Source organism: Gobio gobio, assembly GCF_949357685.1.
Source record: "Gobio gobio genome assembly, chromosome: 16".
NCBI classification, from domain to species: domain Eukaryota; kingdom Metazoa; phylum Chordata; class Actinopteri; order Cypriniformes; family Gobionidae; genus Gobio; species Gobio gobio.
In genome coordinates this window covers 24526820-24640731 of record NC_137109.1, presented here as the reverse complement: position 1 = coordinate 24640731, position 113912 = coordinate 24526820, and the positions used below count along the sequence as shown (strand labels likewise).

Below are 113912 nucleotides of genomic sequence, written 5' to 3'. Positions count from 1 at the left end.
TTTTGAAGCCCCACACCCTCATGACCCACATGAGTTCAAGATGTCCTCATACAGCTGGCCACAACCCACCAAGCATATGGACCCCCAGCTGGACCCTCACAAAGCCTTGGGCCCTGCAACACAACAGACACTGGCACAGCTATTTAAAGGGTTAGTCCAGCCAAAAACATTTGGCCATTATTTACTCGCCCTCATTTTGATCCAAACGTAAAAGTAAATTGTATTGGTTGCTTTTGTCCTTGCAATTAGACCCCATGGCCATTGAGACATTTATGCCTTAACCCTTAATCGCCCCTCAAGTAGGGTTTACGTTTGAGTCCCTTGGGGTCAGATAGACCCCAAACTTTTACAGAGCGAATGCATAAGGAAATATAATTTTTTTACATGGAAAACTATATATAATTTTTTTTAAATTTACTTCTCAACTATACATTTATGCTGTGTTTTTGTGGGTATTTGGTATTTTTTTACCTATTTACTGCACAAATACTTAACTATGTCATAAATTGGCTCATTAAAAATTATTTTTTAATGAAAAAATCACTTGAATGATAATCTTAAATAAATATAAATAGTTTTTGGACATTGCTCTATGTGTTAGGGATAGAATACCGCCATCTGTAGGTTTGTGGAAAAACTTTAGGAATTATAGTTAAAGAGAAAGAGAGTGCAATGACCACATTATCCAATAGAGGTCCATAGGGAAGTTATGCAAAAGTTAAGCTGCCTTTCATCTTTCTTTTATTTGCCCTTTTCCCTCTCTTTCTCATGATTGTTCCATGTTGCATTTGTGCTCTAGTATTTGTCCTTCATTTATGTATGAAAATCTTTCAGATTTATGCCAGTTTTGTTGATTTTATTTGCCAGTTTCTATAAAAATGCTCTCTGTTGCAGTCACACACATGTGTGTGTTTGTGTGTGTGTGTGTGTGTGTGTGCGTGTGTGTATGAGACAGAAAGTTCGTTCCACTTTGTGTTTATGCTCTAGGACCAGACCTTGATATAAATGTAGACATTTTCAGATTTATACTGGATTTAGTTGATTTTTTTTTACAAACAAAGTGAAAAAAAAAGCATTTTTTTACATTTTCCCATTCATTGCCAAAATCCAAGAAAATGCTCCAGACACCTGTGTTTGTGTTTGTGTGCGTGTGAGTGAACATGCTTGTTCCATATTGCATTTGTGCTCTAGTATAAGTACTTCATTTATGTATGAAAATCTTTCAGATTTATGCCAGTTTTGTTGATTTTATTTGCCAGTTTCTATAAAAATGCTCTCTGTTGCAGTCACACACGTGTGTGTATGAGACAGAAAGTTCGTTCTACTTTGTGTTTATGCTCTAGGACCAGACCTTGATATAAATGTGGAAATTTTCAGATTTATACTGGATTTAGTAAAAAAAAATTGACAAAAAAAGTGAAAAAAAATGTATTTTTTAAACTTTCCCATTCATTTTCAATGTGGAGTCAATCTGACCCCGAGGGACTTAAACAGTAATTTTTTTTTTACACACCTTTAGAACAACCAAATCAAGCCCAGATTTTTTGTGCATGTTTAGATAGATTATTTAGGAAAAGTCACCGAGTCTCATGGCCCTGAGATGAAGGGAACACTTTTAAAAAATGGAGGAAAAGTCCAGTGGGGTCAGCTGGACCCCAAGGGACGATTAAGGGTTAAAACCATAAAAGTGGTCAGAATATTAGATATAATATATTATTAAAGGCTTCTGTATGTGAGATTCTGTGAGGAACAGACTGAAATTAAAGTCATTATTCAATTGAAATCTTCCCCTCTAGTGAGCTGTGAACCACTGCAACCAAATCATTGAGAATCAGTGAACTGAACCAGATCAGTTAAATTTGTGAATGAATTATTCAGACTGCTCTTAAGCAAATCCATCATTCTGTTCAAAAGATGAGCAACTTAAATTTCTCTCTTACTCACACAAAACTGTGGCATATGGTACTCTCAAGATGCCTTTGCAACCTCCTTGAAGGTTAATTAATTGTATTTGCATTAGGGATGTGCACAACAGCTAATTTCATTATCGTTTAAATGGACATTTTGCAACCGGCTAGTCTAAGGCTGTCTGGATAAGTGACCCATTTGAAATAGCCTACTTAAAGGGATATTTCACCCAAAATTTAAAATTCTGTCATAATTTACTAAAGTTGTTCCAAACCTGTATGAGTTTCTTTGATCTGTTGAACACAAAAGAACATATTTTGTAGAATATTTGTAACCAAGCAGATAAAGCAACCATTGACTACCATATTAGGGAAAAAAATACTATGGTAGTCAATGGTTGCTCTATCTGCTTTGTTACATTCTTCAATGGAACAACTTGAGGGTGAGTAAATGGTGACAGACTTTAATCTATGAATCCGTCACCTCCCATACAGAATGCCGCTGAAAAATAGGTCATATACATGCGCTGTGCTTGACTTGCATTTTGATCACTGTACATTAAATGTAAGTGTTCACTTAACCCTCTGGTGCTCTTCGGTCATTTCTGACCGGAAAATTTTCTGTTTTGAAATGTTAAAAATCACAGCTTCATCGGAATGATATGAAATATGGTGACTTTTCTTGCATTAGGTATGTAAACACACAGAAAATTGGGGTCATGATTCGAGCATGCTAATTGGTCGTAAAAAAAAAAGTAGCGTTCATTGTCTTCGGTCATAAATGACCGACCATAGGAAATGAATGGGAAATCTGCAAAAACACAAAAATTCACAGAATTTGTGTGTACAATCTACAAATCGGCCACAATGCTGAAAAAAAGTACACAGCTGTAAAGGGCTGACACTCTGAAACATCAAGAGTGTGATATTGACACATCCACACACGCACACGCACACACGCACACACACACACACACACACACACACACACACACACACACACACACACACACACACCTATGAAAAACTGAACCTATGAACCACATTTGGAATTTTTTAAAATCACAGCTTCATCAGAATGATATGAAACTTGGTGACTTTTCTAGCATTCGGTATGTAAAACACACCAAAAAATGGGCATGATTCGAGCATGCTAAGTGGTCGTAAAAAAAATACTCCCACTTGTGCTCTTCGGTCAAAAATGACACCATAGGAAATTAATGGAAAATCTGCACAAACACAAATTCACAGAAAGAAATCTATATTTCTAACAACAACAAAAAATTTATTATATATTTTGAAGGCCTAGTCTCTATTTTAACCTGAAATACTGCAATAAAAAAAGTAAAACATTTTTTTTTTTATAATTTTCAATGGCAAAAATAGACCATAATTATTGCATAAATATAACAAAATACCATCAAATAATCTCAAACTACAAAATTAAAAGGAAAAAAATATTATTGAAGAAAAATAAATTGCATTGGTTTTACTGAGGTGGAGAAAGTTTAATTTTTAGGTGTCCGGTCACTTATGACCTGGAAGACAACCAATGCAACCCCTAAACGAAGAGCACCAGAGGGTTAAAGGGTTACTTCAGCGATTAGCATTAAGCTTTGTATCAGTAGAAACCCGGTAGTATGTTCAAATTATGGTACTTTCCCCCCTCATGTTCCCCTAAGAAGAGAGAATTGTGCATTTTATTTCTGGAAAAAATCCTCAGATGACGCAAATATCATAATTTTGTGTCATCTGAGGATTTTTGGCCAAAGGCTTAAGACTACAGCCAGTAGAAGGAGCTGTTCCGCATGTTTTCAACCCGCCGATAGGGGTGGGATCTCACTCACAGAATGTAAATGCGCACGCCCGCTCTGCTCGGGCATTCATAATGGAGCGATGCGGAGCAAAGTGTGTGTTTCAACTTTTCAATGAATTCCTATGAAAGTTAAGCTTCCATAGGCATGATCTGATAACGCGCCAGACTGGACACGCGCCGAGAATGAAATCGCGCTTACCTCAGCTCTGCTCAGCTCTTCTTGTGATGAATGCTACGTCTGTGCCGTGACGTTCGTTTGGCTCACTCACACATAATTGAAAAGACACGTTCAGTTTTTAATTGTAGTGTTTATTCTCTAACTGAACGAAATTATTGTATTAGCCTACCATGAAAACCAAAACGACGGCGGGGGCGGTGTCATGGTGGGCAAATGATAACCAGTAGTCGTGGCTTGGGAGTGGCCTCGTAGGGCAGCGAAGCAAGTGCATTCTGGGAGTTGTTGTCTTTCATCCACATGAGACAAAAATACATTTTCTGTCTTTTCTCAGTCTAGAAGGCACCAAATTCAAGAAGTATTTCACATTTCTACAACATAAATGACCCAGTTTAAATACCCCTTTAAAGCTGCAGTCTGTAACTTTTTTGGCTTAAAAATGATCCAAAATCAATTTTTGAGCAAGTACATAATCAGTCAGTGTTCAAATCTCCTTCCCTTAGCCCGATTCAGAACGGTATATGCTTGTAATAATGTTTTAGAATTTGAGTGGTACTGGTGGATTTCTGTGGGAAATCCGAGCATGTCTGGATCATTCCGTCACATCTGTAAACATAAAGGAGGAGTCTGGCTAGTACTAGTATTGCATGTGAGGATGCTGCAGGTGGCGGATCATTTGTAGCCTTTTCTCACAGCAGCTGGAATAGTTCAAACGTATCATTTTGAAGGCGGATTGTAATCCAGAAAGGTTTAACGTCTCATCCGAAGGACGGTGCTTGTTACAGTAAAGTGTCCCCATCACTATACTGGGGCGTTAGGACCCACAGACCACTGGGTGAGCATCCCCTGCTGGCCTCACTAACACCTCTTCCAGTAGCAAACTAGTTTTCCCAGGAGGTCTCCAATCCAGGTACTGACCAGGCTCATCCTGCTTAGGTTTAGCGGGAAACCAGTCTTGGGCTGTAGGGTGATATGGCTGCTGACAAAGACAGACAGAATCCGAAGCTATTAACAAAATCATAAATGAGCTTAAAGGGTTAGTTCACCCAAAAATGAAAATTCTGTCATTAATTACTCACCATAATCTTCGGAACACAAATGAAGATATTTTCGATGAAATCCGAGAGCTCTCTGAGCCCTCCATAGACAGCAATTTAATTACCACTTTCGAGACCCAGAGGGGTAGTAAAGACATTGTTAAAATGTGACTTCACTGTTGACGTAGTAATAGTGCAGAGCTTCCAGAACGCCGGCTTACCATTGGCCGGCGCTGTTCACGTGAGCACCACGACGCATGCATGTGATGCTGACACAGGAGCTGGCCAACGTAAACTGCGTAGGAGACTGAAACAGTTAAGGTTGAACCACTGAACTGTTTTATTTGATCCTTCTGGGCCATGAAAATGTTAATTAAATTTCTGTCTATGGAGGGGACTGTGAGCTCTCGGATTTCACCAAAAATATCTTCATTTGTGAACCAATCTTGCCTTTCTTGCTAAAATTCAAGTGAATTGTTGCTTCTCAGTTCTACACTCCTCACTTTCAACAATCTTTTTGAGCCCCTTCAGTCTGGCTTTCTCAAACTCCACAGCACTGAAAACGCATTAGCTAAGGTCACTCATGACTGGTTAATAGCTTCGGACTCTTGCTGTCTTTCAATTCTGATCCTTCTTGATCTCAGTGCAGCTTTTGACACTGTATCATTCCCTTTTACTTGCTTGGCTGGAAACTGTTACTAATACTGCATTAAACTGGTTCAAGTCTTATCTCTCAGACCGTAGGCCGTAGTTTGTTTCCTTGGGGGGATGCAAGTCCAAAGTGGGCTCAGTTCAATTTGGTGTTCCCCAGGGATCAGTTTTGAGCCCCTTACTTTTTAGCATTTACATTTTCCTCTTGGTGTTGGTCTTAATTTTCACTTTTACTCCGATGACACCCAGATTTACATTCAATCAAAACCTGGTGATAATGCGGTTGTCATCTTTTTTTTTTTTTTTTTAGATAAAAATATGGATGTCTCTAAAAAGCAGTGACAAGCCTGAGGTTATCTCATTTGTTCTCCCCACCAACTGCGTAAAGCTGGTTGGCTGGGGGTTGATATTAGATGCAAATTTACCATTTCATTCCATGTTAAAACCATTTTTTAATCACAGAAACATTGCAAGACTGTGCCTCATTTTATCTTTCTCTGTGGCTAAAAAACAGATCAATACGTTACTGTTTTCCCGCATTGATTACTGAAATGCTCTACTTGCTGGGGTCTCTAAATCTACCCTAAATAAATTACAGTTGTGCAGTATGTGCAAAACTCAGCTGCTTTAATCCTATGAGAACATCACTCTCTTATCTTGGAGTCCTTGCACTGGCTCCCAGTCAGGTTTCGTGTAGAAATGATCATGCTTACCTACACTGTAAAAAAAAAAATCCCTGTAAAATGTACGGTAAAAAAACGGCAGCTCTGGTTGCCAGAACTTTACAGTAAAAAATATGGCAGTAGCGTGTTAGGTTTTACGGGACAGCACCATATAATTGAAAGGTTTACAATGTAATAATTATGGTTAAAAAAAAATTATTTTACAGTTCAAAAATATATAATTTTTATGTTTTAAGTGTAAATAGCATCTATTGCTAATTGCACAGTGTAAATAGCAATTATCATTAAATATGCTAAATATGCTACTTAACCACTGCCATAATTTAAAGGTTTATATTGTAATAGTTACATGTACACTATATAAAATGTATGGTAAAAAAAACGCATTTCATTAACTGGAATAATTTAAAATTATTGAAATACTAAAATCTGTTATGTACCTTTGATATATACTGACAACCAACAATCAAAGTGGTGATGAGAATCACGTGATGAATCAAAGCACATCACAGGACGATACTAATATATAGAAGGTGCACAGTGTCAATCACACAAACACTAAACACCATCATGGTAATACATGAAATTTAAAAAATTCAACATTAGATGTAACATAAAACCCTAACGTACATAACTGTTTCTTCTTAGTTTTTTTTCTAATCAGTTATTTCAATTAAATACATCAAATGTGTCACGCAGGGAATTCTGGGAATGTCAATTTAAGGTTTTGCACTGTAAATTACACATTCTTTTTCACTTCCATATACTGTAAAATTCAATTAAATGTAAGGTTAGATCCATTATAGTTATTCACCGTATACAGAACAGAAACTTTCTGTGAACCAATTAACTGTTTTTCACCGTAGCATTTTTACAGTCTCTTACCGTTAAAATCACCATCATTTTTTTACAGTGTACAAGGCTTTGCATGGTTTGGCGCCACAATATTGGTCTGGTCTTTTTACCCTCTACACTCCAAGCAAGGCATGATCTCCGCTCCTCTGATTCAGTTTTTTTTACCTGTTCCTCCAACTCAATTACGCTCCATGAGTGACCGGGCCTTCTCTTCTCTTTCCTTTTCTTTTTTTTTTTGCTCCAAAATTGTGGAATTCCCTTCCCTCTGCAATTAGACATGCTGAATCTTTTTGTGTTTTTAAAGGGATAGTTCACACAAAATGAAAATTCTGTGATCCTTGACTCACCCTCAAGTTGTTTGAAACCTGTATGAGTTTCTTTCTTCTACTGAACACAAGATAATTTAAAGAATGTCTGTAACCAATCAGTTGATGGACCCCATGACTTCCATATTGTTTTTTTTTTTTCATACTATGAAAGTCAATGTGGCCCAGCAACTGTTTGGTTAAGATGACAGTTATTTAGATGTAGCCTAAATATAAAGCAAAATGTAAATGTGCAAAATTTTTTGACTATAGCAGCAGTCAGGGCGATGGACGAAAGGCAGTGACGATTCTAGGGGCCCCAGATACCCTAGCTATGGCCCTGCCAGCAGTATCATTTAGACCAATTAGTCTCGCACATCCCTAACACCTAAAAGAGTGGCATGCACATTTTTCAAAATGTATCCATTTGTGCTCCATGAAAGAACCATCCCAGTTTTTTTTTATTGTCAAGTTATTAATAAAACAAAATGAACTCCTTTTTCTCAGCAAATACTGAAAATATTCATTTCTCATATATTGAAGGAAAATACATTCTGTCAAAGCCTTCATGTTTCACTGGCTTCAGGCCCCGCGGCGGTTTTCAGTGTCAGCTGTAATGTAATTCCAGTCCCAGTGTAAAGCGCAGGGCAGTCAGAGGGGCCGGGTGGTCCAGAGATGGGGGAGGAGGAGGCTCCTCCAGACTACTCAAGCGAGGGAGGAAATTGACTGAGCCTTTGTGGTTCATAATCCACTTGCATAATTTAAAAGCCTGAGCAAGAATGGCCATAAGGCCGATTATGGATGTATTCAAATGCAGCCATACAGGTCCTCTGGGAAATTCTTGCAAAGTGTACCTTCCAGTGCCGGAATCTGCTTAATTTACTTTTCACAAAAAACAAACGGCAAACAAATGTCAATATTCAACATGACTTTGACTTTTAAATAAAATTAAAAAAAGAAATAAGAAGGGTAATACAACAAAGAGATGTGATTATATGTAATTATACACAGTACACACACATATATATCATGTAAACACAAACTTTTATTTTGGATGCAATTAATCGCTTACCCAGCACTAATAGAATAATAGAATCAAAGTGTATTAGCCTTTTTACCCATTAGGGATGTGATGGTGAAAATTTCTTCAGTGCTTGTGCACTGCGGCCATGAACGAATGACTGTGCGGCCATGTGCATTTTACTTTCTGTTTAGAATTTGGGGGCAGGTTGCTTGAATTGTGGGTTCATTAGCCTATTATTCTTAATGAAAAACACAACATCAAAACAGTACAATGACAGTACAATTTCGCTCTGAAACCAAACCTTCCGCAATCATCTGGTCTCACTCTCACGATGAATGAAATCGGACTCCTGCTGCTGTTTGTGCGGCAACTCTCATTCGGCTCATGCTGTATTAGTCAGACACGTTCAGTTTTTAATTGTAGTGTCTGTTCTCTAACTGAACTAAATTATTTTATTACTATAAAAAAATAAAAAAACGATGGTGGGGCCGCAGTGTGCAAGTGATGTGGTGTTGAACACCGGAAACATAGACTATCGCAGTAAGCCTATTTCCCATTGTTATCAATCTAAAGCCCTGTTTCCACCTAAATTACCCGGGACAATTTGTACCAGGAACTTTTTTACAGTTTTTTTCCCCCAGACCTGCAACTGTCTGCGTTTCCACTGCGGTCTAAAGTACCGTGAAGATTAGGCAAATTAGTCCAGAGACGTGGGACTGCGCGCGACTGCTCCTCCCAGTCAGCGACGGACAGGAATCATTTTTGCGCGACACTGTCTGCAACAATAACAAGTATGGAGGAGATGCAAGAAGCCCTGCTTTTACTAGTTATGTATTGGTTTACTAAAGAGATAATTACCAAAACGGCAGAAAAGAGACAAGCACTGATAGTAAATAGTATTCTAAAAGCTCGTAAAGCTAGATTTAAAATAAGACAGCGCCCAAGTCCCACCCCCGAAAGTTCCTGAACTTTGAAAAAGTACTACCTCGGGAGCAGGGCCGTTCAGAGGGGGAAATATTTACCCGGAACTTCATTTAGATCCTGGTTCCTGCGGTCGAAACACACAGAGTACCAGCCCAAAGTTCCTAGTTCCTGGGGAAAGTTCCTGCGGTGGAAACGTGGCTTAAATGAATCTACTGCGAAATATAGGAGCTTGTTACTGGGACATAACAGACCTGTGTGTTTTGTATCCCTAGTGCAGTGTCTGTTCTCGGAGCATATAAGCCCTGTCCGAGGAGCGCCGCTGAGAATCTCCAGATTCCTGCCTTTATTAGAGAGAAGAATATGTTCAGCCCCCTCCCTCGGGTCTCTGAAGCTTCAGAAATTCGGTGTTGATTACTACTGAAGCTTCGAAACTCAAAAAAATGGTATTTGGACCAGCCCTAATATATAAGGGTCAATGACAAATAAGGTTTTTAAGATAAGCAAAAGAGTTTTAAAATGCATTTTTATGTCCAAAAAATGTATGGTGTTGATTCATATTGGTTTTACAGCTTTTAAGACAGCATTAATTCATTATTAAACAAGATTTCTGAAAATGTCAGGTGGTGCAACCATACTTTCATTTGAAATAATATACATATACACTCACCTAAAGGATTATTAGGAACACCATACTAATACTGTGTTTGACCCCCTTTTGCCTTCAGAACTGCCTTAACTCTACGTGGCATTGATTCAACAAGGTGCTGAAAGCATTCTTTAGAAATGTTGGCCCATATTGATAGGATAGCATCTTGCAGTTGATGAAGATTTGTGGGATACACATCCAGGGCACGAAGCTCCCGTTCCACCACATCCCAAAGATGCTCTATTGGGCTATTGGGTTGAGATCTGCTGACTGTGGGGGCCATTTTAGTACAGTGAACTCATTGTCATGTTCAAGAAACCAATTTGAAATGATTCAAGCTTTGTGACATGGTGCATTATCCTGCTGGAAGTAGCCATCAGAGGATGGGTACATGGTGGTCATAAAGGGATGGACATGGTCAGAAACAATGCTCAGGTAGACCGTGGCATTTAAACGATGCCCAATTGGCACTAAGGGGCCTAAAGTGTGCCAAGAAAACATCCCCCACAACATTACACCACCACCACCAGCCTGCACAGTGGTAACAAGGCATGATGGATCCATGTTCTCATTCTGTTTACGCCAAATTCTGACTCTACCATCTAAATGTCTCAACAGAAATCGAGACTCATCAGACCAGGCAACATTTTTCCAGTCTTCAACTGTCCAATTTTGGTGAGCTTGTGCAAATTGTAGCCTCTTTTTCCTATTTGTAGTGGAGATGAGTGGTACCCGGTGGGGTCTTCTGCTGTTGTAGCCCATTCGCCTCAAGGTTGTGCATGTTGTGGCTTCACAAATGCTTTGCTGCATCAAAGTTGCTCTTCTATCAGCTTGAATCAGTCGGCCCATTCTCCTCTGACCTCTAGCATCAACAAGGCATTTTCACCCACAGGACTGCCGCATACTGGATGTTTTTCCCTTTTCACACCATTCTTTGTAAACCCTAGAAATGGTTGTGCGTGAAAATGCCAGTAACTGAGCAGATTGTGAAATACTCAGACCGGCCCGTCTGGCACCAACAACCCTGCCACGCTCAAAATTGCTTAAATCACCTTTCTTTCCCATTCTGACATTCAGTTTGGAGTTCAGGAGATTGTCTTGACCAGGACCACACCCCTAAATGCATTGAAGCAACTGCCATGTGATTGGTTGATTAGATAATTGCATTAATGAGAAATTGAACAGGTGTTCCTAATAATCCTTTAGGTGAGTGTACAATATACATATGAATCATTGTAAAATGCATATCACATGGTAAATTCCCTTTCCCTTTTCTATGTATTGCCCTTTTAGTCCAATTCATATAAACGGACACTTTTCTGTGTTCAGAACACAATTTTACATAAGGAGTTATGTTTTTTTTACATTTTTTTATTATTATTATACATTATGTAATGGTTTACAGTTATATTTCTTACTTCATTTTGCAATTGCAGTGGGAATTGATACTTTTAAATGTAAATTTTGCACACACACACACGATTCTTAGTTTAGCTCACACAAATTTCACACTTCTCACAAACTGTTCAGATGTTTTAGTTCAGAAAACCTTTAATAGTAGAATTCGCTTTAGCATTATGACATATTTCAATAAATATTGTGTTATATACAGATATAGCAGAAATGGTACATTCCGTTTTTCTTCTGTACAAGCCAAAAATATCTGCCATTTAATTCTATTCATGCAAAAAAATTCCATGTTCTAGTATTGGAACATAAAAATAAGAATTTGCTGTTCTTTTCACTGCTTGGAAGTGCACTCGAATTATGACAAGAAGCAAATCAAGAGATGCACTTTGTGCCAATACACAATAGAAGCAAATAAACCCCAAAATTAAGGCCATACCAACTTGTGCAAAAATAAAATTTTTACCCACAGTTTTGCGTACATAAGTTACATATGATCGCCATGCCAATCGTCACTCAGAGGTCAGCACTTCCCGGGCAGTTGCGATCAAACCCAATGTGGCATTAATAAAAAACAAAAAAATAAAAAAACAAAAAAAAGGACAAATAAATGAATGATAAACACACACACACGCAAAAGAAACATGCCTCAAAAAATCATCAGGACATTAACTTGATATTTTCATGATTATTAAGCCAAATAACAAATCGTATTTTGCATATAGCACATATTTCACATCACATTGTCCTTGTGTATTCCCGAGCCAGTATTATTTGTTATAACTCGTCTTGTATATTGCGTGTGTGAGGGCCCGGGGCGTCACTGCTGTCATTTACACACGGGACAGTCCAGCAACATCGTCAATAGCCTTAAGCAGGGTTCATCAAGAAAATGAAACATGAAGCTGAACATATTTCTACAAATGTTCTCTAAATGTGTTTTTGACTACATATTTGACGTTCCCATTTCAGAGTCAAGTGTATAAAGCGACTTTATCACTTTCCACACTGTACACCGTGATGTATATATCATACATCGTGTGCCTCTATCAGTCAATTGGAAGAATGACTATTCGAAGCAACCGTGATTAATATTGTTTGTAATGTTACAGATCCAGTCGTGAACACTCCTTTCAGCACGATTCATCGTGTGTGAACATTCAAATGATGTGTGAAATGTGTTCTTGCTACATTGTGCTGCATGTGGATAGCGTTTCACATTACAATGAATTCAGCTTCTGCTTAACGTATCGTACAGCGAGGTCTAATGTATAGCGGAACCCAGTGTCTTCACTGGTGAGGTATAAACCAGTCCTCAGATCGCAAGCCCATTCATTTGAGGGAGAAGATTTGACATTAATCATCAAAAATAGCCCTTCAAATTTACCATGATGCCTAGTCATTTAAACAAATCAAATGAATACATCGTTCACTAATGTGCCATCAATTACCTATGACCTCTCAATACCTAGATGGAAGTTCGTATTTCTTGGTAATAGATTTTCCTTCACAAAATGTCTAGTCGCAGTGTATAAAGATATTTGCTTGTAGGTTTTCTTGAAGAAATGCTTGAAAAACGGAATAAATTACAAATGTTACAGGTCTTACAAAATTGGTCAATGTCAAACAGGACGAAATGGAGACAACAAAAAACTGGTCTGGTTTGAAAACCGAAAAAGGCAAATGACTACAGAGTAACAAAACTGCTCTTTGGTTTCAAACAAACAAAGTGTTGCACAAAATGTATGTCACGCATGGCAAAATCTTGCATATCCTACATGGAGCATCTATCTCACAGCCTGGACACATGCTCGCTTTATATAATGGTGTTTCTCTTCAGTTCGGCAGTCGAACAAAACGTTAGAAAAGTGAAAAATGACATCTATATCATCTGCACCACACACAAAAAAAGCCTCGCCATGCATAGACAGCAAATGAGCGTGACTGGAAGAGAAAACTGAATCTGAGCATCTTCAGAATAAAACGGCCATATTTGACATGATGAACACTGAAAATAATTGCATATACGATTATTGCATAGAGAAGCCAGATGAAGATGTGTCCTAAATTTCATAAACTAAACCTTTGTGCACTTTTCTTTTTTAAATTCGGTTCGCACAATGCAGTGTTTATACACATAGTTTGAAAAATCACTGTAATATACATTTGGTTGGAAATATAGATCTAGTATCATGGCACTGGCTGTACTGCTAAACCAAGCTTATAAAAATAACACTGTTGAAGTATGAGATATGAAAGATCCCTTTGCTTTTCTTTCCGTCCGTTTCCGACATACTCTGAGATGATGAAAACAAAAGCAAAACAAAAGAATGCAAAGAGAAAATAAAAATGCTTAAAAGGTATATTTTATTTATTTTACATATATCTATATTTATTTAATAAATTATCTGTATTTTCCCCCTCTCAACCCTTAGCGGGGTTATTTTGGCTTTTAATATATCAAATGGCGAACACGTAAATAATTAAACGAATTTGGTCAACCTAAAAGATGACGTTTGGCACATGAACAGAACAGAACCATTTTTTTTTTTTAAAATGAGCACAGATAGAGGAACACATTAACCACAGCTCGAATAAATATTGTTTTTTTTCACTGGCACTCATCAAGATCCATTAATAATCGACATCAGAATGAAACATCATGTACTATACCAAAAACAAATCTCGGTCTCTGCAACATTTTCATCGTGTATTCATGGAAGCCCCAAACTGCCTCGAGACCCCCCCAAAAAATTTTTCAATGACTTTCTTATGGAAGTATTATCATTTAAATATATGATATATTACAGCAGTAATGTTTCTCCATATTCTCGCAATGCAGTGCGTCTTCAAGTTGCAAAAAAAGTTTTCCTCTTGGATTCCCAGTCATCAGTTCAGAAGTTCTTAAGTTGAATATTTACTTTTAGTCAGTTTCATTTTTTTAGTAAATATATTGCCACATTCATATATCATGCATTTTACTGCATTGCTATTGCACAGGTCCGGATTATTCAGGAGGACGGGAGAGAAAGAGACGAAAAAAAAAGGAATAAATACCTCTGCCGGGGACTCGTCATCACCGAAAGCGAGTGAGAGCACTGCAGTGAGAGAAAGGCGGGCACGGTGGGACGTGAGGAGGGGTGTAGAGGCGGGTGTATTCAGATCGCTTTAAATCATCTTGTGAACATCTTCGCTGCGTATGATCTTGTAAATGATCCAGTAGAAAATGTTAAAAATGAGGAAGACCAGCGGAAAAGCCACACGCGACACTGTGTCGATCCGTTTGGCGCGGCTGATGAAGAGCTTGCGCATCTCCTCGACGGTTTTCTCAGGGGGGTTGGCGGAGGAGGGTGCGTTGTTGTTGTTGCCCTTGATGGCCATGCCGTCTTTGCCCTGGAGACACGCCGGGCCCATGCCGTAGGCGGCGAAGCTGAATCTGCCGTCTCCCGCCTCGTCCTCCTGCAAAAGAGCACAGTTGTTCATCGGGTCAAAAAACCTACTCACACAATGGGCTTTTATTAGGGATACTCCACCCAAAAATGTAATTTCTCTCACCGTCTACAAGATGTGTGACTTTTTAGAGGAACAGAAATTAGGATTTTTAGAAAAAAATATCCAACTCTATGAGTCCATAGGGCTTTTTAAGCTGCACTTAATGTGGGGTTACATGGCTTTAAACCCTAGGTGGAGGAACATTTTATACTTCTAATTTTTAAAAGCAGGGTTAGAACTCCAATTGCAATTGCGATGCCAAACTTGTGCCGTATGAAATTACAGTCAAACCAAAAATTATTCAGACACCAGGATACTATAGTTCATTTATGTAAGTGAGGATAGCTAAATAAAGTAAACTGTTACATATTATACCCAACAATTCTTCATACAGTGGAATTTGGGACCAAAATTACTCAGACACTTTGACCTGCCCATGTTTTGCTTAAAGGGATAGTTCACCCCAAAACGAAATTTTTATGTTTATCTGCTTACTCCCAGGGCATACAAGATGAAGGTGTCTTTGTTTCTTCAGTAGAACACAAATTAAGATTTTTAACTCCAACCGTTGCAGTGTGATAGTAGTATAATGCATGCCAATCGGGATATTTTAGAGTATGAGAGCAATGAGAGTAAAAACCCATAGACATACGAATCCTTATTAAACCATGCGGCTCATGGCGACACATTGATGTCTTAAGACACGAAACGATCGTTTCTGCAAGAAACCGAACAGTATTTATGTTATTTTTTACCTCTTATCAGACGAATGTCATCTAGTATTCCCAGCGCCATAACTTCCGGCGGATAAGGTCAAAATACTGGCGAGGATCAAAGATATATTTACGTAGATGCCTCATTCAACCGATCCGCACAGGCACTAATGAGGAATCTATGTATATATCTATTATCGCGGTATTTTGCATGTATTTTGACCTTATTCGCCGGAAGTGATGGCGCGGGGACGGCTGATGCAGAGCCATAGAAAAAAATGAAATATATTTTTAAATATGGATATTTTTCTTACACAAACGCATCGATTCGCTTCAGAAGGCCTTTATTAACATACCGGAGCCGGGTGGAGCACATTATTTGATGGACAGATGCATTTTTTATGGACTTCAAAAAAAGAGCAACTATTACTGCTATTATAATGTTTGGATTAGCCAGAACATTTTTTATATAAATCAGAATTTATTCATCTGAAAGAAGAATGTTATATACACCACGGATGACTTGAGGGTGAGTAAATCATGGGCTAATTTTCATTTTTGGGTGAACTATCCCTTTAAGTGTTTTTTCTTTAATTGCTAATGCAACCTTTTACACCACAGACTGAACACAATTAAGCATTGCTTGACCTAAATTGGTATCCTCTAATTGTGTACTTAAATTTACCAGCTGACAGGTTGATTGTAATCCACTACATCCCTTTCTATCAAAGTTATCTGACATGTTCAAGACAAATTTGTTTTGACAGTTTAACTCTGAGTGAGTCATATTCTCAATCAAAGGGTGATGCGCATTCCCATTCAGGAAAAACTTGATCGCACAGTCAGTAGTGTATAATATGAGTACGCTCAATGCTAGAGACTTTGTAAACAGATCATCATCACGTTCTGCACTCGTCCAATCAATGACACTGACAACACAAATATACAAATAAGAACCGGTAACCCAGGGTTCAAGAATGTACAGTATGAAATTGAAATTATTTGTTGACCCTAAAGTATGAGAAATGTGAAGCAAGATGGATTCTGTTTACCCAAAGTTTACAATGAGCATGTTTACATGCACACAGTACGCTGATAACTTGAAATAACCTGTTGTCCGGGTTTACATGCAAACTAATAACCTGACAATGCAAGCAAACCGCATTTACAAGACTTTATTATTAAATCAGGTTATTTCCTAGTCTCGCGTTGCCAGACCTTCAGTCTGACGGCAAAAGGTCTGGACTCTATCAAAGCTTCCATTGGTCAAGGACCGCCCAAGTGGATGTTTGACTGACATGCAAGGCCCCGATCAGACAGAACGCGTTGTTGCAGTGAGAGGCGTCTTTTTTAAATAGTTTTCTGTTGGCGGTGAGTGTTTTGCGCGCTGTTTATGCGCCCCGGGTCCCTTGCGTTTTAACCGCCTGCTGCGTCTCGCGTTTTTCTTGGAGTGCTCCAAGTGCTTGAGATTGAAAAAAAGCAGAAAAGCACCCAACGACTTCATCACGTTTTTTTTCCCCCATAGTCCAATCGAATGAATGGAGAGGAGGGCCTTCCATTGTGGTGACTGTTATCTTGATTAGACTGACAGGACAGCTGATTCGGGGGTTGTCTGGCAACATAAAAAAAAAAACTGCAGCACACTGCTCTTTTCTAAATTAAAAAACAAAAAAAGGCAGTGCGGTGTGCCTCGCGTTTTCAAACCTGTCTGTTCGGGGCCCGTTTTCTGTCTGATCGGGGCCTAACGCAACCAATCACAGTTCTGTTCCGTGTCATGTTTAGGGGCGGGAAAATCTAAAGCCGATGTCCTTGCAATAACAGATCGGCGTGCATCTTTAATTAATAATTATCTTTATTAATTCAAGAACATTGTGCAAGTTTACCAATGACTGCAAAAGTCATTGGTAAGCGCTAATTGTCACAGTTGTAAAAACGACAGCGTTCTTCTTCCATGAGGGAGTTTGGTGTCACAGCATTTATTTCCAGCCAGACCGTTAAAGAACGCAACACACACACGTCTTGCCGACATCCTGTAGATTTCAACCAATCAGGTGACGACTTTGAAACTCCTCAAGTGTTTTCAGAAAAGTGTACCATATGCATCAGACGTTCAGACAACCGTCCCTGCGGCGTGACGTCTGAGGCTGAGACCCAGTAGTGACGTAATAATAGACAAAAAGTAGTAATTTGCATATGTAACTAAGTTTTTCATGTGTTATGTTGGTTGTGACGTTAAATAAAGTCAGTTAAAATCCATCTATCCATCCGTCTGTCTGTCTGTATATCTAGTGTATTAACCTCTGTCGTATAGATTGATTACCGTCATGTTTTGTGTGTTCAAGTTTTGGGTTACTGTCCACTTACATTATATGGACTCACATAAAGGTTTTTTGAAAATTAATCATCTATGTTCATCTGCAGAAAGAACATACATAAATGGTGAGAAAATGTCTTTTTTTTTTTGGTGGAGTATCCCTTTAAGTCCTCCAGCCCTGTCAGCTGGATTACACATTTTTACGAGTATTAACTATTGACATGTGTCAGCTAGCCGGAACAGGGTACAGTCAGAGGTCACAATATTTCACGTTTCAGTTAATGGACTCCCCACCTCCACACGCTCTTATTTGAGATTCAGCAGATGGACTCGATCTTACACGTTAATGAAAACAGAACCAAAATAACCACCTCGGTTAATTACATTTCAGCCTGGGTAGATATTTGACCATGATTGTGCCTATTTAAACACAAACCGCAGAAGCGAAATAGGATCATTATGTCCGTAATGCATGTTTTCAATTTGCAGGTGCAAACATCTAGCGCCGGGAACCATCCCGCTCGCTTTTAGTGAAAGATCAGCCATTTTCTACACAGGACTCCATTTTTAGACACTTTGTCCTCCTTCTGTCCTTGTCTTTCAGCCATCCCATTTATAACTGTTAATGTGTGCCGGGGTAAATGGAAGATCACACTAGGATGTGTGTGTGTGTGAAGGGTGATGTTATTCCACTGCCCCTTTGTTTTTGTATACGACGCTGTCTTTGATGCCAGGGTGCTACAACCTTTCCTTGTCCTTCAGTTGTACTGGCTCGCCATTTGTAAGTATTACGGATGCTCTGCTTTATTTCTGCTGCCATATGATTAATGTGGTGGCTCCGAGACGTGACGTGGAGCTGTAAAGAGGAGCCGGGCTGCAGCACCGCTGCGTCCTGCGTCACTTTCCCTCCCGGCCCGGCCCCTGCCAGATTCATTACCCTCCCTTTCTAATTAAAACTCCGCCATTACTGCATTATGCGTGCCAGCTGCGTTCCCAGTCAAACTGTTAGAGGGAATAAGCAGTACAATAAGCAGAACGCTAGCCTGCATCCTCGAGGTTTAAAGCGGAGAGCAATATTACCGCCGCACGTCAGAATGCAGCTCACGGCGGAGTTTGCAAATCAGGGGTGCGGCGTCCGCCACTATATACAGGACCTCTCGGCTCCTTCATCAATCAAAGTCTCTAGATGTGACTGATGTTTTGATGTCTTTTATTGGGGTTTTGTGATAACGACAGAAACCGAAACGGCCATAAAGTAGCAGCCTCATGCCTTTATCGTATATATTTAAAAATGTTTTGCATCAGATGTCCGGGACGGGGACGATTTTATATAAAGCATATATTAAAATGAAAGTCACCTCTATCATACACGTTGAGACCGGGATGATGTACTACATTTATCTGTGTAGGCCAATACAATGCATTGCATTTACATACGTCTGTTGTTTTATCACCTATGGGTGACTAGGAATGAATATTTTACGAGCTGCATATGAAACGGATTCAGGCATTATGCTGATGTGCCCAACGGTTATGAGTCTTGAATGAATATATGTTTACAAAAATGTGATTTTTCTCCAATAAACATCTGTGCCCTCGTAAATGCCGAGAATTCAAATGAGAAGCCGACAAATAGCATTTGTTTGGTGTATATCATGCAAGCATATTATGCCTTTCGGGTTTTCTCTAATGGCCAAAATTATTTTTAACCCTGTTTTGGGACAGCCACTGACATCCGCTGCATCGGTCCAACCACATCTAAAAACCTCTCTATTCCTGTCGCCCTGTGCAGTGACCTCCAGAGTATAATGAGAAATGCTGGCTCAAGAGGAAGTATTGATTCTAAATATGCTTACTAATTAGATTAAACAAGCCTTTTGTACTATGTCTTTAGCCTTATGCAATTTCTTCTAACAAAGCATTTGGCAAAAAACATAAAATCCTGACGAAAATTGCCCAAGTTGTGGCCACAATAGAGCAGGAATGAGTCCAAAAACTTGAAAAAGTCAATGTTTTGTTGTTAAATGTCTGAAACAAGGTCACAAGCTCAAGATATTTTCATGTTTTATTCTATGACATGAAATATGTCAGTAATCCTCACACACTAAAACTCATTTTTGAGATATGAGATATAACTTTTTGACTATAAAAGACTCCCTGTATCATAAAAAATGATGACCTTTTGCTTAAAAACAATGAAAAAACGCCCTAATCCCTCTAGGTTGAAAAAAAGGTCACCCCAGATAAAAAAAATTGAAACAACCGTATAACAAATGTTACTGCTGTAAGTAGCACTTCCTAAAACTTTCTAGGACTGTTGAGAAACTTTCTGGAGTTTTCTGTTCTAGAAAACAGTTTTTCTGGAACAATCCAAATTTGGTATACATATACTGTTTAAAGGAGAGAGAGAGAACGAGCTCAACTTGATACTTTTTGATATTTGTTTCAGTAGCGATATATAATGTCACACAAGATAAATGATACTACCGTTCTTGTTCTTACAGAAGAACAAGGCTATCTGGACCAGTACTCCAAATGTAATTTATTGGACGGTAGCAGTTTCTCAGAGCAGAAATCAATGGAAGAAAGGAGCGAATAGTGGACATTTCCATAGAAGTCACAAAATTATGGAAGAATAAATTGAATTTTATTCCTCCATCATTTTCTCAACAGTCCTAGAAAGTTCTAAACAGTTTAAGAAAGTTTTAGGAAGTGCTACTTGCTTATAAGCAGCAAAGTTTGTTATATGGTTGTTCCAATTTTTTATCTGGGGTGAGCTTTTTTTAAAAAAAACATTCATTGTTTCAAGCAAAAGTTCATCGATTTATGATACACAAAATCTTTTATTTGAAAAATAGCAAAAATGATAACCTTAGTGTTTATGCATTTTTAAAAAGGCATTTGCTAATAGGCTAAATGGGACTACAGACTTTGTCAGGGACATGAAACTTTACGTCAAGCAGGAAAACTCACCTAATCACTATTCTACTTGCGCTAACCCCTCCCTTTCGAAGCACATAGACTAGAGCTCTGTAGAGAAGCTTGTCCGTTTAGGGCTACTGTAGAAACATGACGGCGCAAAATGGCGGTTTCACTGTAAGGGGGCCCGCGGTGTATGGAGATAGAAATGGCTCATTCTAAGGTAATAAAAACATTTCTGTTCAATATAAAAACATAAAAAAACCCATAACTGTTCATTATGTAGGGTGTTTATACACCACTGAAAACATAGTTATGTATATTGCATTTCTGTCAATAGATCCTCATAAATATTACACACTGCACCTTTAAGTTGTGTGACCATGCGTAGTTCATTTATAGTCTACCATAAGTTTTAATTTTTTTCTTCAAAATTCATTAAAGTTGTGTTCATTTGTAAAGATCATCTTGATGAACAAAACGTGTAAGAATCCAGAATTTTTTGTTGGCCATAGAGCTTATTTTATACAATAATCCAAATGCCATTGTAAAAATCTCATTGGGTTTTTGTTGAGGGAACCAGTGATACCAACTTCCAGATTGGCCTACAAAAGTATGTCATCACTGCAGCTCCCATCCTGGAATTCTCAGCACGGTTGGCTAATACTACTACAGTGTGTAGTGACTTTGCCACTCGGGATTGGTCACTTGTCTGTTGCCTGGCCATATACATCCATACCAGCACGGAATGAAACGATTAAGCAACGAGAATGGTTGGTCCCGACGGTGGAAAAGCAGCTTATGTAAAGGTTTTCTGAGTGGTTTTTAGCATGTTGCTATAGGGTTTCTTGGGTCTTAGGGGGTGGTTGCTTACTGACTCAAGTCAAAAGAACTCATCCAAATGTCATATTTTGGTCCCAACATGTGTCTCAGGTCTCTCCTTCAGTGTAACAATGGGATTTTTTATCCAATTTTAGAAATGTAATCCTCTCCTGAACAGCTCCCATGATTTGAGTTGTCAATCATGTCTGCAGCGCAAGCAGTGCAAGACATGCTACACACTGAAGTTAAATACTTGCCGTTAGAGGTTTGTTACACCAAAAATAACCTATTACTATATAAACACCACTAATATACCCCGACAGGGTGATCAGGACGCACAGTTGACGGGTCTTGTGTCATGCTATAGGGGTTAATTTTGTAATAATACATACACTCACCTAAAGGATTATTAGGAACACCATACTAATGCTGTGTTTGACCCCCTTTCGCCTTCAGAACTGCCTTAATTCTACGTGGAATTGATTCAACAAGTGCTGAAAGCATTCTTTAGAAATGTTGGCCCATATTGATAGGATAGCATCTTGCAGTTGATGGAGATTTGTGGGATGCATATCCAGGGCACGAAGCTCCCGTTCCACCACATCCCAAAGATGCTCTATTGGGTTGAGATCTGGTGACTGTGGGGGCCATTTTAGTACAGTGAACTCATTGTCATGTTCAAGAAACCAATTTGAAATTATTCGAGCTTTGTGACATGGTGCATTATCCTGCCGGAAGTAGCCATCAGAGGATGGGTACATGGTGGTCATAAAGGGATGGACATAGTCAGAAACAAGGCTCAGGTAGGCCGTGGCATTTAAACGATGCCCAATTGGCACTAAGGGGCCTAAATTGTGCCAAGAAAACATCCCCCACACCATTACACCACCACCACCAGCCTGCACAGTGGTAACAAGGCATGATGGATCCATGTTCTCATTCTGTTTACGCCCAATTCTGACTCTACCATCTGAATGTCTCAACAGAAATCAAGACTCATCAGACCAGGCAACATTTTTCCAGTCTTCAACTGTCCAATTTTGGTGAACTCGTGCAAATTGTAGCCTCTTTTTCCTATTTGTAGTGGAGATGAGTGGTACCTGGTGGGGTCTTCTGCTGTTGTAGCCCATCCGCCTCAAGGTTGTGCGTGTTGTGGCTTCACAAATGCTTTGCTGCATACCTCGGTTGTAACGAGTGGTTATTTCAGTCGGCCCATTCTCCTCTGACCTCTAGCATCAACAAGGCATTTTTGCCCACAGGACTACCGCATACTGGAGGTTTTTCCCTTTTCACACCATTCTTTGTAAACCCTAGAAATGGTTGTGCGTGAAAATGCCAGTAACTGAGCAGATTGTGAAATACTCAGACCGGCCCGTCTGGCACCAACAACCATGCCATGCTCAAAATAGCTTAAATCACCTTTCTTTCCCATTCTGACATTCAGTTTGGAGTTCAGGAGATTGTCTTGACCAGAACCACACCCCTAAATGCATTGAAGCAACTGCCATGTGATTGGTTGATTAGATAATTGCATTTATGAGAAATTGAACAGATGTTCCTAATAATCCTTTAGGTAAGTGTATTTCAAAGCAGCTTTACATAGAATGCATGGGACTACATTACAATAATGACCATCTGCATTATCGCACTTACATGACTACTTAAAATAAGTCGATCAATATTTCATGTTTATTCACTTATTACTTTATTAGTAGGAGGCTGGATGTGTGGTCAGTTATACAAAGTTGCCCTGGTCAGCAGATACTATTCAATAATATTTGCCTGCTGGATGATACTGACCGACAAATCAGAATCAAGTATTCAAGAGTTGCGTAATAAGCAACAACAAAAGACTGCAGTACTTTGCAGCCCAATACAGTCCAGTGCCAAGTCCACTCAACACCTCTGGCTCTATTAAACTCTCCAGAGCTGCACTATAATGCAGGCTGCACCAAAACAAATAAAACAACACGAATCAGCCTCACTCTGCACCTTTGCCACCCCAACTCAAGACGGCTAGCCGGAGTGCGACAGTGACTTACTTATCTCCTTGTGCTTATTTGCATAGACAATCCCCACTCGTATGAACGGCAGCTGCAGCGTTCAGAGTTCCCTATGAGCGATCCGCCTCGCATTACAATCAACCCTAACGAGGTGATTACTCTCCATCAATAGGCTACTCACTAACATGCACTTGTCATTGTTAGGCAAAGCAAAGACATCTGCAGTCCAGAGGTCACACTGCTTCACCCAGTTATTAATACAGCTTTGTCAGGCCATGCAGTCTGGCAGAGGGGCATTCTGGTAGTCAGTTGTACTTTGTTATACCCATGTTGTGTAACAATAAACTGTACTGGATCCAGTAAATAATCCAATTAGTTTAACTATTTGTTCAAAATGCTATAAAAGTACATTGTATTAAAGGTGCACTATGTAACTTTTCCGTCCGCTAGAGGTCGCCTATTCACAACAAAAGGCATAGTTTGATGACGCCAAGTTTGAGCGCAGAATCTTGGGACAGGTGGTCTTCACCTCACAGCCGGTGGAAAAGAATCGGGATAGGACTCGGGCAGAAATCATGTTCATGGATGCGATTATTAACGTTACTGTAGTATGAAGCAGAGCAGGACTGAGTGTTGGGGATCTGAGCAATGCAGCAGGAGCGATTGTTAATAAGAAGAGCGGAACACGCGCCTCGCGAGCAGCGGGACTGTTATTATGGCATAGTCGCCGGCGGGACTTTTATTATGCCACAGTCGCCGGCACCATTTCCGCTTTTCCAGCATGAGTATGAGGTAACGCAGCTCTGTTCATCATATTAGATACATCTGTGTGTGTTGAAAATGATGTTATGACGTTACTCTGTGCATTCGCTCGGTGGCTGCTAGCACACTGCAGTGAGAGTAAAGCATTTCTGCAAAATAAAACTGGAAACCGATGTTAACGCAGATATGACTCAATTGACAGGCGACTCCCTCACACGTCCCGATTCCTTGGTTAAAATAGCAATTTTCTCACAATTTACAAATAGTTGGAAACATCTGGTATATTTGAAGTCCTCAACTGAACAAAATATATAACACTGGCCAAGTGGTTTTTGGATATTTCACTGAAAAAAATTGACATAGTGCACCTTTCAATAATGAGAGCTAAATTACAATCTATTTATGCAAATGAACTTGCATCTTCATTTAAACTCCAAAGTATCTGCATGGCAATAATCATTCATTATATTTACATTTTTAACTTGGCTATGTCTTTGCTTATTGACTGTCTGATGCATCATGCACAATTCTTAGCTGAATTCTTAGCAACATACTAGCATAATACTATTCCTTTCATATCTTTAGAAATAGTAAGTGTAATATAGTAGTTTTTCTATTACGTCATACACAGTGCTTCATGAGATTGTGTGGGTACTAAAAAGTGTTCTTTTGGTGCAATGTACTTGTTGCAATTCTCTGATTGGTTAAAATGTCACAGTAGAATCATGCTGCATTCTCACAGGGCGTCAGCATCAACTAGGCTTGCTGCGATAGTCGGTGTTGCCGGTGATACCGGTGTTCAGTTGCAACACTGGTTACATCACTTGCACACCGCAGCACCGCCCTCACCGTAATTTTAAATTCTAAACCGAAAGTAAAATGCGCACAAACGCACTGTCATTCGCTCACGGCCGCGCGGTCATTCACGGTGCGCGTTTTCAGTTCATTCAATTCAATACATTGAAAACACTCGCTTTGCTCCAAACCGTTATGAATGCCCGAGCGGCCATGCACATTTTAGAATTAGCGATTTAAAAGCCCCTGTCTGTGATACTGGTATTACCGGTGGTGTCACATGTCGATTAACCAGTGGGAAAATTTCCTCACCGTCACATCCCTAGCGTCAACGCTTGACGGAGGGCATGTCTGAAGCTGGTGCTGATGCGACCGTCATATTGACAACTGCCAATAATATTACTTTTCCAGTGTTGCATGAACGCAATTGGCTCGACGCCAGTGATGCGACGCAACAGAACCCACAATTCTGATCGGTAGCGCATGACGTCACACATTCAAAGTAAACGAGAAGCGTTAACGCAGACGCCCCGTGTGAATGCAGCATCGTGGGTAATGTAGTTTTTTTTACCAGGAATTCCGCTGTTGAAAATGAGTATTTAAAAAATGCATTGAAATAAATGTGAACATATATTATAAATTAATAACCTTAACTCACAGTGGGTCTGTCTGTGTGGGTCTGTGGTTTATTTGTAAAGTTATCGTTAAAAATCAGTCCCCTATAAAGAAAATGAATGGGATTTTTACTTCCGGAACCCGACTGGTGCACTCTGTAGACACTTTACTCCGACCGGTGCACTCTGTAGACACTTTACCATCCCATGAGGCCAGGGAAGAGGATTTGTGAAGGGCAGGGAAGCAACACAGCTGAATGCAGTATGTCCAGATTTAATTCATATTACACCCATTCATGCTATATAGAACATCCCTTTGTAACGATTGCAAAGTAAGTACTCATTCAAAATAAGTACCTACTTATGTTTAGTTTTTGAGGCACCCAGTAGCTAGTTAGCTTATGTTAGTTAAGTGAGACTAAGGTGTGAGTGACAAGTCAGACTGAGGTTGCACACTGTGCACTACCCGCCAGGACGCTATACTTTTTTTTTCTAATTCCGGACAGCAGTCTCTTGCTCTGGTGTCATTCCAATCACTGCTGAGCACATATCTCAGTGCTGTCCAGCAGGGGGAATCCTCTTTCTACACCCGACGCCTCTCAGAGGCATATGCAGGAGGAGGAGGAGGAGGTCGATAAGCTCCCATGGTAATGCCGGAGAGTTGTTTTATTGTGTAGTGCAGGGAGGTGACAGCTCCGGGCTGCAGTGCAGAGAGCAGGCACTGACTGATAGCCCCAGTGAGGCAGAATGAAGGGCTGAACCCCAGCCGTGGATCACTGTGGCTGGGGAGTTTCATTAACCAGGGGGTGATAATGATAATGCAGCAAACCTACTGCTGTGCTGCACCTCCTGAAATGAAAAACACTCCACATACACACGAATATTTAATCATACAACCATGGTCACGTGCCATTACATGGAGTCTCATGCTTGGAGAGCTATCTGAGAGCGTTCCTGTTAATGGCTATCCAAAGCCGTGACGCCAAAAACAGACGGAAAAATATTTTCCATTTTGTGCTTTTGAGAACACAAATGTTGACTGGCAAACATACTATTCCAATGAAATATGTAGATATGCACTGCAGTTCAAGTGTTCGGGGTCGGTATTTAATAAAATAAATTAATTAATACTTTGATTTAGCAGGATGCATTAAATTGATCACAAAAGACAAAAGACTTTTACATTGTTCTTTAAAGAAAAATAAAATAAACTGTTTTTTTACATTCAGAACTTTCTATTCATAAAAAAGGGAAAAAATGGATCACGGTTTTCACAAAAATATTAAGAGGCAGAACTGTTTTCACATTGATAATAATAAAAAATGTTTCTTGAGCAGGAAATCAGCATATTAGAATGATTTCTGAAGGATCATGTGACACTGAAGACTAGTAGACGTACACAGGAATGAACACGTCACAATATTCCTCATTTAAATAATTCCCACCCAAGGCGTATGCAAAAAAGGGGGTGAGGACTGGTTGTGTTGCGTTAGTAGCGTGTTGAAACTCGCAGTTATGTTAAGAAGACATTTCCCAAACATGCTCGAAGAGGTTGACCAATCACAACACACCAGCAGACCAAACAAAGCACATTGCACTTTTTGTCCAAATAAAGAGCTATTTTTCTATTAAGTCAATGAACAAAGATCATTTCTGCCCCCTGAATGGCGTAGTTATTTACTAGCATTGGCTAACCAGCCAAACCCTTACTGTTTGAGTTGTGAACTTATTGGATGGAAATCTGTAGCATTTATACCAAACAGCTGGATTTGCAGTTTGCACCATTTGCCCTTGGCGCCTGAATGGTGGAAGGACTGTTATCAGCGAGGGCTGTGTAGTCTGTCTCTGTGGATTTACCTGTATAGGGCTAAAGGGAACCAGAGACTAATCTCACTGCACCCATTACATGCAGCCCAGAGGCAAACTGAGGATTACAACGGAGGGATTCAGGATTTATTCTGAGCTTTCTGAGCTACTTGAAAGATTTCTCCATGCCAACTCACATTACTCTATGAATGGATGGAGCATTAATGTTTCAACTTCAACTCACATTATGTTGGTTTCAGTCTCAGCATGCTAAAGTCAGGAGAGAAGATCAATCCGGCTCCCCCAAATATGATGGCTCCCTTCTGAATGACCCCATTATTAAAACGTTTTTATAATGTTACAAAATGTTTATATCTGAAATAAATGTATCATGGTTTCCACAAAAATATTAACTGTTTTCAGCATTGATAATAATAAGAAATGTTTCTTGAGCAGCAAATCAGCATATTAGAATGATTTCTGAAGGATCATGTGACACTGAAGACTGAGTAATGATGCTGAAAATACAGCTTTGCCATCACAGGAATAAATTACATTATAAAATACAATCAAATAGAAAAATGATGTTGCTGTTTTTACTGTATTTTTGATCAAATAAATGGGGTATTTGTGAACATTAGAGTGTTCAAAAATAGTGGTCAACGATAACTTTTTCTGATTGGCCGATGTGTTAAAAGTGGGACTTTTAATTTGGCGGGTGCCGCTGAAAATGCCAGTCCCTGAGAACAGCAGCACCTGATCACAGCACTCACATTCTTCTCTGTCTTCATTAGGGTTAGGCCTCTGTTAAACAGTCATATTTAATGCGTTATTATATAGACCTGTTAAAGGAAAATAAATGGTTTGCAAAAAAGTATAGCGTTTGCTTTTATATTATTAGCAACAGAAAGGCAAAAAATGGGCTATAATACTTTCTCATTTACCGTCAACATTCAGCTAATACGCATCTATACCGTTAAAACAAATCTCTGAATATTGTAACGTTTTCCAACTTTTTTTGTTTTGGGTTTTTTATTTGGATTTCTGTCATTAGTTTAAGTTTCAAGTTAAAAAAAAAGTACAAAGGTCTTGTGTAGTCTGCTTTGTCTTGGTCTTACACAAAATCCCTCTTAATGAGATAAGGAATTTGCACCAGCAATTAATACAATAATACCCATAATAATCACTCTTTAGAAAACAAAACCCATTCAACACATATAGAATGGCTTTCATTTAATTTAGATCCTTGATTTTAAAGTTGATTACTTTTAACTAAAATGACTAATGTCATTTACACAGTGCTAAATGTAAAATTTGTGCTACCTTGTCTGTATTTGAAACAAATATGATTACCAGTGCACACAAATTTACCAGATTATTAAGTACCCTGTTAGTCTGCAGTGTTTACTTTTTATTTTAATATTTTTAAACAATTACTTTATTTGTGAAAAATACTGTAATATGATTGCAGAATCAAGCTGCCGCTATCTAAAGTATACGTTTTTTTTTTTAAATTTAATTTATCAAATATGAATTAAAATAGATATATGTATATTATATACCGGCTTTATACTCTCTAAGATATCAGCATCGGCCATCAAAAAAACAATAATCGGTCGACCACTATTCAAAAACATTAAAAAAACGTTCTGACTGTGCAATATTGCATCTGCAGGGCTTGTAGATACAGTGTGCTTGTACTGTAGGGTTTACCTTAAGATGCCTTCTCCTCCTGTGGAAACGCAGCAGCTCCTTGTGTTGGCGTGCAATGAAGTTGACGGCCGCATACTCCAGCAGGGCAGAGAAGACAAAGAGAAGGCACACTGCCATCCAAATGTCAATGGCTTTCACATACGAGACCTGCAGCAAGACAGAAATCACCAGGACTGGCAATGAGCAACGAAGAACAACTCTGAGTCACCGCCTGCCTTAAAGTTCACTCACTGAGTCACTCGCTTAGCTCAAGTGCTCAAAACTTTCTAGTTGAGAAAGTCGTAAAATATGCCCATTATAGGTAAGAATACCTTTCATCTGAAATCCAGAGAGCTAAAAGGACTGTTCTACCAAGACTGAGATAGGGATCAAAGTTTTAATGAATAAAATATGTACATTTTAAGAATTTAGGCTTAGCAGTCTTGATGCATGTTTTTTTTTTCCAGAGTGTGATCGCTGTTAGATGGTGGCCCGGTCTCTACGCATAGAGGCGATTGAAGTGCGCTCTGGGAGACGCGATGAGAGCTGCTGCTTTGGCCTGGAAAAGAGCTGGGCTGCCGGCCCGACCGCTTGGCTGAGACTCACTTTATTTGACAAGCCAGTGACCAAAGTGGTTGTGGAGTTTAGGTGGCATTACAAAGTGCACGGTTCACAAAGCATTGTTGAAATGATGGGAGCGCGCTGGGGTGAGACAGCGCTGATGAAATACTCCACTCTGATCTTCACCGCTAATCTCAGATGCCTTTATTGGAACGGCTCTCTTTCGTTAATTGAAATCTTTTTAATTATTTCCATCAATAACACCTACTATTATCAAAACCGAATAGTCTTTGGAGCTTTAGCCAAGATAAAAAGTTGTGTTTTTAGATAAATGTAGCAGGACACAGTCATCCAAGGACATGGCTTTAGCACTGAGATTAAAAGCATGCCGTTTTTCAACAACTGCATGATCAGTATTGCAGTGAGGAGACTCAAAATCATCGGCCAAATATCAAAACTGGGAATAATCTCCCAAGACATTCACATTTATTTATTTATATATATATATATATATATATATATATATATATATATATATATATATATATATATATATATATATATATATATATATATATATATATATATATATATATATATATATATATATAAACTTTCATTTCATAAATCCAGCTAGAGGTTTTCATGTCAAGCATGGCAACCTATTTAAACCTGAATGGTGTGTGTGTGCCAAGTCGTGATGCATGTAAATGATGATCAACATCTCAAACTACAGCAATATCCTGTCTCATCTTAACGCTGCATGTAGGATATGAATCTATGAAATCTATGTACTACATCAGGCTGAGTAAGTAAAACAGGTACAGAGAAATGATGGATACAGTTTCTGTCCTGTTATAAAGTAATTATTTCAACAGTCTCCAAAACCACACACACAGAAAAATGGATAAATATATAAATAAATAAATGGGCAATTATAGCAGGTCATTGAAAAATTATCACCATAAATTGCTATCAATGCAAAGCATTAATGAATTCTGAATCAGCTGTACAGTTGGTAGTACCAATGCAATAAGCTAAATGAGTATGAAGAACCATCTGAGGACTTGATTACTCTTCATGAATAGCCTGGTATGACTCTGTCTATTTGGGATGTCTCTGACAAACAGCACTTTGGCAATAAACATTTTGTACTACACATTAATTACAAGAAATTCACTCCTACAGTTGAAATTCTGCAGTGGCTTTACACTATGTATACGTTTTTTTACAATTTATTTCATAGACACATCATGGCGGTCTCTCAAAACCAAGTCAACCTAGATATCATATTTGGGTGTCAAAGACATGCTCCTGATGTCAAGATTGTCTCAGACTTTCTTATAGGGCAGCACGATTTGGGGAACAATCGAATTGGGAATTTTTCTAATAAAAAAATGATTATAAATAATTCCAATAATAATGAAAATAAATCAGTGCCATTGTTTTCTCTCAAGATGCACACCATAAATGTTTTTCTAAGGCATGCTTACAAAAGCTACTTATCCTAATTGAACTAATGCCTACCCTAATCAGTAACAATAAGGTTTCATTAGTTAACATTAGTTAGTGTATTAACTAACATGAACTAACCATGAGCAATACATTTGTTGCTGTATTTGTTTATCTTTGTTAACGTTAGTTAATAAAAATCCAGCGGTTCATGGTTTGTTCATGTTAGTTCACAGTGCATTAACTAATGTTAACAAGATTATAATAAAGTAGTAGTAAATGTTGAAATTATCATTAACAAAGATTAATAAATGCTTTATAAGGGCAGTTCATTATTAGTTCAAGTTAACTAATGTAGTTAACTAATGAACCTTATTGTAAAGTGTTACCATCTAATCTAAGCCCTGTCTGTGGAACCAGGACTTTAAGTCTTAAAATGATTTTTTTATGAGGTTTGAGTTTGGTCAGGATGATGTTTATGTAGACAGGCAGTGGACTGTGATTGAGCCCACAACAGCCCATGATATACTGCAGTGGTATACATCAAAAACATTAAAATATGCTTTTTGTGGAGATGATAATGCTGGAGAACCAACTGACCTTGGGAAGAGAAGCTCTAGATCCTGAGCTCTGAGTGGTCATGGTCAGCACAGTTGTGATGCCCAAGCCTACGCGGGCAGGAGCAGCGTCCATGTTGATCCAGAAAGACACCCAAGACAAAATGACAATCAGGAGACTGGGAATGTACATCTGGATCAGATAATAGCCCATCTGTCTCTCCAGGTGGAAACGAGCCTCTATGCAGGTAAACTTCCCTGAAACACAAATAGTACGTGGCTTTCATTGTCTTTGATTCTCTAGTGCTTTGTTATTGCAGGTTTAAGACGGGCCTTTTAAACAGGGTTGCAAAGTAATTTTTTCTTTCAAAAATGGAACCGTTTCTAAATAATAACCAGGTATTGCTTTGCAACCCAGTTCAGTTAAGTTTACCAAATTAAAAAACAGATAATGAATCAGAGCAAAACAGAGAGCATGACCAGTGGAGTCCAATTACGAATTAATGTTCTTTTTAGTGAGTCAAACATAGGCAGGTTAGGACTTCAGTCAGTGTATATACTGACTGCTATATACTGAAGTACCTTCTAAAAAATAAATCAATGAAATATGTTTTAACATTTTGGTTTGTTTAGTCCTAAAGCCCTAACAAATCTACATCAAATGTTAAAGTCCTCGTGAAATCAAAATTGATCATATTTACTTTGTTAGCGCAAATTGCTAGTTTTGTGGTGAACAATCCATCCGTGTAAGTCAATCCGCATCAAAAAAATTATTTGGCTTCGTAATCTTTAATCAAAATCTGAAAATGCTCCTCCCCTCTACATTGGTAGGCCTTTTTTGATGACGTCTGTTTGACGGCTTGGGCTTCGACACCGACATGCCATCATTAAACACGCCCATCCAACTGACAGTCTGCTGCCCGCGAGCTAATAAACAGAGATGGCGAGGAGGTGCGTTTTCTGAATGAAACGCCTACGTTTCTATATCCAATCAGTTCACAGGGAGGAAAAAACAAACCACGCCCTCTGTTCTGCTCATTTAGTATTCCGTTTCTCTCGGAAATACGTCAAATCACTGAAATAAAGTCGGTTGCAACTTCCGGTTCACTGGGACTTTAATATATCTAAACATTGAACAATAGCATAGCATTTTTATTTTTCAAATATCATTGAGGATACTCAGCTGCTAAAAGGAATCAGAATAGTCAAATCCTATTCCTAGTTTATAGCCCCATGACACTTCCATGTGTGCTCCCACTCTATAACTAGACAGCTGAGCTGAAAATGTCAGGGTCAAGGTTCATTTAACTTCCACCATTTACTCAGCTAAACTGGAATTGTCAAGCTTTTGCAGTTGTTACAGAGTTGATGCAGCATAAACCTCTAGATTATTCTCTTACTCCGGGGATGTATTGACTACATTGTTGCATTTATGAATATAGATAAAGACATAAAGGGAGGTGCTAGTACTAAAAGCAAACAGAGGTATTGACTCAAACAGAAGCTCAAACAGATAGAGCAAACATTTTCTTTGAACTCCAATCTTTGTTGATCGTAAACAGCCAAGCGAAAAACAGTAGGGATTAAACTGACCAGCACTAAAATTAAAACTACACAAGAGCCTATTTTTCCCAAGGGACTTGGAGGACGCATTCGGATGAGGAAGACATAGTGAGAGGAGGCTGGACTGCAGAGCTTAGGCCTGCTCTGCAAATCAAAAAAGATTGCCACTAATAAATCTGAGAAAAACGACACTTTAATTTCTGGTTAATGCTTGACTGGGGAGCAGCAGAGCGCATGTACTGACTTTCCAGTGCTCGTGCTGGAGGAACACGACTATGCAGAGAGAGAGAGAGAGAGAGAGAGAGAGAGAGAGAGAGAGAGAGAGCTCTGAGACGGTGACTGATGATTAGAGTGTTAGGGCATTTTCAGGGTCTTTGATGCGCACAAACACAGAGGTGATAGGTGAAGTGCAAAGTAAGCACACCGAAGAAATATGACCTGTGGCGCATATGAAATGCACCTCAGGCAGGAATGAGAGAGCGCGAGAGAGAGAGCGCGAGAGAGAGAGAGAGAGAGAGAGAGAGAGAGAGAGAGAGAGAGAGAGAGAGAGAGAGAGAGAGAGAGAGAGAGAGAGAGAGAGAGAGAGAGATATGAGCAAATATTGAACCTTATTAAAGTATTTAAATCTGACTGATATTAGGTTAGCTCTGGATTACCTCATGGTAAAATGTGCAAACACAGACAAGAGAAAAGTGATATTATCTAGAAGAATTATACTTAATACAAAATCAATATGAGCACAAATTTCTGTGTTAAGTTTTTTAAACTCAATTTTATAGACCCCATTTGAATATTTTCATATAAATACAAAACAAACACAAAAAAGGAAAAAAAAGCATATTTTAATTTTCTTTAAACCCTATTTCCAAAAAAAGAAAATAATGAAGAAACAAAAGCACATATATATTGTATATAGCTATATATATATTTAATGACATGACATTTTTTGTAGAATTGATATCTCAGGCTGTAACTGTGTCTATAATTGCTTGTTATACACAATGCAAATAAAGAAATGGTCTTGATCTTAAATAAATTACATTTAAAGCAATCAATTGTGTTTGAGTAGCTTTATAACGTTTTACACATTCAGCTTGCGCTTCATGAATGAGTCTCAATGCTCTGAGTATTTGGCCAATGTTTTATAAAAGAACGAGATAATAATGGGGATGTGCTCTAGGTGAGATCGGCATGAGGAGTTTGGAAGCTTTGGAAAACTGTGTGGAAAAAAGTTAAACCAGTTATTCTGAAATGTGATGTTAATCTAATAATGTTTAAAGGAACACGCCGACTTTTTGGGACTTTAGCTTATTCACCGTATCCCTCAGAGGGATCGTTCATGCATCGTTCATAAGTTCATGCATATCATTCTCATCTCCGTGCGTGCCATAACTCTGTCTGACGCACCCACCGCTAGCCTAGCTTAGCACAAAGACTGGACGTAAACGGCTCAAGCTAGCCTACTGCTCAATAAGTGACAAAATAACACCAACATTTTTCTATTTACATGTTGTGATGTGTATAGTTACATCGTGTACTAAGAAAATGTAACGTTTTTCATAGACCGATATGGCTAGGAACTATACTCTCATCCCTGCGTAATAATCATGGAACTTTGCTGCCGTACCATGGGTGCAGCGGCAAAATGATATTACGCAGCGCCTGAAGATAGTCCCCAGCACGCTCTCTGTGCAAGCAGGTTGTCACGTTGGTTATGTTGATGGAAGTTAGCCTATTTTCAGGCGCTGTGTAATATCATTGCACCTGCTGCACCCATGGTACGGCCACAGAGTTCCTTGATTGTTAGGATTCCAGGAATGAGAGTATAGTTCCTAACCATATTGGTCTTTTCATTTTCCATCTGTCTTAGTACACAATGTCTTTGTTTTACCTCTGTTAAACCTCCAGTCTTTGTGCTAAGCTAGGCTAGAATGGTGCGTATGGACTTATCCAACTCTGGGGATACGGTGAATAAGCTAAAGTCCTCAAAAGTCAGCGTGTTCCTTTAAAGGTGTCATGCATTGAGAAATCAAATCTTTTGACAAACAGTACAAGTCAGTGTAAAAATATCCTGTAAATTTCAGAACTCCAACAAAAAAATCCTCATTAATCCAATTTACTGAAACTAAGCTTCCCAAAAGACTCGTTTCGGATTGTCACGTTATGTCACGTTATGATGTCATGCGACAAAAGACCTCTGCAGAAGAAGATCTACATCATTGACTATTTAACCCCACCCAACGATCCACGCACATCACGTCAGAGATACGAGAGAGAAGCTAACAGGATTACTCCAACAACCAAACCATAGAGACGCCTCTGATCATTACAAGACGTTTTGCAGTGCCAAGTTATGTAAAAACAAAGTCTTTGCATTGCCAACTTTGTGAACCTAACATTAAAGCTACACTGTGTGATATTTTCCCCCATCTAGCGGTTAAAAGGTATATGACCATCCAGTGAATATTAGTTTCTCTTCCTCTCAATTCCGATTTCGTTTTAACTCCTACGGTTGGCGATTTAGTCCAAGATTAATATGGCTTCCAGTTCAACCTCGTCCACATTCGACACGGTGCCATCGAGTGTTAAAACGCGAAAGGCAAAGCTTGAATTCACGGGTATGTCCCTCTTTGGCTGATGTACTTTCAAGATGGAGGGGCAACATGGCGACCTGCATTCGAACCCATTATCGTATGTATTTTCAATGGCATATTATAAACTTACGAGAATACTTTATTACTAGAAAGAAGTAAATATGCATTAATGAGCACATATATTTTTGAAAGAACTAAGTGTTTTTAGCTAAGAACAAACTAAAAAAGTTACAGAAAGCGTGGATGAACTTAACTTCAGTAAGACGCTTGTTTTACTGGGGATTCGTTTTTAATCAAGACACCATTCGGCGCAGGCTTTTCAGAGAGATTGAAAATAAAAGATGATGCAGTGGCGACTATATTGTATCCGACAGTAATGTCGCAACACACAAGTGTGAGTAAGAGTGTTTTTACCATGTGTCACTATTGCTTTGTCCGTTACAGAGTATTTATACTGTAGTGCCGCAGTCAAACTGAATAGTTGTGAATTTGCTGTTCTTTCCTTTGCTTTGGTATTGTTGGGGTTAATGCATTGGATTATTGGATACAGAAGAAAGTACGCAGAGAACGCTGCTTTTGTTATTGTTTTGATCGAAGATATTCACTGTAATCCTGAATAAAAGCTTCAGTGAGCGCCATCTGTTTTGACATCAGTAATTACAACTCGTCGTTTTATTTAAAACACGACACTGCAAATGACAATTTATATGTTTTTCACTTCATAGAATATAATGAACGATAAATTTAGCCTATAAGACAGTGTGACAAACATTGGTTTACAACACCACAAGTTATCCTTTGTCAACTATAACTGGTAACCCCAAGTACTTAAACTTTATTTGCCACAACCAAGATGTATAAAGCCACGTAATGTGCATAAATGTTTCACAATGTTAGCAAATGTGTAACAGGATATTGTTCAACATCGGAATTTTTCAAAACAATTCCACATTTGTAATGTCAGGGACAGTGAAAATTATTTTAACATTCAAAACGGTTACCCATGACTATCAAAGTGTTTGAAAGAGAGGGTCAAAAACAGGATATAAAATAACATTACTTCTAAATTACAGGATATAAAATAACATTACTTATAAATTAGGATGTTTTTGATCTAAAAATATCTTTATAACATTATAAGTGGACCGCAGAGAACATTATAAAATTAAACGAACAATTATATTAACCTTTTTAAAGTTACCTTACTCCTCAAGCCTATTATGATATCAGATGAATGTGACCTTTAAAAAAACCTAATGCTTAAGATAAAAAAAATTAAATAAAAACCCAATAAGACTGTTTCGAACAAAACAAAAACACAAACTCTCATTAGCTCAATGATAATAACTCAAGAAAAAAAGAAAATCTGCTCTGACTGTCCCTGCTGTTTTGGCTTGCTTCTATTTTCGATCTGAACTAGTCTGGCCTTCAGCAATTTTCCAGTTTATCTGGAGTGTAACAAATCCTGACTGTCAAAGCTGACTGAACAGATGGTGTTTAACCCAATCGAAAGTTCATGTAGAAGATTCAAAGCAGAGCTGTGGTCCACAACCTTTCGTTGAACTCATTTTGGTGCCAAGTGCTTCATATCAACGGATCCAACAATAGTTTGCGTTTGTGTCCGGCCATATTTAATGTAATGTCAGCTCTGAACAAACAGTACAGCTTCATATGTAGATGAATATCACACGATGACTGACACTTACCTGTATTGTAGTGCTTGGTGCAGTAGCGCAGATCCTTCTCTTCCTTCAGTATAAACTGAGGTAACGTCAGTCCGTCTGCTACCTGCACGGCTCCCTTCTCGTCCCACTCAAATATAAGATCATTCATTGTGTAGCCAACTAGTGGAGGAAAGATGAAACAATAGTGTTGTCCGTGAAAGTGAAAACAAGAGCTTCCTTTGGTCTGAAATTGGATTCAGCACTTATTTTTTTTATCTCATACACTACAAAGAAATTATCTAAACAAGCATAGAAAAATCTATAATATATACAGTCAAACTAAAAATTAGTCAGAGACCAGATATCAGTTTACTTTTGTAACTGTGACATATTATACCCAAAATTCTTCATACAGTGGACTACCAGTAAAATTTATAAACCAAAATTATTCAGACACCAGATATATTTTTTTACTAGTGGGTGCAGGACACTATATTTTGCTATCCTCACTTACAAAAATTAACTATAGTGTCCTGCACCCACTAGTAAAAAATTATATCTGGTGTCTGAATAATTTTGGTTTATAAATTTTACTGGTAGTCCACTGTATGAAGAATTTTGGGTATAATATGTCACAGTTACAAAAGTAAACTGACATATTATACCCAAAAATTCTTCATACAGTGGACTACAAGTAAAATTATTAATACAATTATTCAGACACCAGATATAATTTTTTTATAAAAATTATTATTCAGACACTTTGACCCGACCAAGTTTAACGTAAGTGTTTTTTCTTTAATTGCTAATGCGACCTTTTACACCACAGACTGAACACAATGAAGCATTGCTTGGTCATAGGTTGACCTAAAATAGTTTTATCTAATTGTGTACTTAAATTTAACAGCTGACAGCTGATTGGTTGATTGTAATCCATTACATCCCTTTCTATCAAAGTTATCTGACATTATCAAGATTAATTTATTTTGACAGTTTAACTCTGAGTTCTTGTCATATTTTATTACCATTTTCTAAACTATAGCGAATAAACTGTGATAATGTGACAAAATGTTGAAGGTGTCTGAATACATTTTGGTTTGACAGTATATAAAACGTCAAAATGTGAAACAAAAAGCACCCACCATAATCAAAGCTAAAGCAATTGTCTGCATTGATTTTAATGGGAGAGATTTGTTCAAATGTTACATAACCACCAAACCTGCCCCGTCCATCACCCACTCCAAATAATCTGCACATCATTTTCAAAATGCTTCAGTCAAACAAAGTTTCCCCGGCAGAAATGCGCTATAATTTGGCATATTCGAGAATCAATAGTAAATAACAGAAATCTGTAATGGCATGAAGGGCCGGAGTTGCCTTGTGTTCGAAGCGTCTCTCTGCTGACTGCTGAATCTACTTGAAGGCGGCCTTAAATCACTACGCTCTTCATCTGCTGGTGCCAGCCAGTACAACATCCATCTCTGCACCACTGAATAAATCCTCTCCATCTGGCTGAAAGGATCAGGGCATACTTACAGCTCTCCAGCTGCATTATACAGGTCTGCACATCCATAGGGAAATTCTTCAGGTCCATGGGGCAGGCCAGAATCAGTGTTATTCTGAGAACAACAACACCCGCGATCAGCAGAAAAAAAACTCCACAACAGATCAAATTAGACAGCTCTTATTTTCTTCCTATTCCACTGGTCAAATGAATACTTGAGGTCCGGAATCAGATAATTGTTATAAAATACAATTGATTCCTCATATCGATTCCTTTGTGTGCATTTTAATATGACTTTAAAGCGCAAGTCAACTCGCAAGCTGTTTTCTGTTCTGCAAGCAGTATGTTTGGATCCGTGTAGCTCTTAAAGTGACAGCAGCGTAATATCCCTGCTGCCGTTTCTATAATAATGACAACAAATTCACTTGCTGTTGACTGAATAACTTTCATAACTATATTTTTAATCTAGATTTTATTCATAAAGTGCAGTGTTATTTTACATTTGATTGATTCGTATTTGTTCGATTGTTCATTTTTTAATTGTGAGTTTTTACTTTTCTTTAATAATGCTTGAAATTTATATTAGTTAGGCTAGTTGTTTTTTCTACGGTATTTTTAAACCATAGCCAAAACTTCCTTGTGTAAGTGTTCTTTAGCCTGCTGATTTTTGTTCAGTTTTTTGTAAATATTTTTATTTAGCTTTTTTATTTATATTTATTTCAGTTTTAGTATTAAATTAGTATTAAACTTATTTCAGTTAGTTGTCAAGGCAGCATTTATAATTTTCATTTAAAAGGAGAGTTCACCCACAAATTAAAATTCTGTCATCATTTGCTCACCCTCGAGTTGTTGATGGGCTCCATTGACTTCCATAGTATTTTTTTTCCCATATTATGGAAGTCAATGGGGTCCACCAATTGTTTGCTTACCGACATTCTTCAAAATATCTTCTTTTGTGTTCGGCAGAAGAAAGAAATTCATACCGTTTTGGAACAACTTTGTGAGGAGCACTACCCCTTAAAGTTTTTGTTTTTTCATCTAACATTTATATTTTATTAGATTTCAGCTTTATTTTAAATTACTATGGTTGCTTTTTAGTTAACAATAACACAGCACCCAATAATTACAATTCTGCATCATTTGCTCACTGTCATCAGTGGTTTTTCACTAATAATTTCAACCGCCACTGCAGCTCTCAAATCAAAAATGTCGCAGGTCGTTTTGGTTTTACGAGACACCTGGTTATGAGACACAAGAGAACCAATAATGTTTGATGTTATTGATGTCCAACCTGAAGCCCAGGTGCCAAATTTAATTTGATTTGAGAGCTGCAGCAGAGGTGAAGATTTTCAGTGAATAACTTAAATGTCATTCTGTTCCTCACTCAGAAGTTATACAAACCACTTCTATAGTGCCTTTTGTTTAAGCTTGTGGTCACTATGAATTGTTATTGTATGGAAATAACAGCATACAGAATTGAAACAATTGAATGAGTAAAAAAAGACAATTTGAGGTGGCTATCGCTTTAAGAAATTCAACCAAACTCTTTTAAATCTATGATTATTAACTCTGCCTCATACGATCCTGAAGCTAGATAAAGAAGCAGCCCAGTGCAGAGCTCTGATTCAAGGCTGGAATTACATCACTATCACAGGATAGTGGTTATTTACCTGAAATGTTCAATTTAACTGTGTGCTGTGGCTGGTGCAATTTACAGGGAGTTCACAGCTAAGACCAAACTGATCTGAAAGGTTCATTTGATAGTGTCAAGTTAAGAGACGAGGCTTCCCAATTCACACAGCTATTCACCACAACCGCAGTCCTCTTTAATGCTACGATAAGACATAAAGAGAATTTTGAAATTGAAAAAGTGCCAAGAAGGATACTCATATTTCTTTTTGCTTTAAGCCATATCGTTTTTTTAATAACAAAGTAATTTTAAAAAATGCCACATATGATTAAGCAAACATGCTGTGCACACTCTAAACAGTGTATAATTTCATCATGATACACTAACGTTCAAAAGTTTGGGGTCTGTAATTGTTTTTAATGTTTTTAAAAGAAGTCTCTTATGCTCACCAAAGCTTATTTGATCAAAAATACAGTAAAAACAGTAATATTGTGAAATATTATAATTTAAATCAACCATTTTCTATTTGAATATATTTTATAATAATATAATTTATTTCTGTGATGGCAAAGCTGAATTTTCAGCATCATTACTCCAGTCTTCAGTGTCACATGATCCTTCAGAAATCATTTTAATATGATGATTTGCTGCTCAAGAAACATTTCTTATTATTATCAATGTTGAAAACAGTTGTGCAGTTAATATTTTTGTGGAAACCTTGATACTGATGATTTTTTTAGGATGATTTGATGAATAGAAAGTTTGATGAATATTATTTCGAATATAAATCTTTTGTAACATACATATAAATATAAACGTTACAAAATGTAATACATTCTTATGTTGTAAATAACATTGTATATAATTTATTAACTACAATATTTGTTGGCCAAAATATATTTGAAAAATATAATTTTTTTTATTGCCTTTTACATTTTTTTTTCTGAATAATAATGATTTATTTAATTGTTTTACATTTTGCTGAAAATTCTATAAATGGCTGTTTAATGGCAGGTTCCATTGCGACAACTTACCCCATATAGTGTGAGAACATGGACCACTACTAAGCCATGTTATCACAAAAGGTCAACGCGTGTTTAATGAACTATGCCTTTTTTAAAGGGCACACAGAGATCAATCTACCCTGAGAAACACAGACTGCAATAAACTCTGGAGTGACAACTAGCCCCGGTCTCAAGTGTACGAACACACCATATAATGTATTATTGACAGCAGAAGATTATATATTGCACCCTCACCTTATACTGTACAAAACATTCCCATTTTTGGAGATCCTCAAAAGCTTGTTGTCAGTGGTAACCTCGTGGAAATTAGCTCCCTTTTCATTGGCAAAGAACAGATCAGGTTTCCAAATGGAGTCCAACATGGAGGGATCAAGGTCGAGGGAGTCATCGGGATATTCGCTGTAGGCCAGCCGAGGGTCATTCCACTGCTGTCTCAGGAAAATGTTCACTCTGTAATCCTGTGGTGCACAAAGACAGACACGTCAACCGATCAGAGGTGAGGAAGAGACACCAGCACATTTTATAAGCTAACATCAGGTTCAGGAACCTGTGAAGTTTCATGAGGACATGCTAGCACTTTTCTTTTTGGGGCGTTCTAAACTTAGTCCAGGTAAATTTGGCATCATCTGACTATATATTTCGCTTGAGACAATTGTTATTTGTGCAGGCAGACCGGTGAGATGGCCGGTGCGTAAAAGCAGACACCGTAAAGCAGTGGCATTTCGCCCCAACACACTGCCATAATTGTCAATTCTTCTCCAAAACAGGCATGCAGTTATATCATTTCAGGGAGACCATTAAACTGTCTGGCCAGTAATGTACCTTGGGATGACTTGGGATGATCCGCACGGCACAAAATATAGTGGATGACCTTTGCAATGGCAATCAGCTACAACATGCAAGGACATTTCAGGCCAATTATCCTAATGTAAGGTGACCGGTTCATCCCAAGGATTTCGAAATATTTTGATGGAGGAGAATCATCTGTCTCAGGTTATTAGATTTGCCTCTCGGAGAGCACGGCAAAAGAACAAGTCCCATCGATTTTACTTTGTCAATATTTCTCCTTTATGATAAACAGCCCACGGTCACTGTAGATGCAAAATGAACCCTGCAAAAACAACAGAGCGATACATAGCGGCTTCATTACCAGTAGCATTATCTCCCAATTACTCAGGTGTTATGTAAACACATCTGTTCTCTTCGGCAAACGGCCATTACACGCATTGAACATCACACGCATATATACGGCAAAATTAGTAAGACCTTTTGCTCTTGTCTACTGTGATTTTCCGACATCCATTACTACAACCAAACAGGACGCCTGAAGTCAAACGCTCCCCTTCAAACGTACAGCTAGTTTCCGACAGAATGATTTTGCAAACAAGCGAGGAGTGGGCGCACATTCATCAGCGCACACACAACTTTTTTCTCCTGATTTGATTTCTCTAGGCAAAGGAGAGTGATTTATGGCAACAGCCCACTCATAATGCGATTCAAGCCCAAGGCCAGATCCTATCCTGACGGTGACATATTAGAAAAAGTTTGCACGACTCTCACGTGCCCAACTCTGCTAACAAATGACGGACGTTGAAATGTACACGTTTGCTCTCTTGCTTCCTCAAGAAAATGAAAGAGCCGCCGAGCTAATTAAATAGCCACTCGCCTCTCCCATGGGCCCCTTGCCTTACAAAAAGGGTAAACAATTAGGACAGTGAAAGGCCGGGGGGGAACGACGGTCTCAGTAGTGGCCGGAGTCGGTCAGATCATTACTGGATGAAACATTGTTCTCGGCTGCCCTATAAGCACTAAAGATTTATCGATATTGCTCGCGTTACCTGCTCCTGCCCCTCCACCTCGCCGCCGCTTGCTCAGTGTGAACACGAGCATGAGCAACTCGGATCAATTCCGCTGGTTATGGAAGAAAGAAAGAGTGGAAAGCACTGCATTTGTTCTGCTTGAGGGGGTTCTGCAAGCTTCTGAAGTTTTGGACCTGCTCAGCTCGTGCCAAACAGGAAATCTTGGCATTAAAAGATATTTATTTTTGTGCTCATAGAGGATCGAAAAAGTATGACCTTAACCTGGTCAACCGTTGAAACGTCTTGCAATTGCATTTGCATCCATCTATCAATACATTGAAAACACATTAAAAAAAACTATATTGCCCTAGAGGTACTAATTGTAATTGTGGAAGTCCAGCTCTGGGTGTGCATATTCAATTCACCCTCTTACCATTACCATAAAAAGAGTTACCACTTAAGGACCATTGACCAGGAATGATAACTATGACAACTATTTTAGCGGTCACACTAGGGGTTGAACAATTAAGTGATGAAAGTCAAGTCGACGTCGACTAGTCGCTGATGACGTCATTGATGAACAAATATGACACAGTGCTGCCCACAAGGCTATTGCTCTTACATAACAGATCATTTTTATCAGTTCTTTCGTCTTTGGGTCATTATATTTCTCACAAATTTATGCTCGTTCTAAATCAGATACAGATAAAGTAGCACAATAAAGATTACATTTATATGAATGCATTAGCGAGAGAGCCTGACAGCCTGGCAGCGTCTCTCTAATAATAGTAAAGCTGTGAGGTTTTACTAAGAAATACATGCTAGAACTTTTCAGTTTCTAAGCTATTTTATTGATAAATCACAAAACAGTGTTTACTAGGGATGACAATTTACACAAATTCCCACGATCAGTCGACGTTTAGGTTAACCAATCAATCAATCAATCAATCAATCAATCAATCAATCAATTCACCCAAAAATGAAAATTCTGTCATTAATTACTCGCCCTCATGTCGGTCCCAATCTTCTGAACACAAATTAAGATATTTTTGATGAAATCTGAGAGCTCTCTGAAATCGTGAATTATTTGGGTTTGGTTGCGTGTTCTGACCAGCACGCATCTGAGGCGTTGGTGACACGTCCAATTAGTCGTTATATTTTATTAATAAATAAGTAATTTAATAAATGATCAATCAAATGATCTGTACTGCAAATAACTAATCTCACATGTGTACCGGTGGAGCTGGCATCTAATGGAAAAGGTTTGGTACTTTGACCAAATAAAATCTTATTGAAAGCTCACTTTTTAAGATATCAACCTCTAATGTAGAACACAATTTGTTTAGATTTATGGCTTAGATTTTCTAGTAGTTTTTGAGTTCTACATGTTTTATAGTACATATTTTATATTAAACATTTTCAAAAGCTTTTCGATTTCTATTGGTGCAATATAATCCCATGTGCAAAAATTATGCTCATTTCTGCTGCCTATTACCCCCTGCCATAGCATATAAAATATAATATCAATTTTACAACAGTACACCTGCCGCAATTATGCTGCCATACCCAGCACCACTATGCAGGTTCACAAGCATCACATTCATGCTGGTGATTTCTGCTATGGAGTGTCTTCGCAGAGAAGACTGTGACTGTAGTCACAAAGGCAAGAGGTTTCCATTGGTCCAGTATTATTTCATCAGTATTTAAAAAAAAAATGGACCTGCCAAAATGATTCTGCCCTCTACATCTCCACTGTACAGGAGACATTTCTGGCAGTGAAGTGTGTTTGATGAGAAGATTGTGTCTAAATATATTTACAAAATAATAAATATTGTAAAACATTATTACAATTCAAACTATTATAATATTTGAATGTACTTCAGCATCAATACTCCAGTCTCCAGTCTTCAGTGAGCCTTCAGAAATCTTTCTAATACGCTGATTTGATGCTTTAGTTTTAAATGAGAAAAATGCTATATAAAAGAATATTTCTCAGATTTTCTTCACCAAAACATTATAGGGTTACATATGTGCATCACGTTTATCAATATACTCACCATTGTTGTTTCAGCAATAGATCCAAAACTGTTAATAAAAATGTTGCATGTTACGTTCACAGGTGGACCTGTAGGAAAAGAAAAGAGAAAAACAACAACAAATAAGTTAAATGATACTGATAAGAAAACAGATTATCCTCCAAATTTTAATCTTACCAAAATTTAAACCTATTCTTTATTAAGAATCAACTACAAATACTAACTAAAACTTACCTGCTAACTGCTAAATAAGCACATTATAATTGCCATCTTGAAATCTTATTTTTTTAAGATACATTCTTAGCTTACAAAGAAGCCTTAAACTAAGATGCTATTAAAATATGGAGTAAAATGGTTTATTAGAGTAATCATCTCAAAGAGAAAGGATGTTGAGGTGAGTCTTCTGTGAAGACAAAGGCCAACAGTATTATTATTAGGACAAAACAAACCCTCAAAAGGAAAGCCATTGTTTCTCCCATTTCTGTTTTAGAAATATTGAAAGGAAATCTCTTATGCTGGTGCATTAATGAAAACCTGCAGTCAAAGAGACATGTGTATGACTGAAACCATACTTCTGCTGTAAAAAAAAAAAACAAGCGATCCATCACATATGGCTCTGTAAACACAGCGAGGGGGATATTTGGAGTGACACGGCGCTCATGGCCTCGTAAAGACCCTGTCAGGCGGCTCCAGACTTCTGATTCGGTTAGATACAGAGCTGCTGAACAGAATGGAGAAACCCTGAACCCCATTTCTCTGCCTGCTGACGAGCCACACACAGCATAAGGTGCTGAATGAGTAGATTACTGGAAAGAAACATTGCAATCTGCAAAGTCCTGCACAATTTATTAGGCCTTCTATAAGACTGAAGTGTAATCCCCGAGAAAACTATTACCTGGAAATAAATTTACCTCATATGTAATGATTTGACAAAATTTTTTACACACAATTGATAGTGTTGAGCCATCAGAATTTTCATAAAAGAAGATCATAGATAGTCGGGGCAGTTCCATATTTAATTTTAGACAGGAATTAAAATTAAGCTGTGAGGGATAAAAATGCAGTTTGTTCATTGTTTAAACGGTTAGTTCACCCAAAAATGAAAATTCTGTCATTAATGACATGTCAGCCCAAACCCGTAAGACCTTTGTTTTTCCTCAAAACACAAACTAAACTATGAAATCCGAGAGTTTTCTGACCCCTCCACAGGCAGCAACGTCATTGCAACTTTCGAGGCCCAGAAAGGTAGTAAAGACATCGTTAAAATAGTCCATGAGACTCCAGTGGTTCAACCTTAATGTTCCGAAGCAACGAGAATACTTTTAGTATTCTTGAAAGTTGCAATGATGCTTCTTGATGTTGCTGTCTATGTGTGATTCAGAAAACTCTCTGAATTCATCAAAAATATCTTAATATCTGTTCAGAAATCCTTGCGAGTTTGGAACGACATGAGGGCGAGTAATTAATGACAGAATTTACATTTTTGGGTGAACTAACCCTTTAATAACAATACTGATTGTTCCAGTGACAGAATGTCTTTATGAGAAAAAAAAAAAAAACTGTCTGTAGACAGAAACTCCATAAAATAAATTTGAATGTCTGGAGTTTTGAAAATCACGTGATCTAGTACTTTTATACAATACGTGCCATTGTAAAGAAAAGCAGCCTCATTTTCATCTGTGTTGAATTCAATAGGCAAAAGTCAAAAACCTGACTAAGGTCTATATTAGGGCAGAAACAACACGTCAAAGTAATCAATTACATCAATTATGTACTGTTTATGTTCATCCCTAATCCAGTCACGCTTCACAAAACAAAACTCTAGAGCAGATGCTAATGGCTAGTATGGCAGCGCCACTTAATACATTTGCATTCATACAGCGTTTTTTTTTTTTACCAGCGTGACAACCCCATTCTATAACCCAACTGACACCTGTACATCTTCAGGACTCAACTGTATTCTCAACAAACCTGTGCTGAATGAACGGATCCCAATGGGCAACTAGTTGTCTGTCACGTCATATAATGTGAGAGCCACTGTAAACTGTATAGCCATTAGCATCTGCTCTAGAGTTTTGTTTTGTGTGAAGCATGACAGGGGATTAGCGATGTACATAAACAGTTCATAATAATTGACGTAATTGATTACGTTGTTCCAGCGCTAGTCTATATCTTACAAAGGCAGTTCCCTTCTAAGGGAGCATCCTAACCATAATCATAAGCCATATAATTAGCATTCTGCATGAAAGACTCAACTCGTAATTGATTTCAATAGATTTTGACGTTAGCATGTTGTTAAGCTAACACCACAATTATCTAACAAGCATAAAAATAAGTAGTTCAGCAGAATTAATGATTGTGTGCAATGTAATATTTCCTTTTAATCGAAATATAGCATTATGTTAAGGCGTGGGCGATATGACCAAAATCTTATAACATGATGCGAGTAATTTTATTTCATGATACCGATATTAACGATGTAGTTATTTTTGCTTTGAATAAGGTTATGTTAAATTTTTTTTAAAAACCAATAAAATTTTCATAATTCTTATTATTTTCAAAATAATAAAAAAAACTAATACTAGCTAAAAAAAAAAAACAATCTTAGACCTACCTGAAAACTTCAAGCACTAGAAATACTACATAAAATATATAAAGTTATCAAAATGTATAAAAAAGCTTTACTGTGTAAATCGCATATACATTTATTGTTATTAAAGTTACAAAAGCATCAAGAGCAGTGAGAGATTTTCTCTCTTTTTGTTGTTTGATTAGCATTAATAATGACGGTAAATTTGGATGCTGTCACTTTAAGACTGGCTGCACGATCCACTATACTCGTGCGTTGTTTACTCTGTTTACTTGCAAATGCATGTCACTTTGACACATAGGTATGCGTCTTTAACCGCTCAAGCCCAGTTATGTGGCAAAAAGCCTTCAGTTCAGTTTCCACACACTCAGACAGAGCAGCAGCTTCATGTTGAGCTTCTCTCAGACAGCACAGAGCACGCGCATATACTGAAATGTTTGAATTAAATTGCTTCTCTAACTGTTTAAAATAACCTGATTTTCAACCGCAGTGCTTAAAAATGCATGCAACGATAGTCCAAAATCTCTACTGGGTGACAAATTTCTACCAGTATATCGCCCACCCCTAATTATGTACAAACCAACATTGCTTTGTCCGCCATCTTTGATTTCACTCATAGTACATTTTCGTTCTCTGTCAAGGCCACGTGCGATGTTGCCTCACAATTTGGCTTAAACAAGGTTTCTTAGCATAATTCAGTTTCCTAGCTTTTGAACCAGACTTTGCCTTCATAGGCGGCTCACTAGTTTTGGAACCGGCTCAAATTGTATCATTGTCAGGCAGTTCCTGTTTGAGCCTCTATACAGCGTCAAGACCCATAGTTGCTCTTGGCTTATTCTTTCCACTGGGTATTATACTGGCTGTAATCATTTGTCTGTTCTTGGCTTTCCCTGCCGTATGTGACGCAGCGCAGAGGAAATCTAATGTCCTCACCCCCACTGCAGTTCATTTGTGAGCCCAGCCTCCAATAAGGAGAGGAGAGAGAGAGAGAAAGACAGAGCTCATTAACTGTCAGGAAAGGGTGAGTCATCGCCAAGAATGATTTGCTTTGCCATGTTTTTGCCAAACAATCTGCACCCTGCTCTCCTAAGAGTAGCTCACTGCAGAGGGAAGCAAACACCGGCGAAGGGACGTTCAGGTTATTTATACATTTTTCACTCAGCCGTCTTTCCCAGCAAATCAGACCTTAATTTCTGAGCCATGCCTCCACTCTCATCTCGTAGAGGTGACGGTAGTTTAGAAGCCTCACACGTTTCACTGCGCTTCTCTTTATTACACAGACAAACAGGACACGCGAGTCGCAAAGATCAGCCTCGTCTTTCCTAGAGCTCATCAGAGACAGAGAAGGAGAAAATGAGGGAAGAGTGCTTTTCCGTACTGTATTGACGTTATTGCACACTTCGGTATTTACAAAGAAAAATCAAGACATTCTGAGAGTCATTATTGTGATTAATTTCATGCATAAACAGAACAATCATTAATCAAAATGTCCCTTGGGTAAGTATAACCTCCTTAGAAAGCCCATAAATTACGTACTTGCCACAGAACAGAAGAAAAAAAAAGAAAGAAGGGAGCGGAGACCAATTACTTCTTCATAAACCAACAACCACAACTCATCTTTACAGTTACCAGTTTATGGTCATTCATTAACAAGGTCCATGTCTAAACTGATCAATACCAGAGTCTATCTCTTTACCTAGCAGCAACTGGAGAATGATACCGCCTCAAAAGCCATTAGTCTGTTTTACGCCGGTCAGCTGGTGAGAAAATGGTGCACGAGATGTTTTACCCAGAGGACACTCTCAATGCGGGAGCAAAACAGATTTATTACAAACAACGGGCACTTAAGATGCCTCCCAGGTAAGTGGACCACCACAAATGAAAGTGTCTGATATAAATAAAGAAAGCTTAATGATATTGCACATGTTAAAAATTGAGCTGCTCTCAGCAGAAATACAATGGCACAGAGGCATTAAATATTTATATGGCTTCGGCTGTGCCTATAAGGTCTTGGCAAGGCAGTTTTCAATTGGAGTGAGATCCACTGGTAACAAAGGGACAGCAAAGTGCCCTACCAGCTTTTCCATGTTAGCACACCTCACTGAATCAACACCGGGGCAAATGTCAAGGGCTTCCTCTTACTCCTCGTGCAATGACACACGGGCTGATGCTGAGTAAATCTATTGGCATGGGGCAATTTTCAATTTGCGCTGCTCTAGTTACAGTGACAGGGTAAAAAAAAAAGAGGTGTTAAGCTCCAGTGAAGGAGATGAGCTTCTTTATAAAGAGTAAAACGGGAAAAAACAAATAAATCATGTAGCTACATAATCCAAAGTCCATTTCTATTCAGATTTTTTGTTTGTTTGATGTGATGACGGTGAAAGTATCAGGGGAGTACAACAACAACATCAAAATAATACAAAAAAATATATATAGTATAGAAGAAAGTATATAATACTATTAAAAAAATAATATAGAAAATATAACAACAAAAAAGACAGAATAGCTTCAAATAGAATAGTTTTTGAATACCGTATTACAATACTACAGAGACAATACTGCAATAGACCACTACTAATATAATACAACAAAAAGAACATGGTATAGAATAGTACAAAAAACAGAATACTACACTAGAATATAACAAAAACACAATGCAGTACAGAATAGCACAGAATAAGAGTATGGTACAGAATAGTACACAAACAGAAAACTATACTAGACTACTTCTTAAAAAAAACATTATACCATGGTCTGTCTGAATACTAGGGATGCCACAATTCTCAATATAATATTGAACCGTTCGGTACGGCATTCACGGTTCAATACGCACTTGTGAATTGCGTTTTTTTCGGTTTTGCATTTAATTAATTATTTTTCTACAAATTCTAACATTTGCCTCCATCCCAATACTGAACAACGCGACATACAATCACATCACACGTTAGTGGTAGAGTTATACTCACGGAACACTATAGATATCATATTCACAAACAAGAAAGTTCATTATTGGCCTGCGTTTTAAAGCCTTGCCGGCTCATTAGCGTGCACGGTTTTAACATGCGCTTTTCTGAGCGCGCGCACTAAACACCTGTCAAACACGTGATTACTGAACTAAGTAGTCGTCTTACTGCGCTAATACTGTCAAATACACACAAGGTTAACATAAACACAGTCGGTTATTAAGTAAAATCGCATGTGTCTGTATATTAGATGCACAGAGGTATTAAATTGACAGCAGTGCCATAATGAACACGCTGTCTTTAAAGGGACAGTTCACATCTCAGATAATGTCATTATTAACACACTCTAATATTGTTCCAAACCTGTATTCATTTCTCCATGACAGAATTTTCATTTTTGAACGAACTATCCCTTTAATGTTAATACAACAACAAAAGACAAAGAGAAAATCACTCACTGCTCTTGACTGAAAAACTAATACAAAGAATAAAGAGTATTGCAATAAAAAATAGTATTTTTTCTCCTTAACCTTGCTGTTCCTGTCGCCTAAGAATAGAATAACAAAAAACTGACGTGACAAGCAATCAGAACCGAACCGAAAACCGTGGTTAAAAACCGAGGTATGTATTGAACCGTGGACTAACTGTATTGTTGCATCCCTACTGAATACTCAAATCTGATTGGCTGGAAGTTGGCAGCCAACCGTCCCTGTGGCGTGGCTGGTTTATATATACATATATATATATATATATATATATATATATATATATATATATATATATATATATATATATATATATATATGTATATATAAACCAGCCACGCCACAGGGACGGTTGGCTGAACGTCTGATGCATATGACACACATTTCTGGAAACACTTCAGGAGTTTTGAAGTTGTCACCTGATCGGTTGAAATCTACAGGATGTCTGCGAGACGTGCGTGTTGCGTTCTTTAACGGTTCGCCTGGAAATAAATGCTGTGACGCCAAACTCCCTTGTGGAAGAAGAACGCCGTCGTGTTTACAACTGTGACAATGAGCCATAGACCGTAAAAAAATATGGACGACGCGACTTCATTGACTTCCGCTGACCCGAGTTGAAGCTTTCGTAGGCCCGCACACGGCGCTGACATCTTGGGACCGAGTCTGCGCAGTAGCGAGTAGAGAGCAGGAAGTAGAGGCGCGATTATCAAAAGCCCACCCACACTCTCACAGATGCAGAACAATTCATTATGCTGGTGTGAAATAAACAGTTATAGAAATGTAGAAATTAAAGCTAAAGCTCCAATCTCCTCCCAAAAATACAGAAAAATTGTCCGTTAGTGCCTCAGTGACAACTTCACTCAGAGAAGCCGTCAATCTCAGCTGTCAATCATGATGTCACACCCCCCGTTTTTTAGTATCAAATAACTAACTAAAACTAAACTTATTTAAAAAACGAACACTTGAAATGAAATCGTGATAAAAACTGCCTAAAATGACAGAAACCATCTTTAGGAAACAATTATTTGAAGTGTAATTTAATAGTTTAGTGTGTCTCGCGTCCATTCTAATACATGGAGAGGTGGGGTTTAGGAGCTATACTGGGACCAGTCACCGGGGGGGCGATCGAGGCGCGGAGGCTTCAGTTTCTGAGAGGAGCACTACAGGCTTGCAATGAGCGCTTACCAGGATCAACTAAATACTGGATTTTCAAGAGTATGTAAAGTTCGCGGCTCCATTGTTGCAGTAAACTTAATTTGTATATGCTTGCCGGCCTATTATTACAGGGACAATTTTCACGCCCCTAAAAATGACGCGGAACAAAACGAACTGTGATTGGTTGTGTTACATATCAGTCAAACGTCCTCTTGGGCGGTCCTCGACCAATGAAAGCTGAGACCTTCTGTCGTCAGTCTGAAGTTCTGGCTACGCGAGAATAAACACACGTTTCACCCCCCCTCTCTCGATAATGAATTCAAATAAATGCTATAATTCATTAATTCTAATAAATGTAATCTTATGCACTACTTTATCTCTGTGTCTGATTCAAAGCAGGCAGAATGCTAGATCTAACAAGCTGTATCTGACGAAAATAACAGTCATTTTTATCCTTCCGGTCAATTGCGCTGCAAACGTCAATAACAGCTTGAAGTTGTCAATGTTGGCAAATGACCATGGTATAAGCGCAAAAATCCACAGCTAGCTGTGCATTAAACCATTTGAATGCACCTCCGCTTCGAGTCGGGTGATTCTTTGCCTCCACGTAGTGCAACGTGTCGTTTAATGCACTGCTAGCCATGGATTATCCCTTACATATGATATAGAATATTACAAAAAACTAAATACTATTTTAGAATTCTACAAAAACAAAGCATAATATAGAATAAAAAAAGAATAATACATGAACAGAATATAGTATAATAGTAAAGAATATAGTATAGAATAGTGCACAAAAAAACAAAGTACTATACTAGAATACTCTTAAAAACAGTACAAAAATACTTTTTAGAGTTCTAAATTCGAGAGAACACTATACCCTCCTGGGTGCCACTGTCCACGTACAGGACATTATATTTTAGTGAATATCTCTGACACAATAAATATTACAGTTTTATGTTCAGTCTGGATGTCCTGTAAAGAGCACATTCAGTTTCACCAGGACAACAACAACTCCTTGGTCTTTCAAAATGACTGAATGGTCAAACTTAGCACTCTTATGGAAAATGATCACATTTTGTAATATTTTGTTATTACCTTTTAAATCTGACAAATTTTCAAATAGTTTGTTATAAATCAACATATCAGGAAAATGTTATTAGGTTTCTAATCAAAATATGACTTTCTGTTATAAAACAGGGCATAGATTTCATACATGTCCTCAATAGAGGACACCCAGACTTAAAGCATGTTTATCAGGCATTTTTAGGAAAGAAATTACATATCAATATTCCTATAAAATATTAGATATTATTATTAAAATGTTGCCAACTATTACTCCCATATTACACTTTCATATTACATGTTGCTCCAATAACTCATAAGTATGCAAATTAGAGATGGTTTATAGATACATTGCATTGAATGGGAAAACCCATGTATGGCCATTTTACCCACACATTGCATTAAGTGAAATGCTATATCAATTCATTCCATTTTGTTTTTAATAACATAGTTGAGAATCATCTTTAAACAAAGTTTGTTTCTTATGCTCTAAACAATGTAATGACATAAAAAAAAATACTACATTCAAAACACTTTTTTTTCTCTGGGACTACTACAAAAACAAACAAATCATTCGAAGCATAAAAAAATGCAATATAGCACAAAAGGCCCTGAAATGTGTTGGCAAATGACTACGACAAAATGTTCGACAATTAACAACCTGGTCAATGGACATAAAAAGCAGATATATGGATCCCTGACTGAAACATCATTTTACATTCTGTGTGTTTTCTACTTGAAACAACCCGCTCCAACAAAACCAAATCCAGATTGAGCAGAAGTCACAGCCATCCATCACTCCAGGTTCGGTTCAGCTAGAGGCGACCCTAACCATTAAGGGGATTGTATTAAAATTCATAAGAGTCGGACAGCAGCGGCTCAGACAGGGAGAGATGGCCGTGCAGTGACAGCTAGTTTCAGAGAGAGTGTCTGAGTTAGCATTGTCACATGCCTATAAGTAATGACACACTGCTAAATTACCAGGATCTCTTCCTGCCCCTGAGGCTAGCATCACTGATAGGGGAAACATGACAGCCTTGGAGGAGGGAGGCTGGAGAGAGAGACATAAATCAATAGGAGGGCTGTGGCACCGAGTCCGGAATGGGGAATGAGTCGACTACAGTTTGATTACACTGGATTACCTGGGTAGCTTCAGCTGCAGAAGGCATGAGATAAAGCGGTCAATATTACAGCGAAATTGATTCACACTGAGGTTAACTGATGGTTTTAATGATATGAGAGACCGTGTCAATTGTTTCCTTATACTCTGTGGCTATGCGTATGAAATAATAAGATTAGAGATAAGAAGAAAATTAGATTAATATGATGAATCTCTAATAAACTGACCGACATCTCAGCTGGCACTTCTTTACTGTCCAATCCAGATTTCACTGGCCATTATATTGAAATTCGAATGGAGTCATTTACATATTTCAGTAACATATATAGTCCTACCAGTGTTGGGGAGTAACCAGGTAAAAGTATTAACGCAACTAACTAAAGCACTTTTTTTTAATAGTGTGAAAGTAATTCAGTTTCTTTTTCATTAACAAGCACCTTTTTAAACTGTGTAGTTGACAAAATGCTACATATCTCTGTTGAGCAAAACAAAAGTAATAATCAAACCTATTCTACAAGAATGTATTTTGCTTTCAAATAGAGTTCAAACATTTTAGCAAATCTGTCTGGTTTAGACGATTTATTTTAATGAACCTGATAAACACAATTCACAAATGTATACAGGTTCTCAGGTATTTTATGTCCTCTCCTCTGTAGCAAAATAAATATTATCTGGTTTAAATACTGAATACATATTTAACTGTTTTCGGTTCAGTTATATGTTGTTTATATAATTATATGCAATAAGTTTGAAGATGTCAGATCCTTTGCTAATGTTGCTCCTTTTAACTTAATCACACAAACATACACTAATCAGGCATAACATTATGACAGGTAAAGTGAATAACACTGATTATCTCTTCATCACGGCACCTGTTAGTGAGTGGGATATATTAGGAAGCAAGTGAACATTTTGTCCTCAAAGTTGATGTGTTAGAAGCAGGAAAATGGGCAAGCACAAGGATTTGAGCTAGTATGACAAGGGCCAAATTGTGAGTCAGAGCATCTCCAAAACTGCAGCTCTTGTGGGGTGTTCCCAGTCTGCAGTGGTCAGTATCTATCAAAAATGCTCCAAGGAAGGAATAGTGGTCAAACGGCGACAGGCTCATTGATGTACGTGGAGAGCGAAGGCTGGTCCGTGTGGTCCGATCAAACAGATGAGCTACTGTAGCTCAAATTGCTCAAGAAGTTAATGCTGTTTCTGATAGAAAGGTGTCAGAATACACAGTGCATCGCAGTTTGTTGCGTATGGGGCTGCATAGCCGCAGACCAGTCAGGGTGCCCATGCTGACCCCTCTCAACCAGCGAAAGTGCCAACAATGGGCACGTGAGCATCAGAACTGGACCACAGAGCAGGTTGACTTGGCCTCCAAATTCCCCAGATCTCAATCCAATCGAGCATCTGTGGGATGTGCTGAACAAACAAATCCGATCCATGGAGGCCCCACCTCGCAATTTACAAGACTTAAAGGATCTGCTGCTAACATCTGGGTGCCACAGCACACCTTCAGGGGTCTAGTGGAGTCCTTGACAGGTCAGGGCTGTTTTGGCAGTAAAAGGGGGACCAATTCAATATTAGGTCATAATGTTATGCCTGATTAATGTATATACTGTACTGTATATATTTGCTATTTTGCAAGTTCTCCCACTTAGAAATCATGGAGGGGTCTGAAATTGTCATCGTATATATATAAGGATTATTATATAAAGATTTTTTGTTAGTAGCTTGTGGTGTAGCCAAGCACTTTTTAACTATTACTTTATTTTAATTCGCTTGTAGGAAAACTTAAGTTTAAAATATCTTCTCCAACACAAAGTCCTACATACTGTGGTTATTATTTAAAAATAAAAACAAGTAATGGAAATATTGTGAGGAAACTAAATGTCGGAAAGTCGTAAATCTTGCTGCATTCCTCAATTGTAAGACGCTTTGGATAAATGTAAATTTATGTTTCCTTTTGACTTCATAGTGGACTTGTTCTTCACTACATTGAGCTGTATATTGGATGCGCAAATGACTCTTAGAAATAAAATGTGTGCAATAAAAACAAACACACTGAATGTTCATCATCTAATCAGAAACTGCATCACTGACAAATTAAAAATCACATTCAAATATACACATCTACAACCTGCTAAGTTACCAAGGTTTGAAAAACTCAAAAATGACTAATACCTAAATATAACTGTAAATAACTCATAACGAACATTATGGTTCTTAACACACTGCTAATATATGCACACGATACACATTAAACATACCGCAGACATATTTTAGAGCACACCAGTAATCTCATCTAGGATAAATGATGATTAAACGTTGTGTGACAAATGCAGAATAATACTCTAATGTGATTTGTGGATACTCCTTCTATGCTCATTCGTTTGAGAACACTGGAGCCGTGACAAATATCCAGAAGGTTTTACATTAGTCTACATGAAGGGAGTGAGCTGTGTATATAATGCCCCTTAATAAAGCTAAATAACAGGGCTCTAATAAGAATCTACCGGCAGCGTTTGGCCCACAAGGAGTAGAGCTGCATCTCTGCAGCCTCAATATTACATGCACCACGGGGACAACTGTACATCAGAATCAAATATATTATTTGAATGCAATATCTGAAACCATGGCTTGTTTATCTAAAGCAACAACATTTGATTAAACGAATAACAGTGTAAAGTGTAAAAAAAAATTGTGTTCAGTCAGGTGTAGAAATTCAGTTGTTCTCCCAATTTAATTCTAATTCAGAGGAAAAATCAGTGGTGCACAGATAAAAACTGGAGCTAAATAGTGGCAGTTACAAAGCTCCAATGCTAAACCAACAACTGCAGGCTACACACAGAATTAAATAAATAGTCATTTCCACAGCAAGAGCAAAAGGAAGCTAATTAATAAATAAACGTATGCTATTTTCAAATGCCCTGCCTGAAGCCCAATTACTCTGATCCTCCCACCGGTAAAGAAAGGTCAAGAAATGATATCCAATTATATCAGAAAAAATAAACTAATATCTCTATGAATGTGTAATTTGGTGTTATCAGTTAGCATGCCATTTATAAAAAAAGATCAGACGCACGTCTGATGTCAGTTACACTGCGGGCAAACGCTTTAGTTATGTTACTCTCTCAACCATTAACATAACACACAGATATCTTTAACTCATTATATCATTTAGCTGATTCTCAGATGAGATATCGCCCGGGTAGCATGAATCAATAAGCTTGTAAATCCTGGATAAATAAAGAGGAAGTACCTTTCTTGTGAGTACCATCCGATTTGGAGCCTTGTGGGTCTAATGAAAAAAAGATCAGGATTAATAACATGATATTCTAACAGCAAGAGTTTTAGATTTTTTCTTTTCTTTGCGGAACCAACAACAGAAAAAAAAAAACATAAGCAGCATGGCTCACTTATTCTACTTTACACTCGCCAACACTTTATGCGTTGAAGTGTGTGGCAGGGAATATTGGGTGCTAAGGGCATACTAAGGGTAAGAGCAGGTAAGGAGGGATGCACTTATTCGTCCAAAACTTCAGAGCGGGCAGGACAAGAGGCAAAGCACTGAAATGAAAGAAAGGATGGGGGTTGCAATGCATATCTGGTCACGGGAGGCAGAGGTTAGCAAAATGCACTAATAGATGCAATACACTAGGAGGGAAAATGCAAAGACTACATGTCAAACTGGCTTCACTTTGAGTTTGTTTTGTTTAGTTTTTTTCAAGATTTAGTCTTGACCTGTAGATCAAATTGATTTGCCTGGCATTGGGTTGCAGGACTGTGCAATACAAAAGGAATGGGAACTTACATTGGGTACCACAAAACAGCTCCCCATTTTTCGTTTTACAAAGAGAACCAATTTGGGGCATTTTCCCTAAATGTTTAACCTATACATACTTCAGGTCACAGTGCACTATATTCTAGTCAGTTTCTTCTTGTGATATTCATCAAAACCATACAGAAACTACTACAACAGTTTTTCCTCTTGTACAGTTCTGTATGGTAGTCGCAAGTATGGAGATGCTCCTTATAAAACACTACCATGCACATGTGTGACCACAGATAACGTGTACAGTAATGCGCCACAGCGAATGCAGTTCAATCTATTCCGTTGAGGCAACAGCACCGTCGGTGGCCGTCATTTGTGTGTTACCCTAAACAGAAATCACTCATCCAGTGGATCCTAATTAGCATACACAAACATGAAATGTAGACGGCTGACTTAAGGACTTAAAAGTCCTTCCTTTCTTCTTCAGCACAACTGCATGTTCACCAATGATGCAGACGCAGACATAATCCAGGACTTCCCAAGAGGCGTATCCTTTGTGAAAGAGCTACGTTAACCATTCAATTCCCAGCGCCCATGACCCAGCATTGATTATCCCATCTAAGGCTCTTATATAAATGACATTAACGACAAATATTTTAGAGAAGCCCATTTCTTTATCAGTTGGAGAACAGGCGATCCCTGTGCATTTCCATCACCAATCGGATCGTACAGAGCTAATATTGAGAGAGCTCAGAGAAAAACATAGCATATTAAATAGTTAAAGAAAAAAATTTCTATTCATACTTTTAATTAAAAACAGTTTTGAAAAAAAGAACGATTATAATATTTTAAGTGTACTGATAGTTAGAGATTAACAATTTGTTATATACAGCGGATCCGGAAAGTATTCACAGCACTTCACTTTTTCCACATTTTGTTACAGTTACAGCCTTATTCCAAAACGGATTAAAGTAATTTTTTTTCCTTTAAAATTCTACAAACAATACCCCATAATGATAACGTGAAAGAAGTTTGTTTGAAATCATGTTTGAAAAAAAAAAAAAAAAAAAAAAAAATCACATATACGTTTTCACAGCCTTTGCCATGACACTCAAAATTGAGCTCAGGTGCATCCTGTTCCCACTGATCATCCTTGAGATATTTATACAACTTGATTGGACTCCACCTGTGGTAAATTCAGTTGATTTGACATGATTTGGAAAGGCACACACGTCTATATAAAGGTCCCACAGTTAACAGTGCATGTCAGAGCACAAAGCCATGAAGTCCAAGGAATTGTCTGTAGATCTCCGAGACAGGACTCAATTGAGGCACAGATCTGGGTTAGGGTAAAAAAACATTTCTGCAGCTTTGAAGGTTCCAATGAACACAGTGGCTTCCATCATCCGTAATTTGAAGAGGTTTGGAACCACCAGGACTCCTAGAGCTGGCCACCTGGCCAAACTGAGCAATCAGGGGAGAAGGGCCTTTGTCAGAGTGACAATTGGGTTCTTTGTCACCTCCCAGACTGAGCTCCAGCGCTTCTCTGTAGAGAGAGGAGAACCTTCCAGAAGAACAACCATCTCTGCGGCACTCCACCAATCAGGCCTGTATGGTAAAGTGGCCAGACGGAAGCCACTCCTCAGTAAAAGGCACATGACAGCCCGCCTGGAGTTTGCGAAAAGGCACCTAAAGGACTCTCAGACCATGAGAAACAAAACTCTTTGGTCTAATGACACAAAGATTGAACACTTAGGCCTGAATGGCAAGCGTCATGTCTGGAGGAAACCAGGCACCGCTCATTATTACCTGGCCAAAACCATCCCTCCAGTGAAGCATGCTGGTGGCAGCATCATGCTGTGGGGATGTTTTTCAGTGGCAGGAACTGGGAGACTAGTCAGGATCGAGGGAAAGATGAATGCAGCAATGTACAGAGACATTCTTGATGAAAACCTGCTCCAGAGCGCTCTGGACCTCATACTGGGGTGAAGGTTCATCTTACAACAGGACAACGACCCTAAGCACACACAGCCAAGATAACAAAGGAGTGGCTACGGGACAACTCTGTGAATCCCCTTGAGTGGCCAAGCCAGAGCCCAGACTTGAACCCGATTGAACATCTCTAGATCTGAAAATGGCTGTGCACCGATGCTCCCCATACAACTTGATGTAACTTGAGAGGTCCTGCAAAGAAGAATCTGAGAAAAATGCCCAAAAATAGGTGTGCCAAGCTTGTAGCATCATACTCAAAAAGACTTGAGGCTGTAATTGGGTGCTTCAACAAAGTAGCAAAGGCTATGAATACTTATGCACATATGATTTTATTTTTAATACATTTGCAAAAATTTCTAACAAACTTCTTTCACATTGTCATAATGGGGTATTGTTTGTAGAATTTTGAAGAAAATAATGAACTTAATAAATTTTGGAACATAACAAAATGTGGAAAAAGTAAAGTGCTGTGAATACTTCACAGATGCACTGTAGACCATTTGGGAGCAGATGCCACAACAGTACACAATCACTGAAGCTGGTGGCAGAAAAACAGTGAAGGAATAAGTGAAGAGGAATACGAGCGAAACCCATGGAAGAAGAGAATGCCGTCTTCTAACTTTGTATGTCAAAAAAAATGTCTTAATTTTTACAGAATATCGTGGTTGAATATGCCATTTGAAGCTAAACGCAGACAGTTATGGTTGCAAGCCGTTAAACGGACAGACTGGACTGACGAAAACCTGGGTCGATTACCCTACTTTTAAAGCATGAATTTTTTATGAAAACAAACAGCCCTACAGTCAAATCATGAAAAAATATTTAAACCTATAACACTTTTATTTCACAATTCGGACTTTGAAAAGCTCCCAATTTGGCAATTGTGAGTTTATATCACGATTCTGAGGAAAATTCTGGGATATAAACTCGTAATTTAGAGGAAAAAAGACAGAACAACAAGTTTATATCTTGCAATTCAGATTTTTCTCACAATTGAGAGATATAAAATCGTAATTGCAGGGGGGAAAAAAATCAAAATGGCCTTTTTTACATTTATTCTGTGGCTTCCATAGACTCCCTAGTGAACAAAAAATTTATTTTTGGTAGACTTATTTTTTCACTAGAGCTACCACTACAGAACTGTCATTTTCTGCCACCAGGTAAGCTCCGCCCACAAAACCATGTCGCTGTCACCCAAATGGTTTAAATTTGCACTGTACATTTTTTCTTTTCTTCAAAGTTGTAAATAAGACAAATATAATTGGAGTATGTTCTACCAGCAAATACTATTTCAGTCTATCTACTTCAAAATTTCACATTAATGTCAATGTTACTCGCCGTTTCTTTGTAATTATTTGTGAAAAGTACTAGCAATTTCTGAGTGAAAATTGTTTCAAAAGTAAACCCTACACCAATTTTTCCCCCCAGTGTGCAGACAGTGATAAATCGCTCTGGAGTTGCACCCTCAAGTTCAGACGCTAGTAACAGAAGTTTTAAAATTACATTTCCATGGATGATTGTCTCTGCAGCCCTGTGAGAACTGGAACAATTTGTAGGCGATGAGCTAAAACGTGTATGAAAAATTAAAATCACATCTAACCTTGCTCTGTCTCGGTGTCATTTGATTGTTCTGTTGTGATGTTTCTTGAGGCCTGCAGCCCCCCTCACATCGACACATTGCCTTCTCTCTCTACCCGTGAGATAAAAACGCAATTATCTAGCGCGATCCTGAGACGCTTCGTTACCCCCATGGTGGAAATACAGTTCATTGCATCTCTGAAAGCTTGCTTGATGTTACAAAACCGTTTATAGTCGCCTCTTAAAGCAGATACATACATTCTGCTGGGGATGCTGCTCTCTGCAGATAACTTATCCAGTAGCTTCAAACATCACATAAGAAACAGGCTTGATCAGGATTTCAGTCATTTGTCATCATTTAAACCGAGCGAAAAGCATCAGTAGGTTCACCATTGCCGTTTGTATGTGAACGCTGCACCCCGACTCATTAGAGAATTCCCATTAATCCTATTAAAGTCCCATTAAGCATGTGCTGATAGCACCAAATTAACATCAAGCTCCACCAGCTAATAACACCTCGGTTCTGCACTTTACATGAATGAGGAGGAGATGCAAAGAGGTAACCGAGACATACAGGACATCCAAAAAGGAAAGAAAAAAGCAATCAGTAAATATACCGCAGCAGACTGTATATTTACAAAATGTACACTGGTCTCATCGAACCCATTCAGAAGCAAGTGACATAGTAATCAGAAAGTATTACGCTGATCATGACTATAATGCATGGTGGCAGCTCGTTTGAAATGGGGCAGGAGGGAGACTGCTGGGTTATGTGAAACCGCGGCGGCGGCATGGCGCAAGCAGCCAATGATTGTGCTATTTGGGCAGAATCTGTAGCACCTCGTGGCTGTCAGCCTCGTAGCTCCTCGCTGTGACTGATGAGAAGGGACAAGGTTAACGTGGGTACGGGAGGCGCAGCTGCATTCCAAACCATTCATCACTAGCGGCCGCAGATTACAGCTCGAGCTAGCGGCCTGTCTGCGGACGAACAGTCCCCGCTCCTCTCAGGTTCACACGTCCCCAATTTGTTTAACGCAGCACTTTGATCTGTCAACGAGCGCTAAGATATGGTCTATTCCAGGGACGATGGTTTTAAAAACGAAGGCTTAAGGCTAACGTGTGTAATATCTGTGGTACCAATTGGAATAAAAAAATGGGTTTCTTCCCCGTCCACGATTGGTCGGCTAGACGGATAGTACCGCCTCAAGGTTGAGTCAATGCTGAGCTGGTCAGGATGCTTTTTTTGATACACATTTTGGGAAAATGGCATAGGAGAAAGTAACACTTACCAATAAGGTAAACTAGTTAACATCAGCTAATAGGTATCATGACCTCATTTTTAAATAAATAATAATTTTCAACATTTTGGGTTCAGTAAGATTTTTTACAAAAAAGTAAAGCATTAAATTGATCAATTAATTATTGTTGTTCTTTTGGATGTTCTATTAATCAAAGAATCCTGCAAAAAAATTATCATGGTTTCCACATAAAATATGAAGCAGCACAGCTGTTTTCAACAATGATAATATGAAATGATTTCTGAAGGATCATGTGACACTGAAGACTGGAGTAATGATGCTGAAAATTCAGCCATCACAGGAATACACTACATTTTAAAATGTATTAACATAGAAGATTTGAAATTGTAATAAAATACAATAATATTGTGAAATATTGATAATGCAGCCTTGGTGAGCAAGAGACTTCGGTAACACTTTCTATGAAGCTTATAATGAATTATAGCTCCATTTATACTTATAAATAAGTATTACGATTCTATAAATATATTTATAAAGACTTAAGACCTATACTGCATTATAAGAACAGTTATAGTTACATTTATAGTATAATATTTTATATATATTATACATTTTATAATTATAAGTCATGCATTTGCTTTTTCAATGTGCATGCTCATAATTCATTATACACTGATCTATGAGTATTAATTATCGGTTCCATTAATGCATTTATAAAGATGCAGCCTGCATTGCTATAATGTTATTATATAATAGTTACAATTACATTTTAGTAATTCTGATTTATTTGTCAAATAAGTGAACATATTAATAATTATACTGTGTTCTTATAAATACTTATTGTGAGTAATAATACTAACCTCTATAAATGCATCAGTGATGGGTTTAAGTAAAGTGGAAACATAGGATGCAATTTTCCTAAAGCAAATTAAGAAATCAGGAAGATGTGCTCATTATACATTTTGTTTATGTGTAACTAATGTAACTAATGAACAATAATTATTGCAATAAAATAACGGGGCAAAAACAGAAATCCTTAATACAAACAGTTGGAAAAAATGTCTTTTTTAATGTTACATTCTAGCAAAACACTGCAACAATATTTTCATAGTGTCATTTTAAATAAGCAATACAATGCATATGGATATTGAGGAGATGTAGACTGTAACAAATCAAAACCTCTAATGCAAACATCAGCCGTTAATGACATAATTGATAAATAATTGGTACAGCATACAAGTGTCTCTGGAACTATAAGTAATTATTTAAAAAATAATATAAAATGGAATCTTGTAATGCAGTTAAGTCTTAATAAATACATTTACAGAATAGTAATATTTAGTTATAATGAATTATAGCCCCATGTTTACTTATTTATAAGCATGGGCTTCATCGAATGTGTTACAGGGACTTTTAACATTAAAAAAACTTTGTAAATACACTCATTCATTGTTCATATTCAGTCGTGATATGTTAATTTTACACTATATATATTTAATTCTACGTTAAAATGAACATAAACCTGAATGAATAGCCACCCAAACGCATTAACTAATATTAATGAACCTTATTGGAAAGTCTTACCAAAAGTATTTCAACGTGGAAAAAAATGACACACTTCAGCCTTAATAAAAAAAATCGTATTCATTGACTGGGAAAAGGTATATATGTAAAAGATTCCGATCTGAAAATATATCTGTCCTGGTCCTAGCTGCATGGGGTGCCCCAAATGTGCCAGGCTATGAGCTTTCCATTTCAATTGGTCCCAGCTAAATCAGTTGGAAGGATTTCCCACTGAGAAACCCAGTCATGATCAGTGTAATTTCTTCTCATGCCAGCACATTCGTTGCTTCAGGCAACTCTTATCTTTTTCACTCCCTTTTTCACTGTTGCTGTACGACCAAATTTGCAGGAGAGGCAGTAATCAGAGGAGGTGAACTCCTCCTCACCATGGGCTGGAAAAAAATGTCTTCTCACATCAGATGCTGTTTACGTAGGAGCCTAGGACCCTTGAAATGTTCTCTCGGCTTTTTCCTCAGAAATGTATCAGGATATGCTGTCAGGCTGCCTGCTACATGAATTTTAGGGATGCGTTCTACAGTGGAGCACAGAAAACTGTCCGAGGACGCGCGGGCTTCCGGCTCAGAGTGCAGTTACACGCTTGACCTGACAGCCGTGACGAACCTTTGTATTTCATAATGTCTGGTCTGGTCATGTGACCACGGGACCCATGTGCCCTCATAAAAGGAAGTGAATGAATTACATAATGAGATCACGAACGAGGGCCAGTGTTTATTCAGGCAGCGGTATCAACTGCCATTGTAACACATATAATGTTAATATAAGAATTAACAAGTTTAATTTTGGACAATTAGGGTTTAAATTACACATTGAAAACATAAAGGCAATGCGGAGTTTATGATATTGAGAACATTTGCTTCTTCAGGGTAAATTTAAGTGAGAAAACAATCAACCAACTCTGCAATATGACGCCGTTCAGGTTGCAGCAAAACTCAGCAAACAGCAAAATTTAAGATGTCGGAATTCATTCACCATATCACAGCACTGACTGTCAACAAAAATAAATAAATAAATAAAAGAATGAAATTCGTTGCCACGAGCAAGGTTAAGATGCAAGGCCTCTCAAAATCAGACAGCGTCCCTCTGCCATTTAAGCGTTCAAGCAGGTTTAACAGTCTGGACAAAATCCCAGCATACAATACTGTAATGTTCCTATAATTTAGTAATGGTTTTACCTACCTATATTTTTAAAGGAAGAGTGAGATTGTACATATACAAAAATGCACACATTTCTTTCAGATTTTTTAAATATCATTTAGCAAATTGCATGTGTCTGCATTACATGAAACAGATCTTGGTCAGAAGAGAACACTTTATAATAACATTCATTAATAATTCAACTTTACATAAAGCTTAACAGATCAGCCATTCACATTTCAACGTACAAAATACAATAATGATTTGTTAAGCATTATATAATTTAATAATTTGCTAAATTTATTATAAAGTGTTACTGGTCAACGCGCATGCAAGATATCAAACAACTGATACATTCGGCTATATAAACAATATGCATTAAACCAGGTCAATATTTGAATATATATATACACACAAAGACAATACATAAGAAGTCAATATATACACTTTATTTAATGATATCCACTATAGTGCAGCAGTCACTATAAATAGTGTCACAAAAATTTTCCAAAATATTCTATTAGTTGTGTTTTTTGTTTTTTGTTTTTGTGATTAATATGCTTAAAAAAAAAAGTTTTGCTTTTAAAGCAGCTAAACACCTTTGGGGAAAAAACAATATTTCCAAGAAAAGCTAAGAAAAAGGCAGACTGTAATTTGCAGTGATTGACATTAATATATTGCTGAATATAAGGAAACCTCTGACATGTATCTTGCAGTGTCTATTTCTAACATTGCCAGCACACGTCACAATATAATATATAGGATACCGAGTACCACCACAGACATTCACTCAGGATAATGACTCAAGAGCATGGAACAGGAACAGCAATGTAGCCAGCTTGGTAACAGGTTTCTTAAAATAACTACTGGTCAGGTTATCCTTGGTAATTCAGAAAGTATCTATCCTAAATATGAGGTGTATATATAGCAGGTTGCTATTCTATTATTATTAAACAATCTTTGGAGTGAATAATTCAATTTTGGGTCTCAGGTTTGGATGGAATATCCTTTGAAATCAGAATCCGAAAGCAGAATCTAGAGGAAAACTGCATGCTGGTATATTATTATAACAATACATCCCTTGTTTCCATTTATTGGCAAATGGTCAATAGTCTATATGCATTTATCATATATATACACTTGCATTAAACTTCCAACTCTTTAAACATGTGTTTAAGTACTTCTTTTTAAAATACCACTTGGCTACATTCCTGTGATATCCAGCAGTGTCTTGGTGGATGCACCTACCTTTGAAATTAGGTCTGATTCTTGCGTCATAACCGGACACTTTTCCCATAAGCTTGTCCAGGAATTCTGACGGGGGCATGGGAGAAGCAGCTTTCCGGGCCGCTGCTTGTTGGGACGCTGCCAAGCTGTGGAATAGGAGAAAGACAGGTGCGTTAAAGAACAAAGGAGGACAGGCACTGCATGGTGATACACCAGGCATAACATTATGACAACATAACATTCACATAGGTGAAGTGAATAACACGGATTATCTCTTCATCATGGCACCTGTTAGTGGGTGGGATATATTAGGCAGCAAGTGAACATTCTGTCTTCAAAGTTGATGTGTTAGAAGCAGGAAAAATGGGCAAGCGCAAGGATTTGAGCGAGTTTGACAAGGGCTAAATTGTGATGGGGTCAGAGCGTCTCCAAAACTGCAGCTCTTGTGGGCTGTTCCCGGGCTGCAGTTGTCAGGATCTATCAAAAGTGGTACAAGGAATGAACAGTGGTGAACCAGCGACAGGGTCATGGGCGGCCAAGGCTCATTGATGCACATGGGGAGCGAAGGCTGACCCTTGTGGTCCGATCAAACAGATGAGCTACTGTAGCTCAAATTGCTCAAGAAGTTCATGCTGGTTCTGATAGAAAGGTGTCAGAATACACAGTGCATCACAGTTTGTTGCGTATGGAGCTGCATAGCCGCAGACCAGTCAGGGTGCCCATGCTGACCCCTGTCTATTGCCGAAAGCGCCAACAGAGGGCACTTAAGAACATCAGAACCACTTCATGAGCATTAGGACCACGGAACAATGGAAGAAGGTGTCCTGGTCTAATGAATCACGTTTTCTTTTACATCATGTTAATGGCCGGGTGCATGTGCGTCGCTTACCTGGGGAACACATGGCACCAGGATGCACTATTTTTATTTGAATTTGTTAATTTAACTATTTGCTACACCATGCACTTTTATGACTTAAAGGATATGTTGCTAACATCTTGGTGCCAGATACCACAGCAAAACTTTCAGAGGTCTAGTGGAGTCCATGCCTCGACAGGTTAGGGCTGTTTTGGCAGCAAAAAGGGTACCAACAAATATTAGGATGGTGGTCATAAATGTTATGCCTGATCAGTATACATCTTTTTTCTTTTCTTTTTTTATTATTACACTTTCTACCCTTAGCAAACCAATATATATGACTCAAGTCACTTATTTCATTTCAAGCTGAAATGTACAAAGTTACATCATATGCTGTCATTTTCAATAGTGATATTAAACAATTAATAAGCTTTGGGTTTAAATCTCCAGAGCCAAAGCTCATTCACTCTAGACCAAAAGAGAATCCATGAAAAAGCTAAATGAACATGGAAATGAATAGCGACCTTGTCACACATTAGTATCCGTGTCTTCATTAGCATTGGAAGCCATTAGAGCTTAATAAGTGATAACAGGGTGCATGTCTATCCCTTTGACACCTCAGTGTATCCTGCAAACTGAATTCACACTAAAAGCTGGGTCACTAACTGGCCTGCGAGTCACATGATAACTTATCCCAATGGATTTTTAGCCTAAGACCACTTTTATTGCTGATTAGTCACAACTGTTTCCATAGGGCTCTTTATCTGCCCTACATTTAATTGCCAAGTCTCTGTGCAACATGATGGACTTTAATATGTATTGACTTATTCAAGTCCTCCCACATACCTGATTACTGCTGAAAACTCACAGGAACAATGGACTTTTTTCCTTTACAGCATCAGTGTGTCTGACAAAAATGGAGGATAATAATCATAAAACAGCCTGTGGTATATTGATTTCACCTAAGTCCTTGAGACATGGCCTTTTTCTTGCCAATTTCATGGGTATTTCTTTGGGGGGAATTGCTCTATTTTCTTAACCAGCCACTGAATCCCGTCTAACTGTTTCGCCAGCATATCATTATTCTTTCATGTCCATTGACTTTCTGCATCATCACTTATCTGTTGTTTTCGAAATAACCAATAGTCAGGCTTTTTTCATTCTGCACATCATTATTCTTTCTCCTCATTAACATTTACTGTTGTTGGGTAACTATTAAATTGGAGAAGTGTGTGGCATTTAAATGTGGATACATCATAGAGAAAAATATTCTAGAAAATGCTGTGCAACATATCTCCTTTAAATCTAAAAATATGCGTGATCTGTCTTAAGAACACATTAACAAAAGACACTGTTAATCAATTTTAATGAAACCCTTTCATTTTAACACATGCCGAATGGTTCAAAATGAACAGCATGAGGAAAAAAAGTGGCAATAAACATCCAAATGCTCAACTCTGTAGATACAGGTGCCGAAAATAATTAAATGAACAAATTCAAATTAAAACTAAATTAAAAATAAAGACTTTTACATTTTTGCAAATTATTTATATTTTAAATAAGTGCTGTTCTTTTGAACTTTGTGTTCATTGGAGAAAAAAAATCTTGGAAATTTTTTTTATATTGGTTTCCAGAAACCTTTATTTGATGATAATAATAAATGTTTCTTCAGCAGCATATCGTCATATTAGAATGATTTCTGAAGGATCATGTGAGACTGAGTAATGTAATAATGCTGCAAATTCAGCTTTACCATCACAGAAAAAAAATATTTTAAAAAAATATAAAAGGGCATAAAATTTAGTAGGGACGTTAGGGTTCATACCAATATTCAGGGATACTGAATTGTCCCTAGGAATAATTTTGATAATTTTCTTTTTAAATAGACCATATATGGTAGCAAAGAAATATGGATTAAAATAACATTTTGAAAAAATTTTAATTTAAAATTAAGTGATGGGGTTGACAGTATCCTCCCTGACTGTAATATGCCTCAAAAATATGAATAAAAATTATGCAACTACTTACCATCTTCTGCACCACTGTTAAAAAGACCTGAATGATGTAATTTCTGGTAAAAGAGGTAACATATGGGTGGAGTCTAAATTATTATGGGTGGAGAATGGTTGGCATGACAGGGTTGAGTTCAGACTGAGACATAATTTTATAGTTTGTTTTTTATAAAATATCTTTCTTTCTTATTTTTAGAAAAAAAAAATGTTCACAAGTAAGTAACAAATAAATACAATATTGCCAAAAATTATAGACACTGTGCACATTTTGTTAAACATTTTCTAAGTACAAATTGAAGTGCCTCAGGGACATAAAAAATACATTATTATATGATAAAATGTATTTAAACGCAATATTATTTGTCTTCATTATAATGCACATATCAAAGTATTGCAAAAAAAAAAAATGTAACACTTAATTTTGGTGAACCATTATTTTAAAACGTCTGGAGGACTGAAATCCCAGGAATGATCCATACATATGGTATATTATATATACAGTATTTGTATATGCGTGTCTGAATTGTTTATCACATTGTGAGAAACACATTCATTTGAGTTTAATGTAAAAAAAAAATTGCAATGCAAGCATAATGAGATTAGTCATGGCATGCCAGATTATTAAGTCTCTTCCAGAGCTATTCTCTGTGACTATAGGCCCTTTACATGAACACTCCATTGAAAAAATCTTGGTGACAGTGTGAAATCTGAGGATACACTCTCTATTAGTTTTGGTTTCATGCATATCCATCTCATTGTAACCAGTAGCTGACAAAGGATGGAGTAAGCTGGATACGTAATGTGGGCCTTAAATGTAGGGTAGGCAAATTTTTTTAATTACTTTTTGTTACACCGGTTAAAGCTCTATTCACATCCTGCAATCAATAATAGAAGATATATCTAAAAATATTTAAATATTAAACAAAATGTACATATATCTTCTGTGGAAGTCCAATCATTGCATACGATGCCCTATATATTTCCATATTTCCACGCACCCTGCTTGCGCAGACATCACGCGTTATCAGCGCATTTCATGAGGCGCAAGACAGACAGTCACAGAGCGCCGCAAACAAACAGCAGCCGCCTTTTACAGTTCCTCCTGAACTAAAACAACGAGCTTATGCTGCCATGTCGTAACCGTAATTATGAAAAGGCAACACGTGACGCACTTATCTGAGCCCTCAGACTCGGATTTATGAATTTCTACATCAACACTATCAACGCTGAAATGAATCTGCAGCAGTCAGTTTCCGTTAATGTTATGTGCTTTGAGACATGAGGTAGTTTAACGCCATCTCGCGTCTTGTGACGCTTTGCAGAATCTGCTGTGTGTGTTTTAGTGACGCTCTGAAGGGAGGGTGGGATCTTATGCTTTCAAAGCTAGCTTGCTATTGCTAGCTTCTCCGAAATTGCCAACCATACATTTAAACTGCATCTTTAGTAATTGTTTCACTGATCCCTTGATCAGTGAAACAATTGGAAAAAAATGGAAAAAATGAACCTTGACCGATGCTGGTCATGGCAGTGGAGAGGGCCTGATTCTTCTGCTGATGCAGCAGGAACCAAACCAGAGCATCCTGCCAGAAAATATATGCTAACAACCCAGAGACCTGCATACTTTAATGTGAGGATCCAATCATTAGCCCTAAGTGTAGCTCATTATGTTCTTAGGACCACTGATGAACACAATCCTTATTGATCTTGTAACACTCAAGAAATCAAAGGCCTCTTTGGCACCAAGATGGCATTTCTTCAAGCCGCTCTCAATTTGTCAGTGCGGTTACTGAAGGACAGAAGAGAACATACCAGAATAAAACCAAAAGTACTTGATCTTCAAATCTTCATTTTAGAACATACCTCAATAAATAATACCCTCTCAGCTAAATGAAAGGTGTTGGAGATCCAAAATCAAAATGATTATTGCTGGTGATGGGTCAGTGCTATTTGTGGTACAATTCTGTCTTTGATTATTAATGATGCATCAGGAGTTGGGAACGAACCTTCCTAAATAATAATAGTTGCAATGAAGATGAAATAATGGTTGCTTTAGCCTTCCTTCCCCTCATTTTCCTTCACTTCGAATGAGGAAAATTAGTTTTGGAAAAATTGAGAGCATATGTATTGTGCATATATAATTACCAGAGAGACCGAAACTTAACTCTGATTCTAATCTCTATTAGTAGATATTAACCCTTGAGGCAAGTGCAATTTAAGAGAAAAAAGACTAAGCATTAATATCCAAATCAATGCAAAGCGGGGTGTTCATGCAAACCAGCAAAGAGATTACATTGTTTTAAAAAATTATAAAATTGGGCCAACAGAATAGAGGGACATTGATATTGACACCGAACTTTCAAAATAAGTCCTTGCTTGGGTTTCATTTTATTTTTTTATGACTCTGCTTGAACAAATCCTATAAACAAAGCATTTTATTGTTTTGTTAATGGGTTTTGATGACATACACTACATATTTGATGAGTACCAGCACAAAAAATTTATGCAAAGCTATTTTACCCAAAACAAAAAGGAGAGATTCGATTTTTTTTTGGTCAATTTTAGTAATTCTTATTTAGTATTATTAGAATGTTTGTTTCCTCAAATATGTGATAGTTACGTCACACTGTCTAATTTCTAGTTAAATTTTGAGTATTCAATTTAATATGTTGCTTCCGTTGGCCTAAACTAAGGTTTATTCAGTCATATTAAATTATGTTTTTGTTACAGTGTAGATACATCACATGCACACCGCTGGCATTAATTGGATTGGCCATACACAACATTACCTGCATATTTTAGTGTGATGACAATATCATGACTGCTTTACGCATGCATTTTAATAGCCATCTTCTCCAGTGACATGCACACAGCAGCTTCTCGCGTGACAATCCTTGCATGGAAAATGTGCAGGCTATTATGGAAATCAATTAGAGAGATGCAATTCATAGAACAAATTATGTTTGTGTACAATTTGTATTCGTCAGTGGCATTAGCATTGACAGAGTGATCAATGTTCTGTAATAAGTCTGCATGTGAAACGAGGTTGGGGTGTAGGCTGAAACTGGGAAAGAGATATCAATTAACAGGCTCTGCAAAAGTTCAGCAGCAAGAGCTGAGACTGCAATATCCTGATTCTAGTTCATTAACTAAACAGTGCCCATAGAATGCAAAATAATTGCATTCCACCAGCCAGATAAGGTGAATATGATATTGTTATAGAGGGTTCTTTATGATAGAATTACGTGGAGCATTAACATAGAGCTTGAAATAGATTGCATCTGTCAGATCAAATATTCCTTTTTTTAATTAAACAGTAACAGGAATAAATGTGCATAAACATGGTGGCATAATGGTGGTGTAAGCATTTTATAGGCCTATACTTTCTTGTCATATAACTGCATTGTATAAAGGGAGACACAGTCTTTCATGGTTTGTTCCTTTGATGGATGGATAGATAGATGGGTGGATGGATGGTTGGATAGATAGATTGATTGATAAATAAATATTTAGGGAGTGAAGTCTTTCATGCATTGTTCCTTGGATGGTAGGTAGGTAGGTAGGTAGGTAGGGGTAGGTAGGGGTAGGTAGGTAGGTAGGTAGATAGATAGATAGATAGATAGATAGATAGATAGATAGATAGATAGATAGATAGATAGATAGATAGATAGATAGATAGATAGATAGATAGATAGATAGATAGATAGATAGATAGATAGATAGATAGATAGATAGATAGGATGAATGGATAGATAAATAAATAAATAAATAAATAAATAAATAGAGTGAAGTCTTTAATGCTTTGTTCCATGAATGGATGGATATATTGAGTACAATTTTATTACATTTTCAATTACAACACATTTGCCATAATATATCCCTAGTCTGGCAATAATGGGATTCTTATAGGGATTATTTCCCCACTAATTAAGGCCTGAACACCCAAAGAAAAAGGTTAGAGGTCTAAAATTGTTAGTGTTTTGTTGTCTTTAAATTAGTTGACTGTATTGCTAAATGTGATTTATGGCTCAAGACTCAATGTCAGAAGATTACTGACAGAAATTAGGCTATAGTGTATAAAAAAAATACTCTCCCTATAAATCCCACAATTATTTATTATAGGTATAGGTAGGCCTATTATAGGTTTGTTGCCTTCGTATGCCTGTTGATAACTTTCTATTCGTCGAATGACCACTAGTGTTCGCTGTTTAGTCTGGTTTAAAATGAATCCTTGTCATTTCTGACTTGGATGGCTGAATGACACGGAATTATGACTTAGTTTATTTTTATTTTTGAATTAGCAGACATGAGATTACAACAGATGAACTAGCAGACCAACGACTCAATCGTTTCTTGATACGACGATTTAGTTGGGTTTTTTTTTAATACATAGGCTACAACATTCTCAGCAAAAGTAGCTAAAGAAACCACCTATATCGATAGAAAACAAGAAAATAGCATGTTTGAATAAAAGCACTCTTCAATCAAAACAGCGTGATACGTACCTGAAAAATACAATAGTTTCCCACAAATAAATCCCGAGTGCGAACATTGTGTCAGGTTGGAGATGAGTAGATGTAGTTACAGCTCAGAGCACCATACAATTCCTTCTTCTCTCACTTCTGAGGTGCACAATTCGTCCTTTGCTTGTTTCAGATTCCCAGAAAGGCCAAACAAATCTCACGAGCTGGTCATTTTCCCGACAGCGTCTGTGTAGGTGAAGCGGAGCTCCGGTTTCATACGGGTTGCGGAATTTCAGGTGGAAGCAGCGCTGATGAAAAACTCGATGAGATAAATTCAGATGTTCATTCCGGACGATCCATAGCAGCATTAGATGCGTAGTCGCCAAGGATATCTAAAGACGCTCCATCGCAAACATTTAAAACAAACGAAACTACACACTAAATCTTCTCACAGTGCCGGAATGCCACCAAAGTCATTGGAAAAAGATACATACGCGTCTGCTCGTTTCCTCCACGCTTCTTGTTACATGCATCCCAATGAAGAAATGTGTCGCTTTCGAGCCACACGTTAGTTTTTAGCTACCTCTGGCTGAGGTAGTCTGGTTTAGTACGTACTTGTTTCCCAGGGGTGAATTGTTAGTGCTGCATGAAGCTACTTCCATTGTCTGGTCCAGTTAAGAGACGCTGCTCATTTTGTTGTTTCAACGTTTTCTTGAATCCTCGACAGAAAAGCCCAAACGTTGATATTTCAGCACACAGGGTCTGTTCCATCGCTCAAAAGCCCCCCAGCCCCACAGTATTTCTTGCTGCAGTCATTTACTAAACTCAAAAAGCACCTCACACACTCTCAACACACGCCCACATGCTGCTGTCATTGGTCTGAATGGCACTCCAGACAAATGCCTCCTCCACGTATTGGAGATGGGCATTTGCCATATGTTGGACTTCGAGGGCTACGGTGTTTTGGGCCAATATTTTTTTATGTATGGAACCGTTTTCAGAAACATATTAGGATGGCAGAGCTGCTGCCTAACTCTGTTCAAGCCACCGGGGTATTTCTGACCAACCAGCTTGGATGTGTTCATTAGACTGTTGAGGAGATAACAGGAAATTTTTTTTTTTTTTTTTTTTTTTTAACACAATACTTTAACTTAAAAGGTAACACATTACCTATATGATTTGTTAAGATTAGTTGACATTAAGTTAACACGAATAAACAATAGGCTACTTCTACAGCATTTAATCTTAGTTAATATTAATCTCAACATTTAGCCTCCTAATACATTTTCAAACGAGACCTTATTTTTAAGTGTTACCTCTTAAAGGGTTAGTTCACCAAAAATGAAAATTCTGTCATGAATTACTCGCCCTCATGTCGTTCCAAACCCGTAAGACCTTCGTTCATCTTCAGAACACAAATCGAGGAGCCTAGAAATCTAGATGCACCCTAGCGGCAGGAAATCTAATTTGCAGCCCGGATCGTAGCAACTCTCCGTTGGCTTGCGAGCTGGAAAAACCAAACTCTGGTTAGGCCAATCACATCGTGTATAGAGTCGGTGGGCGGGTTTAACATAATGACGGCAGAGTTGCGGCTGTTCCGTGTGTTACTTGTAAACAAAGAAGCTGGTGAACAGCGGCCTTTCGAAACGGCTTTGGCCGCGACTCTGGAAGACTTGGAGTTAAGCTTTTCTCAGAGAAAAGAACAAAGAACGGCACTTAAGTCATTCTTAAAGGGTTAGTTCACCCAAAAATGAAAATTCTGTCATTAATTACTCACCCTCATGTCGTTCGACACCTGTAAGTCCTCCGTTCATATTCGGAACTCAAATGAAGATATTTTTGTTGAAAGCTGATGGCTGAGAAAGGCTTCAGTATAGGCCTCCATTGGCATTCAGTACATTAATACTCCCAAGACCCAGAAAAGGCACTTAAAACGTTGTTACAAAGTCCATCTCACCACAGTGACTCTACAATCATTTTACGATGCGACGACAATAGTTTTTGTGCGCAAAAAAAAATCAAAATAACACCTTTATCCAACTTGTTATTGCCTTCCGTGTGTGCCTCCACGGCGCATGCGCGAGAATATGACGCAGATCCGGCGTTCGGACAGATGACCCAGAAGCGATTTGTTGACAAGCAGAGGAAGACGCGCGTGTCTAAGCTGTTGGATTCTACATTGATCGTGCTTTAGGTCTCGGCGTAGTTCTCAAAATGGGGCTAGAGTGTGCATTTCATGGATTCCCGAACCCCGGCGCTACGTCATATTCTCGCGCATGCGTCGTGGAGGCACACACGGAAGGCAATAACAAGTTGGATAAAGGTGTTATTTAGATTTTTTTTTTGCGCACAAAAACTATTGTCGTCGCATCATAAAATGATTGTAGAGTCACTGTGGTGAGATGGACTTTGTAACAACGTTTTAAGTGCCTTTTCTGGGTCTTGGGAGTATTAATGTACTGAATGCCAATGTCAACCTGAATGTCAACAAATGGTTGGCCTGAATGTCAACAAAAATATCTTCATTTGTGTTCCGAATATGAACGGAGGACTTACGGGTGTCGAACAACATGAGGGTGAGTAATTAATGACAGAATTTTCATTTTTGGGTGAACTAACCCTTTAAGAAAGTAAGATGTGTTTGGAGTTTTGCCAACCGGACGGCCAAAGTTAATCTATCAACTAGCTCCGCTTCACTTTCTTCGTTCTGGTTGGTTGTAGTCCTATTCTATTGCGTACACTTTCCAAAACATCCGCTTTTCAAGATGCACGTGGAAATCTGTCTGATCTTAGACATAATCTTTGACTGCGAACAGCACTGCAAATTTGATTCTTATCTAATAGTTGTTGTTTTTCAAATGTTTGTAGATTTAAGTAACAAATGAGAACATATTTGAACGCTAACATTATTGAATATATTTTGAGACCATTGGTCTTCTTAATTATTTTCAGTTTGTTCAAGGTAATTAAAGCAACAGTTTTTTTCAATAATGGAAAAATATGTAAAAGTATGGTATTTGGGGTAAAAGGCACCATATTTAACACGATAATAAATAGTTAGCTGACTTTTCCATTTGTTGACATGACATGATTCAGATTGTAAGTATCATATATTAAGTTGAGTGTCCACCTTAGAGATAATGACCATATTTATAATGAAACCATCATATTTAAAAAAATATGATATTAATATCATAAAATATAATTTGTTCTTACTACTGTAAATCTATATTAAATTATTTTTGGATCCCCATCAATGCTTTCAGAATATTTACCTTTTAAAATGATTTAGTTTCTATATTTTAACAAATTTTAATGACAGCATATTTATTGAACAAAAATGAATTATTTTATTTGTCAAACTTTGCTAAAGTGATTGTATTGAACAAGTATTAACTTGGACATTATTCAAATCATATTATTTTAGCTAAAGTATTTGTATTAATACTGTGTGCCTTTTGCCCCATGCTGGTGAGCCTTTTACCACCCCATTCGTTTATAAGATTTTTAAACCAAATAAACCACTTTTATGATTTATTTTCACACAAAATCTGTTGATCCATAAATGTTATACAATCATACACTATGGGAGTAATAAAAAGCACTTTTTAAGGTGTGCGTTGTACCCTACTATTGTCTGCTACTTGTGCTTTTATTGTTAACTTGTTAAATTAACAGCTAAAGCCAGAAATCAGTATAATGTTATCATAAGTTTAGTTTAGAAGACATATTTTGAACTTGGCAGTTGTAACTAAATCACAAACCCTTTGCTAGAGAAAACACATGGTGTAATTTGACATATGATTCAAAACTGTATAGTTACTGATATTTATCCCATGTGACAACTAGCCCCAGCCTCCCCTTCATTATTCTTGTGAAGTTCACTGCAGTTTGGCTGTCCTGCTCAATGTAACTTAACTGCAAGCATAATAACAAGCAATCAGTGCAAAGCTGAAAGTGTAAAATAAAATAAAATAAAATAAACATGACGTAATCATAACAAACATATGTTTCGAAAACACTGTCACAGTGCAATACAGTCAGCATCCATGTGGTTCAAATATTTCTACCAATGAATAAGATACCTGAGAACGGAATAGCCTTGTTTTTATAAAAAATATTTGTTTTTTTAAATATTCAATTTTTATTAAATAAGTCATTGCTCTATCTCAAATGTATTACATTATTGTATTTATCTTGAAGTTTTGTTTAAGTGTTCACTGGATCAGTTTGAATCTGTGATCAATTACAGTTGTACCACTTGTATTTGTTTTTACAAAACTTTGACTCATAGATGCTTTGTATATCTCTGTCAAACTCTATAACACCTTGACAGCTCTAATATTTCATGATAAATAAAGAGTCTAGAAATTCAGTTAAATTTTGTTATCCGTGACAACACAAACAGAACAGAAAGAAGTGATTAAAGATATCAACAACTCAGCAGCTTAGACTGGGGGTAGATTCGCCTGTTCTGCATTGCACTGCCATTGTTGTAAGTGGGCCAAAACACTGACAGAATTGAATAATGTCACTTCTGACTGCTTTGAATATAGTATATTAAAACCTTTGAATCGGAAGTTAAGATTAAAAAGTGATATGCCATTAAAAAACTGCTAACACAAGCATTACATGCTGAACAAGCTGACGGAATGACAGGAATAATCGAAGAAAACACCACTATACACCCCCCCCCCCCCCTTCACATGTCTGTGTTGTACAGCAACGGAGAGCCAGATAATTTTATATATGATAAAATAACTTTTATTCCACTCTTTTAGTGAAAAAAAGGCTTGAACTTTATCTACCCCCCAAAAAAACGAATCATAAAACACTTTAATCAGATATCAGTAAAGAAGAAATGCTAATGTATTGTATAAAATATATATAAGGGACTGAATTAACTTGATTTTTATCTAATAAGAAAATGCTCCTAATTTAATCCGGTTGGTATGATCAGTGTGACGAATGTCAATTAGTTTTGATCAGGCACAGAAACATCTCACATCTTGTGAATGAGCTGACTGAATCATCTAGTATTTCCCAATCCACAGGCCACATTTATTTTCAATGTCTCTCTTATGTAACGTAACTGGGTAGGCATACGGTATGGAATTATTTGTATGTATGTTACTAATGAACTTTCAGTATGCACTGCTGTATCAGTTGTGATCATTAACCTGTATTACAAAACATCATAATGAATAAGTAACAGGTTATTTTCTACCCTGGTTTTGAGGCTCTCTCAAGAAACCCTGGGTTTTGATGAGCGTGCCGCACTGAAGACTTGGAAGTAAACGCCCACGGCTAGGATTGGATAATATTTGCATATTTAATGAGCTTCAGCTCCCCTGTGAGTAGGCTACACAGGGAATTGATTTGAAAGCATGTGGAGGAACGGCAAACGAAATGATTCGTCCCACAGGGCTCGCAAAATATCTTTATCAAACAAACAATGATTTATCTCTCATCCACCCGCGATTGATTGGAATGTTATATTTGTATTACTCGGCCCGCCCGATCGGTGGATATAAGCGCGAACCGTGCATCACACACACACACACACTCACAAACACGCCAATTACGTTGCAGACTGCATGATCAAAACTTCCGTGATTGTATTTTTTCTTCAAATATCAAGTCAAGAGAGTGATCTCACATAAAGAAAGGAATGTTATTTCACTATTTAAGATAGCCAGTCGGCACGCTTACGTTTTGGTAGCCCATCTGGAAAACACATAGCCCCAGGACTAATGTGGTAAGACAATGATATTAAATGATTAGTTATACCAGAAAGACTCGGCAGGCCAGATGAAGTAATAAGCGTTAATTTATTGACAGATCAGCAAGTATAATATTAAAGGGTAACTTCAGTGATTTAGCATTAAGCTTTGTATCAGTTGAAACCCCGTAGTATATTTGAATTATGGTACTTTCCCCCCTCGTATTGGCCAGAGACTAAAAACTACAGCCAATAGAAGGAACTTTTCCGCATGTTTTCAACCTGCCCACAGGGGAGAGATCTCGCTCACAGAATGTAAATGCGCTCAGCTCGGCCTCGGGCATTCATAACGGAGTGGTGCAGAGCAAAGTCAGTGTGTCAACTTTTCAATGAATTCCTATGAAAGTTTAGCTTCCATATGCGATCAGAAAACGCGCCAGACTGGACACGCGCTGAGAATGACCTCAGCTCTGCTCAGATCTTACTTCCCTCTCGTGCTGAACGAAGTCTGACTCATGCAGCTGCGTTTGTCCAGTGACTTTCGTTCGGCTCACACACTTTATTGAAAAGACACGTTTTTAATTGTAGTGTTTATTCTCTAACTGAACGAAATTATTGTATTATTATGAAGATCAAAACGACGCTGGGGGCGGTGTAGGAAGTGGCCTCATAGGCAAGCGAAGCAAGTGCATTCTGGGAGTTGTTTTCTTTCATCCACATGAGACAAAAATAAATTTACATTTAAAAATACAACACGTCTTTTCTCAGTCTAGAAGGCACCAAATTCAAAAATAATTTCACATTTCTACTACATAAATGACACAGTTTAAATACACATTCATCTTCCCAGCGCTGAAGTGCCCCTTTAAGAGTTTTTTGGTGTAGGCCCCGTCCGTAGCTCATGTCTAGAGGGTAAAAAACTCTGCATTTCCTGCCTGAAGATGAAGGCAGGGGCGCAGCCAACCCCTCGGGAGGTATGGCAGGGACCGTCCTGGTGGTGGTTGGGAGGATGGAAGTAAATGTTGGCGTCAGCATCTGCGAACTCAGACATGTGTAAGTACCGATCTTTTATATTAGACCATGATAGGTTAGATCTGAAGGTAATAAGTGACGTAAAATTTGAGTCTTCCTGGCAGAACTTAAGCTAGAGCTTTTATTTCACTTCAAAATGATGTTGGAGGCAACCACATTTTTGGAGGTCCAAATCGATGCAGTTTCAAAGGACTTCAAAGGGCTCTGCACGATCCCAGGCGAGGAATAGGTTATCTAGTGAAACATTGGTCATTTTCTATAAAAAAAAATTCAACATGGATAATAATAAGAATTGTTTCTTTAGCAGCAAATTAACATATTAGAATGATTTCACATGACATCACAGGAATAAATTACATTTTAAAATATAGTAATAATATTTTACAATATTACTGTTTTTACAGCATTTTAGATTCGATAAATGCAGCCTTGGGGAGCATAAGATACTTCTTTTGATATTATGATATTACATTTAAAGGGTTACACCTAAACTCCAATATTGGTCATCTAGTCAGGATGCTGTGTTGTGAATAATATTCAGGCATTTCCATAAGCCCCCAGTGCAACCCATACCTAAATGAAAAGTGGGCTTTTGTAGCGGCTGGCGTATCACTGTGACTTAATCAAAATGACTTATGATGGTCCATGGCCTACACGGCCCAATTTAGTTTTATGAAGCAGGCACTGGGAATATTCTTAGTGTAATCAAGGATATGTTTCCTCTGGAAAGGCCATGAATTGAAAAAGATGAAAATGTGTTGTATGCTTCATCATAAACGGGAGATTTTTTTCAGTAGGAAACACAAAGGCAGCACCAACTCATAAGTTCAATGTAGCGTGCTCATATTATCTCTCTCTTGATGAAACAGCTTGCTGGTAATCATCTCTGTACATGTGGTTCAGCAGCAATAGAAATGCACAATAAAACATCTTCCGCATGCATTTACAGCTGATAAATTAAACTGGTAAATAATGCGAGGACAGTAATCTGACCTTTGGAGGTACACTATTCTTTACAGCTGGCATCAGACTGACCTACCTATTTATATCTGTTTAAAATTATCTGGAAAAAGCTACTCATTGGGGAAATGGAGATGTAATTTTGCTCAAGCGTGACTGAGGTTCCCTCGCTTTCTCTCTATCCTAAAACACAGACCCATTTTAGCAACTGGGAAACACACTCCATCTCTGTATACAGCAGGATGGCACAACACGTTGATCATTCATGCTGAATGGGCACACCTGTGCCCGAGATATTGCATCCAGGAGCAAGGACACACTGGAGAGCCAATGCTAGCAGGTCAAACATGCCAATTCTGGGAGCTGTCAGCGATTTTTCTGCCCTCGCTGCAGCATCGTTGCTGATTTCCCTTTAGAAGGAACACCCTGCAACCGAGACGATTTGCTTGTTATGAATCCTCCATCCTGGCTTCAGTTTTAGGAGAATTATGTGTCTAGCATTTGTTATGGGGATGATAAATCCACCTGTCTCTGGAGTGAAAGAGCACATCCTCTGGTTCTCATCCAGGCTCAAAATGATCAGAGGGAGCGCGCGTCACTGATGCCATGTGACAAATCGGCAGAAGCCTATGCAAGATTATTTGTCTGTTCTGACAAATTCGTTTATGTGTTAACCGAGTGGCTTATGAATGACTCCACCAACTTGCCAGAGTAAATTACCGCATCTTGTATCGGACGCGAGAGCGTGCGTCTTGTAATCCGATGCAGCGGTGCCATCATGTCTTCAGAAGTATCTCATGCATATAAAGGGAGGAGAGCTGGCTCATTAATTTTAACAGGTGCTTTTTCAAAGCATCCACATGTACTGTTGTTGCACGCTTAAGATGGCTATGAAACCACTCCCTGACCGCAACCAGCCTTAACCTTGACTGATGGCACAACCGCCTCTGGCAATCACATTAAAAGCCACATTTGTTCATATTCGCACAGGGAACCACATTTTGCAATCTCCTTAATTTAGCCAGACTGATAAATCGCAAGGGCTGGTGCTTTACTGCCACAACGTGTTATGTCCCCTGCATTGACTGCCCTTGAAATGGGCACTGTCCTATTTCAAAAATAATACAAGAGATGCGTGTTTTGAGGTTGCAAAGACCTCTGAATAAGACCGCTTGGGGTGATCACTGGGAATCTGGGAAAAATCTGAGGCAGAGGCCCACTATAGGGGACCCATCTGATGTCATATTCTAGTTATAGGGTGAATTCAGGGTGATTTGGTCACTTTTTCCAAGTCATCTGAATGGCAAAAAGTGCCTGAATTCACCCCTTTTTGCCTATCTAGGAATAGAGGAACTGTTTTCCTGTAATGCAAAGACTAGAATGATGTCAATTACATCATTAACGAAAGGGATCCCCTTCTTAAAAATTTTTATATACCTTATATTATACCTGTATACACTCACCTAAAGGATTATTAGGAACACCATACTAATACTGTGTTTGACCCCCTTTCGCCTTCAGAACTGCCTTAATTCTACGTGGCATTGATTCAACAATGTGCTGAAAGCATTCTTTAGAAATGTTGGCCCATATTGATAGGATAGCATCTTGCAGTTGATGGAGATTTGTGGGATGCACATCCAAGGCACGAAGCTCCCGTTCCACCACATCCCAAAGATGCTCTATTGGGTTGAGATCTGGTGACTGTGGGGGCCATTTTAGTACAGTGAACTCATTGTCATGTTCAAGAAACCAATTTTAAATGATTCGAGCTTTGTGACATGGTGCATTATCCTGCTGGAAGTAGCCATCAGAGGATGGGTACATGGTGGTCATAAAGGGATGGACATGGTCAGAAACAATGATCAGGTAGGCCGTGGCATTTAAACGATGCCCAATTGGCACTAAGAGGCCTAAATTGCCAAGAAAACATCCCCCACACCATTACACCACCATCACCAGCCTGCACAGTGGTAACAAGGCATGATGGATCCATGTTCTCATTCTGTTTACGCCAAATTCTGACTCTACCATCTGAATGTCTCAACAGAAATCGAGACTCATCAGACCAGGCAACATTTTTCCAGTCTTCAACTGTCCAATTTTGGTGAGCTCGTGCAAATTGTAGCCTCTTTTTCCTATTTGTAGTGGAGATGAGTGGTACCCGGTGGGGTCTTCTGCTGTTGTAGCCCATCCGCCTCAAGGTTGTGCATGTTGTGGCTTCACAAATGCTTTGCTTTGCATACCTCGGTTGTAACGAGTGGTTATTTCAGTCAAAGTTGCTCTTCTATCAGCTTGAATCAGTCGGCCCATTCTCCTCTGACCTCTAGCATCAACAAGGCATTTTCGCCCACAGGACTGCCGCATACTGGATGTTTTTTCCTTTTCACACCATTCTTTGTAAACCCTAGAAATGGTTGTGCGTGAAAATCCCAGTAACTGAGCAGATTGTGAAATATTGTTGGTGCCAGACGCTCAAAATTGCTTAAATCACCTTTCTTTCCTATTCTGACATTCAGTTTGGAGTTCAGGAGATTGTCTTGACCAGGACCACACCCCTAAATGCATTGAAGCAACTGCCATGTGATTCGTTGATTAGATAATTGCATTAATGTGAAATTGAACAGGTGTTCCTAATAATCCTTTAGGTGAGTGTATATTAGGGCTGTGCAATTAATTGAATTTCGATTTCGATTTTGGCTCCCAACGATCACCAAAATAGTACAATCGAGAAAAAATGATTATTTTGCCATGTTCAGTTTTGCAAGAACACTCTTATTTTGTCTTGCGTTCTGAATGAAACGCACATGCGCACGCGCACATCCGCCCCTCCCGAAGCCACAAACTCTCTCTCAGGTCGTGAGTCTCGTTACTCGTGTGCATATCATCCGCTGGAATTTAAAAACTCGGCGCGAGTAAAGATGGCAGAAGGAGGGCAGTTACAGCAGTGTTTGGTGAGCAAAAAAGGCAAAACCAACTCCGTTGTCTGGGAACAGTTTGGCTTCGAGGAATCAGACGACGAGCAGAAACATGCTACGTGCAAGATTTGCTACATGGTAGTGGCTGCAACGTAAGGGAACACCACAAATTTGTTTAACCACTTGAAAATTAAACACAGAGTGACCTATGACAATCTAATATAGAAACAAAAACTGACAAGAGCAGGGGTGCCGTGTAAACGTCCTTTTTTTCCCTTCATATTTTTCAAATAATTCTCTCTTTGTAAACTTTGTTCAATGCATGCGAGTGCTCCATATTTTCGAATATGACCAGTCATTTTCGCCGTCCTCACCCGGGTTTAGTGCCAGAAGACGCGAATGAGAAGTAGCGCGCGCTGTGAGAAAATGTGTCTCTGTGCGCTCATCCGAGAGCACGCACACGTCTCACAGCGTGCAAATATTGAGTTCTCTTTCAAGTCTTGCTCTTGAACGGACAAACTCACACAAAACGTATGTCAACGTCCATCTTGATGAGTATCCTAGCAGACATTGTCTGTATATGCCTTAAGTAAACTTTATACAGTCGAGAAAGACGACGTATATCCGAGCATTGGGTCTTAAAGGGGCAGTAGCCTTTACTGCCGTCTGTTTAATGTCAAACAACAAAAGACAAGGAGATCACTCACTGCTCTTGATTGAATAGCTTTTGTAAGTTTAATAGGATTAATCTTTAATTTATGCACTCAAATATGCAATGTTTTTTTACATTTGATACATTTCTGTACCTGAAAACTAATGTTAGACGTACCTGAAAAACCTGAAAAGCATATCTAGCCGAACCATATTGTTGATCTTATTTATTTGTGGTTATCATTTTTACTTGAATACTTTTATATTTATTTTAATAGTTCAAAAAGTACAACAAATGTTACGATTTCAATTGAATTGTTGAAAGGTGTCTTTTTAATGAATGCAACACATTCCCAAAGTCATGTGAAATAATCGTGTTACATAATCGTGATTTCAAAATTGACCAAAATAATCGTGATTATGATTTTTTCCATAATCGAGCAGCCCTAGTGTATATATACCATATATATACCATTGTGGTCAAAATTTTACATAGGCTACGCCTTGCAAAATCTGTGAAAATGTGAATTTTAACAGAATAAGAGGGATCATAAATAAAATACATGTTAATTTTTTATTTAGTACTGTCCTGAATAAGATACTTTACATAAAAGATGTTTACAGAGTCCACAAGACATAATAAAAGTTTAATTTATAAAAATAACCCCATTAAAAAGTCAACATACACTTGACTCTTAATACTGTGTCGTTCCCTGGATGATCCACGGCTGTTTTTTTTTTTTGTTGTGATGGTTGTTCATGAGTCCCTTGTTTGTCCTGAGCAGTTAAACTGCCCAATGTTCTTCAGAAAAATCCTTAAGATCCTGCAAATTATCAGCCTGGATACCAGCTGAATTTAGCCCCGCCCACAACATTTGAGTTCGGGAAATTCAGTCTGGAATTGATCCGTTGTGGTAGACTGGGTAAACCCAGCCTGATCTGCCGGCGATTTGATTTCGCCTTGCAACTCAGTCTGGAAACCTGTACATTAATTTCTACTGCTTCTTTTACATTTTTGAGAGAACCAATCACAGACCAGCTTATCCACTTATCGCTATTGGCGGGTTTAAAACGATGACGGATAGAGAAGTGATAGGTCAATGCCCGTTGATCACGCCTCTTGTGGTCTGATTGGTTGAAGGACTATCCAATTGCGTACAGAGTCATTTAAATGATGCTCGTAAATCACACCTCTTGTGCAGTAGAAAATACATAGCAGACTCCCCAGACCAATGTTCAATCTTAAATTGAGCTTGGTCTGGTGATAGCCAGACAACCGTTGTGGAGCAACTATGCCCGAACAGGAGCTGTTCGGACCAAATTAAATGGTCAGGGCCGGCTTTATACGATGATGGACAGATGATAAACAGTAACGTAAGCATCCATGTCACCAAAGAGCGCTTGGGTTGAATTTGTTCTAATCCTAAACAGAGAACTTGTTCGCATATGCATTCACCTTTGCTATTTCTCTCAAAAATGATGATCGTGTTGGTAAGTACTCCGTGTGTGAATGCCTGTTATTTACATTGCTTCTTCCGATCTCTTATATTGGGCACTTTTTGCACTTAAATTGGCTTATTCTTACTGTTGACATTGAAAATGATGCATGTGTTTTTCTGAGAGATTGCCGTTTTGACAGTTTCCACCTGGACATAGTCATATTTGCTAATTATCTTTAATGTATTTGCCCTGTTTTGATCGATTATTTTTTACAACACCGGCAAAGATCTTTTAAACTCATCTTCTTCTACTTCTTCCAGCGTGCGTGCAGTTGAGTTCTGTTGACAACTAACGTTATGGGTCGCTCCGTTGCTCTGATTGGTTGTCTATCCAATTGAGGTCTTTCCTGGTTCGGTTGGAACACGCCTCATAATCACAGCCCAATGGAGCAGTATCAGACTCATATTCTGACTGGAATTGAGTATGACGATGTCAAATCAAATTATTTGGTTTTCAAGCATCTTTTGCATATTTGAACCCTTCCCAGCCGTGACTATGATTTTGAGATCCATCTTTTCACACTTGAGGACAATTGAGGGACTCAAACGCAACTATTAAAAAAGGTTCAAACATTCACTGATGCTCCTTTTTTTCCTGACGTAATGATGCTGAAAATTCAGCGTTACCATCACAGGAATAAATTACATTTTAAAATATATTACAATACAAAACAGTTAGCTTTAATCGTAATGTTACTGTTTTTACTGTATTTTTGATCAAATAAATGCAGCCTTTATGAGCATTAGAGACTTCAAAACATTAAACAAAACAAAAAAAGATCTTATAGACCCTAAACTTTTGAACAGTAGTGTTTTATTAATATTTCAGGTGCACACATTACCTTAAAAAAGTTATGTTTGTAAAAACGTTTTTCTTCTTTCTCAAATTTTTCGTGGACCCACTTGCATCTCACAGCCCCTGCTCTGAATGATAGATCAGCAAAACACAGAAAAGAGGAGATTCTGTCTTAAGGTTTATTAGAGCCAAAAGGTTTGTAATATACCACTGTCTGTTTGTGCTGATAATATCCGTGCCTCCACTACCCAACGTATAATGTCAATGATCAATTTCATTCTAGAGAAGAGAAATGAGAGTGTCTCTGTCGTTAATTGCGCTCTTAAGGTGTTAGGATGAGTGTGTTGAGTTGAGCTCTCTACTGCTTCAGTAGAATCAATGATCAGGGAGAGTTCCTGCAGTGTGTCAAGGTGGAGAGATTATGACAGGTAAGAGAGAGAGAGAGAGAGAGAGAGAGTGCTGGACAGAAAAAAACCCTTGAAAGATACCTACCACATGGTGGTACTTGTAAATACAATGAAAGTTTTATGGTTCTCCTTCCCACCACAGGAGTTTATTTCCAGTGGGCAAGTGTAATATCACCTCATCCACTGCTAGACGATGACCTCTAATTTGAACTACAGCAAAGGGAATGCAGATGAATAATGCATGAGTCTTGTCTGCTTGTACTGCTGGTCTGAGACGAATGCAATTACACGTCCCTCAGGAACTAAACTAAAGTTACTGGATTCATGTGTGAAGAGTGAAGGGCCCTTAGTGAAAAAGAGACTTACTGTAACTGTTCAGCTGAAATCTAATAATTGTTTTAGTGTTTAAATCCAAAGTGACTTATACATTTCAATTAGGCATCAAACCCATGACCTTGATAGCGCCACAGTCTCTGCGCTGGGGTTCGAGAATATTACATCATGACAACACAGGAAAACACTGACTAGCTGATGGCACAGAAGAACGGCCACGGTACAAAACCCTTCACTAGTCACTATCCTGAGCTATGACATCAAAGGCAACAGACAGGGGAAAAAAATTCAAGTCCATTTCACACTTGTGATTTATATGAATAATTCATCAGAATACAGAGCTACTTTTAAATGGCTGTCAATGAAAGATGCTTTTTGGGCTCATATGTTGTAGTTACAGCACCAGCAGGGGCTAACGGGGCCATGCTTAAGCCCAACATATACTGTTTTGATTGCAAATGCTTAGCGTATGTATACAGTTAAATGCGTAGCCTTTCAAAGTATACTCCTTTTGATAGCTTGTGACAAGTGCACACTAGAAAGTTTCATCCTTGGTGAGTGATAAAAATTGTGTTTCTCGTAACCCCCTCACAAAATTCCTCGACTGCATCTGAAAGCGGAAAAATGCATCAAGGCACGTCCGAATCTAATGTTAGCTTCACTTCGCTGTCTCCTGAGATACCTTCATTTGATCGATTTTTGAAGGCAGCATAGATGTATCCTTCGCTGTCTTTGATATCCCACCATCCTGTTGTTTTCTCATCCTGTGCCAGCTGAGCTAAGAAAATCAAGATGGCGTCTGAAAGTTGCAGTTGGTGGTCAATGTGTGTGTAAATGTACATTTTTGACCAACATTTTCCACTCTTGATGTAATTTCTAGTGAAAAATTACAATTGTAATCATTAAATGTTTGCTTAGTTATCACCAAAGCTCGCCCTATTTTGTTGTTGATCATTAAACCGCTACACTGCCTTAGATGTCTAAAATCAGTTTTGTAAGGTTCCATTGCTTGATAGGGCAGCGAGGCAACAAATCAGCTGCCTAAGCTTTCGGACGCAGCCCTAGTCAATGCAAGCATCTATTGTTGTGTCTCCAGTAGGTTTTTGTTACGTTTTTTAAAATTATTCTGTGGACACTATACTGTCAAAAAGCACCGTTCTTTGGTTGAGACTTAAAACCGAGGTCCTCATTCTCTGTGGCCATTAAAAATCTGGCACAATATGGCTGCCGTCACATCATCCAGATGGTTGCTTCACATTGGCGGTGGTTGAGGAGATTCCCCCCTTCCATATGAAAAACGCTTTGAGTGCAGAGCAAATTGCCAAATAACAAATTATTATTATTTTTCAACTATGAAACAACGGGCCAGGCAGTGTTGCCACTTTGTGGAACAAGTAATTAGTACAAAATAACTTCAAGGCGTGGTTATAAAAATCAGTCTGCAAACATTGTGTTGATGACAAAATTTACATCATGCACACTGTACTCAGTCATACCCTAACGAATGACCCCAACCCTAGACCCCTTGGGTTAAAACTGTTTGGAGCAGGACATTAACACTCATAATAGCTTATATCTTTTCTTTACAAACAAGTGATTCAAACAATAAGACTAACTGTGTTGCACTGTATAACAATTATTTGTTTTCTGTTGATAAATATATATCCAAACAGCTGCTTGTCTGTCTAATAAAATTAGACAATACGGTTACTTAAACCAGGAGTTTTCAAACTTTATCATGGCAACGACCCCAAAATATGATGAACCTTTTATGAGGGACCCCCTTCCTAAAATCCATCTATATATTTGTATGTATGAAACAACAAAGAGAGAAATAGTAAGTGTGACATTATAAATACAACATATTGTTCCCAAACTTAAATTATTGAAAAATGTACACTGTAAAAAAAATCTTCTTTCTTGTGACCGATAACATCTTTCAACAATTTTTCATTTGGCTAAATTGAATTTCTGTTAATTGATGCAATTTAATTCACAGAAATTAAATTTGGCCAACTAAAAAATGTAGATGTGATATAGAAAATATTCAATTGGAGACCTGATTTTTTTTTTTACAGTGTACATTTTTCAATTAAAACTTATTTTTATAAGCAACTTTCACAATAAATGTATGTAAGCAGCTTCCTACTGCATTAAGAATACTTGCTTACAACCCCAGTGAACAAGATAAATGGGTCTATAGTGAGAAAAAATTGCTAGTAAGATACAAAGCAAACATACACAATTCTGGAAAGTATGTTTATGGCAAGAAAGGATAGAAACATTTTGAAATGAAACAGGTAGAATGTTCGGTAGACTTTATCCATTTTTGCTTTGTTTTTTTATTCTCTGAAATTTTCTGGGGACCCCTTTGAACCTTCTGGAGGACCCCTGGAGGTCCCCGGACCCCAGTTTGATCAATTCCATGATATTGAAATTACGCAAACAAATTATGATTAACTTAATTGATTCATGTGGAACCGATGTACATGATTAAATCATGTAAATCTAACACCTTTTTTTTAGTGAAGGGTAGCGGGGATATGACATCAGTGACAGGCGATGCAAGGACACGGTCCGTTACACAGGTTAAAATAGCTGATTTCTCTGGATTTAAACATTATTGGAAATGTTTGGGATAATGTAAGTACATAGGTCCACAAAATATATAACATTGTAAGTGGTTTTTGGATATTTTAATCTAAAAATATTAAAAATATTAAATAAAAACTATCCATTTAAGTAAAACTAAAATCATTAATTCAAGTCAAATGAACACCATTGATTCTAGTTAGTTTTACATGGTTGATTCTATTGGGTTTTACTTGATTCAATCACGTGGAACCACTGTCAATGATTGAATCATGTTCTATTTTAATAGTATACAAATGTATTACTCTACAAATTAAAAACAACAGACCCACTTTATATTAGGTGGCCTTAACTACTATGTACTAACATTTTAATTAATAATTTGATACAATGCACTTATTGTGTACATACATGTCTTTACATTGTACTTACATTTTTAAATATACCTGTATGTAATTACATCTGTAATTCATTTCTGTAGTTACTTTGTAATTACACTGTTGACCCTTCCCCTACACCTAACCCTACCTTTAAACTTACCCATACCACCACACCTGTCCCTAACCCTACCCGTATCCCACCTCAATATCAGCAAAAGTGTTTTGCGATACAATGTAAACACAGTAAGTACATTGTACTTATTTTTTGATGTAAGTACATAGTAGTTAAGGCCACCTAATATAAAGTGGGGCCAAAACAACAAATACATAAAGTGTTCTAATTCACATTTTTAGTTTTTTTCTAAATGTCTTGAAGTGACATGCTCTCAGCAGCCTATAATTCACTGCACAAAACATTTTGGTTGGCATAAATCTTGTTTATCTTCACTGCAAGTGAACCCATGTTTAATCTAGGCTGGGCTCTATTTTTTGTGTGTTTTAGCTTTGTTCATGGTCTTAGAGGATAAAGGCAGTCATGCAAAATGTCCATCATCTGCCTCATTTGGCTGCTTCTACCAAATGACAGATAAAGTACATTTGCACAACAGAGTTTGATTTAAAGCCCAGCATTTGATGAAGAGGGTTTTCTACTCCCTTTAAAAAGTTGATAAACCTGTTTATTTATATCTTAATTACAGTATGTGGTTAAATGTTTTAATTATCTGCATTTAGCAATGATTCTCCCTATTATTTCAATTTTTTTGGAACATAATCATGCTCATCATGCCCACCAGTCCAGAGCCAGTGAATGTGGGGGTGAACGTGATTTCACCAAGTCATGTTCCTGGTCACAACATTCCAATTAACCAATCAAATTTGAGGGATACATTTACAGTTAATGTCAAGTTCTGGCTTACAACAAGGGTTAGGAGATTCTACACCATTCTTATTCACCTATCATTCCGCTCTGATTTTAGGGATATAAGTTATGAGTCGGGTTAAGCTAGGTAGGGAAAATCAAAAGATGTTGATCCAGAAACATGTCTTACTTGGCAAAATCACAGCGAACAGCATACAGATAATCTCAAAGCTGACGTGGACTAAAAGCCAGAAAAGTCCAGTTTTGATTTCATGGTCTCTTAATAGCTCTCTCTACGCTGAGAGATTCAGTGATTCAGGACACCGAGCATGTGAGCGATCTCTCGATCAATGAACCTGGCCGTCTGCTGAGATCGAGCATTGTGCATCTTCTGCATTAACATCATTGATCAGCAAACGCCCCTGTGCTGACCAATGCCAAAGAGGCCGTTGAAACCAGTCTCCCTAGATGCTTCAAAGAAAGACAGTTTGCATAATCCAGCTGTCAGTCAAAAAAACCCAGACCGAAACCGAGTCATTCGTGTAATGAATACGGCCTTCTTTTATCAGGTTTTCAGACATTAGAATACATGCAAATTTCTGCATAGTTTAAAGGAACATAATGGCAGCTTTCGGGTTCCCCAGCAGGAATGAATAGAAATGCTGTCATTAGCTTTCTGTTGGGGTAATAATTGGCAAGGTCAGCAGCAGTTGACATCTACTTGTCCTGCTAAATGCTATCAAACAGATCTGACTTGCCCGAGAGAGGAGAGTCAGCCAGCCAAGGGATTCGGGGAGCTGAGACAACTCCACTGAATCATCGACTGTCTTGTCCACATCTTCCTGCGGAGAAAGAATTTGCAGCTCACCAACATGCCACAACTGCGTTCGATATCCCAGGTGTCTCATAAATAAGAAACAAATGTGCGAGTGCGCTGATTGCTTAGACGAAGAGCCCCTGATTTACCTACCAAGTGCTGTTTATGAAAGCACACCAATTACATGTTTGCATGATTGGTGCTTATGCAATTAGTATATATAGAATGGAAATAAACACAAAATCGCAGAAGAATGCAACTAGCCAGACGTTTATAATATTTTCTTGCTGCTCTTCACGGTATTGTTCCATGTAGGCCACATCCCAGCTGTATTCCCAGAGGGCATTACAAGCAGATGCAGCACGCAGGAAGTCGAAATGAGCAAAAGCCGAGCCGTGTGCAGCAAAATCAAGTCGGAAACATCCCACAACACTTGATGAGTCATATTGCAGGATGTGTATGTAGAGACTTCTGTGCAAACACAGCCCAATACTCATTAATTGAGCTGTTAATGGAATGCATACATGAAAAAGTGATTAGCGGCGAACTTCGTATGAGAGTACAACATTTCTGTTTGACTTGAATTTTTAAATAAAAAATAGAGTGATATGCATGACATTTCAATTATAAAACTCTCACTTTCCCACTCACTTTTCAGGAGATAATCATTTTAAAAAGCTTATTTCGCTTGGCCGCAGTGTAAAGGACAATAAATGGTAGCAGGGCACATAAAATGACGTCTTTAAAAGCTAAGCAGTAGACTTTGCCAACCGGTTGCTTTGACAGTTGGCTGATTAAAAGCACAAGTGATAAAAGGTTTAGAGCTTGTACCAACATTCACCTTTCAGGAAATCAGATCACATGACGTAAATAATATTCTTGACCCAAGCTGCACCTGGAACAATTTGTGCTCTGAGCCGCTGAGAGAAAGAAAACTTCATATGCCTTCACACTTTTCATATATTTTCTACACCGTGTAACAGAATACTTCAATGTCATTCTTTTTAGATGATTTTAATGTTTATTTTTAATTGCCTGTGGTAAATGTTAGTACTATTAGTAATAGTGGGCTAATAGTAATGATTCTAATCTAGTAATAATTCTGCAGCCAATACCTCATAGAATGCACATGCACATTTCCATCACAGCTAGGATTACACACTTAACTATGATGGACTATTTAACAGAGAAATGAGACAAGTTGCAAAGTAAGTCTTACCAGTGGTATACATTCACAACATCATTCTATGGAAGCCTTGACTTTGGTTCTCATAATGTGACAATATATATAGCAATGCGATTAAATCTGGCAATTAAAAAAGATGTCTCACAATTGCAGTGTTATATTTGGAAATTGTCAGCAATGTGACTTAAAGGGGTCTTATTATGCCTCTTTTTACCAGATGTAAAATAAGTCTCTGATGTCCTCTGAGTGTGTATGTGAATTTCTAGCTCAAAATACCCCATAGATAATTTGTATAGCATGTTAAAACAGCAAAAACGCACTGTTTTTGTATGTGTCCCTTTAAATGCAAATGAGCTGCTGCTCCCGGCCCCCTTTCCAGAAGATGGCGAAGCTTCAAGAGCTCTTGTTAGCAGCTCTGAGTACCTCACACAGACACACACTGAAAATGTCAGAAACTGTTCAGACTGCATGTTTAAACCAGAGTCGGACAATGATGAAGAAACTCAAGAATTTTCCGGGGGCGGCAGTGGCTCCGTGGTTCATGTAGGTTGTCTACATACTGGAAGGTTGGTGGTTCGATCCCCGGTTCCACCTGACCAAGTGCCGAGGTGTCCATGAGCAAGACATCTAACCTCAGCTGCTCCCGACGAGCCTTGCATGGCTGACACCGCCGTCGGTGTGTGAATCAGGTATAGTTTATTTGAATTACTGTTATAACTTATGTTGTCATCTTGCTTTTATGACGTGCTATTGCATTTGTGTTACGTACTGTATAGCAATAAATGTGAAAAGACGGATGCAACAGCTTGAGCAGACTCCCAAATGTGCTCTACTACAACAACTCCTCGCTAAAGAAGCCCAACATGGCCTCACCCCCTTTTTTGCGTTTCCGGGGGCAGGGTTTATGTAAATTTTAGGGTTAGTGATGTCACTAACCCGTGAATAAGCTCATTGTAGTCCCTATACCAGCAATTTGTTGTAGTCCTTAAAAAGTGATTGCTGGTAAAGAAAATATCTCCCTTTGCTTTGAACTTTGAGCGTCGTAACTTTGCAGATGTTGTTTATGCTTAAACAGCAACATTACACTCAATTTTTTTTAACTAAAGTTAACCAGCTTTCCTATAGCTCAAACAGTAGAGCATGGCGCTAGCAACGCCAAGGTCATGGGTTCGATTCCCAGGGAAAGCAAGAATTGACAAAATGTAAAATGTGTACCTTGAATGCAATGTAAGTCGCTTTGGATAAAAGCGTCTGCCAAATGCATAAATGTAAATGTAAATGTAAATGTAAACCACCTCTTTAATTTCTCATTTTAAATTTTATCTCACAATTTTTTTAACAGCTCATGGTTACATGGCTTTTTGCATGGGTCATGTCTTTAACCCCATAAAGCCTGATATGAAATAGTCAGAACAAACATGTTTTAATGGAACAGTTTATTGAACCTTTAGACAAAATCTAAATAGTAATAATAAAAATTGCATATACACTATATTGCCAAAAGTATTGTGACACCCCTTTCAAATCATTGAATTCAGGTGTTCAAATCACTTCTATGGCCACAGGTGTAGGAGTGCAGACGCTTCTACAAACATTTGTGAAAGAATGGGTTGCTCTCAGGAGCTCATTGAATTCAAGCGTGGTACCATGATAGGCTGCCACCTGTGCAATAAATCCATTTGTGAAATTTCCTCAATACTAAATATTCCACGGTCAACTGTTAATGGTATTATAACAAAGTGGAAGCAATTGTGAACAACAGCAACTGAGCCACGAAGTGGTAGGCCACGTAAAATCACAGAGCGGGGTCAGCGCATTCTGAGGTGCACAGTGTGCAGAAGTCGCCAATTTTCTGCAGAGTCAATAGCTACAGACCTCCAAACTTTTGCCGCTTTTCCACTACACAGTACCAGCTCGCCTCGACTCGACTCGATTCGACTCACCTTTGTTTGGTTTTCCAATGTGTAAAAGTTGTACCTGTACCTGCTTCCAGGTACTTTTTTTCATATATCACCTCCGGCGAGGTTCTGAGCGAGCTGAGGCGATACTAAAATGTGATGTGAAACACGTCAGACTGCTGATTGGTCAGAGAGAATTGTCACTATTGACTGTGTCATCATTGCACGCACCAGACAGAGTGAATATTTTTTACGGTCTATGGAATAACCCCGCTATTTTTAAATAGTTTGAGGAATGTACGAGGAATGTAAAATGTTCCTGCGGCGTCGCTATGAAGACCAGGTACTATTGTGGAGGTACTATCTGCAATGGAAAATGGAGCGAAAAGCGAGCCGTGACGAGGCGAGTTGAGTTGAGCTGGTACTGGTAATGGAAAAGCGCCATTCGTGTGGCCTTCAGATTAGCTCAAGAACAGTGCATAGAGAGCTTCATGGAATGGGTTTCCATGGCCAAGCAGCTGCATCCAACCCTTACATCACCAAATGCAATGCAAAGTGTCGGATGCAGTGGTGTAAAGCACTCTAGAACAGTGGAGACGTGTTCTCTGGAGTGATAAATCATGCTTCTCTGCCTGGAAATCCGATGGATGAGTCTGGGTTTGACAGTTACCAGGAGAACGGTACTTGTCTGACTGCCAAGTGTATAGTTTGGTGGCGGGGGATTATGGTGTGGGGTGGTTTTTGAGGGGTTGGTCTTGGCCCCTTAGTTCCAGTGAAAGGAACTCTTAATGCTTCAGCATACCAAGACATTTTGGACAATTCCATGCTCTCAACTTTGTGGGAACAGTTTGGGGATGGCCCCTTCCTGTTCCAACATGACTGCGCACCAGTGCACAAAGCAAGGTCCATAAAGACATGGATGAGCGAGTTTGGGGTGGAGGAACTTGACTGGCTCCGCAAGCTCCTGCACGAGTCCTGACCTCAACCTGATAGAACATGATGAATGAATGATGAATTAGAGCGGAGACTATGAGCCAGGCCTTCTCGTCCAACATCCGTGCCTGACCTCACAAATGCGCTTTTAGAAGAATGGTCAAAAAATCCCATAAACACACTCCTAAACCTTATGGAAAGCCTTCCCAAAAGAGTTAAAACTGTTATAGCTGCAAAGGATGGGCCAACTCCATATTAAACCCTACGGATTAAGAATTGGATGTCATTAAAGTTCATGTGCATTAAATACTTTTGGAAATATAGTGTATTTTGTTTGGTATTGATACATCAGGCTTTTATGGCTTATACAGTATGATGCATTGAAAGGAAAATAACACCTATTCAGAAATCCAAACTGAGAAAAAATATGCGATTTGGTGCAGTTGCTGATATTTATATGGCCGAAAAGTACGATGAAATTCTGATAGACTGTAATATAATTCAGTGTGATCTTTATAACAGTAAAGCAGAGTACATAGAAAGCATATAAATATCATTCTCACTCTATATTTCCTAATAATATATTTTAGTAAGATTTTTTATGATCAAAGCTCTGTAGTTTTTATTATGGGTAAAACACATAATGCAATGCAATGCAATGCAGTACAATGATATTGAGAGGTAAACAAATAAACATTCATGTAACATATTTGATGCATTTAGACCCCCCCCCCCAATAATCAATAATCTAGTCCAGTTAGTGTTCATCTTGAAATAACAGTACAAATATAAAAGTTATTCTTATATTTACTTTAATTCACAGAATATGCACCACATCCTTTTTAGAACTATACACTAAAATTACTTTTAAAAACCTACCAATCAGGTGACAGAAGGCATGTAGTACATTGTGTACTAATGATTTCAGCATGTTGATCATTTAGATGCTTTAGAAATTTGCACATCAAATATGATACAGTAGGCTTTATAGGGTTAAATATGCCACAACAATACAACCTATTGAACCTATTGTTTTCATTCAAAAATTACAAATGGCATCTACTCTGACTAAGATATATTGTTCTGTGTATATAAAAGATTAACGCAATGAGTGAACTTAATTGAAAAAAAAGTTCCCTTGTTGAGATTGTAACACAGCTTGTGTTTGATCAGATTTCGACCTGCATTACAGCATTACAACATGAAGTGAATTGCAGCTCTGTCGTGCTTCAGATTCACTGCACCGTCACTCCTGGTTTCATCAGCGTGATTTCATAGGATGGAGGCAAGGGCCCCGCTGCTAATTACACTGAGTGCTTTGTTGTGCGATCTGCAGTTCTGCTCTGTGTGATGGTCTCTCACTGGTCTTGACGTTAACATCAATAGCAGTTTGAGAATGATGGATTTTTACTCCCTGCAACACAAGCTGCCTCTTGATTAAAAATTCTGCATGTCTTGTGATCACGAGGTGCATGTAGAAGGTCAGACGTAGGAAGCTTAATGAAGGCGAATCTGAGATTCAAAGTCAGTTGTTATTCATTCAGATGGAATCAACGGTATCCTCCGACATGTCAGAGTTACAATACTCAAAGGCATTTAGTCATGATGACTAATCCTGCATCAGTAAAATAATGTCCTAGTTAGTTTAGTGGAGGATTCCCTTTGAGACATTTCCCATGACTAACATAATGGCAAATTCAATTTTTACTGATAATTTCACCAAAAAATGTGGGGTGAAACAGCATATATAGTATGGGGTATCTTATAGTGCAAAACATGTTTCTTAAAGGGTTACAAATCAAGATATTTTGTTGAAATCCGAAGGCTCAGTGAGGCCTACATAGGGAGCAAATTTACACTCTCAAGATAATGTATTAAAAACATATTTAAATCAGTCCATGTGAGTACAGTGGTTCAATATTAATATTATAAAGCGGCGATAATATTTTTGGTGCGGCAAAAAAAAACAAATAACGACTTGTATAGTGATAACCGATTTCAAAACAATGCTTCATGAAGCTTCGGAGTGTATCGTATCAGCGAGTCGAATCATGATTCAGATCGCGTGTCAAACCGCCAAACTGCTGAAATCACGTGACTTTGGTGCTCTGAACCACTGAATCGACTCACTGATTCGATACGCTTCGAAGCTTCATGCAACAGTGTTTTGAAATCGGCACCAAAAATATTATCGTTGCTTTATAATATTAATATTGAACCACTGTACACACATGAACTGATTTAAATATGTTTTTAGTGCATTAATGGATCTTGAGAGTGTAAAATGCTTTGCTCCCTATGGAGACCTCACTGGGCCTTCGGATTTCAACAAAAATATCTTAATTTGTGTTCCGAAGATGAACGGAGGTCTTATGGGTGTGGAGCGGCATGAGGGTGAATAATAAATTACATTATGTTCATTTTTGGGTCAACTAACCCTTTAAGTCATGATCAAAATAGATACAGTAAAGCACGCAAAAATGTATCTGGGCATCAAACTAACAAGATATGATCCCATGCTCTTAGGCTCTTAGGCTTACCAAGGCACATATTTTATTATAATATATTCTAATATATTTTAAAATATAATTTATTCCTGTGATGCAAAGCTGAATTTATAGCATCATTACTCCAGTGTTACACGATCCTTAAGAAATCATTCTAATATGCTGATTAACTGCTCAAGAAACATTTCATTTTATTATACGTGTTGAAAACAGTTTGTATAATAAGAATTGTATAAATAATTCTTTGATGAATAGAATGTTCAGAAGAAGAGGATTTATTTGAAATAGAAATAATATAGTCCGAATATTAAACAGCACTGTTAATGTACATCTCTAAAGAGTTATTTGCATCAATCCAAGTGACGTTTGGCTGAAATTCTCCAATGCTCCTAGCAACACAGACATTTGTGAATGAATCAGTATTTTTGAAGAAAAAATTGGACGAATGATTCAATAACTCTCTCAAAATGTCACTCGGGTGCTTCTCGTTTGGAAAGCTGCATCATAGTGAGGCTGCATCCTTCTGAGACATGTAGACTAGACTCCTAGGGCCAGATTTACTAAACAGGACAAATTAGCGTCAGAGCGCAATTCCAAAGAGCGCCAATGGGAGTGTAAAGTTCTGCGCAAATTAAAGAACACAGACACATCCGCATCATTTCCATAATGACCAACACAATCCACCAAGAGCTGCGCAAATTAGAGTCTGGTTTAAGACATGCTTGTTTGGGCATTAAATAATGGCGCAAACACCAGTAAACTGACTAGTGCAAACTTTAGTAAATCACCTTGCGTGATTCATTTAATTACTCTCCTAATAATTCTCAAACGACTCGTTGGATGAAGCGGTCTCTAAATCCCTCCTTTCCACGAGCCTGCTCGGCTCTGATTGGCCAGATGGCCCAGTCTGTTGTGATTGGTCTACCGCATACAGCGCGTGTTTCGGAAGCTGAACGGCCATCATCATAACTGAACTTCAGCTCGAATGCGAATGTGCTGCGGAATTTTTTTTTTTTTTGTTTTTTCGCTTCCATATCAATTTTATAAAACTCTAGTGGCAACAGAAAAGGCTTCAACCAATCACATACAAGGAAACAAAGGTGACGAAATGTCCAGTTGATGTCACTAGCCATTCAATGAACTTTAACCTTTGCCAGGTATTACATTTCTCATGAGATTACAGCTATATTTGTAGTTACAGCTGTACAGATGCAGCTGTGTTTGCCCACTGTAGGCTACAGACAACGATAACATAACCTTTTGAGTTAAAACTTGTTGATTTTTATCTAATCCTTGTGTCCGCGACTATGGAAAGTGAATGTGTTTCCGTCAGTACGACTTTGGCACTTAAATGTTCATATTGTGACTCAACTGGAAGCATAGCTGCTCCGGATCAATTGGTTCCTGGAGTTTGTGGTTTGTCTCGTCAAATGCAGTGCTACGGTCTCTGGAGGAGCTTGTCAAATTGTCCCACGGACATCCGTAAGTGCGCAAACGGCCATGATAAAGTTTTAGCTCCTGTACAAGATTAGAATACTCCCCTACAGACTCTCTGTTCTTTTAAGACTGGGTGCACCCAAAACCTTCTTTTATGTCTTTTAAATAATATGAAAAGATGATGAAGTGTCCATGTTTTGCATTTATATAGTGAAAGTTTCTGGCTAACTCACTATTACTGTCTTACTGAAATCTGTTAAGCAGCTGTGGGCCACGATTACCTAAAACTGTCTGTCTGTTCTTACTACTTTGAGTAAAGATAAAGGATGGAGCATGATTTGTTTTACAAATGTCTATGTTACATCAGTCATTCACGTTAGTAATCGGCTAGCACTAGTTCGAATAGTTCGCGTCAAAACCACGAATTTGCGACGTCTGTGACGTTTCAGAGCTCCAACATTCCAAAACATTTGTGGCGACAGCTGAGAAAACGATGTATTTTGAACACCCGGTAGAACATGGGTACATCAGTAAACAAGTCTGCGATTCCCGCGTGGAACTCCGAGATTTGAGAAGCAGTCGTCAGTAAAATTGTGTAAAAAGGCGGACGATGTACAACATGGGCAGGCATTATGCAAATGTATTTTCTAGTGACGTAGAACTGTAACACAGTAGGATTCGAAACAAAAACGAATTGTTAAGGCAGTCTTTTGGGAGACAAGAACTTTATTTATCGTGCACTTTCGACTTTACAGCTTTGCAGAACGTTTACATTCATAAACAGCTATATTACACTGCATGAAAGGGAATATTCGAGAAACCATAATAGGGGCACTTTAAAGGAATTTCATCAAATGATGGAGAAAAGCGCTGTAACTGGCATACAGTAAACAGATGCACTGTGCATTCACATGCACTTTTGGCATTTCAAACAGCTGATTCAGGTGTCTGGACTGCACTGGTAGAGTGATGCTGTGCAGTCCTAAAGTAAGGGGGATCATGTAAGTCTACTGCATTCTTCACCTCCTACAGTAGCACTCAGAACAGACCCAAGAGATGAAGAATTACACGGTTCATATTACATTCAGGACTAATTTTGCGTGTGTGTTTGCCTGATTTGCATAATTCCTTTTGTGAATTGGGGGTTAAAACAACACACACACACACAAAACGCTAGTCATTTCTAGTGAATTCTCTCATGTATCTTTTATGAAGTTACATTTCTGGATGTATGACCACGTTATGAACTCATAAAAAACCGTGCTGATTAGTCTCGACATGCTCTATTAAGAACGGAGGAAGAAAGAATGGGGGAGGAAAGAATACATTTCCTCAAGACAGTGCTTCCAGGAAAAAAAAAGGAGGGCGCTTCCTCAACACCAAGGTGTGTATTTTATGACTTCATTTGGTCTGGGACAGACTTCAGTTGCAAGCCATATCCTGCCTCACATCATGATGAATTGTGGTGTACGGCAGGCCAAGATTAATGCAATTCACTGAACAGCTTTTCTGGTGACCCTGTTATCGATACCAAGGACTCACTCCAAATTATTCAACATCTTCGCTCACATTAGTTTTGTGGCCAAGGCTGTCGGAGTGAGAGACTGCAAATTCTCAGTGCTAACTACAGAGATGTTGTAAATAAAGGTCTGAGGACATATTGGAGAGGGAGCTGCCCCCCGCCCCCATCCCCCACCCGCCCCGATCGCTGCACTGCTGCATTCAATCTATATAGGTCTGTACTGCAGCTAAATTTACATTCTATGTGCTGTGACTGTCACAGGCTCCTGCCTCCATTCAGGTTTATTGCCATCAGATTCTCTGCTGAACATGCTGCTGCACGAATATACTTCATTTGGAAACTTTTTTACTTCATGTCAATCTGTCAGCGTGTTCCCTATTCCCCAAATGCACATTCTGGAAATACTGCCTGAGTCGGCCACATTCAGCTCACCCATTCGTCCTACAAGACTGTGCGGTGAATTTACTAGTTGTGCTACGTTTGCCCAAGACTAATAAGACCAAGGATGACATACTTACATCATAACAACGTTTCTGCAATATTGTGAAAATGCATATTTATGATGTTAAAGCCACAATATGTAATTTTTTTGCTGCTAGAGGTAAAACAGTTGCTCATCTGTTTAATAAAACACATAATATATAAAAGTCTTTGGTGTTTCCATGGTTTCTACTAAATGAAACCAGAAATCGAGGGTAACGCAGGTATGATGTAGAGGTCTGCATTCCCGCTGGAACTGCAGGACCCAATCAGTTTTCTTGCGACACGGGAGTAAATTTCCAAATCAAAGACGTAGCCGGCGGTCTGACAATAGCCCAGTCGGTCCCGAAATCCTTTGACAACAGCATATCCTTGATATCCCGCTTGAACTTGAAGTGAACAAAACTTTCTGCAATGGTGGCGTTCACACAGTTCCCAGTTCCCTGCCCTGAACCTGGCAATATATGTTGCAGTAGCTATAGCTAGTTTTTATAGGCCTATATTTGTATTTTTGGTGTATAATTTTGAGTGACAAATGTCATATTTGATGTAGCCTATTATTCTCTGACATATTTTACGGTGTTGACAGTATCATAAGACAAAAATAACAAATAAAATTATTGTATAGCCAACATTTTATATTTGTTATCCCAGTCACTCTCTTTCTTTAGGGGAAATTTAATTCTGGAAACGAGGTCTAAATGTAGCGGGATCAGTCAGGTCAGGAAGAAAATCATTGTAATCGGTAAGCGAGTGAACACCGAGTGAATTTTAAGCGGGAGCGGGTGTGTGTGAAAATAACTGTCCCGCACTGACCTCTATATGATGTCATTGAGGCGACGCTTACCCCTTTTCCACCAAAGCAGAGCCAGAGCTAGATCGGAGCCAGAGCCTAGTTTCAAATCGGTTCTTTGTGTTTCCACACACAAAGCCCCAGCTCCGAGCCAGGAAAAGTGGTTCTTAAGTAGCACCAAAACATTGCTGGGCTAGAACAGGGCTAGAAGTAAGAACCGATTACGTCAGGCGCTGGGGGCGGGGTCAACAAGACGAACACAAACTTGAGATCCGCCATGTTTGAAATAGCAGCTAATGGAGCTAACAGCTGCTGCTCGTTTGTAATCTCCGTCTATACAAATTACGGCAAACTGCATGAATGCGTTGGATTCGCTGTGTTTGCGTTGTGTTTTGATGCCGATGTAGGATCGTAAAGCCATGTGAATCAACAGTAAAACTACGTTTGCATTGTTGATGGAAGGCTTGTTCGCAGCGGTGCTGTGCAGAGACCGATCGCCGTATGATAATGAGTCCAGCGAGAGCATATGACTCCTTATGCTTTTGATTCACTCATGCGTTTTTTTATCATACGTGGATCTGTCTGCGCAGTGGTGATGCATCTCGAACAAGCCTGGTGTGTGTGTGTTTCTGGTGTGTGTGTGTTTCCGCTGCCCAGGGTTGCCAGGTTTTCACAACAAACCCGCCCAATTGCTACTCAAAACAAGCCCAATCGCGTTCCAGGGGGGATTCCCCAGTAAAAATCACATTTGGGGGTAAAATATGTGTTTTTTGGCATGGTTGCCTAATAAAATTCGCAATATGGGGCTAAATATCACATAATTGGGGTCGCTTCATCCCGCGGACAAGAAAAAACAGCCCGCGGCAAAACCACAGACTTGGCAACATTGCCGCTGCCTCGCTAGCGTTGCTGAGGACGATGAGACGTATACAGTGACGTAAGACATGGCTCTGTTGTGGCTCTCAGCAGGTGGAAAAGCAAACCGGTTCTTAGAAGGCTCCTCAGTCGAACCAACTATGAACTGGGACTAGCACTGGCTCTGAATTAGCTCTAGCAATGCCTTGGTGGAAAAGGGGTAACAAGGACAAGACCCATGTCCTGGTTAAAATTGCTTATTTCTCTGGATTTAAACATTATTGGAAACATTTGGGACAATGTAAGTACACAAGTCAACAAAATATATAACATCGTTCTAGTGGTTTTTGGATATTTTAATCCAAAAATCATATATATTGTGCTTTTAAAATAACCTAATAACGTTTGTTGTATTAGGTAACTATAGGGCAAAACCATTATCACAATTAATGCTTGGTCAGGACCCTTCGGCGTCACTTTTTAACGCACAGGGTACCCCTTTAGCGTCATTTTCCAAAACACAGGGTGTTGCATTGATTTCAGTTGTTTGCCCAGTTCAGTTGTTTAATTCTTTGCATTTGTAAAAGTAGACATGATTTTTGAATATTTATAGGTTACTTTTATATTTTGGAGCAACTTACCCAACTCCTACCCTAAACCTACCCACTTCTCAACAATAACCTAAAACAGTATAAAAGTATTAACTCATGTTGAATTCCAAGTCTTCTGCAGTCATACACCATCTTTATGCAAAGAACAGAGTTGATCTTAATGTTTTAATCGCTGAAATCCCACCATTCCGTGAACGCACGCACTCAGTCAAAAGATACACCCGACTCTTTAGCATGACACAATCGGTCACGAGGCTCACAAGAGCCAATGCAATTTCACTATCGAAGCTGACATAACGTTTCTTTAAGTAGCAATTTTTTAATGTGTGCATGATCTTCGATGGATGGATGGAGACGCTGTGTTTTATATCATATAATACACATATGGGTAGGTTTAGGGATGGGGTTGGTTTATATGTTCAAACGTGTCTAAATAGCACGTTTATTATATATTATATATTATGTATAAATAATATATAATTTCATCATGACGATCGATAACATTCCCATGCCCAATGTGTCTGTGTATGACGCCAAAGGTTTCTCATCGAAATCAATGGAGCACACTGCACGTTGACAAATGGCGCTAAAGTTGTACCCAGTGCGTTAAAAAGTGACGCTGAGTTGGTCCTGACCAAGCGGTCAATATGTGACAAGTTGGGAGTGAGAACGTAAAGAGAGCCTAGACTGAAATTTTAAACAGTACATTTTAATCAGAGGATTGGGTTCTTGAACATTGTACTGCAACCAAAATCTGGTGAATGTGAATCATCAAGTACAATATGTTCCTGGATCCTGGAACATCATTCTAATCAACTAATCAGATTTGAGGGACAAGTTTACAGTTTATGTAATTTTTAGTCTTACAACCAAGGTCAGGTGCTTCTATATCTTTTCCCTCTGATTTTAGGGATAACTGTTATAAGTAGGGTTAGGTTTAAGGGTAGGGATAGGGTTAAGACAACATTTTCAGACAAGGATATGTTGATTCAGAAACATATCTTGGCAAAATCATGGTGACCCCAAAATTCAAATGTTTAAAAAAAGTTTTGTGCTCACTGGACTGCCAGTATAAGAGTTGTTTGTGTCCGTTTAGTCTGCTGCTTCCTCCACAACTGAGCTCTACGAACCAGTTTGCAATCTAGGGAATTGTGGCATGCAATCTGCACTCAACACAGATTTTGCTGTTACTTTATTTGCATAATTCCTTTAGTGAATCGGATGCCTAAACAATGCAGACAATGCAGGCAAATAAGTGTCAACTCATTTTTAAATTATAGAAAATGTGAGGCTAGTTTACTCTCCACAAACATGAGTGATATTAAATTTTTTTTTAAAGAAAAGCAAGTAAGCACTTTAGAGTTAGAACTTTAAAGTGTTTGCAGAGCCTGATTTCACCAAGTGCAACATGTTACTGGATCAACATCTTTGTTGATCAACATCTTTGATTGATTGATTGGAATGTTGTTCCAGGATGAACAATTAGATTGAGGGACAAGTTTACAGTTTATGTCAAGTTTAGGCTTACAACAAGGGTTAGGTGCTTCTACATCAGTGTTATTCACCTATCATTTCCTTCTGATTTTAGGGATAAGTTATAGGTAGGGTTAAGCCCAAAGTATACTTAATTTTTTTATGCATATGCAGGCGTACACACACACAGTCGAATGCACAGCCTTGCAAAGTATACTTTTGACTCATATGTGTACACAGGTGTTTGACACATGCAGTTTTGAGCAATCTCTCGCCACAAGTTAAAACCCATGTAAATACTGCAAAAAAAATTATGCGCAAACTGGGCGTACAAAATTATGATCAAATTCACATCATGGTCACTGTACTCTGACCTCGCGTATGCATAAAAACTGAAGTATACTTTGGGCTTTAGGTTTAGGGGTAGGGATAGGGCTAAGACTAAGGTCCAATCCCAATTCTATTTTATACCCCTTCACCTTCCCAAGCTACAGAGAAACTGGCAACCAGGCAACACATAAGTGATCATTCTCTAAGTGGCAACATCACTACGTGCATTCTAGCAGCACTGTAGTCTGTGAATGCAGCGAAATTTCTCATACCCCTTTGTTCGAAGTGTGGTCCTGAAAAATCGTAGTTTGAAGGGCTATCTGGCCCTTCTCCTTACCCCAACCACTCCAGCCAAAAGAGAATCGAGACACCCCTACACCTTCGTTTTGCGCGTTCACGTGAAGGGGTAGGGGTGTCTCGATTCTCTTTTGTGAAGGGCTAAGGGGTAGAAATTTGTCTGGCTATCACCAGACCAAGCTCAGTTTAAGACTGAACATTGGTCTGGGGAGTCTGCTATGTATTTTCTACTGCACAAGAGACATGATAAACGAGCATAAATTAAATGACTCTGTACGCAATTGGATAGTCCTTCAACCAATCAGACCAAAAGAGGCGTGATCAACGGGCATCGATCATAGGCATCGATCCATCGCTTCTCTATCCGTCATCGTGTTAAACCCGACAATAGCATGCCAGGTGGATAAGCCAGTCTTTGATTGGTTCCTGTAAAAGTGTAACAGAAGAAGTAGAATTGAATGTAGAGGTTTCCAGACTGAGTTGCAGGGCGAAATCAAATCGCTGGCAGATCAGGCTGGGTTTACCCAGTCAGGTAGAAATAGGATTGGGTCTAAATTTTCAGACAGGAATGTTGTTTCAGAATATGTTGATTCAGAAACATGTCTTACTTGGCAAAATCACGGTGACCCCAAAATTCAATGTAAAAAAAAAAATTGTGCTTGTTGGACTGCCAGTAAACAGAAATGTATTTAAAAGAGACGTTTGCGTACGCTTAGTCTGCTGCTTCCTCCACAACTGAGCACTACGAACCAGTTTGCAATCTAGGGAATTGTGGCATGCGAACTGCACTCAACACAGATTTTTTTGTTGTTGTTGTGGGGCATATTTGCACTGTTACAATATTTGCATAATTCCTTTAGTGAATTGGGTGCTTAAACAACACATACAAATCGTGCAAATAATCGTCAGCTCATTTTTTTCCCCAGCTCATCTTGTAAATTATGGAAAATACTGTGAGGCTAGGTTATTCTGCACAAAAATTAGTGATATTTCATTTTTTAATGCAAAACAAATAAGCACTTTAGGGTTGTCCTGCTTTTCTAACTGTTTGCAGAACCTGGATACTGGATCAACATCTGTGTTGAGATCCGATTTGAGGGACAAGTTTACAGTTTATGTCAAGTTTAGGCGTACAACCAAGGTTAGGTGCTTCTACATCAGTGTCATTCACCAATATAATTTACCTCGGATTTTAGGGATAAGTTATAGGCAGAGTTAGTTTTAGGGCTAGGGATAAGCCTGAGACAAAATTTTCAGACAGGAATGTTGTTCCAAGATCAACAAAATATGTCGACTCAGGAACGCGTCCAACTCAGCAAAATCAGGACGTGCCTAACTGTTTTTGGTGTGTAAGAATAGAACAAGCGTACAAAGGTCTTTTTTTAAAGAAAGAGAATCACAAATTGCTTTCAATTTTTCTATTTGGATCTTGTTTGGGAACAAGGAACAGCCCCTGGAAAAGTCAACCTTTGTATGAGCTGCTTTTTTGTTTCTGAGGCTTTGAAACCTGTTACCAATGAATATACGTCTTGAATACTGATCAAGCAAGTCTCTCAGAAACAGAATACCGTGGGCTACGTTTAGGTAAAACATACTTTAATCTCCCCGCCTGGAGTTCTGACATATGAAGATTGTTTGCTCATTTTTGGACTGTTTCAAGCATTTGTTTCACAAAACATGAGCGTGTACCGGCTTCAGTAGTCTTTGGTCACGCTTTGAACATTACATTGCCAGTTTAAGGCTGTCTGAACATAATACAGCAGATGTTCATGGACTGCCTGTTTGCTGAAGTGAGGGAGTGCCTGTCTAAGGAGGACATACTGTGAGCATGAATACATATGAACCCTCAAGACAAACAGACAAAACAGCATTTTGAATGATTAGCTTCAGAGACGGATTCCATGGATGTCTGTAAGGGGTTTTGCAGGTACTGCTTGGCCTTTACTCTTGGCTCGCTTGTTGTTTTTCAAACTCACACTGGCATCCCACAGTTTTCCAAAATAATAGAGTACGACTTATATGGAACACTATGGTAATGTGTTCATGGAGTGAAGCCCCAATATAATTCACAAAGCGTACAGACCATGGACAATCAATATTGTTCAATGTTTAGATAAAAAAACTAGGTGTCAAAGTTGTGTTAAAATGTCTCTTTGGTTAATAATTCATGTTAGCAATTTAATCTTGTTTACCTGGCTATTGTAAATCTGAATTTCACTGGATATATGTTGACTGTGTCACGTAAAAGAGAGAGAGGGGAAAAAAAGATATATATATAAAAGATTCATTCAGATGAAGCAACTAGTATGAGTGGCCAACATTTTCCACAAAACATATGTCAAGTGATTTTGCCAACTACCTGGGTGAGTTTCCTAGTTTGATTGATTCCAATCCACATTCTCGAAATCTATAAAGAATCGGCTAATAAGAGTCAATTGCTTGTGAATTGAACAACAGTCACGTGTCAGTTGTATGAAGTCGATAAAACGATCCCCATGCTCTCTTTTTAACTCCATTTAACACAGAGGGACATTTTAAGAATCGATGGATTTTAAGAATCGCTTCACTTTAAGCATCATTTTCCCCATCCCTGTAAATGAGGCTGAATATATGAAAACATCTTTCATGATTGATTGTCATAATCCGCTGCTTTACAACCAAACTATTCAAAAACAGCCAATCACCAACATGCATTTAACATGACTGCTACTTTGCAGACATATGATGCTGCTCGCTGTTTAATTAAGGTTAAAAAAAGATTCCAACCATCACTGCATTAATAATCTTTTAATGCATACAATACCGCTGATATAAGGCATAATGCCATTCAGTTTTCATCACAAGTTGACTGGCAGCCTGTTTAGGTCCAAGAAGGCAACAAACAGTCGTCATTTGGACTAGATGCATCTGTTGGCTCTGAACCAGACCACATGCCCTAAAGGTGCCTGATAACTTAATTAGACTGCCACCTGGGACTGTGTAACTCACTTTGTTTTCCAGTTAGATGTGGCATAATCAAATTCATCATGTGTATTTGTCATAAGAGTGGACCTCGTTCAAGTTAACAGCTCTCCACGATGTGTAAAGAGTGGGTAAATCACAGCAATTTATTGGCTGTTAGAAACCTGAGGGTGCAAAAACTGATCAGCATTGAGAATTCTCCATCTTTTCCAAAATGCCTGATTAAGGACTTTAATTAGTATGCAAATGAACCAGCTTTAGTGCTGACTTCAGATGGGTGGCTAAAACCTTTTTAAATCAATGAAGTAAATTGGGATTGGGCTGCCATTAGATCTTGGTAATATCTAAATAGGATGGGCGTCTGCGTAATAAAAGTAGGAAGGAAAACATTTATATGGCATGGAAAAGCAATAATCAAAATAAAGTAATAGTTAAAATATTCATAAATCAGGGTTTAAAAACAGCGAGAGAAGATTTTTCGATTAATATTGTTCAAGTGTTTACTTGCTCATAAAATTCTAGAGACATGAGATTTTTCAGTTGTTATTAGTGAGAATATTTTGATGACAGAAAATATTGCATATTTGCCAGTTTCTCTCAATTTGGCATTTAGTAAAATAAAACAAACATGTAAATATCTAAAGCCCAAACTATTCTTCAGTTTTTATGCAAATGCACATGCCTCTTTATTTATTTATTTATTTTGCCCTAATTTTGTGCCCCAGTCTATTGTTTCACAGTCAGAAAAAGAAACTGATGAGGCAGAACAACAACAACAACAACAACAACAACAACAAATTACTGAAAACAGCAACAGCAATAGATCCCATGTTGATGAGTGCTTGTGTGAGGGGGTTAAGAGATATCAGCAACTCTAGTTTAAATGAGTATAGAGACATTTTTATCTTCTGAAGAGAAATAGCACAGACTGAACAAGGACGGAACTTTCTAGTGTGCATGTGTCGAGCGTCTGTGTTTGGGCATGCTATCAAATGTAGTATATGTCTTCCTGTACGCATACAAAATTGAAGTATACTTTGGGCTTAAAGGGTTAGTTCACCCAAAAATGTAAATGATGTCATTAATTACTCACCCTAATGTCGTTCCAAACACGTAAGACCTTCGTTCATCTTCGGAACACAAATGAAGATATTTTTGATGAAATCCAAGAGCTGACCCCTCTATAGACAGCAACGTTATTACCACTTTCAAGGCCCAGAAAGGTAGGCTAATAAAGAAATTGTTAAAATAGTCCGTGAGAATCCAGTGGTTCAACCTTAATGTTATGAAGCGACGAGAATACTTGTTGTGCACAAAAAAAAATCTTCTCTTCCATGTCAGTTTCCTATGCTGTTCACGTAGTTAACACTACAGCGCTTCCAGGTTCTACGTCAGAACGCCAGCTCAGCATTGGCCAGGTCCTGCGTCAGCATCACATGCATGTGTCGGTGTGCTTACGTGCGTCGGCGTTCTGACATAAAACCTGGAAGCGCTGCACTGTGTTTACTACATGAACAGTGTAGGTGATATACATGGAACGATGTCTTTACTACATTTCTGGGCCTTGAAAGCGATAATAACATTGCAGTCTATCGGGGGTCAGAAAGCTCTCAGATTTCAGCAAAAATATCTATTTTAATTTGTGTTCCGAAATGAACGATATGAGGGTGATTAATAAATGACAGAATTTTCATTTTTGGGATAACTAACCCTTTAAAAAATATTATCTAGTGATGTTTCTTGAGTGCATGAGAGCAATTGAGTTTTTCTTTGTTTTAAAAGATAAGGTAGACAGTCTGAAATTCTTCGGACGACCTGAGTTTGTGTACTTGTTCGTAATCTTTTCCCGATCCCATTCCCCTCTCTCCTTTTCTGTCACTGCTTCTACTGTCCTATTATAACAAAGGCATAAAATATAACTTAAAATAAATCGAAGGTAATATCTTTATTAGGCCTAAATAACCATGGGGCTCTTCATAAAGCAATTAAGCTCATTTTGGTTTGGATCAACCCTAAGAGTAGCGCCTCCTTCTGTCAATGCCCTTCAAGGACGCTGACAAAAACATGGAATCTGCTCATAAAACCACACAGGTCAAGCTAATCCAGTTTTAAACTGCATGGTGGTGTTCCATGTAAGGAGAGATTTTACAGGTCTCTTTCTGAACTCTCTGTGGTCTCATTTAGCACTCTTTCGCTCTTCCCACCACAATCTTCTACAGCACAATCATGCTCTGCTCCCTGAACACACATGCACCTTTGCTCTCTCTCCCTGTCCATCACTCACATAAACACCCCACACACAATCATAAACCCCAAACACAGCTACACTCGAGACAGCAAGATGCACATTAAGCTCAGAGATTGAGCCTCTAAATTCACACATTTCCGCCGGATTCAGAACGCCACTGCTTATTAATCATTCTATCGATGGCAAGATTTTGCAGCACCTTTGCAGGTAATTAATCATTCTGTCAAAAGCCAGGCTTGTTATTCACCGCATGTGCATTTTAAAGGCATATCTTCAGCAGGGATTGCTGGCTCAGACACAGCACCACACTGGCCACGCACAATAGATACTGGCCAGAGCTCAGCACTGGGTGTAATTATATACATTCAGAGACGTCTCAAGGGGAAAAGGCTCTGGATTTTTCGTGGCATATGTGCTCCATA

General features: G+C 38.3%; 1 protein-coding gene across 1 annotated transcript; it reads right to left on the bottom strand.

Moving 5' to 3' along the window:
• Nucleotides 1–13983: 13983 nt before the first annotated feature.
• glra1 (glycine receptor, alpha 1) lies at nt 13984–75807 on the bottom strand. The gene is made up of 10 exons (XM_079838241.1): nt 75036–75807; nt 67687–67811; nt 58379–58417; nt 45769–45836; nt 42147–42370; nt 39290–39372; nt 37796–37933; nt 31976–32190; nt 29384–29530; nt 13984–14889 (listed from the first exon to the last, which is right to left on the bottom strand). The coding sequence occupies exons 1-10, from the start codon at nt 75080–75082 to the stop codon at nt 14599–14601; spliced, it is 1377 nt and encodes a 458-aa protein (XP_079694367.1). The 5' UTR covers nt 75083–75807; the 3' UTR covers nt 13984–14598.
• Nucleotides 75808–113912: the final 38105 nt, after the last annotated feature.

Excerpts from the sequence above, each read along its gene's own strand:
- glra1 (XM_079838241.1), bottom strand. The coding sequence starts at position 75,082 with ATGTTCGCACTCGGGATTTATTTGTGGGAAACTATTGTATTTTTCAG. Across the intron at positions 32,191-37,795 it reads CACCAAGCACTACAATACAG|GGAAGTTTACCTGCATAGAG; the intron begins GTAAGTGTCAGT and ends TTTGTGTTTCAG. Across the intron at positions 29,531-31,975 it reads CTAGAGCTTCTCTTCCCAAG|GTCTCGTATGTGAAAGCCAT; the intron begins GTCAGTTGGTTC and ends GTCTTGCTGCAG.